Raw genomic sequence first — 144,179 nt, forward strand, 5'->3', positions numbered from 1 at the left:
AATTAAAAAACATGATACCTGATTTTAACCTTAAGTCTTCTACCCCAAACATAAGGGTAAAGACAGAGAATTACAATACATTAAATAAAAATTTTTATAAAAATAAAATAAAAAATAAATAAAAATGAAATAAAATAAATATAAATATAAAGATGAAAATAAAAATAAAAATAAATATAAATATAAATAAAAATAAAAATAAAAATAAATATAAATAAATAAAAATAAAAATAAAAATAAATTAAATTAAATTAAAATAATATATATATAAATAAATAAAAATAAAAATAAAAATAAAATATATAAAATAAATAAATAAAAATAAAATTAAAAATAACTAAAAATAAATATAAAAATAAAAAAAAAACAAAAATAAAAATAAAGATAAAAATGACATCTGAATGTTATATATAATATAAAACTTCAAAAACACCTAATCATGAACACGCACTTCGGACATTAACTGGATATTACCAATTTGACAAAAAGCAATTTATATCAATATCTGCATTCAACCCATTAGGATACAATGTACCCATTTGATAAATCCACTTCGTTTCATTTTGAGACACATTTATTACCATATTTCCTCCTCTCCAAGGGGCTTCTACTCTATCTATCCCACAAAATTTCAACGATGCCGGATCTCTGTTATGATGCCTTCTAAAATGATATGATAAACTATGATGTTTGAATCCCTTCTTTATGTTTCTAATATGTTCTCCCAATCTGGTGGCAAGTTTCCTCGTTGTTCTCCCTATATACTGGAGTTTACAAAAGCACTCCAGCAGATAGGTAACATGCGTACTGTCACATGATATAAACTTATTGATCTTATGGGATGCTCCATTATAACAGGATTGAAAATCCTTGTAATGCTTTTTTCTGTCCCCTTTCAGGGTTCTACAAGCCAAACATCTCCCACACTTGAAAAAACCAGCCCTATCCAAAAAAGTAACCATTTTCTTAGGTACATCTGGAACATTTTTAACAAGTCGAGACCTTAAAGTTGGTGGTTTTCTATATATAAACAAGGGTTTGCTAGGTAACACTTTCCCAAGAGTTTCATCCCTCATTAGAATTGACCAATACTTTTTAATAATGTTTTCAACCAATTTATAATGCTTAGAATATCCTGTAATGAAAGCCACATCTCCCAACTTCTTTTTGCTTTCTTTTTTCTTTAGAAGTTCATCTCTACTAATCTTTCTAACCTGTTCCAATGAAACCACCAGATCTTCTTCTCCATAGCCTTTCTCCCTAAACCTTTGCAATAACACCTCAGACTGTTCCAAGAAAACACCTTCATCATCACAATTACGTTTGATCCTAATAAGCTGACTCTTAGGGATGGATTTTATCCAATTTCTATGGTGGCAACTAAAATTTGGAATATATCCATTCCTATCGACTTGCTTGAAATATGTCTTGGTATAAAACCTATCATCTTTCTTGTAAATTGTCAGGTCCAAAAAATCCACTCCCTCCTCACTGATATTTTTAGTAAATGATATATTGAAAGAATTATTCCCCATCTCTTGGATAAACTCCTCCAGTGTCTCTCTTGTACCTTTCCAAATTATAATAATATCATCGATAAATCTTCTATAAACTAGCAACTCTGTAGTTCTTTTCTTGAAAATGGCTTCACTTTCCCATCTACTCATGAACAAGTTTGCCACCGATGGTGCATACTTGGCCCCCATGGCCACACCCCTTGCTTGCCTATAGTATTTCCCAGAGTACCAAAAGTAATTATGTGACATAGCTAAATTTAAACTATTAAGTAAAAATTCAGTTTGCTGTGATTTTAAACCTGCTTTTGCCTCTAAGGCCCACTTAACTGCTCCTAATGCATCCGCATGCCTTATATTAGTATACAGGGAATTGACATCCACACTAGCCATCACACATCTCCCCTCTTCCCTAATTCCCCTAATCAGATTAATCAGATCACCACTATCCCTCAGGTACGCTGGAAACATGGGAACTAGAGGTTGCAGAAACTTATCCACATATTCACCCAGTCTACAAAACAATGAATCTACCCCACTAATAATGGGTCTCCCGGGGGGGTTTTTAAGATCTTTATGGATTTTTGGTAATTGGTAGATCACAGGTGTTATTGGAGCAGAAGGAACCAGATATTTAATCTCTTTTTTGTTAAGTATTCCTCTTTTACCACCTTCTTTAACATGTTTTATTAGCAAATTCTTATATTTAATGGTAGGGTTACCCCTTAACAACTCATATGTTTCAACATCATCTACCAATCTACTTAGTTCTGTATAATAATCTACCTTATTTAGTACCGCCAAACCACCACCCTTGTCTGCCGGCCTTATAACGATATTTTTATTTTCCTCCAATCTTTTTATACCAATTTCTAAATCTTGTTTCTTCCTCATAAAGGGAATGGATAAATCCTCCAGATCATGTTCCACCATTTTTTTAAACGTTTCTACACAACAATTATTAGAGATTTTCGGATTAAACACAGATTTATTCCTCAACTGTGTATGCAGAAAATAGTCATCTCCCTTTTCACTGTTATACTCAAAATTAGTTTTATTAGCCCAATACTTCTTTAAATTTATTTTCCTCACAAACTTATGTATATCAAGATAAGTTTCCAGTTTATTAAGTTTTTTGTCCGGTGCGTATTTCAATCCTAATGCTAAAACTTTTAACTCTTCTTCATTTAAAACAGAATCACTCAAATTAAAGATCCCTTGATTTAAGCTGACCTCTTTCTTTTTCCTTTTCCCCCCTCTGCATCCCCTCCTTTTGGCCAGTAGGGGTCCTGTTGGTTCATAGGAGGTCTCCACCCTCCTCCCCCTCTCCTGGGTGGATAGAAAGGTCCTCCTCTTCCCCTCATCTGGAATGACCCTCTTCCTCCTCCCCCTCTCCATGGGGGTCCCCCATACCCCCCCCTCTGAAAATCCTCCCTCATTGGAGGATATCCATATTCATGAGGTGCTAGGGTGCCCCAATTATTAAAAGGCTCAAACCTATTATATACTGGCACATTATATTTAGGTGTCCCATTTTGTTCCTTATTTTTCATAGGGGATTTTCTTTTACCCTGAGGGGATTTATTTTTAACCATAGGTGATTTCCCTGTCGTCCTCTCATTTCCTGTTCCTGGTGAGGAGCTCCTAGATTCACTATTAATACTCGTAACATCTTCTTGCATTTATAAACATTATTATTTTTATAATCCTGCATATCTCGATAATATTTCTTAATTTTCTTTTTCTGTGTATCTTCATCCACTTTCTTAACATATTCCTGAATTTGTTTAACCTTATCTCCAAACTCACTGGAATTATTGAAAGGTGTCATTTTATCTCTTAATTCCTGAATTTTTTCATCCAACAATTTAAGTTTCCTTTTCCTTCTCTGTACAATAAGTTCCATTAGTTTCATTTCTACATTATTAAAAAAAGAGAACCATTCCTCATCCAGTTCCTTACTCATCAAACCATCATTTGGTCCCACCTCCCACCTCAACCTCCTAGGCGTGATCCTCTCTTTTATATATTTTTCAAGAGTGACTACATCCCACCATGCTCTAATTTGTTTATCCAATGAATTCTTAAGGTGTCTAAAATCTTTAGTTAAATCCATATGCTCATAATTTTGTGAAAAAACATCCTCTATATTAACCCTTTTCTGAGATGCAAAATTAAAAATATCCATGGCTGCTAAGTTTCAAAAAGTGATACCACCTCAAATATGTAATGAAAACAAAACCTCAGCGCCCAGGACTCTCCTATTACACACACAATTCCCCGTGAGATGCTGCTGTACACAGGTACAAAAACCAAAAAACTGTCAATTAATTTTTTGGGATTTTTTTGTCACTGGACTTATGAATTTAATGTTTTTTATTTATATATTTATTTATATATTTATTTATATATAATTTATTTTTTATTTTATATATTTTTTTACTAGCACAAAAGTGGTTTTGTTTCACGGTCTTTTAGTTTGTTTAACCCCTTGACGCCGACGTAACACAAATATGCGGCCTCACGGACCTGGGCTTTTTTCCGTGGGGCCGCATATTTGCGTACCTGTCTTTGTGTTGGGAGCGCGCCCCTCAACGCGCTCCCAGCACCGAGACCGCGGTGTCACTGAGAGCACCGGGTCCCGTTCTAACGATCGGGACCCGGGACTCCCGGTCCCGGGTCACATGATCGCTGTGATAGCCTCTGATTGGCTATCACAGTGATCAGTCACTGTGCAGCCCGGCCCCCTTGTTTTTTTTTTCTCTCTCTCTCTATGAATGGAGAAGAGAGATACATTGTATCTCTCGAACTCCTGTCAGAGAGAAGAAAAAAAAAAGTTTGTAAAAAAAAAAAAAAGATAAATAAATAAATATTAAAAAAATAAAAGAAAAAATAAAAAAAAATACCTAGATCAAGGTTTGATCTAGTTCAGTGCCAGGGTTAGTGTTTAGGTCAGGGTCAAGGTCAAAGGTCAGGGTCAAAGGTCAGCGTCAGGATTTAAAAAAATTGGTATCAGTGTCAGTTAGTGTTAATGTCAGTGTCAGTTAGTGTTAGTGTGTTTTAGGTAAAAAAAAAAAAAAAAGACAAAAACAAAATGCGCACTATGGTTTCTGGGCTGTACTACGGGTACAAACAACAAATAACATACACATATATGGTATCGCTGCGATCGTCAAGAGCTGGAGAATTTATTTTGGGTTGCTGTTTGGTGGTAGGTTATGGTCATAACAAGAAACACATAGCTAAATAAAAAAAAAAGGATTTTTTTTACTATTTTTGGCCAGTTTTCCTTTGATAATAAAAAAAAATCAGGAGATATCCATTACCATTTACCACCAAATGAAAGCCCAATTTGTCCTGAAAAAATCAAGGTATAATCCACCTGGATGTGCAAAGTAGTTGTGATGATATGTACGGTTTTGCTATCACATGTCAACGGTGCAGAATTGTGCTTAGGCATTTAGATTTGTTTTACCCTTAGGCGTGAAGGGGTTAATAAGTTGAGTAATGCAATTGATTATGTGGGTTTGCGCTGGTTTTTATTGATATAAGTTTTTTTGGTTTTTGTACCTGTGTACAGCAGCATCTCACGGGGAATTGTGTGTGTAATAGGAGAGTCCTGGGCGCTGAGGTTTTGTTTTCTTTACATATTTGAGGTGGTATCACTTTTTGAAACTTAGCAGCCATGGATATTTTTAATTTTGCATCTCAGAAAAGGGTTAATATAGAGGATGTTTTTTCACAAAATTATGAGCATATGGATTTAACTAAAGATTTTAGACACCTTAAGAATTCATTGGATAAACAAATTAGAGCATGGTGGGATGTAGTCACTCTTGAAAAATATATAAAAGAGAGGATCACGCCTAGGAGGTTGAGGTGGGAGGTGGGACCAAATGATGGTTTGATGAGTAAGGAACTGGATGAGGAATGGTTCTCTTTTTTTAATAATGTAGAAATGAAACTAATGGAACTTATTGTACAGAGAAGGAAAAGGAAACTTAAATTGTTGGATGAAAAAATTCAGGAATTAAGAGATAAAATGACACCTTTCAATAATTCCAGTGAGTTTGGAGATAAGGTTAAACAAATTCAGGAATATGTTAAGAAAGTGGATGAAGATACACAGAAAAAGAAAATTAAGAAATATTATCGAGATATGCAGGATTATAAAAATAATAATGTTTATAAATGGCAAGAAGATATTACGAGTAGAGATGAGCGAATCGAAGTAGGCGAAGTGGAATTCGAGTCGAATATTGGAAAATTTTCGACTCGCGCCGAATCCGAAAAATAGCCTACTTCGGACGCGCGAATCGAAATTTTTCCTAAAATGGCGGCGGACATGTGCGGCGACGGAGCGGGGATGTCTGGGAAGGCGCGCAGACAAGGCGCGCTGACCCATAATGCATTCCTTAATGACATGTGATCGCATTAGCCAATCAGCAGCCAGCCAGCAAGCACTGTGTAATGGTCGAGCTATAAATAGCGGCCATTTTAGAATTCTTCATTTGCCTCCAGTCATTCAAGAGAGGCAGACCGCTCTGTATTAGGGACAGAGTTAGGGCCACAGAAACGTTACTTGGGGACAGAGAAACATTACTTAGGGACAGAGAAGCATTACTCAGGGACACAGAATTGTTAATGAGGGCCACAGAATCGTTACTTAGGGCCAAAGAAACGCTAGTTAGGGCCACAGAATTGTTACTCAGGGACAGACAGAATTGTTACTGAGTGCCAGAGAATTGTTACTTAGGGCCACAGAAACGTTAGTTAGGGCCACAGAATTGTTACTCAGGGACAGACACAGAATTGTTACTGAGGGCCACAGAACTGTTACTTAGGGCCACAGAAACGTTATTAGGGCCACAGAATTGTTACTCAGGGACAGACAGAATTGTTACTGAGTGCCAGAGAATTGTTACTTAGGGCCACAGAAACGTTAGTTAGGGCCACAGAATTGTTACTCAGGGACAGACACAGAATTGTTACTGAGGGCCACAGAACTGTTACTTAGGGCCACAGAAACGTTAGTTAGGGCCACAGAATTGTTACTCAGGGACAGACAGAATTGTTACTGAGTGCCAGAGAATTGTTACTTAGGGCCACAGAAACGTTAGATAGGGCCACAGAATTGTTACTCAGGGACAGACACAGAATTGTTACTGAGGGCCACAGAACTGTTACTTAGGGCCACAGAAACGTTAGTTAGGGCCACAGAATTGTTACTCAGGGACAGACAGACTTGTTACTGAGGGCCACAGAACTGTTACTTAGGGCCACAGAAACGTTAGTTAGGGCCACAGAATTGTTACTCGGACAGACACAGAATTGTTACTGAGGGCCACAGAATTGTTACTGAGGGCCACAGAACCGTTACTTAGGGCCACAGAATTGTTACTCAGGGACAGACACAGAATTGTTACTCAGGGACACAGAATTGTTACTGAGGGCCACAGAACCGTTACTTAGGGCCACAGAATTGTTACTCAGGGACACAGAATTGTTACTGAGGGCCACAGAACCGTTACTTAGGGCCACAGAATTGTTACTCAGGGACACAGAATTCTTACTTAGGGCCACAGAAACGTTACTCAGGGACACAGAATTGTTACTGAGGGCCACAGAACTGTTACTTAGGGCCACAGAAACGTTAGTTAGGGACACAGAATTGTTACTCAGGGACAGACACAGAATTGTTACTGAGGGCCACAGAATTGTTACTTAGGGCCACAGAAACGTTACTCAGGGACACAGAATTGTTACTGAGGGCCACAGAACCGTTACTTAGGGCCACAGAATTGTTACTCAGGGACAGACACAGAATTGTTACTCATGGACACAGAATTGTTACTGAGGGCCACAGAACCGTTACTTAGGGCCAAAGAATTGTTACTCAGGGACAGACACAGAATTGTTACTGAGGGACACAGAATTGTTACTGAGGGCCACAGAACCGTTACTTAGGGCCACAGAAAAGTTACTCAGGGACACAGAATTGTTACTGAGGGCCACAGAACCGTTACTTAGGGCCACAGAATTGTTACTCAGGGACAGACACAGAATTGTTACTGAGGGACACAGAATTGTTACTGAGGGCCACAGAACCGTTACTTAGGGCCACAGAATTGTTACTCAGGGACAGACACATAATTGTTACTCAGGGACACAGAATTGTTACTGAGGGCCACAGAACCGTTACTTAGGGCCACAGAATTGTTACTCAGGGACACAGAACTGTTACTGAGGGACACAGAACCGTTACTTAGGGCCACAGAATTGTTACTCAGGGACAGACACAGAATTGTTACTCAGGGACACAGAATTGTTACTGAGGGCCACAGAACCGTTACTTAGGGCCACAGAAACGTTACTCAGGGACAGACACAGAATTCTTACTCAGGGACAGACACAGAATTGTTACTGAGGGACACAGAATTGTTACTGAGGGACACAGAATTGTTACTCAGGGACACAGAATTGTTACTCAGGGACACAGAATTGTTACTGAGGGACACAGAATTGTTACTGAGGGACACAGAATTGTTACTCAGGGACAGACACAGAATTGTTACTCAGGGACAGACACTGAATTGTTACTCAGGGACAGACAGAATTGTTACTGAGGGCCACAGAAATGTTACTTAGGGCCACAGAAACGTTACTCAGGGACACAGAAATGTTACTCAGGGACAGACACAGAATTGTTACTCAGGGACAGACACAGAATTGTTACTGAGGGACACAGAATTGTTACTGAGGGCCACAGAACCGTTACTTAGGGCCACAGAAACGTTACTCAGGGACAGACACAGAATTGTTACTCAGGGACAGACACAGAATTGTTACTGAGGGCCACAGAACTGTTACTTAGGGCCACAGAACTGTTACTTAGGGCCACAGAAACGTTACTCAGGGACACAGAATTGTTACTGAGGGACACAGAATTGTTACTGAGGGACACAGAATTGTTACTCAGGGAAAGACACAGAATTGTTACTGAGGGCCACAGAACTGTTACTTAGGGCCACAGAACTGTTACTTAGGGCCACAGAAACGTTACTCAGGGACACAGAATTGTTACTCAGGGACACAGAATTGTTACTGAGGGACACAGAATTGTTACTGAGGGCCACAGAACCGTTACTTAGGGCCACAGAAAAGTTACTCAGGGACACAGAATTGTTACTGAGGGCCACAGAACCGTTACTTAGGGCCACAGAATTGTTACTCAGGGACAGACACAGAATTGTTACTGAGGGACACAGAATTGTTACTGAGGGCCACAGAACCGTTACTTAGGGCCACAGAATTGTTACTCAGGGACAGACACATAATTGTTACTCAGGGACACAGAATTGTTACTGAGGGTCACAGAACCGTTACTTAGGGCCACAGAATTGTTACTCAGGGACACAGAACTGTTACTGAGGGACACAGAACCGTTACTTAGGGCCACAGAATTGTTACTCAGGGACAGACACAGAATTGTTACTCAGGGACACAGAATTGTTACTGAGTGCCACAGAACCGTTACTTAGGGCCACAGAAACGTTACTCAGGGACAGACACAGAATTCTTACTCAGGGACAGACACAGAATTGTTACTCAGGGACACAGAATTGTTACTGAGGGACACAGAATTGTTACTGAGGGACACAGAATTGTTACTCAGGGACACAGAATTGTTACTGAGGGACACAGAATTGTTACTGAGGGACACAGAATTGTTACTCAGGGACAGACACAGAATTGTTACTCAGGGACAGACACTGAATTGTTACTCAGGGACAGACAGAATTGTTACTGAGGGCCACAGAAATGTTACTTAGGGCCACAGAAATGTTACTCAGGGACACAGAATTGTTACTCAGGGACAGACACAGAATTGTTACTCAGGGACAGACACAGAATTGTTACTCAGGGACACAGAATTGTTACTGAGGGCCACAGAACCATTACTTAGGGCCACAGAAACGTTACTCAGGGACAGACACAGAATTGTTACTCAGGGACAGACACAGAATTGTTACTTAGGGCCACAGAACTGTTACTTAGGGCCACAGAAACGTTACTCAGGGACACAGAATTGTTACTGAGGGACACAGAATTGTTACTGAGGGACACAGAATTGTTACTCAGGGACAGACACAGAATTGTTACTGAGGGCCACAGAACTGTTACTTAGGGCCACAGAACTGTTACTTAGGGCCACAGAAACGATACTCAGAGACACAGAATTGTTACTCAGGGACACAGAATTGTTACTGAGGGACACAGAATTGTTACTGAGGGACACAGAATTGTTACTCAGGGACAGACACAGAATTGTTACTGAGGGCCACAGAACTGTTACTTAGGGCCACAGAACTGTTACTTAGGGCCACAGAAACGTTACTCAGGGACACAGAATTGTTACTCAGGGACACAGAATCATTTAATTAAAGAGTATGTCAGACAACATGCAGAGGAGTGGCAGAGGAGGCAATGTTTTAGGAGCGAGCAGACGTGGCAGCAGAGGAAGGGGTCGAGGCAGCACTATTCGCAGCCAGAGGCTAGTGCTCCCGGTGTCATCCAGTACAGTGAGGAAGAGCTAACAGAGGGCGGTCAGGAACGGGGGGAGACATCCGCCTCTTCAGCAGCCAGGCGAAGAAGTAGTGGCGAGGAGAGTGGCTCGGTAGCCGGTGTAGAGACAGGTCTGTCTCCTGACCCACACGCAGCCGAGGGGGCTAGTAGTGAGGCGGAGACCCTAATTGATGATGATGAGGCTGATCGCACTTGGCAGCCTCGTCGTCATCAGGCTATTGCTTCCGCATCATCAGGAGAAGAGGGTGGCAGCTTGGCAGCGAGCAAAACAGTCGGTGGGTTGTCTCCATCGCCACACTCTGCCATGTGCCACTTTCAGATCTCCTCACACACTGCTGGTGTGTTGAATTTTTTGACATAGGGTGCTGGCAGATTACGGGCCTCCCATAGCTGCTGGAAGACCCCTAATCTGCCATGGGCCCCTATACCGCCTCCTCATGCTGCTGCCAGGTCCACAGTCTCTCATGCCATGTGCCACTTTCAGGTCTCCTCACACTGCTGGTGTGTTCAATTTTTTGACATAGGGTGCTGGCAGATTACGGGCCTCCCATAGCTGCTGCCAGGCCCCTAATCTGCCATGGGCCCCTATATACCGCCTCCTCATGCTGCTGCCAGGTCCAGAGTCTGTCATGGGTCCCTGTACGGCCTCCCATTGCTGCTGTCTCCATCGCCACACTCTGCCATGTGCCACTTTCAGGTCTCCTCACACACTGCTGGTGTGTTGAATTTTTTGACATAGGGTGCTGGCAGATTACGGGCCTCCCATAGCTGCTGCCAGGCCCCTAATCTGCCATGGGCCCCTATATACCGCCTCCTCATGCTGCTGCCAGGTCCACAGTCTCTCATGCCATGTGCCACTTTCAGGTCTCCTCACACTGCTGGTGTGTTCAATTTTTTGACATAGGGTGGTGGCAGATTACGGGCCTCCCATAGCTGCTGCCAGGCCCCTAATCTGCCATGGGCCCCTATATACCGCCTCCTCATGCTGCTGCCAGGTCCAGAGTCTGTCATGGGTCCCTGTACGGCCTCCCATTGCTGCTGTCTCCATCGCCACACTCTGCCATGTGCCACTTTCAGGTCTCCTCACACACTGCTGGTGTGTTGAATTTTTTGACATAGGGTGCTGGCAGATTACGGGCCTCCCATAGCTGCTGCCAGGCCCCTAATCTGCCATGGGCCCCTATATACCGCCTCCTCATGCTGCTGCCAGGTCCACAGTCTCTCATGCCATGTGCCACTTTCAGGTCTCCTCACACTGCTGGTGTGTTCAATTTTTTGACATAGGGTGCTGGCAGATTACGGGCCTCCCATAGCTGCTGCCAGGCCCCTAATCTGCCATGGGCCCCTATATACCGCCTCCTCATGCTGCTGCCAGGTCCAGAGTCTGTCATGGGTCCCTGTACGGCCTCCCATTGCTGCTGTCTCCATCGCCACACTCTGCCATGTGCCACTTTCAGGTCTCCTCACACACTGCTGGTGTGTTGAATTTTTTGACATAGGGTGCTGGCAGATTACGGGCCTCCCATAGCTGCTGCCAGGCCCCTAATCTGCCATGGGCCCCTATATACCGCCTCCTCATGCTGCTGCCAGGTCCAGAGTCTGTCATGGGTCCCTGTACGGCCTCCCATTGCTGCTGTCTCCATCGCCACACTCTGCCATGTGCCACTTTCAGGTCTCCTCACACACTGCTGTTGTGTTCAATTTTTTGACATAGGGTGCTGGCAGATTACGGGCCTCCCATAGCTGCTGCCAGGCCCCTAATCTGCCATGGGCCCCTATATACCGCCTCCTCATGCTGCTGCCAAGTCCAGAGTCTGTCATGGGTCCCTGTATGGCCTCCCATTGCTGCTGTCTCCATCGCCACACTCTGCCATGTGCCACTTTCAGGTCTCCTCACACACTGCTGTTGTGTTCAATTTTTTGACATAGGGTGCTGGCAGATTACGGGCCTCCCATAGCTGCTGCCAGGCCCCTAATCTGCCATGGGCCCCTATATACCGCCTCCTCATGCTGCTGCCAAGTCCAGAGTCTGTCATGGGTCCCTGTACGGCCTCCCATTGCTGCTGTCTCCATCGCCACACTCTGCCATGTGCCACTTTCAGGTCTCCTCACACACTGCTGTTGTGTTCAATTTTTTGACATAGGGTGCTGGCAGATTACGGGCCTCCCATAGCTGCTGCCAGGCCCCTAATCTGCCATGGGCCCCTATATACCGCCTCCTCATGCTGCTGCCAAGTCCAGAGTCTGTCATGGGTCCCTCTACGGCCTCCCATTGCTGCTGTCTCCATCGCCACACTCTGCCATGTGCCACTTTCAGGTCTCCTCACACACTGCTGGTGTGTTGAATTTTTTGACATAGGGTGCTGGCAGATTACGGGCCTCCCATAGCTGCTGCCAGGCCCCTAATCTGCCATGGGCCCCTATATACCGCCTTCTCATGCTGCTGCCAAGTCCAGAGTCTGTCATGGGTCCCTGTACGGCCTCCCATTGCTACTGTCTCCATCGCCACACTCTGCCATGTGCCACTTTCAGGTCTCCTCACACACTGCTGGTGTGTTGAATTTTTTGACATAGGGTGCTGGCAGATTACGGGCCTCCTATAGCTGCTGCCAGGCCCCTAATCTGCCATAGGCCCCTATATACTGCCCCCTCATGCTGCTGCCAAGTCCAGAGTCTCTCTTGGGTCCCTGTATGGCCTCCCATTGCTGCTGTCTCCATCGCCACACTCTGCCATGTGCCACTTTCAGGTCTCCTCACACACTGCTGTTGTGTTCAATTTTTTGACATAGGGTGCTGGCAGATTACGGGCCTCCCATAGCTGCTGCCAGGCCCCTAATCTGCCATGGGCCCCTATATACCGCCTCCTCATGCTGCTGCCAAGTCCAGAGTCTCTCATGGGTCCCTGTACGGCCTCCCATTGCTGTTGTCTCCATCGCCACACTCTGCCATGTGCCACTTTCAGGTCTCCTCACACACTGCTGTTGTGTTCAATTTTTTGACATAGGGTGCTGGCAGATTACGGGCCTCCCATAGCTGCTGCCAGGCCCCTAATCTGCCATGGGCCCCTATATACCGCCTCCTCATGCTGCTGCCAAGTCCAGAGTCTGTCATGGGTCCCTGTACGGCCTCCCATTGCTGCTGTCTCCATCGCCACACTCTGCCATGTGCCACTTTCAGGTCTCCTCACACACTGCTGTTGTGTTCAATTTTTTGACATAGGGTGCTGGCAGATTACGGGCCTCCCATAGCTGCTGCCAGGCCCCTAATCTGCCATGGGCCCCTATATACCGCCTCCTCATGCTGCTGCCAAGTCCAGAGTCTGTCATGGGTCCCTCTACGGCCTCCCATTGCTGCTGTCTCCATCGCCACACTCTGCCATGTGCCACTTTCAGGTCTCCTCACACACTGCTGGTGTGTTGAATTTTTTGACATAGGGTGCTGGCAGATTACGGGCCTCCTATAGCTGCTGCCAGGCCCCTAATCTGCCATAGGCCCCTATATACTGCCCCCTCATGCTGCTGCCAAGTCCAGAGTCTCTCATGGGTCCCTGTACGGCCTCCCATTGCTGCTGTCTCCATCGCCACACTCTGCCATGTGCCACTTTCAGGTCTCCTCACACACTGCTGGTGTGTTGAATTTTTTGACATAGGGTGGTGGCAGATTACGGGCCTCCCATAGCTGCTGCCAGGCCCCTAATCTGCCATGGGCCCCTATTAACCGCCTCCTCATGCTGCTGCCAAGTCCAGAGTCTGTCATGGGTCCCTGTACGGCCTCCCATTGCTGCTGTCTCCATCGCCACACTCTGCCTTGTGCCACTTTCAGGTCTCCTCACACTGCTGGTGTGTTCAATTTTTTGACATAGGGTGCTGGCAGATTACGGGCCTCCCATAGCTGCTGCCAGGCCCCTAATCTGCCATGGGCCCCTATATACCGCCTCCTCATGCTGCTGCCAAGTCCTGAGTCTGTCATGGGTCCCTCTACGGCCTCCCATTGCTGCTGTCTCCATCGCCACACTCTGCCATGTGCCACTTTCAGGTCTCCTCACACACTGCTGGTGTGTTGAATTTTTTGACATAGGGTGCTGGCAGATTACGGGCCTCCCATAGCTGCTGCCAGGCCCCTAATCTGCCATGGGCCCCTATACCACCTCCTCATGCTGCTGCCAGGTCCAGGCGAACGTAGTCACACAGGGGAGGAACTTCTCAGTGTAATGAACAGAGAAATCGACAGATGGCTGTCTCCGCGCAAACTGAAAATCGGAACCATGTTGACCGACAACGGAAAGAACATGGTGTCTGCTCTGCGTCAAGGAAGGTTGTGCCATGCGCCATGCATGGCTCACGTGTTCAATCTGGTTGTCAAGCGGTTCCTAAAATCCACCATCCCACTGCAAGACATCCTTAAAATGTCACGTAAACTTTGCATGCATTTCAGCCATTCCTACACCGCAAAGCACACCCTCCTTGAGCTGCAGCGGCAGAACGGAATTGCACAGCATCGCCTGATCTGCGACGTTGCAACAAGGTGGAATTCAACCCTACACATGTTAGACCGCCTTTACGAACAGCGAAAGGCCATCACCGATTTCCTGATGTTACAAGCGGATAAAGGTACTCCCCTGTGTAACTTAGATGTCAGCCATTGGCAGCTCATGCGTGACACCTGCGCTTGCTCAGGCCCTTTGAGGAGGCCACGCTATTCGTGAGTCGGCAGGACTATGGGATGAACGACGTCATTCCTCTGTTGCACGTCCTGGAACAAATGCTGTTAACAATGGCTGGTCAGGGTGCGGTAGACGTGGCGCACAGATCTCAACGCCACATGACCCCTGTGGGGGCAGGACAGGAAGAAGAGGAGGAGGTAGAGGAGGACATTGGTTCTCAGGAATTATTGAGTGAAATGGGTGGTTTTTCCACTCAGCGGACAGGAGTGGAGGAGCAGGAGCATCTGGTAGAGGAGGAGGAGGAGGAGACAGAGGACCCAGACTCACCGTGGCAGTATGCTGTGGAGATGGAGGCAGGGAGTCCCTCGCATTCCTTGGCACAAATGGCCCATAGCATGCTCGGTTGCTTGCGTAGCGACAGCCAAATAATAACCATCAGACAGAGGGATGACTTTTGGCTGTCCACCTTGTTGGACCCTCGCTACCGTTCAAAAATGGTGGCCTTTTTCACACCTGCTGAGAGGGAGGCCAAAATAACGTACTATAAAAACCACCTATGTAGTCAGTTGGTCTCTGCCTTTCTGCGCCAATGTCCATCCTCAGACACTGTGGGCCCTGTGCGCTCGCGTTCCGCTGCCATGGCAGCAGGGGAGGGGTGGGGTGGTAGGAGCAGTGGCAGCTCCACCAGCAGCGGCTGCCTCAGTCTGCAGTCGATGATGAGTAGCTTTCTTCACCAGCGCAGTGAGGAAACTACTAACCAGCCGCAGCAGCAGCAGCATCAGGTGGACCTGGAGCAGGAGCTCAAACAACAGGCTTGGGCCTACTTGGACAGCACCCTGCCAACCGAGGTAGACAATCCCCTTGACTACTGGGCAACGAAACTTGACCTTTGGCCCCAACTAGCTGAATTTGCCCTTGAAAGGCTGTCATGCCTGGCCAGTAGCGTGGCATCGGAGCGCGTGTTTAGTGCGGCAGGAGGTATTGTAACTCCGCAGAGGACACGACTGTCCACCCAAAGTGTGGAGAGACTCACGTTTGTGAAAATGAATCAGGCGTGGATTAGTCTGGATTTCAAACCACCAGTTCCTGACACAACTGACTAAATCCGCCATGAATCATGCCCCAAACATGTGCCACTTTCAGGTCTCCTCACACTGCTGGTGTGTTGAATTTTTTGACATAGGGTGCTGGCAGATTACGGGCCTCCCATAGCTGCTGCCAGGCCCCTAATCTGCCATGGGCCCCTATATACCGCCTCCTCATGCTGCTGCCAGGTCCAGAGTCTGTCATGGGTCCCTGTACGGCCTCCCATTGCTGCTGTCTCCATCGCCACACTCTGCCATGTGCCACTTTCAGGTCTCCTCACACACTGCTGGTGTGTTGAATTTTTTGACATAGGGTGCTGGCAGATTACGGGCCTCCCATAGCTGCTGCCAGGCCCCTAATCTGCCATGGGCCCCTATATACCGCCTCCTCATGCTGCTGCCAAGTCCAGAGTCTGTCATGGGTCCCTGTACGACCTCCCATTGCTGCTGTCTCCATCGCCACACTCTGCCATGTGCCACTTTCAGGTCTCCTCACACACTGCTGGTGTGTTGAATTTTTTGACATAGGGTGCTGGCAGATTACGGGCCTCCCATAGCTGCTGCCAGGCCCCTAATCTGCCATGGGCCCCTATATACCGCCTCCTCATGCTGCTGCCAAGTCCAGAGTCTGTCATGGGTCCCTGTACGGCCTCCCATTGCTGCTGTCTCCATCGCCACACTCTGCCATGTGCCACTTTCAGGTCTCCTCACACACTGCTGGTGTGTTGAATTTTTTGACATAGGGTGCTGGCAGATTACGGGCCTCCCATAGCTGCTGCCAGGCCCCTAATCTGCCATGGGCCCCTATATACCGCCTCCTCATGCTGCTGCCAAGTCCAGAGTCTGTCATGGGTCCCTGTACGACCTCCCATTGCTGCTGTCTCCATCGCCACACTCTGCCATGTGCCACTTTCAGGTCTCCTCACACACTGCTGGTGTGTTGAATTTTTTGACATAGGGTGCTGGCAGATTACGGGCCTCCCATTGCTGCTGCCAGGCCCCTAATCTGCCATGGGCCCCTATATACCGCCTCCTCATGCTGCTGCCAAGTCCAGAGTCTGTCATGGGTCCCTCTACGGCCTCCCATTGCTGCTGTCTCCATCGCCACACTCTGCCATGTGCCACTTTCAGGTCTCCTCACACTGCTGGTGTGTTGAATTTTTTGACATAGGGTGCTGGCAGATTACGGGCCTCCTATAGCTGCTGCCAGGCCCCTAATCTGCCATAGGCCCCTATATACCGCCTCCTCATGCTGCTGCCAGGTCCAGAGTCTCTCATGGGTCCCTGTACGGCCTCCCATTGCTGCTGTCTCCATCACCACACTCTGCCATGTGCCACTTTCAGGTCTCCTCACACACTGCTGGTGTGTTGAATTTTTTGACATAGGGTGCTGGCAGATTACGGGCCTCCCATTGCTGCTGCCAGGCCCGTAATCTGCCATGGGCCCCTGTACCGCCTCCTCATGCTGCTGCCAGGCCCGTAATCTGTCATGGGTCCCTGTACGGCCTCCCATTGCTGCTGTCTCCATCGCCACACTCTGCCATGTGCCACTTTCAGGTCTCCTCACACTGCTGGTGTGTTCCATTTTGTCATAGGGTGCTGGCAGATTACGGGCCTCCCATTGCTGCTGCCAGGCCTGTAATCTGCCATGGGCCCCTGTACCGCCTCCTTATGCTGCTGCCAGGTACAGAGTGTGTCATGGGTCCCTGTACGGCCTCCCATTGCTGCTGTCTCCATCGCCACACTCTGCCATGTGCCACTTTCAGGTCTCCTCACACTGCTGGTGGTTTCCATTTTTGTCATAGGGTGCTGTATGGCCTCCCATTGCTGCTGCCTCCACCGCCACACTGTGGCTCCACACTCTGGTTTTGGCCCCGTGACTGCCCAAATGAGTGAAGTGTGCGGTGATTCTAAGATCGACGGCACTCATCTGCATGTCATACTGACTGACAGTATTATTTCTCTTCCCCAGCAGACTCCAAGGGCATTTAAATTAAAGGTACAGTGTTCTGCACTAATATTAAGTCTCTCTGAAGCCTAGAAACACCCTTTTTTAAGTTAAATTCACAGCGAATATATTCGACTCGAATCGAATATTGTCCACGAATTCGCCGAATCAGTCGAATCGAATTTTTGAATACTTCGCTCATCTCTAATTACGAGTATTAATAGTGAATCTAGGAGCTCCTCACCAGGAACAGGAAATGAGAGGACAACAGGGAAATCACCTATGGTTAAAAATAAATCCCCTCAGGGTAAAAGAAAATCCCCTATGAAAAATAAGGAACAAAATGGGACACCTAAATATAATGTGCCAGTATATAATAGGTTTGAGCCTTTTAATAATTGGGGCACCCTAGCACCTCATGAATATGGATATCCTCCAATGAGGGAGGATTTTCAGAGGGGGGGGTATGGGGGACCCCCATGGAGAGGGGGAGGAGGAAGAGGGTCATTCCAGATGAGGGGAAGAGGAGGACCTTTCTATCCACCCAGGAGAGGGGGAGGAGGGTGGAGACCTCCTATGAACCAACAGGACCCCTACTGGCCAAAAGGAGGGGATGCAGAGGATGGAAAAGGAAAAAGAAAGAGGTCAGCTTAAATCAAGGGATCTTTAATTTGAGTGATTCTGTTTTAAATGAAGAAGAGTTAAAAGTTTTAGCATTAGGATTGAAATACGCACCGGACAAAAAACTTAATAAACTGGAAACTTATCTTGATATACATAAGTTTGTGAGGAAAATAAATTTAAAGAAGTATTGGGCTAATAAAACTAATTTTGAGTATAACAGTGAAAAGGGAGATGACTATTTTCTGCATACACAGTTGAGGAATAAATCTGTGTTTAATCCGAAAATCTCTAATAATTGTTGTGTAGAAACGTTTAAAAAAATGGTGGAACATGATCTGGAGGATTTATCCATTCCCTTTATGAGGAAGAAACAAGATTTAGAAATTGGTATAAAAAGATTGGAGGAAAATAAAAATATCGTTATAAGGCCGGCAGATAAGGGTGGTGGCCTGGCGGTACTAAATAAGGTAGATTATTACACAGAACTAAGTAGATTGGTAGATGATGTTGAAACATATGAGTTGTTAAGGGGTAACCCTACCATTAAATATAAGAATTTGCTAATAAAACATGTTAAAGAAGGTGGTAAAAGAGGAATACTTAACAAAAAAGAGATTAAATATCTGGTTCCTTCTGCTCCAATAACACCTGTGATCTACCAATTACCAAAAATCCATAAAGATCTTAAAAAAACCCCCGGGAGACCCATTATTAGTGGGGTAGATTCATTGTTTTGTAGACTGGGTGAATATGTGGATAAGTTTCTGCAACCTCTAGTTCCCATGTTTCCAGCGTACCTGAGGGATAGTGGTGATCTGATTAATCTGATTAGGGGAATTAGGGAAGAGGGGAGATGTGTGATGGCTAGTGTGGATGTCAATTCTCTGTATACTAATATAAGGCATGCGGATGCATTAGGAGCAGTTAAGTGGGCCTTAGAGGCAAAAGCAGGTTTAAAATCACAGCAAACTGAATTTTTACTTAATAGTTTAAATTTAGCTATGTCACATAATTACTTTTGGTACTCTGGGAAATACTATAGGCAAGCAAGGGGTGTGGCCATGGGGGCCAAGTATTCACCATCGGTGGCAAACTTGTTCATGAGTAGATGGGAAAGTGAAGCCATTTTCAAGAAAAGAACTACAGAGTTGCTAGTTTATAGAAGATTTATCGATGATATTATTATAATTTGGAAAGGTACAAGAGAGACACTGGAGGAGTTTATCCAAGAGATGGGGAATAATTCTTTCAATATATCATTTACTAAAAATATTAGTGAGGAGGTAGTAGATTTTTTGGACCTGACAATTTACAAGAAAGATGATAGGTTTTATACTAAGACATATTTCAAGCAAGTCGATAGGAATGGATATATTCCAAATTTTAGTTGCCACCATAGAAATTGGATAAAATCCATCCCTAAGAGTCAGCTTATTAGGATCAAACGTAATTGTGATGATGAAGGTGTTTTCTTGGAACAGTCTGAGGTGTTATTGCAAAGGTTTAGGGAGAAAGGCTATGGAGAAGAAGATCTGGTGGTTTCATTGGAACAGGTTAGAAAGATTAGTAGAGATGAACTTCTAAAGAAAAAAGAAAGCAAAAAGAAGTTGGGAGATGTAGCTTTCATTACAGGATATTCTAAGCATTATAAATTGGTTGAAAACATTATTAAAAAGTATTGGTCAATTCTAATGAGGGATGAAACTCTTGGGAAAGTGTTACCTAGCAAACCCTTGTTTATATATAGAAAACCACCAACTTTAAGGTCTCGACTTGTTAAAAATGTTCCAGATGTACCTAAGAAAATGGTTACTTTTTTGGTTAGGGCTGGTTTTTTCAAGTGTGGGAGATGTTTGGCTTGTAGAACCCTGAAAGGGGACAGGAAAAGCATTACAAGGATTTTCAATCCTGTTATAATGGAGCATTCCCATAAGATCAATAAGTTTATATCATGTGACAGTACGCATGTTACCTATCTGCTGGAGTGCTCTTGTAAACTCCAGTATATAGGGAGAACAACGAGGAAACTTGCCACCAGATTGGGAGAACATATTAGAAACATAAAGAAGGGATTCAAACATCATAGTTTATCATATCATTTTAGAAGGCATCATAACAGAGATCCGGCATCGTTGAAATTTTGTGGGATAGATAGAGTAGAAGCCCCTTGGAGAGGAGGAAATATGGTAATAAATGTTTCTCAAAATGAAACTAAGTGGATTTATCAAATGGGTACATTGTATCCTAATGGGTTGAATGCAGATATTGATATAAATTGCTTTTTGTCAAATTGGTAATATCCAGTTAATGTCCGAAGTGCGTGTTCATGATTAGGTGTTTTTGAAGTTTTATATTATATATAACATTCAGATGTCATTTTTATCTTTATTTTTAGTTTTATTTTTATTTTTATTTTTATATTTATTTTTAGTTATTTTTATTTTTATTTTTAATTTTATTTTTATTTTTATTTATTTATTTTATATATTTTTATTTTTATTTTTATTTATTTATATATATTTTATTTTAATTTAATTTAATTAAATTTATTTTTATTTATTTATATTTATTTTTATTTATATTTATATTTATTTTTATTTTTATTTTCATCTTTATATTTATATTTATTTTATTTCATTTTTATTTATTTTTTATTTTATTTTTATAAAAAATTTTATTTAATGTATTGTAATTCTCTGTCTTTACCCTTATGTTTGGGGTAGAAGACTTAAGGTTAAAATCAGGTATCATGTTTTTTAATTTTAATGCATCTAATTTAATGGTCTTTGTTTTTGTTGTAAAGGGACCTCACATGGGTATACAGAGGGATGGCGGTGATGGACATGCTTGTGTCCAGATTTGTGTCCAGATTAATTAGTGGGAGGGATCTCCCATTGCTTTATAAGCGGCTTGGAAGTGGAAAAGAGCGTCTTGATAACGCCCTGTGGGTGGGGCGAAACGCGTTGACACACTTCCGGTTGCCTGTTCCGGCGTCTGACGTCATTTCCGGTGAGTGGAACGCACGCCGAGCGGTGCGTTCCAAGGGGCCATCTTAGCATAGTGGATGAGTCTGCATCTGAGGTCTGCCATCCTGCTGTATACTAGGCTGTGGGGTCTCCTATGAAAAGTCGCTGTACTTGAAAAGTGGATCATTTTGAAAGAAAATCATTGTTGTTTCAAATAAAATGCGGGTTATATCCCGCAAAAGAATGTGAGTGGTCTGGAGAGATTATTTTGAGGAGAAATCACTACGGTATCACGCTATGGTCTTTTCTTCTTCCTGATTTTCCTTGGGGGATTCGGTGAGAGGAGTAAGCAGAAGAGGTACCCAGACATAAGAGGAAGCAGCATTTGGAGGTCTCACAAAAAGTAAAGGGGGTCCAGGAGCCCTTAATATTCCTGAAAGGCGTGTGACTCACTAATATCTGGTGAGTGCGGTTAATGTTGGTTTTTGCACTGGTGGATGGTGAAGGGATTAAAGGCACGGAAGAATCCAATGAAAATTATAATTTAATTACAATTTGATTTATTTTGTCACGGGACTGTCAATTAATTTTTTGGGATTTTTTTGTCACTGGACTTATGAATTTAATGTTTTTTATTTATATATTTATTTATATATAATTTATTTTTTATTTTATATATTTTTTTACTAGCACAAAAGTGGTTTTGTGTCACGGTCTTTTAGTTTGTTTAATAAGTTGAGTAATGCAATTATCTATCTATCTATCTATCTATCTATCTATCTATCTATCTATCTATCTATCACTATAAAAGGAACCATTAATATATAGATATATAAATGCACCTGTAGCCAGAATAAACTAAATTCCTACTTTGTGTACATTTTTTTTTGTTTTACAGATCCTTCACCGTGTTTCCTCTTGTAATGCATGAGTTAACAGAGGATGTATTTCAGACATCTTGAAGAAGAAAATCTGTCATTCTGATGTCCATAAACAATAGTTTCTTAGAGACCTTGCTTTGGATCAAGCAATGTTTCAGGCTGATCGGATTCAAGTGTCAGGAACTCACTTACACCTTGTTTTATGTGGTTTGGAAAACCTGCCAAGCTTCAAAGAATTTTCCAGACCTCCTTAATCAAAACAAACTTGGTATAATAGTATAAAAAAGGAAAGGATCTGTGAAGAATCAGTATTTATTCTAGCTTGCAATAGGTCACATAAAAAAAATGTAACCTTAACATTCAATATACCCCTTTTTTAATCCTTTAATTTCTTAAGTGTCAGACATGTAACAGCTTCCATTAAACCTGTCTTAGGAAAAACATACAGGCTGACATTATTGACTTTTCTGCCTGCCTACTAGTTTCCTGGCTGTCATGATATGCCTATGGTTTCAGTGCTTTTTGAGGGTGTTTTTTGAGTCAATTTACTAAGAGATAAATAATGTTTGGGTTAAATAACTCAAGTGGTATTTATCTCAGAGGTGGGCAGTTGACTAAAAAAAAGATGTGTTAATTTAGGCATGAATTTTTTTGTGGTATTTAGCACATTACAGCATTTTTGATGCCTTACTTTATCACAGACTGGACCTCCAGCTGCAGTAGAAAGTGAAACATTTAACACCAGTATCACAAAAGCCGATAAATGTGACAGCTCAGGGTTACTGATTGTCAGGGAGTTGCAACCTGTCAGCATCTTAAAAACCCGTGACTCATCCTTGACCAGTTCATTCAGCTGTCATCTGGCTGCCAAAAAGGGCAGGGAGTAAAAAAAACAAACAAAAAATGCTTGGGGTTTTCCCACAATTTCATACCAGGTCCTTCAGGTTTGGTATGGATTTTAAAGGGAGCCCAAGCAAAAAAAATGAGATCCACCCAAATTCTATATCAGACAATTATCCAAGCATGCAGGAAAGCAGGCTAGACAAGTGTGTAGCCTCTCTTCTGAACAATGCCAAGCCACAACAGGAGGTGGGGGGTTTCTTGATGGGAGGAAGACACTCTGGAAAAGCACCTTGTCCCATGTTGATAAGGACAAGAGTCTGTTTTTCATGATCTGGTGGTTGTGGAGGTCTGTGTGTGGGTCCCTCAGATTCTGGCCCCCATCCCCATGTGAATAAGTAAAGGGTATGTTGTGCCCCTACACATTCACAAAAAAATGCACACGGTAAAAAAAAAAAAAAAAATTACGATGCAACGCATAAAAACACAACAATCACATTACTTAATGTTCCCCACATTGTATACATAAATCAGAAATTGTGATTTCACTTTTTATTCTGCATGCTTATGAAAGCCAGAGACAGCCATACAATTAGCATTCGTAGAGGAGGTTTATAAGACACTGTATTTCTTTCTTCCAAATTTCCTTTAAACTCAAATCTAGCCCAATACGCAAAAAATGGTCATGTGAAGGTGGCCAGCTAGGGTTTCCAGCAATCAGGTCTTTCAAGTGAGTATAAAGCAGTGACTGGGTACAGAAATTATTAAAGAGACTACCACACCTCCCTATTTACAGTGTTATGTCAATGATTTTTGTGCAATGCCGTAAAAAAAAACTACTGAAAGTGTCTCTTCATCTTGCCTTTCTGAAGGAGCAGCTTTCTGTAAAAGTACCTTGAAGATTCCTTTTCACTACAGCGGTATAGCATACCTTTATTAGTGTGAGCAAAACTCTGCTCAGACGTTTGATTGCTTGCAGCTCTTGTTTACAAAGCTCTAGTTTAGAAAGTCTGCCAACACATTTACCCAACAGCTTTTTCTGTGCATCCAGGGTTATTTATTGGAAACATGAGTTAATAACCTTGCAGTCATATGAAATTAGATGTGGTTCTAGAATTGCTTAACTAATATAGCCTTTAATGGGATAACCTAATTTTGATTACCAACAGCAACACACACTGACAAACAACATTTGACAAAAAAATATGCTTTTGACAAATGATTTATCCTTTTCAGAATGGGCATTGGGGCTTATTTATCAAAACTGCAGTGAAGGAAGAACCAGTGTTGGCAAGTGTATGCTGCAGTATTTCCTCCAACCTGAAGATGGTGCTGTGTCAATTCTCCAGGCTGGCAGGAGCTTATTGAAGAATAATTCCCCCTTTCTTGAATCAGAATAATTCCATATAAATAGAAGATTATTGGGTCAGTTGGTGTGGGAGAATCATAGGGTCAGAACTCTGCTGGTTATGGACAGAGTAGGAGTAGCATTATGAAGAGGTACCTGTCGAAGGAGGAAAGAGTAGGTTTCCCTTAGGTCGTCTCCTCTGCCAGCTTCCTGGACAGTCCCCCACCAGTAGCCAGATATCTGCAATATGACTCAGAAGTACCACCAACCCCTCCAAGTGAACTGCTCACCTGGCATCCTGTAATCTGTAACTATGTATCATAAAACTTTAAAAAACTGCCTTACTTGTAAACATTACTTTTTCTGCCTGATGAACTGTATAGTCTACAACAAATGTACAAACTGCCTGTTTATATCCTGTGCAATTTCTACTATATTTAAAAAATGTTCAAATAGCTCCATGTGGCGATTCCTCCTAATCTTTGTGTACACTAATTAGGCCCCACCTACACAATGAGTGACAAATCAGGCTTCAGATATAATTCTCTGTGAAATCAAACAAGGAATCTGATTGGTTACTATGGGCAGCAGTGTATTTGTGTTCCAATTCATTTTTCTCCAGTTTCTTTTAAAAGAATCTTGATACCTGGATGAGTTTACAAAAGGTCGGAAAAGGGGGACCATACCAGTTTTCAGTGAGGTTATGATCTTCTCTTCACCAGCTAAAAGTGTACAATGAAAAAACAGCCACTGAACAGTTTGTGTTTACATATATCCAGCAGTCAACTTCAACCACATTTTTTTTTACTGCATGAAAGGATTAGAACATATGTTAACTTTTTATAGCTGTCCATTTTTCCATTTAAAGTGGTTCAAAAGTCAGAAGGTTTTTTTTATTTTTGTGCAATAAAGTTTTTATTAATGCAGAATAAAAATATACATAAACAGAACAAAAGACAAACAGTGCAAAATGGTGGAAACAGCCTAAAATCATCGGTATTCCATATTGGGTACAACCTTTGAAAACATACATTTTAAAGAACTTTTAACATCATCCCTTAGTAAATAGAAAAATAGGGTATAGCAATAGTTCCCATAGGCTCTCCCCAGGCTAAGAGGAACAACCCTGATAACCCAGCCAGCCTCAAGGACCCCAATCGTCATTTGTGCAGGACGAGAATAATGTAATCCATCGTTCTCATAGTTTAAATCAAACAGTGTCTGAGTAAAAAAAAAAAAGAAAACAAAAACAGATTTCTATAAAACCAGAACAATACTTAAGATTTTGGTGTGTGGAGAAATAGCAAAAAAAAACTAATAATTGAGACTTACGTTCATTGCTAATCCCTAAGAGGGGGAGAAAAAGAAAGGTAAGAATAAAGGAAACAGGAGACAATAACATTGAGATGTTTCCCAGGAAGGCTTAAAAAGGTTTTTATTTTTTTACATTCATGCATTCTATGCATGGAGGTAAAAAAACCTCCCCCACAGCCCCCCTAATAATCACCTGAGCCCCCTCTCAATCCAGCGATGTACATGGGAGCCTTGGCTGTCCTAGGACTTTCTGATCATTGGCTCACACAGCAGCGGGAGCCATTTTCTCCTGCTGCTGTCATGCGCAGATAGTGAGCCAATGAGGAGAGAGTGGAGGTGGGACCAAACTACACTCTGTGCATGAATTGACACTATCCATTCACAGGAGCTAGCCTGCTAGGGTCCCCCCATAACAATAGGCTTGCTATTGGGGGCCCTCGGCAGGGTGAGGGAGCCAGAACCACCAGCAGGGGAGCCCAAATAAAAGGTTTCAGGGCTGCTCTATGCAAAACCATTGCACAGAGCAGGTAAGTATAACATGTTTGGTATTTTTTTTTTTATTTTAACCTTTAGAATCACTTTAAGGAATTTATTTTTTACTGTCTATATGTTGAGTGTCAGAAAAGGAAGCAAGAGGAATTTTCCCCAACAGTGACAGAGACACTACTAAAGAAAAATTACCCAGTATCGTGACAGACATTTGTGTATCCCCATAAAGATTCCCCCTCATTCCCTTGCCATGTGAGGGCTTTCAGAACAGGAAACAGGAAGAGGGCATGAAAAATCTCATTCCAACTCATTTAGATTATAGAGCATCAAAAGCTCTAATTATGCTTTATGTTGCAAAAATTGCAATCACTGTATAGTCCAATCAACTGTGTTTAACCATTGTTAAAACAATTAATACAGAATTAAAAAAAAAAACAACAACAACATAGTGTAGAACACACAGGGGTTGATTCACTAAAACTAGTGAGTGCAAAATCTGGGGCAGCTCTGCATAGAAGCCAATCAGCTTCCAGGTTTTTTTTTGTCAAAGCTTGATTGAACAAGCTGAAGTTAGAAGCTGCCATGCACAGCTGCACCAGGTTTTGCACTCTCCAGTTTTAGTAAATTAACTCTACAAATAGTAATTTGGTTTATTTGTTTGGCTTTGTTTTTTGTATGACATTCGATAATAACATTACAATCGCTATAATAAATCTCAATGATTTAATGGTGCAAACGTTTACTTTTTTGGGTTAGAGAGAGAGTGAGAGTTAATATTTTTCACATTTTCTCCTTTAACTTTCTGTTCCATGATTAAATGCCAGAATCGCTTTGTCCATTGCAAATTACTTCACAATAAGCCATTGTAAGATTCCCTGAGTGTCTTTGGGGTCACACTTTGTTTCCTAGCCATCTACTTCATGCAATCCAAATGAAGCTTTCCAGGTATAGACTGTCATTATAGCAGAACACGGTGAACAATGTTAGCACAGAAAATATCTTATTTCATGCATAAGTCAAAGGTGTTGCCTTGGTTTAGCTTATAAGGATGTTCATTTTCATTTGGGGATTTCAATTTATTTTGTATTTAGGCTAATAAACAAATATGCGGAAACATTCTTGTGATCCTGATAACTTTCACTGTGTATAAAGTTTGATTTCATTTTTTTACAAATTTCCAATTAAAAAAAGGGGCAAAAAAAATTGTAAAAAGACAGAGTCTTCTAGATTATGGGACGTAAGATGGTTAGATGTGAGTGAACATGCATATGTGCCTGTAGGCATCATGCATATGTGCCTTGGGGTCACACTTTGTTTCCTAGCCATCTACTTCATGCAATCCAAATGAAGATTTCCTGGTATAGACTGTCATTATAGCAGAACACGGTGAATAATGTTAGCACAGAAAATATCTTATTTCATGCATAAGTCAAAGGTGTTGCCTTGGTTTAGCTTATGAGTAGAGATGAGCGAATTATTCAAAAATTCGGTTCGGCTGATTCGCCGAATTCGCCGATTAAATTTGCTTCGTGCCGAATATATTCGCTGCGAATTTAACTTATAAAAAGGGTGTTTCTAGGCTTCAGAGAGCCTTTATATTAGTGCAGAACACTGTACCTTTAATTTAAATGCCCTTGCAGTCTGCTGGGGAAGAGAAATAATACTGTCAGTCAGTATGACATGCAGATGAGTGCCGTCGATCTTAGAATCACCGCACACTTCACTCATTTGGGCAGTCACGGGGCCAAAACCAGAGTGTGGAGCCACAGTGTGGCGGTGGAGGCAGCAGCAATGGGAGGCCATACAGCACCCTATGACAAAATGGAACCCACCAGCAGTGTGAGGAGACCTGAAAGTGGCACATGGCAGAGTGTGGCGATGGAGACAGCAGCAATGGGAGGCCGTATAGGGACCCATGACACACTCTGGACCTGGCAGCAGCATGAGGATGCGGTACAGGGGCCCATGACAGATTACGGGCCTGGCAGCAGCATGAGGAGTCGGTACGGGGCCCATGGCAGATTACGGGCCTGGCAGCAGCATGAGGAGGCGGTACAGGGGCCCATGGCAGAGTGGCGGAGCGTAAGCAGCTAAAATTGAAGGCCATACAGAGGCCTATGTTAAAAAGTCCCCCCAGCAGCAGCGTGGGGAGACGACTATCAAGAGTCCAATGGCAGAGTGGCGGAGCAGAAGCAGCTTCAATTGAAGGCCATACACAGGCCTAGGTTAAAAAGCGGAAGCCGTCAGCAGCGTGAGCAGACGACAGAGACACATGGCGCAGGGTGGCGGTGGATGCAGCAGTATTCGGAAGCCAAACACAGGCCTCGGTTAAAAAGCGGAAGCCGTCAGCAGCGTGAGCAGACGACAGAGGCACATGGCGCAGGGTGGCGGTGGAGGCAGCAGCAATGGAAGGCCATACAGCACCCTATCACAAAATGGAACCCACCAACAGTGTAAGGAGACCTGAAAGTGGCACATGGCGCAGGGTGGCGGTGGAGGCAGCAGTATTCGGAAGACATACACAGGACTAGTTTAAAAAGCGGAAGCCATCAGCAGCGTGAGCAGACGACAGAGGCACATGGCGCAGGGTGGCGGTGGAGGCAGCAGTATTCGGAAGCTATACACAGGCCTAGGTTAAAAAGCGGAAGCCGTCAGCAGCGTGAGCAGACGACAGAGACACATGGCGCAGGGTGGCGGTGGATGCAGCAGTATTCCGAAGCCAAACACAGGCCTCGGTTAAAAAGCGGAAGCCGTCAGCAGCGTGAGCAGACGACAGAGGCACATGGCGCAGGGTGGCGGTGGAGGCAGCAGTATTCGGAAGCCAAACACAGGCCTCGGTTAAAAAGCGGAAGCCGTCAGCAGCGTGAGCAGACGACAGAGGCACATGGCGCAGGGTGGCGGTGGAGGCAGCAGCAATGGAAGGCCATACAGCACCCTATCACAAAATGGAACCCACCAACAGTGTAAGGAGACCTGAAAGTGGCACATGGCGCAGGGTGGCGGTGGAGGCAGCAGTATTCGGAAGACATACACAGGACTAGTTTAAAAAGCGGAAGCCGTCAGCAGCGTGAGCAGACGACAGAGGCACATGGCGCAGGGTGGCGGTGGAGGCAGCAGTATTCGGAAGCCATACACAGGCCTAGGTTAAAAAGCGGAAGCCGTCAGCAGCGTGAGCAGACGACAGAGGCACATGGCGCAGGGTGGCGGTGGAGGCAGCAGTATTCGGAAGCCATACACAGGCCTAGGTTTAAAACTGGAACCCAGCAGCGTGAGCAGACGACAAAGACGCACATGGCAGAGGATGGATCTGGCAGCAGTATGAGAAGGCGGTACAGGGGCCTGTGGCACAGTGTGGTGATGGGGGCTACAGCAACTGGATGCCAGAAAGTGGCCGATAGGGCTATATACTGCATGACTACATAGGTGGTTTTTATAGTACTTTATTTTGGCCTCCCTCTCAGCAGGTGTGAAAAAGGCCACCATTTTTGAACGGTAGCGAGGGTCCAACAAGGTGGACAGCCAAAAGTCATCCCTCTGTCTGATGGTTATTATTCGGCTGTCGCTACGCAAGCAACCGAGCATGCTATGGGCCATTTGTGCCAAGGAATGCGAGGGACTCCCTGCCTCCATCTCCACAGCATACTGCCACGGTGCGTCTGGGTCCTCTGTCTCCTCCTCCTCCTCTACCAGATGCTCCTGCTCCTCCACTCCTGTCCGCTGAGTGGAAAAACCACCCATTTCACTCAATAATTCCTGAGCACCAATGTCCTCCTCTACCTCCTCCTCTTCTTCCTGTCCTGCCCCCACAGGGGTCATGTGGCGTTGAGATCTGTGCGCCACGTCTACCGCACCCTGACCAGCCATTGTTAACAGCATTTGTTCCAGGACGTGCAACAGAGGAATGACGTCGTTCATCCCATAGTCCTGCCGACTCACGAATAGCGTGGCCTCCTCAAAGGGCCTGAGCAAGCGGCAGGTGTCACGCATGAGCTGCCAATGGCTGACATCTAAGTTACACAGGGGAGTACCTTTATCCGCTTGTAACATCAGGAAATCGGTGATGGCCTTTCGCTGTTCGTAAAGGCGGTCTAACATATGTAGGGTTGAATTCCACCTTGTTGCATTCCGTTCTGCCACTGCAGCTCAAGGAGGGTGTGCTTTGCGGTGTAGGAATGGCTGAAATGCATGCAAAGTTTACGTGACATTTTAAGGATGTCTTGCAGTGGGATGGTGGATTTTAGGAACCGCTTGACAACCAGATTGAACACGTGAGCCATGCATGGCGCATGGCACAACCTTCCTTGACGCAGAGCAGACACCATGTTCTTTCCGTTGTCGGTCAACATGGTTCCGATTTTCAGTTTGCGCGGAGACAGTCATCTGTCGATTTCTCTGTTCATTACACTCAGAAGTTCCTCCCCTGTGTGACTACGTTCGCCAAGGCATACCAGGTGCAGCACAGCGTGACACCGTTGCGCCCTGCACATGTGATATGCCGGTCGGGTAATGGGACTTGGCACGGGGGTGGCGGCTGAGGACACGAAGGAAGAAGAGGTGGTAGAGGCGGACATCTTTGCTGGACCAAGGACGTGCAAACGTGGAGGCAAAAGCGGCGTGACCTGTCCAAGTTGCTGGTGCGGCTGTGCCGGCACCACGTTCACCCAGTGGGCCGTAAATGACATGTACTGTCCCTGACCGTAGTTACAGCTCCACACGTCGGCGCTGCTGTGCACTTTGGCAGAGACCGACATGCTCAAAGACTGGCCCACCATCTCTTCTACATGTGAATGCAGGGCTGGCACTGCCTTTTTGGCGAAGAAATGCCGGCTTGGCACTCTCCACCGCGGCTCGGCACAAGCCATCATTTCTCGGAAAGGTGCTGAGTCCACCACTTGGAAAGGGAGGGACTGCACCACCAGCAACTTGGACAGGAGGACGTTCAGCTTCTGCACCGTCGGGTGCGTGCTCGCAAACTGTTGTCTCTTGGAAACGGATTCCAAGAAAGACTGCTGACGGAATCCGTGAAGAGGAGTAGCAGGAGAAGGAGCATCTGAACGAGCGGAAGATGCCAACGAGAGACAACTCCCCTCAGCAGAGGTGTTGGAGCCTTGACTGGCTGATAGAGGGCGATTGACTTCGGGTGACGGAGCAAGTAACGGAGCGGGTGATGGAGCGGGGGCTGGGGCAGGCAGAACCGCCGTATCTTTATCACGGTTTTCCCAGGCCACCGAATGGCGACGCTGCATATGCTGATGCAACGCTGTAGTCCCAACATTGGCCCCCTGGCCACGCTTGACTTTCTGGCCACATAGTCGACATACGGCTACGTTTACTTCCTCGGGCGGCGTGACGAAAAATTGCCACACCGCCGAGTAGGAAACTTTGCCCCCGCTACTCCTCACTGGCTGACTGCTACTTCCTCCGTGCACACCGGCACCACTACTGGCCATGGTGGTAGGCTGCAGTGGAGCTGGTGCTCTACTCCTTGGCCGTTTGGCTCCACTGACACTGCTGCGACCCTGCTGCCTCCTGGGCAACCCACCGACTGTTTTGCTCGCTGGCAAGCTGGCACCCTCTTTTCCTGATGATGCGGAAGCAATAGCCTGATGACGACGAGGCTGCCAAGTGCGATCAGCCTCATCATCATCAATTAGGGTCTCCGCCTCACTACTAGCCCTCTCGGCTGCGTGTGGGTCAGGAGACAGACCTGTCTCTAGACCGGCTACCGAGCCACTCTCCTCGCCAGTACTTCTTCGCCTGGCTGCTGAAGAGGCGGATGTCTCCCCCCGTTCCTGACCGCCCTCTGTTAGCTCTTCCTCACTGTACAGTGGGGCTGAGCCCACAGCATGCGATACTTCGCTTGGTGAGGGAACACCAAAGGACAGGGGCAGGTCGAGGACACGTGATTTCAGTGGGCTTGCTCCCGGGCCATGCCAACTAATGGTTGTGTCTGACGTACCCACCGACCGTTGGCTGTAGGTGTCAGAGGTGACCTGGGAAGAGGAAGACGACCGAGTCAACCAATCGATGACGGCAGGGTTGTCGGTGAAGACACGACCGCTGGATGACACCGGGAGCACTGGCCTCTGGCTGCGACTAGTGCTGCCTCGACCCCTTCCTCTGCTGCCACGTCTGCTCGCTCCTGAAACATTGCCTCCTCTGCCACTCCTCTGCGTGTTGTCTGACATACTCTTTAATTCAATAAGCACCCCAAAAATAAAACCAGATTTAACTCTTTGAATGTACAATAGTGGTTGTGAAGCAGAAAGTCAGTTTATTTAGCACAATCGGTCAATTGCAGCTTGCCGTTGGCTGGAAACTGTACGTTTATGTCACTGGAATGCACTAATCACTCAAAAAATATTACCGCCACCCGGCGTGTAAATGGATCTAACTCTTTGAACGTACAATGGTGGTTGTGAAGCAGAAAGTCAGTTTATTGTACACAATCGGTCAATTGCAGCTTGCCGTTGGCTGGAAACTGTACGTTTCTGTCACTGGAATGCACTAATCACCCGAAAAATATTACCGCCAGCCGGCGTGTAAATGGATTTAACTCTTTGAACGTACAATAGTGGTTGTGAAGCAGAAAGTCAGTTTATTTAGCACAATCGGTCAATTGCAGCTTGCCGTTGGCTGGAAACTGTACGTTTATGTCACTGGAATGCACTAATCACCCAAAAAATATTACCGCCACCCGGCGTGTAAATGGATCTAACTCTTTGAACGTACAATGGTGGTTGTGAAGCAGAAAGTCAGTTTATTGTACACAATCGGTCAATTGCAGCTTGCCGTTGGCTGGAAACTGTACGTTTCTGTCACTGGAATGCACTAATCACCCAAAAAATATTACCGCCAGCCGGCGTGTAAATGGATTTAACTCTTTGAACGTACAATAGTGGTTGTGAAGCAGGAAGTCAGTTTATTTTGCACAATCGGAAAACTGCAGCACCAAATGTGCACGACAGCCACCAAAAAAAAAAAGGGTGTATGTCACTTTAAATTTTCGATTCTTTGATAGCTGTGGCCCTGAGTAATGATTCTGTGTCCCTGAGTAACGATTCTGTGTCCCTGAGTAACGATTCTGTGTCCCTGAGTAACGATTCTGTGTCCCTGAGTAACGATTCTGTGTCCCTAAGTAACGATTCTGTGTCCCTGAGTAACAATTCTGTGTCCCTGAGTAACAATTCTATGTCCCTGAGTAACAATTCTGTGTCCCTGAGTAACGATTCTGTGTCCCTAAGTAACAATTCTGTGTCCCTGAGTAACAATTCTATGTCCCTGAGTAACAATTCTGTGTCCCTGAGTAACGATTCTGTGTCCCTGAGTAACGATTCTGTGTCCCTGAGTAACAATTCTGTGTCCCTGAGTAACGATTTTGTGTCCCTGAGTAACGATTCTGTGTCCCTGAGTAACGATTCTGTGGCCCTGAGTAACGATTCTGTGGCCCTAAAGTCTCTGTGGCCCTAACTCTGTCCCTTAATACAGACAGGTCTGTCTCTCTTGAATGACCGGAGGCTAATGGAGAATTCTAAGATGGCCGCGATTTATAGCTCCACCATTACACAGTGCTGGCTGGCTGCTGATTGGCTAATGCGATCACATGTCATGATTCATGACTCATGAATGCATTATGGGTCAGCGCGCATTGTCTGCGCGCCTTCCCAGAGATCCCCGCCCCATCTTCTCTGTCCATTTTCTTCTGTCGCCACACATGTCGCCGCCATTTTTGGGAAAATTCAATTCGTGCATCCGAAGTTTGCTAATCTTCGGATTCGTCGCGAATCGAATTTTTCCAAATCTTCGGAACGAATTCCACTTCGTCATGTTCGATTCGCTCATCTCTACTTATGAGGATGTTAATTTTCATTTGGGGATTTCAATTTTTTTTGCATTTAGGCTAATAAACAAATATGGGGAAACATTCTTGTGATCCTGATAACTTTCACTGTGGATAAAGTTTGATTTCATTTTTTTTACCAATTTCCAATTAAAAAAAGGGGGAAATTGTAAAAAGACAGAGTCTTCTAGATTATGGGAAGTAAGATGGTTAGATGTGAGTGAACATGCATATGTGCCTGTAGGCGAGAAAACATTCATCAGTAAAATTGTTGGTATGCTTATGATGAGTCAACAATCCAGATGTCCCAAAGTTACAGGTGTGCATTCTGAACTCCATCTGGGGCCACTATACTATACTATAATATATTATACTACAGTAAGCCATACTATATCATACTTTACTGTACTATATTCTTATACTAAACTACTAATTTTCACTAAAGCTTGGGTCTATGGGAATAATCATAATATTATTCACTACTGTAAATCTACATCTGCTATCCTTGGTTAGATTCAAATTTCCCAATATTTATCAGGCAAAAGAGAATGTAAACCGACAGATAAATAGGTAATACAATAAGTTCCTTTAAGATGTGCCTCCTGATTTTCCTGCTTCTACCATCATTTTGATTATTTTAACATATAAAATTTACTAAACATATGGCCAGTGCAGATAATAGCTATTTCAAGTTCCTTTAAGATGTGCCTCCTGATTTTCCTACTTTTACAATTATTTCAATGATTTTAATTTATGAAATTAATGAAACATGTGGCCAGTTAATTTCCATTGAGCAGATGTGGAATCAGGTGTTATTTAATTGATTTTATACCAATACTGCTATGAACACTGTAACACCTTAAGTTTTACTTGCATTTAACTTTTCCTAACCACCATATGGATCTATAAAAGTAAAATGCTTCTAAAATGTATTTTTTAAGCTGTGCTCGAGGGAAACTTTCTTGGCTGATATGCAATGAATATCAAATGCAGTTTTCAGAAATACTGAACAGAAATGTAAATCGGAGGTGCAAAAATATGTCTCAGTCTACAAAGCTATCAATGATAAAAACAGTAACACTTGATAACTGAAGCATTCATAGATGCTGAATCTTTCTCATTCAAAATCAAGGACATATGGGTACAATGAAACAATGGTGACAATTATATTATAATTGTTTTTTAAAGTTGAACTCCAGCTGAACACACCATTGAAAGATATACATGGGAACTATTTTACTTGTCAAAGGATTTTTATTTCTGTCCATTTAGTCCTGATACTTGAACAGTTCTGCCAGACAGGACAGCCAGCCTTAAAGTGTTACTAAACCCAGGACCCTGCATTTACTATATCCGCTCTCCCACAGTACACAGAACATGGAAAGGCAATTACTTTAGTGAATAAAAAATTGCCAAATACCTTTTCTCATCAGCAGTATAAACCTGTCTTCTAACTTCTGTCAGTGTACGGCCGAGCACTGATTGAAGCTTGTAGGAGGAGTTTTCATTCTCCTCTGGCTGTCCTATAAGGCTGCATTACCCCTGACCTTCTGTCCAGACAGTGCTTATTGGTCTTGTGCACCCTGCCAAAGAAAAAAAAAACTTTCTAGCAATACACGCTAAACTGAGCATGTGCAAAGTGACTCCTAGAGCTCTGTCTATTAGCAGATATATTGGGGACAGTAGAAGAAGGGGAGGATCAGAGAAGACCAGATCAAACAGCCTTTTTAAACAATGTGGAAGATTAAGCCCCTAGGTTCCACAGTGAGTATACAAAGTATGCTTTACTGCATATACAGGCTGATTGTACTGTTGTGGGTTTAGTAATGCTTTAGCTTTTCAGTATTGCAGTTTAGCAACACAGCTAGTTCACCTCCATGCCCAGAATAGGACAGAATAAGAGCAGAAGTCAGTTGATGAGGTCACCTTGTTACTCTCTCTTCTTGTGTACATGTTCTAGATCAGTGCATTTGCATATGCACATAAGACACCTTATTGGCCCTAAATGCCCTCCCATGGCTTGAATGCTGCTGTAGAGAGAACTGCAATACAGTTGTGCTCAAAACGTTTGCATTCCCTGGCAGAAATTGCGAAATGTTGGCATTGATATTGAACATATGACTGATCATGTCAACAAAATGCTCTTCTATTTAAGGATTATGATCATATGAAGCCATTTAATATCAAATAGTTGTTTGGCTCCTTTTTAAATCATAATGATAGCATAAAACACCCAAATGGCCATGATCAAAAGTTTACATCCCCTGGAATGTTTGGCCTTGGTGCAGACACACAAGGTGACACACAAGGGATAAAATGTCAATTAGAGGTTAATTTCCCTACATCTGTGGCTTTTTAAATTGCAACTAGTGTCAGTGTATAAATAGTCAATGAGTTTGTTAGCTCTTACATGGAAGCACTGACTAGGCTAGATACTGAGCCATGGGCATCAGAAAAGAAATGTTAAAAGTCCTGCGTAACAAGGTAATGGAACTTTATAAAGATGGAAAGGACATAAAAAAAGATGTCCAAAGCCTTGAATATGCCAGTCATCACTTCCACTAAGAAGTAGAAAATTCAGGGACCTCTTGATACCAAGCCAAGTACAGGTAGACCAAGAAAAATTGCAGCCACAACTTCCAGAAGAATTGTTTGGGATACAAAGGCAAACCCAAAGGTAACCACAAGAAAATACAGGCTGCTCTGGAAAAAGACAGTGTGGTTGTTTTGAAGGAGCACAATATGAAGCCTTTACTGCATCAATGACACAAAAAGGCCTGGTTAGGCATGTCAAGGTGTTGTCAGGCATATTGTAACTGGGCTTTTTTGTGACATTGGTGCAGTAAAAGTTTCTTTCTGGCACCTCGACCAAACAGCTCATTTTTTTTCAAGTATCACCGTATTGTACTCCTTTAAAACAACCACACCATCTTTTTCCAGAGCAGCCTATATTTCTTTTGAGGTTGCCTGTGGGTTTTTCTTTGAATCCCGGACAATTCTTCTGGCAGTTATGGCTGCAATCTTTCTTGGTCTACCTGACCTTGGCTTGATATCAAGAGATCCCCAAACTTTCCACATCTTAATAGGTTATTTACAGTACTGATTGGCATATTCAAGGCTTTGGACATCTTTTTCTGTCCTTTTCCATCTTTATAAACTTCCATGACCTTGTTATGCAGGACTTTTAACAGTTCTTTTCTGATCCCCATGGCTCAGTATCTAACTTAGTCAGTGCTTCCACGTAAGAGCTAACAAACTCATTGACTATTTATACACTAACACTAATTGAAATTTAAAAAGTCACAGATGTGAGACATTAACCTCTAATTGGCATTTTATACTGTGTGTGTCACCTTGTGTGTCTGTATCAAGGCCAAACATTCCAGGATATGTAAACTTTTGATCATGGCCATTTGGGTGATTTCTGTTATCATTATGATTTAAAAAGGAGCCAAACAACTATTTGATAATAAATGGCTTCATATGATCATCATCCTTCAATAAAAGAGCATTTTTTGGCATGATCGGTCATATTTTCAATATCAATGCCACAATTTCACAATTTCTGCCAGGGTATGCAAACTTTTGAGCACAACTGTACATGTTGGTTTACCAGAACTCCCTTCATGGCTGCTGACATCTTTGGTCAATCCTTTTCCAGGTTCCTATTTTCAGCTGTTTTGATTAGCTGTGTTGAGATGATGTCACTACCAAGCATACGCATTAATTCATTCATCTCGGCAAATGCCAAAATTGTACCCTGAGTTGTATGTGTAGTGCAGACAGCCAGGTAAGAAAATGTAATGCAAAAGAGACATAGTGGGGCAGATTTATTAAAGCTGGTGCACTCAAAATCTGGTCCAGCTGTACATGGTAGCCAATCAGCTTTTAACTTCAGCTTGTTCAATTAAGCTTTGACAAAAAACCTGGAAGCTGATTGGTTTCTATCCAGAGCTGCACCTTATATTGCACCATGCGGTTTTAGTAAATAACCCCCAGTATGCCTCTTCTGCATTAAAAATCCTGCCAGTTTACCATTTTTTTAAAACTAATTTCTTTTAGAAATATATTTGATGATCTTTAATAATTAAATACCTTCACTATTTTTCTATATATACCTAAAGTAAAGTAAAGCATACCTAAGTCAAGTTCTGATGATAGGAATATGGGAGTTGAACTGATTTGCTGTTTTTAAAGATAAAGGGCATTAGGGCATTCTTATCTTTTCTTTACTATCTGGCAAGTCACTGATTTGGAACCAGCGCACAAACAGTGAAGTCTTAAAATCTGATACAGTCCTTCATGCCTGTTCCAGGTCATCGCTGGGTCATGACTTTAGGATCTGGATGACAGCTCAAAAGGATTTGCTATTTAACACAAGCTAGCAATGGCAGCTTCCATATTTCCAAAATCAAACCTCAAAGTTTTAATTTCTCCTTTCAGTTAGTTTTTTAATTTTATATGTACTGTATACCTTCTGCTTTGCTTTAAATTTGACAGTAAACATGTGACAGTCGAACTGTTCTCTTCGTCTTTTTTTTTTTTTAAGGTAAGCTAAATATCATAGGTATTGGTAAACTCTATAAATCTTGATGAAGTGAACTTGTGGGACAGTTATTGCAGTACTATATGATCATATATAATTTTCTTATTAAATTGAAAGCAGAATAGGAGAATTAAAATTCATAGATTACCTGTTTAGCCTAACACAGGGATGATTTAGCAGTCAGGGAGGATGTAATATTAAGATCCTGATAGATCTCCAAATTCAGAAGGAACAATGTAATCACTGAATAGTGACTTGTTTTTATAAGCTATCTCAAGCTACAATCTTCACCAAAGGTAGCTCATAAATGAGTCTCTTTTTTTTTCATTCAACCAGTGGGTTGACCAAACAAATGAATCAATTCCCCCATCAACACACTTGACTAGATATTATATATATCAGTAGATCGACTTTTGTACAACCAGCCTACCCATACATTGATTGACATTTGGCGGGTCCCTGCTAAACCGGTCAAATTTTGATCCATGTATGGCCGGCTTTACCGCAAGCAGGTAGCATTTATGTGAAAGAAATCACCCAAAAATGTGTGTTTATAAAATATGCCACACTAAATGCAAATAAATAAATTATTTCTAGTGCATTAAATTATATACTGTACTACATACCAAAATCCCTATTATATATCACCAAATGCAATAATACATAACAGAATATAAGACATAAATGAAATAAATCAACTAATTGTGTATCGCATTATTATGAAAATCAAAATACAATCATTTTTTACCAAACGTGAACATAAAGAATTAAAAACTTGAAGGAAATATATTGCAAACAAATAACAGTGTCCATAAATTGCATCTTCTAATATCCCTGTGCAGTATGTAGTCATAAATATACACTGGTACCAAATTGATAGTGACCTCCACCTTCCACAGCCGGTATGCTCTCACCTTCTTAAATAGACCTTTATATCAAAGGTCATGTAGAGCATGTCCCCTTTAAAGTCAAGACAAGGCTACCCCCATAGAAAGGTTCAGCTCACTTGATGCACAGATCTCTCAGCATGATGTTGAACTCAAAAAAGATAAAAGGAAACCATAGTACTCTCCATAACGTTTAAAAGCTTTATTATAAATATAATAGTTACACTCATATGTGCTTAACCACTTGAGCTCCTGAGGATTTACCCCCCTTAATGACCAGGCCTCTTTTTGCTACTCGGCGCTGCACTAATTCAACTGATAATTGTGCGGTCATGCAATGCTGCACCTAAACAAAATTTACGTCCTTTTTTTCACACAAATAGAACTTTCTTTCGGTGGTATTTGATCACCTGTGCACTTTTTATTTTTCACGCTATAAACAAAAAAAGACCAAATATTTTGAAGAAAAACAATATTTTTTACTTTTAGCTATAAAAAATATATAGTAAATTCAAAGTTGGTTATACATTTAGGCCAAAATGTATTCTGCTACATGTTTTTGGTAAAAAAAATCCCAATAAGTGTATATTGATTGCTTTGTGTGAAAGTTATAGCGTCTACAAACTATGGTATAGATACTGCAATTTACACCATTTTTTTGCTATACAGTGCTGCGCTAGTTTAACGGACAATTGCGCGGTCATGCAATACGGTACATAAATGAAATGTATGTCCTTTTTTAACACAAATAAAACATTTTTTGGTGGTATTTGATCAGCTGTGCACTTTTTATTTTTGGCGCTATATCCAGAAAAACGTTTTGAAGAAAAAAATTTTTTTTTGAAAATAACTATTTTCTCATTTTGGTCATAAAAAATATCTAAAAAAACTAAAGTTTTGTCATAAATTTAGGCCAAAATGTATTCTGCTACATGTTTTTGGTTAAAAAATCCCAATAAGTGTATATTGATTGCTTTTTGTGAAAGTTATAGCGTCTACAAACTATGGTATAGATAATGGAATTTACATAGCTTTTAATTTCTGACTGCCCATCACATTTCTTGAGGTGCTAAAATACCAGGATAGTACAAACACCCTCAAATTACCCCTTTTCGGAAATTAGACACCCTAAGCTTTCTGTTGAGAGGCATGTTGAGTCCATGGAAGATTTATTTTTTTCCACAAGTTTCTGGAAAATGACAAAAAATTTTTTTTTTTACACAAAGTTGTCATTTAAATGATTTATTTCTCGCACAAGCCATGGGTATATGTGGAATGACACCCCAAAATACATTCTGCTACTTCTACTGAGTATGGGGATACCACATGTGTGAGACTTTTTGGGAGCCTAGCCACATACAGGAGCCTGAAATCCAATGACCACTTTGAAAGCCTGAAGGTGTGTAACTTCCTCACTACACTTCCTCACTACCTATAACAGTTTCAAAGGCCCAAACATGCCAGGATAGCCCCAACCCCCCCCCCCAAATGACCCCTTTCTGGAAAGTAGACACCCCAAGGAATTTAAAAAGAGGCATGGTGAGTATTTTGCAGATCTCATTTTTTCTCACAAGGTTTTGAAATATAAAGAAAATAGAAAAAATATGTTTTTGTTTTTTTTCTTCATTTTCCAAAAACTTGTGGCAACAAATGAGATCTGAAAAATACTTACCGTGCTTTTTATCAAATTCCCTGTGGCGTCTACTTTCCAAAAAGGGGTAATTTGGGGGGGTTAGGTGCTATCCTGGCATTTCAGGGCCTCTGAAACTGTGATAGGTAGTCTGGAAGTGTAATGAGGAAATAAAGCTCTTTAAAAGCCTGAAGGTGCTTATTGGATTTTGAGGTCTTGTACTTGGCTAGACTGCCAAAAAGTCTCTCACATGTGGTACCCCCATACTCGGGAGAAGTAGCAAAATGTATTTTGGGGAGTAATTCCACATATAACCATGGCATGTGTGAGCAGTAAATCATTTAAGTGACAATTTTGTGTAAAACAAAAAATATATATATTTATTTTTGTCATTTTCCAAAAACTTGTGGTAAAAAAATAAATGCTTCTATTGATTCAACATTCCTCTCAGCAAATAGTTTGGGGTGACTACTTTCCAAATAGGGGTCGTTTTGGGGGGTGGGGGTGTTTTATGCCCAGCATTAAAAGTTTATGCCACACATCATTCACTCTAATAACCACCTGAAGACCAAGCCTTTTTGTTCACATGAAAAAAAACTGTATTTTTTGCTATGAAATTAATTTAAACCCCCAAATATTATATATTTTTTTAAAGCAAACACCCTAGTGAATAAAATGGTGGGTACTATAATTTTTTATGGCACATAGTACTCGCGCAGCGATTTTTAAAAAGCCATTTTTAAAAAAAAAAATACACTTTTTTTACTTTTAATGCACAAAAACACAATATATTGGCCAATTGTTTGGTAAAATATAAAAGATAATGGTATGCCGAGTAAATAGATACCAAACATGACATGCTTTAAAACTGCGCATGCCCCGTGCAATGGCGACAAACTGCAAACATTTTTAATATCCATAGGCAGCGCTTTAAAAGCCTTTAAAAGCTACCATTTTAGATTTACAGAGGAGGTCTAGTGTTAGAATTACTGCCCTCTGACGTTCACGGCAATACCTCACATGCATGGTGCAATCACTGTTTACATAACGGCACAGGGTCAAGGCTTGTGCACACAGGTGTGCGCGCATGGGAGGGGCAATTTTTTTTTTTTTTTTTTAGTTTTTTTAATTTTTCTTTATTATTTTTACATTGTACCTTTCATTTTTTATTTTTAATCACTTTTAATGCTATAACAGGGAATGCAAATAACCCCTATAACTTCAATGGGCATTGTCATATTCTTTTTTGAGAAATCTGGGGTCTATCAGACTCTAGATATCTCCTCTGCCCTTACATTATCTAATCAAACCAAAATCAGTGTGATCAGATGCTTTCCCAATTTACAAATGGCGCTGTTTATATCCTGCGAAACTGAAGTGATGAAATGTTTGTAGCTTCCGAATTCTTAGACTATAGAGATGATTGGCACCATTCTGGTCTCCAGTCAGCTCTATGGTCAGCTGGCAGAAACACCGGCTGCATTCTCAGGTTCCCCTGATGGCACGGGACTGCCCGAGAAGGCCGTGGAGGGCAGTGGGGGAGGAGGGACATCATCTCCCACTGCTTGTAAAAGCAATCTTGCAGCTAATTAGCCACTAGGATTGCTTTTACATGAAAACCGATCACCGGCTGAAAAAAACAATACCAGGATGATGCCTGCAGCTGTAGGCATCATCCTGGTATAACCATTCAAATCCAGTGATGTACCAGTACATCGCTGGTCCTTGTTGGATATATATGCTATGTTCTTTTTTTTTTGTATGCAGCCTGTGGACTGAATGAAAAAATGAGAAGAAATCTCTGCCCGAAAAAGTGTGTGGTATGCCCACCATTAGAATATACCACCCTGCATCCACCCACTTCTCATGGTGGGCACACATTAGGTCACACTTTGCCACAAGTGCCAGTTCCAAGATTAAATAAATGTCTAAATAGTGGCACGCTTGAATAAAAATTGTCCAAGTGGTACCCCATATGGAAAAAGGATGACACCAAGTCCCAAACTATCTTGCCACTGCTCCCCATGTAGTCTGGGCATCCGGGCAGGCTCCACGTGACTATCTTTTCCCTCGTAAATCCGAAACTTATAAGTATAGCCTGTTGCCCTCTCACAGGTCTTCTACATCTTCACCAAAAGGTAGAGCGGCACTAGTACTGGCACTCTGCTGCATATGAGAGTCATCAAAATTTACCGGCAAGTGCTAACAGAGATCAGGCCTGATTCTGCGAACACTGCGGTTTTGTGTGCATTGCATCAAGTACCAGTGACCAACTGACACTGCACTTGCTGGGGGAGAAGGGGGGGTAAGCGTAGGGGCTAAACGCAGGTGTTGGCAGGTGCCGGGGCTGATCCCGCTAACGCTGCATTTTTGGGGACGCAATACTAATGTGAACGCTGGTATAGTGCTGACCTGATCAAAGATATTGACCCGTTCAAACACTACTGTATACTAGCAATGGAGGTTTATTGTGCATGAGCGTGCTCCTGGCAATCAAGGGGTTAAATGTGATGACTGGTGTACTGACGGGCAATCTGACGCTATCTGGGAGGGGTGTGAAAACCACGGGAGCGAGAATCATGTATATATATATATATATGTGTGATTTTGCGTACCCATGCCGCCCTGTAGCAGTAATTCTGCTGTAGGGTGGTCAGGAAGCGGTTACAGAAGTGGTTTGTGTTACGGCGCTGCGTTACTTTAACTGACAATTACGCAGTCATGCAACACTGCACCCAAATAAATTTACATCCTTTTTTCCCACAAATTGAGTTTTCTTTCGGTGGTATTTTATCGCCTGTGCATTTTTAATTTTTTGCGCTATAAAAAAAAAGGCTGACAATTTTGAGGAAAAAAAACAATATTTTGGACTTTTTGCTATAAAACAAGTCCAGTAAAAAAAATTAAAAAATCAAATTTTGTCACAAATTTCATCCAAAATGCATTCTGCGACATGTCTCTGCTAAAAAAATCCCAATACGTGTAAATTAATTGGTTTACATGAAAGTTATAGCATTTACAAATGGCGGGAAAGATACTGGGATTTTTAATTTTTTTTATACTAATAATGGCGGCGATCAGCGACTTATGGCGGTGATCAGCGACTTATGGCAGGACTGCGGCGGACATTTTGACACTGGGGGGGAACTGACTTGGGGTCACTGACATCCCCAGTGACACCAATACAGTGATCAGTGAAAAAAAAACCCACTCACACTGTACTAATGGCACTGGGGAGGAAGGGGTTACCATTTGTTTTCACTGAAAGGGTTAACTGTGTGAGGGGAGTGTTTTACTAGGGGGCGGGGGGGTGTGCTGGACGGGGACAGGCTGATCGGGAGAGAGAAACTCTCCTCTCCCTCTTCAGCTTGTCAGGAGCTGACAGGCAACTGACAGATAGCAGGGCTGTGTGTAAACAATGCAGCCCTGCTCTCTGTCAGCGATTATCACTAATCGCGGGGAAACGGCAGGTAATGACCAGCCGTGACCCGGCGGCTAAGACCCGCTGCTGACACCCGCGGGACAAGTAGGGCCAACCTGTTTTGCAAAACCACGTTTTAAAACGGGGTTTTGCACAGCCGTGCCACCTTGCAAACATTTTCATGCAGTGGCTGGGGCTCAAGCGGTTAAAACCCATCATGTAATGACTCTAGGAAAACATCTATCAAGGGCTTGTGCAGTGCAAACTCTCATTTCTTACAGAGATACACTGTGCAATCCCCTCCAGGCAGTCTTAAGCAGCACCTCCTACATGCACATGCTCCTTGTTCCAGGGAATCTCCTTGTTATGTGTATCAAGTGAGCTGAATCTGTCTATGGAGATAGCCCTGGGGATATGCGCTACATGACCTTTTAATATAAAGGTCTATTTAAGAAGGTGAGAGCATGCCCACTGGGAAAGGTGGAGGTCACAATCATTTGGTGCTAGTGTATATATGTATGACTTTATATATTGCACAGGTATATTAGAAGATGCAATCTATGAACACGGTTATTTGTTTGCAATATATTGCCTTCATATTTTTGATTCTTTTTGTTCCCATTTGGTGATTTGTTGTTGTGTTTTGATTTTTATAATAGTGTGATATACAGTTTGTTGATTCATTTAATTTATGTGGTACATGTTCTTATGTATTATTGCATTTGGTAATATATAATAGGTACTTGAGTGTGTAGTATATGATTTGATGCACTAGAGGGGATTGATTTAATTGCATTTAGTGCAGCATATTTTATAAACACAAATGATGACTCATTGTTTTGATCACTATAAAAGTGAAGTCAGAACTGTACTTGGTAGGCCCAAACATGAATCCATGTCTGACGTCATCATGTCTGACGACCTCAGCAATGTGCAGTATGAGACTGAAGGCTAGAATGGAATGATGCAAAAACTACTATTTCTGTAAAAAAGATATGTAAATGTTACTAATCATTATTTTCCTTCTGTTTGTGGGTTATTTCTAACTAATGCTATATCGGGATTTGTGAACTGAATCTACATTGATTGTTTGCTCAGTTAGATAGGGGTATATTGAGGTTATTTCTAAACCCTAATACGTGTTTTCAAATAGAGTGAGTGTTAAAGGAACATGTAATGCAACTTTTTTTGCCATGGTGATTTGGGGACTGCATATGGAATCATAGGTTTCCTTTGTTTAGAAGTGCAAGCAAAGGGCATTCAAGCGCTATCTCCTCAATTATGGCATTAATTTTTGCCCAGTGGAATTTATTCTATGCTCAGTGTTTGCAGTTTCCAGCTGCCAAGTGAACTCGGTGTATTTGTTTTATTCATTCAATCTGAATAGATTTGGAAGCAACCAGCTATTCACATTTGCAGATCAGATCATTCATATTAACCAACTCTTCATAAAAGTTTCAGAACCCTGCCACTGTTAGCAGACATGAACACTTTGCCTTTGGACAGCTGTTAAATATGACATTTTTCAGTGCTGCGGATCATTAGCTATGTGACTTTTTTACCTACTTCTCTATCTGAAACAGCAAAGCTGGACATAGTTAAAATACCCTCGAGTCTCAAATTCTGGAACATCAGTGCACTTGTCTTTGGTTGTCAGCTCATTTGGGTCAACTAAAATCACGTTCCCATGCATTGCAATGTCACTTTTTGTAGAGATCATCATTTTTTGCAACCCAGTTGTGGAAAATACATGATTCTTCTTCAGGATTATTCTCAGGGGATTGTTATCCAATCTGTTACCGTATTTCATAGCATGTGGATTTATGTTCGACTAAGCGTTATATGAGGAACATTTTATAACATTAATATTACATTAATTAGTCTTTTTCCCATATCAGAAATTATGGGGTGTAGACCATAGCTTAATTAGACATCATAAATGTATGAGAAATGTTACCTACAAGACTATTTAAGACATTATCCACCTTTTGCTACATTTTAGAAGTGCTTCCACATAAAAAAGTGCACTATATTGCATATTGTATTTTAAAATTTTAGCCTGCAGAGCATTGTCACCATGATCAGTGCACCATGAGTGCAATTAACAGACTTCTGTATTGCTTACCTAAGCCCCAGGTCTGTATGGAAGTACAAACCATTTGATATGAGGTTGGAGCAGGCCCAAACTGTCCTGACAAGAGGAGAACCTCCTTTAGCTGAGTTTCTCAGCTTTCAGCCTCTGGTGAACGGGATGAGCCGGCTCCAAGGAATCCCCGCTGGCTGTCACCAAGCACATAAACAAGAGGCTCATTTTCATTTGATAAAATAGCGATGTGGGGAATGCCAGGAAGTGTAATTTTGTGACAATCAGGTGACTCCCCGACAGCCTTCTAAGCCGCGGTCACATGACAACCAGTGTTAGATTGCATCTTGCTCTGAGGAACCCCCCGTGTACAAAGAGGGACCCCATAGATTTTGAAATAACCTTAGAGAAATCCTCCCTCTGTCCATCACCTGCCTCAGAACATCTCACAGTGCACCGTCCCTAAGGAAACAAAGGTAGACAGAAATGGGACTATCACAGGACATGGAGAAATGGGTGAGGTCATGCTCGGTGGGAACCCCTCTCTACCGGTTTGTACGGAATGACGACTTCAGTACTGTCATGTGAGCGAAAGTTGGTGTGTACAGAGAGGGGAGAACTCTGTGTACTGTAGTTGGGGCTATGGGCTGCTCAGTCTAAAATGCTCAGGCCTATTTTTTGTCCCAGTGCAGACCTGGGTTGGAGGAAGTGAATAATGAACTAAACGTATGGTGGCATGGCTGTGTGGATGGAACAACACACAACTACACTAAATTATACAGGATGCGGTAGGGAGAAACAGCCCCCAATTCAGGTATGTGGGGGATAGTTTGAGAGCGGGGCTCTGGGGAATGCAACCATGCAACATGTTCTACCTTAAATATGAAGCCTTTATTTCACTAACACAGCCTTTTTTCTATAAGTGGCTTTATTTATATTTATATGGTCAACTGTTTTTGCAAGGTAGAGGATGCATTATGTAGAGGATAGTGATGACAGTCTTTTTTTGTTACAGTACATTTGCCTTGCACACGTATTTTTAATATATCTTTAGAAATGTTTAATAATCCTGTAAGTGCAAGATATTTCTTGACTAAGTACTCTGCAAAAGTTTATATTTCATTTGCAGAATGCGGCGGCTTAGTTTTATTTTATGAAATAAGGCACACTGAAAACCGGCACTCTTCTTCATACTCTATCATCTTGTAAATGCTTAAACAAATTATGGAATAACATTTTTGATGTTATCTCTAAAGTAATTGCAATAACTTGTGCTCCTTCCCTTGGACTAGCACTGCTTAATTTCGGAATAGATGATCTTCCTCACAAACTAAGACATGTTACCACATATATACTACTAGCAGCCAGATTAATGCTAATGAGACACTGGAAATCAGACTATGTCCCTTCCCTTCCTAAAATTATTCACATGCTACAATTTTTCATACTAACTAATGATGGCCTCTAGCTTAGAATCATATAAGTAATTTGCTTCAAAATGGAAACCCTGGTCATGATAGTATGCAACCACTCAAAATAATATTTAACAACAACGTGTTCAACTGTTTGTACCCCATTTAACATACTATCTTCCTTCCAGACATACTATTATTCTCAATAAGAGTCAGGCTCCATGCACAAAGGCTTAAAAAAAACTCTTCTTCTACAAGAGTTCTGTGTTTTGCCTGTAAAAGCAGCTTCTTGTTATCCTATGTGCCCATGCACATTAGGAAGTTTAGAGGCATATTTTATATTTCAATGGTTTTTATTAATTTGAATTTTAAAACAGTATAAAACAGAGGCAACAAAACACGCCCACGCAGGGGCTATCAATTGCACCGATAAAAAAAAAGCATAATAGAGAAAAACAGTGCTCTAATTCCAACAAGGCAAAAGGTACGCCCACGCAGGGGCTAGCAATTTTGCATATAAGTTACAATAACAATAACGTAACTCTGACTATCACAACTAAAGACAGCTGTCCACTGTCACACCAAAAACAAACAGAAAAAGAGAGAAGGAAAGAAAAAAAAAACCAAAGAGCAGGGGTCTAAGAGCGCCAATAACAAACGCCAATGCCAAACGCCATTACCTCCCCATACTAGCTGGGGAGAGCGTGGGAAAGGCATATTGTAGCCACAGCTCCCATATTTTCAAAAATTTACTTTGGGAGTCATTACAGATACTCGACATCTGTTCGTTGAGCATCATAGGGGTCATACGATCTCGCACCCCCTGAAAAAGGACAAACGGACTCTTCCAGGCCTGAGCAAGTGTTCTAGTGGCAGATAAAAACAAATAGGAAGCCAACTTCTGCTGACGAGCCAAGAGGCCCGGTATAGGGCAATGAAGCATAAACTTCGCCTGAAGCAACCGAAGAAAATGAGGGGGAACCCGCACTGGGAGGGTGCGAAAATAATATAACAATTTCAGCAGGATGGCCATTTTCACCGAATGAACCCGTCCTATCCAAGACAGGTGCGGAAATTGCCAGGAATGCATAAGAGAAGATAGAGAGCTAAGCAATGGATAATAATTTGCAGCAAAGAGGGAGTCATAGGTGGGGGTCAAGCGAATGCCCAAGTATTCAAGAGAAGAGGAAGCCCACCTGTAAGGGAAGTGGGATTGTAGGCGCGAAACCAAATCTGAAGCCAAAGTAATATTGAGAGCGACAGTCTTATCCAAGTTAATACGGAGACCCGAAATCAAGGAGAAGCGCTCAAGAACCCGTTGCAAATTAGGAAGCGTCGTCAGAGGATTAGTAAGGGTCAAGAGGGTATCATCTGCAAAGAGGTTCAGCTTAAACTCCTGTCCCGCATATGGAACCTCCGATACATTGCAATCGGTCTGGAGCGCTAAAGCCAGCGGCTCAAGTGCCAGGACAAAGATCGCCGGGGACAGTGGGCAGCCCTGTCTCATCCCTCGCCCAATAGGAAAGGGATCCTAGAAATACCCAGCGTATTTAACAGAGGCCGAAGGAGAAGAATACAAGGCTTGAATCCAAGAAAGAATAGAATCCCAAAAACCCCAACGAGACAGCTCAAACCGCAGATATTCCCAGGATAGAGAATCAAAGGCTTTATATATGTCTAAAGACAGTAAGAATCCTGGGATTTTCCGCTGTTGCAGAAAATGTATAAGATGGACCACCTTACGAACGTTATCACCTGCCTGCCTCCCAGGGACGAACCCTACTTGGTCCCTGTGGAGCAGGCTATCCAAATATTTATTGATGCGAAAACTAAGGATCTTGCCCAATATCTTCAGGTCTTCATTAAGAAGAGAAATGGGCCGGAAGGCTTCCGGTTCCTGTACATCGGTCGTCTTAGGAATCATGGAGATATGCGCTCTAAGCGCGTCTGAAATAGTCAGCCAAAAAGGGCACCAACAGGGCAGAGAATTTCTTATAATAGAGACCGGAGAAGCCGTCGGGACCGGGGGCCACGGTGGACCGTAAATATTTGATAGCTCGGAGCACTTCCGGTGCGGTGACACCGGCGTTGAGGGCCACCTGTGCTGCCTCGGATAATCCAGGAAGATGGAGATCTTGAAATAATGCCTCTGCCTGGGCCACAGGGAAGGGATCTGGGTTAGCGTAGAGACGCGAAAGGAAGTCCGAGAATCAGGAAACAATCTGCTGGGGATTAAAAGTACAGCCACCTGTGGGAAGTCGCAGTCAGATCGGTTTATGGGGTTTCCCCACAGAATTGAGTTTCCTGGCTAGCATTGGACCTGGCTTATTAGCACAGGAATAAAATTTGTGTTTGGTCCAACGCAGGGCACGTTCTGCCTCCGAAGAGGCAAGTAGGTCCAACTCTGTCGCCAGAGCGTCCCGAGCGCAATTATGGGCTGCGGATGGAGATGACTTCCAACGCGCATCCGCAGAGGCCAGGAGAGAATGAAGCTCCAAAAGTCGGCATTCCCGCTTCCGGACTACCGCCAGCTGTATAACATGACCCCGCACCGTGGCCTTATGTGCTTCCCATAGGGGCACTGCCGAAGAGACCGATCCTGAGTTTTCCGTGAAATATGTTCGTAAAAAAAATTGTATTTGTTGGCAGGTAGTCTGAGTGGTCAATAAAGAGTCATTGATGTGCCAATGAAAAGGGCGCCGTTCTGACCCAGAGAGGGCAAGGAGGAGTACCAAGGGATCTTGGTCCAACCAGGGTGAGGAGGGAATAGTTATCTGCCGGACCAAGGGAAGCTGCTGAATCTGCATGAACATATGGTCAATTCTACAAAAACTGTCATGAGGATTGGAATAGAATGTAAAGTCACGTTCAGTTGGGTGACGTTCCCTCCAGATGTCCACTAGCCACGCCGTCCACAAGAGAGAGCGCATACGTTCCTCCAGCACCAAGTCATGAGAGGGGGTCACTCCCCGTGCGTAGCGCCTATCCAATGTGGAATCCAAAGTAACATTTGAATCCCCCAAAACAAGAAGAAGACCCTTAGGGGTTTATTTACTAAAGCTGGAGAGTCCAAAATCAGACTCCCTTCTGCATAGAAACCAATCAGCTTCTAACCTCAGCTTGTTCAATGAAGCTTTGGCAATGAAACCTGGAAGCTGATTGGTTTCTATGCAGAAGAGAGTCTGATTTTGGACTCTCCAGCTTTAGTAAATAAACCCCTTAGAGTGTCGGGAAACAATGGTGCAAAGATGCGAAAAGAATTTATGCTGAAAACGATTAGGAGCGTAGTAAGAGACAAAAGTAACCTCCTGGTCCCAGAGGGTGCCTTGCAGAAGCAAATACCTGCCCGCGGGGTCCGCTGTATTCCGAGCACAGACAGAAGGAAGATTGCATTTAAAAGCTATCAGTACACCCTGACGCTTCTCAGGAGCCGAGGCGTTTAGAGGCATATTTTAAGCTCAGCAGTTAGTGGCAAAAAAAAAAAAAAATCTTTTGGGTTGCGTTTTTGACATGGTCTTTTCTGGTCAGAAAAAGCTAAACACTCCTAAACGCGCCTAAACATGTGTACAAATATGCTCTATATGAGTGTTTTTTTCTGCCAAGGGAACTGGCATTTTTTAAGCCCAGCATTAAAGGAGCCTCACACTCTTTTCCACCAAATTTTTAAAAGTAGGTTTTTATCATTTGTAAAGATACTCAGCTTATACTGCCAAGGTTTTTTGAGCACTACTGTATGCTATCTTGGATTTACAAAATCGGTAATTCCTTGTTTGTTAACCTAAATCTCTGACAAACGTTCAGTAAAGTAATGTTAAAAAAAATAAGACATAATGTTCAAATAATACTTGTACAAGGCCACACTAGATGCTTCTTTTTCCTTTTGGGTTTATATGAGTATACTAAATCTCCCTCTGACTTTTCTGTTTCCTACCGGATTTTTTCTTTTTATGGCATTCCCTTATAATCCATACCTGACCTTAATCTAGGATACGGGTCTGGCATGGATGTAGGAATTTACCTTTGTTTACTTACAGAGAGAAGCTGGCAGGAAAATTTCATTTAGTGCAGTGAAATCAGAATAAGCACTTACAGTACAGGAGAAGAGTCTGTACAGCTCTACAAGACTGAAGGCAATAGCAAAATGACAGAAGATACTGATTAAACTTAATCTATTTTGTTAATATTTGACACACACACACACATATATTAAACCAGCAACATGCATTCTGTTAATTGTTATATAGTGGGTCTTTTGGGTACAATTTCACTATAAGGGTGTAATGCAACACATTGTACAAGTAACAAATTGCACTAATCAAAAATTGACTCTTTATAAAAAAAATAAACTAAATGAATTAATCACTGAGACAGATATGTTTTTTTTTTCAATATGAAAAAAAGGATGAAGCCACAGAGAAGTTTAAGGTTTTTAGCTATCTAACCAATACAAATGAAATGTAATTTACTTTTTATTTATTTATATCTGTCTAAAGATTTAGCGAATGTATTTGTATACCTCAGTGGCATTAAATAAATTGCTCTAAGATCTATTTATCCACCTATTCATTGCAAGGAGGCTATTTCCTTTTCCAGTTTTAGTTATCCTGAAAAGTATTGTAATAATGCATGCAAATAGATGAATCAATCCTCCAATGCCCTGGTAATAGTAGCAAGAAGTGTTGGCATATGAGTAGAGCACTTTTTTTATAAAACTATACCCTGAAAGCTGAACTGTATGCAAATACAAAAGACACAAATTAATGCACCTTTGTAATTATTAACCATTTCCCAACCGCGCTATAGCCGAAAAACGGCTACTACATGGTTGTCCAGTTCTGGGAGGGCATCCATGGACGTCCTCCCAGAACGCGCCCCCAGCACTGTCAGTGATCGCTGTGTCCTATGGATGTAGCTGATCACATCATGAGGTAAAAGGGCAATCACAGCGGCCTTTTGCCACGTGATCAGCTGTGTCCAGTGACACAGCAGATCACCGGGTAAATACAGCTGCCAGTTATGGACAGCACTTTCCTTACGCTGTCACAGCATGAGGAAAGTACTGCCAATAACTGGCAAATGTGACAGGGGAGATCTGCACTGATAATCAGTGCCACCCATCAGTGTTGCCCAGCAGTGGCGTCTGTCAGAGCCACCAATCAGTACTGCCACTCAGTGCCGCCTATCAGTGCCAATCATTGCTGCATATCAGTGCATCATCAGTACCTCCTCATCAATGCAAACCAGTGCCACCTCATTAGTGCCCATTAGTGCTACCTATCAGTGCCAATCAGTGCTGCGTATCAGTACGGCCTCAACAAACAAAACCTTTTTTTCAATTTTTTTGCTCTTTTATTGTTTATAGTGCAAAAAATAAAAACTCCAGTGGTGAGTAAATACCACCTAAAGAAAGCTATTTGTGTGAAAAAAAAATATTAAAAATTTCATATGGGTACAGTGTTGCATGACCGAGCAATTGTCATTCAAAGTGCGACAGCGCTGAAAGCTGAAAATTGGCCTTGGTAGGAGGGGGGTGAAAGTGCCCGGTATGCAAGTGGTTAATACATCATCAAAAAACTGTAAAGGGAAGCAATCAGTTGTGTACTGACCAGAAGCATGTTGATAGGAAGACAAATCAGAGATTAGCTCATCACTGTACTTCTTATCCTTTTGCTGTCCAGTCACAGGCTGGGATGATCCCTGGATGACCTTGGCTCAGAAAGAGTAGGTTGAATAATGCAGGACATCAAACTGAGGACATCTAGTGGCAGAAAAAATGGTTTCTGGTTGAAATTTCTTCATTGATGCTGAATATTGCATATCATTATATTTTAATGGGCTATTAATTTTTATCTTCTTGTTTTTGGCCAGAGTTCTGTTGCAATCCAGAGCAGTTTCTTACAAAATCGCAGATAATATTTTCCATACATCCAGGCATTGACATTGTAATTAAGCACAATTTAAATAAGCAACATGATAATTTTATCTGTGATTTTATTAAAGCGTCTAGAAAATGACCAATTGTAAACCTACATGTGCTTTGTAAAAAATATCATACATTATTCTTATTTTGGTGTTAAAAAATGTTTTATGTTTTCATATACATATGTGCAAATTTAGGCTAGGGCTACAAGGGTGATTTTTAACCTTAGAGATTGAAAAAAATCTCCTAAAATCACTCTTTTGCGCTACTGCAGGAGATTGTTAGTTGATTGTTAGGAAATTATTCTCATGAGATTAATATCATGGGGTTTATCTAAATGAAAAAAAAATTGCCTAAGAATCTTAAAGAATGATTGTTAAGCAATTAATCTCCCGCTCACATTCGAGTACAGTATGTGGAGGAGAGGAGAATATGATAATAATTTTTGCTATATGAATAAATTGTAGAAATTATGCAATCGCAGGAGATCGATCACTCAGAAAAATCATTTTTTCACACTTATGTGTGATGTAGCAGCTCACATTAAAAGTACATGATACATGCAATGAGACTGATGACACAAGATTTTAGTAAAGTCATTTATCTACTAAAATCACTTGTGTATCCAGAGGTTTAGGTCAGCTCTTTTGGCCTTACTTCTCCTCTGGATCCCAGGAGTCCACTTTGTTCTGCACTCCTATGACCCATTTTCAGCCGACAGTGGGCTAAAGTCCGCTGTGAGATGACATTACTAAGCAGGAAAAGGCTTAGGAAACATAACTTTAAAGTTGGAATCCACCCAAATGCCTTACTGGCAGCTGGCTGAGCCTCTCAGCGTGCCACTGAGAGCCCGAGTCAGCTGCCCTCACCCCCCTTTATATCCCAGTGCTCCAGTGAGTGTTGGAGTGGCAGAGCAGAAAGCCAGTGACTAAAGAGAATTGAACAATCAGAAGTCTTTGATCACTCAGTTCTTTATACATCCTATTGATATATGTAAGCCCTAGAACTTTGTCTCCAAAGAGATTGCAGAAGTGTACTAAATACATTTAGTTAAATTTATTATATTTTTAATTATCTCTTGGCATACTTTAAGCATTATTGTTAACTTAAAAATGTTTCAGGGTAGGCCAACTTCAGTTTACAACTACACTATATTGCCAAAAGTATTTGGACATTACTCCAAATTATTGGATTCAGTTCCAATCACCTCCACTTGCCTGACTGCATTGTGCCAAGTGTAAAGTTTGGTAGAGAGGGGATTATGGGGTGCTGCAGTTTTTCAGGGATTGAGCTTGACCCCCTAGTTCCAGTGAAGGGAACTCTTAAGGTGCCAGCATACCAAGACATGTTCGACAATTTCATGCACCCAACTTTGTGGGAATAGTTTGGGGATATCCCCTTCCTGTTCTAACATAACTGCGTACCAGTGCACAAAGCAAGGTCCATAAAGACATGGATGAGCGAGTTTGGGGTGGAGGAACTTGATTGGCGCAACCCTATAGAACACCTTTGGGATGAATTAGAACAGAGACTGCGAGTCAGGCCTTGTCGTCCAACATCAGTGCCTGACCTCACAAATGTGCATCTGGAATAATGGTCAAACATTCCCATTGACACACTCCTAAACCTTGTAGACAGCCTTCCCAGAAGAGTTGAAGCTGTTATAGCTGCAAAGGGTGGGCCAACTCAATATTGAACCCTACAGACTAAGACTGGGATGCCATTAAAGTTCATGTGCGTGTAAAGGCAGGTGCCCCAGTACTTTTGGCAATATAGTGTATCTTAACACTAGTCATCATTAAACAACTATGTGCAACAATAAATGATAAAACATCAACTTTTTTCATGCAGATATACTTGTCATGCTCCTACTGAAGTTAAAGCTGAAATCTGTGCTAAACAAATATTGTACAAACACAGGTGTCATGTGTATTCTCACTTGAATTATGGTGCCCTTTGTGTCTTTCTTCCAGTCTGTGAAATGGTTTAGCATGTACTTTGCCTATGTGCAGGAATTTCCTGTAATACAGACCAGTCAACTGCTACCCTCTTTCCTTACAGGGTGACTGGTCATGTATCCACCTCCTGTAGCTTTGTGCATGCAGCCTATAGTGGGTGGAGATGCCAGGTCCTACCCACAGACTATGTGCAGTGCATGGATATTATCCATGCTAGTTTTACAAAGTAATATGTACATTTGCAAGGATGCACATTGCATATTGCATGCATATTACATAGCATATTAGATGCACACAAAGTAGATTTATTTTCTTTGTGGCTAGAGAGTAATAGATTTAAATCATTCTTTGCATCCAGAGTTCAGCTTTACCATGGCTATGCAAAAGTGCAACCCATAGCTCTACAAGTAGCAGTATTATCGATTTTCATGTAAAATATTGCCATCTGATAACCATATGCAATAAAAACATATTAAACCATAAGTAAACATTTATTATAATGCAGCTTGCCAATCCTCAGACGTGGGGGTTGCATTCGTTTTCATGTTTAGGCTTTTTTTATTTTATTTTCATCTGGAGATCCTGCCAGTAAACCTGTTGTTTTTTCAAAAGAACAAGCTCTCTTACAGATATAATAATTAGGGTTGAGATAAACCATTTACTACTTACAGAGATGCTTACAATGATCATCTTTTATTTATTTATGTAAAATCTTTATCCCAAGAGGGTAAAAAACTGTTGCTGTAACTGATTATAAGGGCAATTGACTGCACTAGCCAGCTGTGCTAGGGGGCAGTGGAATGTGTGATTCAGCACATCACATGGCTCCTCTTTTTGTTTTCTAATAAATGTTATGTGAAGCGTACAAAACGTACACTTCATTCACATCAATGCCGGGCAGTGAGATGCGCTGCACTTCCCAACATTACAATGCGATTTGGCCCTGGGCACTGTGATAAAAAGCAGGGCTGCATTACTGTGTGAATGGGACACATAGGAAAAAATGGTTTCTGTGTGTCCCTGTGGTGACAGAATTTTAACATACGGTAAAATGTCTGTTGTTTGAACTGGCCCTAAAGTGTTAACTGGAGATTGGCTTCAATTTGTAGTATATCTAATTTAGCTATTCCATCTAACATTCCCCTGCTCCCAGACTGATAATGCTGCTGCCCAAAGGTGTCTCTGTGCTCCTTTATCCACAGTTGAGGTACTCTAATAGAGGAGGTGTATTACTGGCCAGATCACCAGGTGAAAGCATTGGGGAAAAAGCCAAAAAAGAAAGCTAATGTAGCCACCAGATTTAATCACTGGCTTAGCATCAGAGGTTGCAGGGGTTGCAATGGTTACCCTGTCCATGCTCCTGGGGGTCCGTGCAGCCTCCCTGTCACATTCAGTTTTACACCTGGACAGGAAGGGTGATGAGGTGACATGAAAAGGAACTGAATCCCATCAGTACCAATCACTCACTGTGTTCATTCATTATTTATTTATTTATTTATTTCAGGTACTCATATAGTGCTGTCAATTTACACAGTGCTTTACATATATATTGTACATTCACATCAGTCCCTAACCCTCAAGGGGCATACAATCTAAGGTCCCTAACTCACATTCATACATACACATACTAGGGCCAATTTAGACAGGATCCAATTCACCTACCAGCATGTCTTTGAAGTGTGGGAGGAAACCAGAGTACCCGGAGGAAACCCACACAGGCACAGGGAGAACATGGAAACTCCAGGCAGGTGGTGCCATGGTTGGGATTCGAACCAATAACCCTAGTACTGCCAGGCAGAAGTGCTAACCATTTAGCCACAGTGCTGCCCCATTACTGAAGCATAGTAAACATTGTTTACTATGGTTCAGTTTGTGAGTGAATGTGAGCTATTCCTCATCATTTTTAAAGTGCAGCTGAGGCTTCAGTGATGAATATTGACGGCTCTGACATTAGGGGTCTATTTAGACCCCAGATATTTCACCAAAGCCTCACAACAGGGCTGCTTAAAAATTGTAAAACATTGTAATTGTAAAACCTACTCTGCCCTACTAACACCATCCACTGCTCTACTGACCCTGTCCACTGCCCTATTGACACCAACCTCTGCCCGACATGTCTATTGTTTCACTGACACTGTCCACCACCCTACTGGCACTGTCCACTGCCCTACTTGATACCATATACTGCACTGCTCTACTGACCCCATCCTCTGCCCTTGTGACACAACCTCTGGCCGACACAATATCCACTTCCCTACTGACACCATCCACTGCCCTGCTGACACTGTCTACTGCCCTACTGACACCATCCACTGCCCTACTGACACCATCCACTGCCCTATTGACATTGTCCACTGCCCTACTGACACTGCCCACTGCTATACTGACTGATACTGTTCACTTTTAGGGCCAATTCACACTACATGCGCTTCAGTGTGCTTTTGTTCTGCATCTAAAATGCACAGAAAGTACAGTATTTTTCGCTCCATAAGACACACTTTTTCCCCCCCAAAAAAGGGGGGAAAATATCAGTGCGTCTTATGGAGCAAATGTAAAGCGGCCGGGCCGGTATTTCTGCCGCCACTATGTCAGAATATCGGGCCGGCCGCTTAGCTCTTCTCTCCTGCAGGGCCTTACCTGTTCCTCGCTGCAGTCTTCCCGCGGCGGATTCTGTGCCAGCCGGGTGCCCACTGCGCATGTGCGAGAAGCGCCGCGCTTTGTGAATGGTCCGGTGTCTTCTGGGACACATGACAGGTCCCAAAAGGCTCCGGGCCATTCACAAAGCTCAGCGCTTCTCACGCATGCGCAGTGGGCACCCGGCTGTCACAGAAGCTGCCGCGGGAAGAAGAAGGAAGTACAACTCCGCGGAAGTGGGAGTGGGTACCTGTCAAATTCAGGTACCCGCTCCCCCTCCCTCCCCAAAGGTACACAGTCTCTGGTAATCTCCTTTACTGTCTGCAGTCTCTGGTCATCCCCTGTACTGTCTGCAGTCTCTGGTCATCCCCTGTACTGTGTCCGCAGTCTCTGGTCATCTCCTGTACTGTGTCCGCAGTCTCTGGTCTTCTGTACTATGTCCGCAGTCTCTGGTCATCTCCTGCACTGTGTCTGCAGTCTCTGGTCATCTCCTGTACTGTGTCCGCAGTCTCTGGTCATCTCCTGTACTGTGTCCGCAGTCTCTGGCCATCTCCTGTACTGTGTCCGCAGTCTCTGGCAATCTCCTGTGCTGTGTCCGCAGTCTCTGGTCATCTCCTGTACTGTGTCCGCAGTCTCTGGTCATCTCCTGTACTGTGTCTGTAGTCTCTGGCCATCTCCTGTACTGTGTCCGCAGTCTCTGGCAATCTCCTGTACTGTGTCTGCAGTCTCTGGTCATCTCCTGTACTGTGTCCGCAGTCTCTGGTCATCTCCTGTATTGTGTCCGCAGTCTCTTGTCATCTCCTGTTCTGTGTCCGCAGTCTCTGGTCATCTCCTGTACTGTGTCCGCAGTCTCTGGTCATTCCCTGTACTGTGTCCGCAGTCTCTGGTCATTCCCTGTACTGTGTTCGCAGTCTCTGGTCATTCCCTGTACTGTGTCCGCAGTCTCTGGTCATTCCCTATACTGTGTCCGCAGTCTCTGGTCATTCCCTGTACTGTGTCCGCAGTCTCTGGTTATCTCCTGTACTGTGTCCGCAGTCTCTGGTCATCCCCTGTACTGTGTCTGCAGTCCATTGGTTCAGAATATTTTTTTTCTTGTTTTTCTCCTCTAAAATCTAGGTGCGTCTTATGGTCAGGTGCGTCTTATGGAGCGAAAAATACGGTAGGTAGTATGGTTGTCAATGTCATAGTTTACCTCAGCGCTTGTAATTCCATGATGTTCTGGATGCAGAAAAGAAAAGTAGAACAGGCTGCATTTTTCTTACGCAGAATTGTATTGGAATGTGATCAAACAAATCAAAAACGCACTGGAACGCACCAACCAAAACACACCAAAAACGCACTGGAAGACACATGTCCCTATTTATATTGAAGAAAAAGAAAGGAGAAAAAAATAACTGAAACGCATCAAAAATGCACTGGAATGTGTCAAAAATGCACCAGACGTGCCAAAAACGTGTAAAAAACATATATGCAGAAACGCATCTGGACTGCATTTCTATAATGTGAACCAACCATTATGGTAGGCTAAGTTTATGTTTTTACAGTGACATTTGTTTTATATTTTTCAAAGTTTTCCTTATCATTTAGTTAGACCTTGCTAGTTAATTTCTTTTTTTTTTTAAATGGTACCGCACCCTGATGATCTTTGATCTCTTTCACATTGTGCATGCAGTTCTCCACCTCTCAAAAGTTGCCTACCCCGTTCCAGGGTATTCAAAAAAATTGGAAAGGCATGTCAAAATGTGGACAGATTCTCCAAAATCTTTTGAATTATCCTCTCAATAAGTAAATAAAGATTTGAAATAACTCTTTAGGCACTTTCAGTATCTTGGTGTGCACTGGGAGTATCTTAGTTTGCGGTGGAAGCGGTGGGTGGGCCTAGGTTAACTTTTGCATTGGGGCCCACAAGCTTACAGCCACACCTCTGATGGATTGGTAAACTACAAAATATAAAATTTTTGGTTGCTTTAATACATATAATTATTGTATTCAATATATAAATTCTTTTTTACTTCACATGCATATCTGTTTTATAATTTCCCCTTCACATGCATATTTATTTATAATTTCCCCTTACTGATAAACAGACCAATCTGTGCAGTGATACTGACAATGGTAGGGGAAAGTTAAAATTCAACAGGGAATTCATAATGAGTGTAAATGTCATGTAGTTATCAGAGTTCCACTTTTTTTTACAACAGTCCTTTAAGTGTGTCTGCTTGAGAGGACGGGATTTATCAGTGACCCCCAGAACCGATACAGAATCATGGTGCTCACAGACCTGAGTCTTCCAGCTGCAGGTTGCAGTATTGTATTGAATACACTTGTTAGTGTATACAAGTAGTAGACATCCTGAAAAACAGCAAAGCTTGCGGAGGTACAATACATTTCTGGCTATACCCTGTCATATGCTCATCCACTAGAGGTGAATTCTATTCAATTATTTTTTTGTACTTCGACAAAAGAAGAACGCTGATATACTTCAACTGTTCGTACCATTAAGTGCTTTGACATTGCAAATATTTTCAAGACTTACTTCTAGATGGGGAGAAATTCAAAACACATATCTAGCTTTTATGAGAAATGTCATTCTATAAAAATTGCATTTATACTTTAGTATGTCATAAATTGTCTGACAGAAATTTTAACTGCAGTACTTTTTATTTAAGAGGCTTTCAATCATTTATTCTTGTCTGATTCGCAAAATATACAGTAAATCCAGCCTGTAGTCTGCTGAGGCATTTATTAATACAATTTCCATCTGCCCTTCTAATAATATCAAACTTTGTTGGTTCAGTGCTGCTGAGTGTTTTTTTTAAACTTCTAATCTTTCAGAAGCAGTATATATCTCTTGGAAAAGCACTGACAAATGACATTTGTGTTTTCAATGCCAGCATCCTATTGTATTGCCTATTTCATTTAAATAGATGGTCACAAGCAAATTAGATATAACAGTTCTTGTACAAAAATAACAGTGTGCAAAGGTGAAATATATTTGAAAATACTGAAAAGCGGCATTGATTTAATTTTTTTTTTTTGCCTTGATGTGTTGAAAGACTTGGCTTTGTATAACATTCATGGACTTCTTAGCAAATGCAAGGCTAGAAAATATTCTAACTTAAAGAGGTTGGACAAGAGGTGAAGTTCAAATTATCATGTCATCATTTGAAACATATTTTTATGAGTGCCAAAGTCTAGTCTTTAAATGGAATTTTAAATATGATAGCTGAAGTATGTTGTACTCGGTGTCAAGCGCATTTTGTGTTCTGGAGAGGTCACAAGGTCTAGCATTCCCAACATCTGTGTGGGAGAATTCTTGGCAATATTATATACACTGTGATTCCATGAAGATTGACCACATGCAAGATTCAGTTTATAGTGTTGCAGATATTCTGCTTTGCTGAAAGTAATATCGCCATTTTTCATTCTGTGCCCAAGAGATAAATGCATTGGCTGCTACCATTAACAGAGGACAAAGGGGAATCGCCCATTGCCAGGACATTTTGGTAGAGCTCGGAAAGGCTGGAGAAGCTGATTTTTGCATTTTAGATTCCCTATAATGGTTAAAGAATCCACACCAGCCACATCAGAAATTAAATGACCAACACGGGGTGGTCACTGTGGGTGGATGATCATTATAAAAAGTGCTTCATCCTAAGTACTGACAATAATACAAATTTTGAAGGAGACATGGACTTTATAGGCACTACAAATTACCATTAAAACGTAAAAATTTTATTGAGAATTCAGAGGTAAAAGATTGTTCAAAATCATGATTACAACATATTAAAACAACTTTTCAAACTGCCCAAGTACCGTCAAGACCCCAAATATTGTGCATTGGCTATAGCTTGGCAAGGTGCTAGACAGATCTTCTTGTTGTATTTAGGTCGAAGCTCAACATGTTTCGCGATAATTATCACTTCTTAAGGAGGTTTAATGAATATTTCTAAATAAGCTAAGAAACAGACATTATACAACTGATATGCATAAATCCTTAAGATAATATAGTTCTATGATGCAAGTAAAAAATGGCAACAATATCAGATAACTTACAAAAGCTTATCTAGCAGATGTTGGAGACCTGAAAAATGTGGGGACCTCAACAAGAGAATAGATAGGGCGCTCTGAAACAATAGTACATATACTAGTTCATATGGAGAGTGAAAAACACCCGGTCAAAGAATCAGATGAGATCATAACACACTTACATGTCTTCAACTAAGAAAGAAGAAGAGGGGACCACCCTTGGGTCAGCTCCTGTATCAAATGAGCTTTTTCAGACGTGCTTGTGCTTGCAAGTGATCTCTCCACCTAAAAAGACTTATAAAACATGTACGAATTACCGTAATACCCAGAATAGAATGTGAATCATCTGTAAAGGAGGGTTTAAAAAAGATCATCCCCTAAAGTATTATTGGTCAAGAGCCCAAGGACTAGTCCCTGGCCCCTCATCAAAAGCTGGTAACATTCCCAGTGTAACATCACCTCCTATAATTGGAGTGCAGTGTACAGAAGGTATAGTTCACAAAGTACACTGCATGCACATATTCTTGTATTCTTCTCAGTAGGATATACACTGCTGGCTCTATATCTCTTGTATCACCATAATATAAAGAGGCAGACACTGACCATCTGCAAAGGAGGGTGTGAGCTAGTTAATAACATCCATTCATATGGTAACACTTCCATGTTACCAACACTGGCCACTGCTCATACATACTTATTGCCAAAAGTTACTCATGTGACACAGCATCCATCAAAGTATGCTCAATTCATGAGATCCATCACCTGCCTGCCCAAGCTTCCTCACATCCTCCCCTTTATATGGATCCCAGTCTTAGATGCCTACGCCAACGCCATACGGTGTGTGACGTCATCTGCCCCAGCGGTACACGATTTTGCATGCACTATGGCCCCCACCACCATAATGATAGAGGAGGCCACATATGTCTGAGAAACACTGTGGCTGCGCAAGGCAAACCACTAGGACAGTGGCTTCCAGTGGCACCTAATGGCACCACAGCCTAGCCTCTGCTGGATCCCAACATAGAGACAGATGGCTTTCTTAGTGCAAGGCATGTAAGTGTGTTATGGTCTCATCTGATTCTTTTTCAAGCTCCATATGAACTAGTATATGCACTATTGTTTCAGAGCACCCTGTCTTTTCTTTTGTTGGGGTCCCCACATTCAGGCCTCCATCAACTGCTGGACTGCATTCATTACCACCACCTTATGTGCAAATGCATTGAGTTGGTTTTATAAGTTATCTGATATTGTTGCCTTGGTAACATTTTTTACTTGTGTCATAGAACTATATTATGTTGAGGATTTATGCATATCAGTTGTATAATGTCTGTTTCTTTACTTATTTACAAATATTCATTATAGCTCCTGAATAGTGATGGGCCGAGCACCCCCCTGTTCGGTTCACGGTCCAACATTCAAACCTAACAAAAGTTTGACTACGAACTTCGAACTTAATGCAAGTCTATGGGACTCAAACTTGTAAATTCAAAAGTGCCAATTTTGAAGGTATTTATGCAAGTTATTGGCCATAAAAGGGGTATGGGGACTCAGGTACTTCCCCGAGGGACATGAATCAGTGACATTTTTTTCTAAAATGTACCGTTTTTAAAGGGGCATCCTTTTTCATTGCTTAAAGTAAAAAAAAAACCAATTAACAATTCCTTTAAATTTCATGCCTGGGGGTTCCCCTTAAACTACCTGCAAAGCTGCATATATGTACAATATATAGAACCTGCTGCAGCAGGACTGACATTTGTTTTAAAAATTACATTGAGAAGAACAAAACAGTGTGGGGTCCCCCCCCCCCAATCCATACCAGACCCTTTAGGTCTTTAGGTAGGAAGGATAGGAGGGACCCCACAGCCAATTTTTTTTTTTAAATGTGTGTGGGGTTCCCCCTAAAAGCCATACCTTTAAGCCTGGCAGGACTTTTAAGGTGAACCCCACCTCCCAAAAATGGGGGGAAAAAGTGCTTGGGGTTCCCCCTAAATTCCTACCAGACCCTTGATCCAAGCCCAGGCCTGGCAGTCCAGGAAAGTGGAGGGTTGAGCGCGTCCCCCCCCCCCCAAAATGTATTAGGCCACATGCCCTCAACATGGCGGGTGCTTTGTCCCCATGTTGATGAGAACAAGGGCCTCTTCCGCACAACCCTGGTCTGTGGTTTTGGTGGTCTGTTGGGGGTGACTTATTGTAATCTGGATGCCCCCTTTAACAAAGGGGACCCAAGATTCCACCCCAGCCTTGTGAATGAGTATGGGGTACATACCCCTACCCATTCACCAAAAAAGTGTTAAATGTGAATAAAAACACAAAAGTTTTTGACAAGTCCTTTCCTTTTAAAAAAAAAAAAAAAAGACAAAAAATCGTTCCATCATTGTAATCCATCGTCAATCATGGCGTCCATCATTGTCACGATGACGACTCACCGAAATAAAATTCAAAAACGACGCCTGCCGACCCTTTTGCACCCACCAAGCACTCACTGCTATCTGATATTTGCCAGTCAGATGTAAACAATTGGGCGGAGCTAGCGGTGGCATCACTCCTCTGGTCAGGTGCATTATTTTGGCCAATCACAATGCACTGTCAGAGCGAAGTGCATTGTGGGGTGTGGCGGGGGAACAACCCGTCGAACGCCCTTACCATTTGTGTGCTCGCCAAACACACGAACGCCAGATGTTTGAGTCGAACTTACGTTCAACTCGAACATCAAGGACATCGCTACTGAAGAAGCGATAATTATCGCAAAACATGTTGAGTTTCGACCTAAATACATCAGTCTAGCACCTTGCCAGGCTATGGTCGACGCACAATATTTGGGGGTCTTGATAGTACCTGGGCAGTTTGGAAATTTTGTTTTAATATGTTGTAATCATGATTTTGAACAATGTTTTACCTGTGAATTCTCAGTTTTAATGGTAATTTGTAGTGCTTATAAAGTCCATGTCTCCTTCAAAATTCATAGTATTGCCATCCACATGAAACACTTCCCCAATAAAGTGTGAACTCCAATGTTCCTATATAGTCATATTACTTAAATCATACCTGATATCACTGACCGAATATGAATACGACCAGAGAGGACCCAGAGATGGTATTTGGCTGGTGTCAATCGGCAAGTTCAGGCATGTTGGTGGGTTATAGGTTTTTTCTTTTGGTTGATGTCAGGCATCATGATCAACATGGATCTGCATCACTGGACAACGTCAAAAACTGTGTGTGTGCAAGGGAACTCACTTTATTACTGTTTACATATTTTATTTATGAATGGGGGTATTATCTGGGGCCACCTTATAGTTAATGTGGGCTTCAAGATTCTGATAAGCCCCCCCTACTGTAAACAACCACAACCACAGGGCCAGGATTGAGTGGAAGAGGCCATTGTCCTCATCAACATGGGGTTTTAGGAGGGACCCTATGATTTTTTTTATTTTTGTTCATTTTTTTTTCATGAGGTCACCTTTAATTGCATATCGGTCATAAACAGTCTGGTATGGAGTTTGGGGAGACCCAATAGCATTTTTTGGGGGACCCCTCTTAAAATACGTATTTTCTTTTCTTTACACTCTCGTTTACATTAGCCCAGTGAAACATATTACAAATATTATAGGTATTAAACATTACATTTGCATGAATGATGAGGAGTTTGTAAAGTAATTTTTTTATAAATAGACCCCTACATGTTGTGATGAAACATGCAATACTGCGCACTTAATTGCAATCTGTGGCAACGCACCTATCATTTTTCAGGAAGTACCCCACAAAGCACATTAGCGCATTGCCAAACATTAGGTAATGTATTTTGCTGTAAACTGTGATAAAGGGTGCAGTAATACCACAACAACATAGTATAAATGGGCCTTAAAGTGTTACTAACGCCTCAACAGTAAAATCAGTCTGTATATGCAGTAAAGCATGCTTGATATACTCACTGTGGACCCTAAGGAGTTAATCCTCTGCATTGTGTAAAAAGGATGTTTGATCCTCTATTCTCTGATTCTCCCCTTCTTCCAGTGTCTCCCAAATATCTCCTGATAAAACAGAGGCTAGGGACAAGCTGCACATGCTCAGTTTAGTGTGTACTGCTAGAGAGTTTTTTTTCCTTGCGAGAGTGCATGTGATTAGCACAGGGCCAATCAGCACTGTCCAGACAGAAGTCAGATGTCCTACATCCTGCTACAGGAGAATGAAAACTCTTCCTACAAGCTGTAACCAGTGCTCTGCTGAACACTGATAGAAGTCACAAGACTGCTCTAACTGCTGATGAGAAAAGGTATGTAGCAGTTCATATTTACTAAAATAATTTCATTTCCATGTTCTGTGTACTATGGAGGGACCAGATATAGTGAATGCAGGCTCCTGGGTTTAATAAGACTTTAAGGATAATTTATAGATACTGCAACCGAGATGGTCAAGGTAGGTAATTATTGTATCACAAGGTTGTTTATTATACAGAGAGAAAAAGGTTTTATTCTAAAAAACAAAAACCCTCTATTACAGTAATTATTACAAAACAACACTGAATATCCCAACCTCCAAAATAAAACAACAGCATTCCAACTTTAAACTTCAATTCAAGGCTGCCTTTAAATTGACCAATGAAGTGGACCCTCTCTCCATAGCACATGAGTCAAATGCTAATTTGAATAAGGAAAGGTGGGGGAGAAAACTACAAATGCTTACCTTATTCCCTACTCCTACAAGTTTCCTTTTCTTTGTGCGTTCTGTCTCCCGAATCTACTTCAAAAGCCTTTTGCAGCTCTAAATTCACCACATACAATGCAGGGCCAACAGTTCTGCATTGTATACAAAGACAGCAAGGGCTCCCCCACAACACAGAGTGCCAGACAGTGGAGGAGAGCTGTGTAGTGAAGTGAAGTAGCTTTGAAGAACTGGCCGCAAAAAGAGACATTAATCTGCAGGAACTGCAGGATACTCAAAATGGCATCCAAGATAAGGTAGTATACAGTATATGACCCAGGAAAGGTAGTATGTGGGGTTGATTTACTAAAACTGGAGAGTGCAAAATCTGATGTAACTCTGCAGAGAAACCAAACAGCTTTTTTGTCACAGCTTAATCACTTACCTACCGGGCACTTTTACTTCTTTCCTGCCCATGCCAATTTTAGGCTTTCAGTGCTGTTGCACTTTGAATGACAAAGGTCTTGAAACACTGTACCTATATGAAATTTGTATCATTTTTTTCACACAAATAGAGCTTTCTTTTGGTGGTATTTAATCAGCAGAGTGTTTTATTTTTGCTAAACAAACAAAAAGCCTGAAAATTTTGAAAAAAAATGTTTTCTTTAGTTTATATTATAACATTTTGCAGACAGGTAATTTTTCCTCCTTCACTGATATGCATTGATGAGGCTGCACTGATGAGCACTGCTAGGCAACACTGATCGGCACTGATTAGGTGGCACTGAAAGGCAGCACTGATAGACGGCACTGATGAGGCAGCACTGGTGGGCATTGATGAGGGAGCACTGATTAGGCTGCACTGATATGCGGCACTGATGGGCACTAATAAGCGGTACTAATGGACACTAATAGGCAGCACTGAAGGGCACTGACTGGCAGCACTGACTGGTGGCACTGACTGATGGCACTGAATGGCGGCAGTGATGGGCACAGATTGGCAGCACTGATGAGCACAGATTAGCAGCACTGATGGGCACTGAATGACAGCACTGTTGAGCACTGATGGGCAGCACTGATGGACACTGATGGGCATTTTTGGGGCTGCACTGATAATCATGGCACTGATAATCTGTGCCTTGATCATCAGTGTAGATGACTCCTTTCACAGTTGTTGCTTATCAGCAGTACTTTCCTCATGCTGTAATAGAAAAGTAAAGTACTGCTAATAATCGGCAAGTGTATTTACATGGTGATTAACTGTGATTGGACACAGCTAATCACATGGTAAAAGGCCACTGTGTTTGGCCCTTTACCGTGTCATGTGATCAGCTGTGTCCAAAGGACCCAGTGATCAAAAACAGTGTCGAGTGCATGCTGCTGGTGGAGCACGGGGGGGAGTTCTCAGAGGACATTATAAGAGACCTTCCCAGAATTGGACAACCGTGCGGTAGCCATCATTCAGAAGTGGTTAATCAACAAGCTGAAGTTAGAAGCTGATTTGCTATCATGCACATCTGCGCCAGATTTTGCATTCTCCAGTTTTAGGAAATCAACCTCCCTTATGTGCAAGATTTAGATAATTTGCTGAATATTTTTCTTTTATTTGATTATGCAAGGGAGCTGAGAATATTTGAACTGGCTGAGTAGATAACAAGTCCAGCTGAATTAGGTCTGGTTGTTCTGGGGTTTATAAAACTCCCAGCTTTCCCAAGGATTTTGCTCCACCCTGGAACCAGGTTCTTTGTATATGTCTGTCTGGGGAGCGAAAACCTACTTGAGCGCTGAAAGACAGCCTATGCTGCAAAGACTTTACTTTGCACAGAGTTGGACAGCAGTAGGTTGCTCCAAGTCTGTTAGCCAAGGACTCTGTAGGTTAGTAAGTCACTAAATGGTAAGGATTTATTTTCATATATTTTTTTTCTGTACATAGTGTACACATTCTTTTTAAATGACCTGCATGTATATTTCACTAAGAACAGTTTTTTGCTGTGATTGTTTAACGTATTATAAACTCATCCAGAGAGTCACACACACATCCTCCTGCCTAGCTAATCCTTCTCAAGGGTACATTTAAAAAGGGTGTGTCCAGAGCGGGGGCAGACTGACAACTCATGGGGCCCCCGGGAAATAGGGGATCATGGGGCCCCTGTGTCCTTGCCCAAACTCAAAAAAGCCTATGAAAAAGGTACCAGGGGCATCTCATGGGGCCCCCTACTGACCCCGGGGCCCTCGGGCAGTGCCCGAGTTTCCAAATGGTCAGTCCACCCCTGGTCCAGTGGGAGTTGAAGATGGCTGCTTAACTTGGCGCTCCGCTTGCCTTCCACCTCCAGAGGTGACACAGCAACATTCAGGGACAGGTTCTTTGCCCAACTCCTCCACAACCAGATGAGATGTCTAAGCGCATCATAGCCAGTTAAACCTCTTCAGCGGCTCACACACTCACAGACTGGCCAACAGCCAGCATGATAAGCAAGATGGCACCGACTGCAGCTTGGGTGGATCGTCTTGTGCTCACAGCGGTTTCCATACTAAGCTCAGCATGGCAGAGACAACCTCCAAGACACAGGTGAGTTCTCTCCCCCCTCCATACCCACCACATATACAGCCTTACCAAGTCCAGACAGAGGAGGACATTATACCTGCCTCTCAGGGCCAGGATGTCATGCGGGAGGACATACAGGATGTGCAGGATAGGCCCTCCACAGAAACCTTTCCTGCTATAGATCAACCTATCTCGGAACAATCCATGAAAAATATGTTGCTCTCACTGAGGTGCATTTTGTGTATTGATTTTTCAGAGATACTGGCTACTCTTACTGATACAGTGGAAACCCATGGTGACAAAATACAGCGTATTGAAAATAAAATGATGGATCTCTGCTCAACGCATAATGACATGGTGGATGCCTATACAGGGCAAGACACTGAAATCTAGAGGTTACAATCTAAAAATCAGTGATCTGGAAGATCGCTCCCAGTGGAACAATGTTAAGTTTAGAGTAATTTATGAGTCAATTTCTGCTGCTGACCTTACAACCTTTATTCAGAACCTCATGAATGTTCTTGTCTCTTCCCTCAGTGATCTTGAGCTATGTATTGACATAGCTCATAGGATTCCCAAGCTTAGGTTCCTCCCTGACATCGCACCTACTCTGATAGATACTCTGACACATATCCATTTCTTTCATGTGAAAGATCGTATTGTGCTGGCAGCAAAGCAGAGTCCAATGTATCCCAACCAGGGGCGGACTGACAACTCATGGGGCCCCCAGGCAATAGGGGATCATGGGGCCCCTGTGTCCTTGCCCAAACTCAAAAAAGCCTATGAAAAAGGTACCAGGGGCATCTCATGGGGCCCCCTCCTGACCCCAGGCCCTCGGGCAGTGCCCGAGTTTCCAAATGGTCAGTCCGCCCCTGATCCCAACACAGCTCTTCTAATCTAACTTTTCACCTTGGAAGAACAGTTGGCTTCCATCTCCCAACCTTTTTCCTTTCTGCAGATTTCCTCCACTATTAAATTGCTTCCCTGCCATGAGTCCCTGGGGGAAGATGGTTTTTCTATTGAATATTATAAAAACATGGCTGATTTTGTTGGTCCCCACTTGCTAGCAATTTTCAATCTGGCTACTTCCTCTGCTTGTCTCCCACCTGAAACGTTGCATGCTGTAACTGTGACAATCCCCAAAGAAAACAAAGATCCTACTATAGTTAAGAATTATAGACCAATATCACAGACATAAAAATCTTTGCTAAATTGCTTGCTCTTAGCCTACAATGTGCACTGACCTTTCTTATTCACCCAGACCAAGTGGGTTTCGTCCCGGGCCCCCAAGCCCGGATGGAACTAGGCAGCTTTTAAATCTTATTACACATGCTGGATTCTTACGAAGACCTTCTCTGCTACTTTCCTTAGACGCACAGAAGGCTTTTAATAGAGTCCACTGGGGATTCCTTGAACAGGTTTTTTGTAACTTTGGGATCAATGGATGGTTACAATCTGCTATTTTATCCCTTTACTCATCCCCCACAGAAAATGTCCTTACCTCAGGCATCCTGTCTGACATGGTACAAATCACTAATTGAAACATCAGCGGTGTCTCCTCTCTCCGATTATGTTCACATTACTTTTGGAACTCCTATCAGAATGTTTTCGGGTAAACTCACACATTACACATATCTCTATGTCTGGCCATGAACATAAGAATAGCTTATTCGCAGATGATGTCACGCTCATAGTGTCTGACCCTAGGACCTCCCTCCCAGAAATTCAGGACATCCTCGTTTAATTTATTGTAGCATTAAATGCCACTAAATTACAGATATTAGGGCTGAATATCCCAAACCATCTTTGAACCTACCTACTTAAGCAATTCCCCTTTGTGTGGGCTTTGAAATCTATCACCTTTCTAGGCATCCAACTCCGGTTCACTGTCTCTCGGATATTCTAATACAACTTTAAGCCATTCTTAACATCCCTCCCCCAAGCCTTGGCCTTACTTAAAGCTCAGGAACTTTCTAAAGCAGGCAGGCTAGCAGTGTTAAAAATGCTAATACTTCCCAAACAACTACTTTATTTATTTTGCACCCTTACTAGTTACCACCCGCCTTCCCCCACACTCTCCAAAAAACTTTTGTTATATTTGGGGTTATAAACCACCTAGATGCTTCCATACTATAATGATGAGGCACAGATAGAACGGTGGCATGGTTGTACACGACATCACCCACTATTGTATAGCTTGTGCCTTGGACCAACTGCACCAACTGTCCCCCCCCCGAACAACAGCAACATATGGTCACATATGCAATTCTCCCTTGCCCCATACTGTAAACTACATTCCACTTTCATAGCACTTAAAATGGGTCTACCCTACAGGTCCTTTACTTTCCCAACAATAAATACATCCCTGAAAATTTGGTCTTTATTACATTTAGCTCCACCTTCCACATCTATGCATAAACTTTCTGTACCAATAGAAGTACTGCAGCACTTCATTCCTAACTTTGAATGAAGTGCTTGGCAGACTCATGGGCTTACCCTACTATCTGATCTATATGTGCATTACACACTGTGCACCTTTGGGAATATCTGCTTCCAATACAGGGGCGGACTGACAACTCATGGGGCCCCCGGGCAATAGGGGATTATGGGGCCCCTGTGTCCTCGCCCACACCCAAAAAAGCCTATGAAAAACCAATGAAAGGTACCACAGGCATCTCATGGGGCCCCCTACTGACCCTGGGCCCTCGAGCAGTGCCTGAGAGCTCGAATGATCAGTTCGCCCTTGTTCCAATATCACCTAGCTCACTAGGACCTTTTTCTATATGTTCACCTTAGCTCTTTCCACTGTAAACATCCCCTGTAAAGTGAGAGGTATCTCTTTATTTGATAATTTTTGTAATGATAATGCTGTTTTCACCAAAACTATCACTATGTACAGTATAGGTGGGGTAGGGATCTGGGAATTATCTCCACTTCAACTTCTTGGCAATGGGCCCTGACTGCTACTTACACTTCCTCACACTGTACAAACCACTGGGAACGGTTTCAAAAAACAGTCCTTCGCTGGTACCTCATCCCCTATAAACTTTCAAAAATGTACCCTTCTCGCAGTGTCTCGTGTTGGATGCAGTGCAGGGAGGTTGGTACCCTGTATCATGTACTGTGGCTCTGTAAATCTCTTAGACCCTACCGGAACAAAATGTTTGTGCTCACTTCTGACCTTCTAGGTTTTAATATTTCTCCTGACCCCTCACTAGCAATACTTCACATAGGTATTGATACCTTCCCTTCACACGTTACACACCACTAGGCTCTGGAATACTTCACAAAACCCGGTCCTTACATATACTGTAAACACTCTCAACCACCAATGGAAAAACTGCTGTCTATAAGGAATTTAACCTGTTTGAAATTTTGCAAACAATGAACTATTTGGTTGAGGAAATCCAACTGTATTAAGGAGTATTATTGCCTCTGGGCAGCACAGTGGCTTAGTGGCTAGCACTTCTGCTAGGTTAAATTCCTAATAGACAGCACTTCTGCCTTGCAGTAATTGCGTCATGGGTTCGATTACCAACCATAGCGCCTCCTGCATGGAGTTTGCATGTTTTGCGTGGGTTTCCTCCGGGTGCTCTGGTTTCCTCCCACACTCCAAAGACATGCTGGTAGGTTAATTAGCTCCTGTCTAAATTGTCCCAGTTTCATCCCTGGCTATGCGGGAGCTCCTGCATGGTAGGGATTGGGGAAAGACCTGGCAACGTACCCTGTAAAATAATTGCTAAGAGAATTCATGGAGTGATGGTCTATGCAATCGCCAAGGGTCGGATACGACTGAATGGAGAGATAAATTATTGCCTCCCCAACTAATAGTGCTGTCATGTTGTTACCTAATATACAAATTTGTAGTGTGTCATTGTCATACTGACTGGCTCTGGTTTGTTCAGTAGTTTCTCTTTTCCCCTTCCCTTCTACTTCTCTTTTGTCTGATCCTGGCTCCCCTCCATCCATCCCCTCCCTTTCTGGCTCCTTCCCTCCTTCCTCTTGAGGTAAGGTTGATATTGGTTAATGAATAAGCTAAGTGTATTTCTATGTATTCTTTGCCAATGTCATTAGAGATGAGCGAAGAAATGAAAAATTCGATTCGGCTGATTCGGCGAATTCCAGTGTGAAATTCGATTCGATGCGAATTTCTCCGCTACGAAGATGACTTATTTAAAGGGTTTCTAGGCTTCAGAGAGCCTTTAAATTAGTGCAGAACACTGTACCTTTAATTTAAATGCCCTTGGAGATGAGGAAGGAGAAGGAGAAGGAGAAGGATGAGAAGAAGGAGAAGGAGAAGGATGAGAAGAAGGAGAAGGAGAAGGGTGAGAAGAAGGAGAAGGATGAGAAGAAGGAGAAGGATGAGAAGAAGGAGAAGGAGAAGGATGAGAAGAAGGAGAAGGAGAAGGATGAGAAGAAGGAGAAGGAGAAGGATGAGAAGAAGGAGAAGGATGAGAAGAAGGAGAAGGATGAGAAGGAGAAGGATGAGAAGGAGAAGGATGAGAAGAAGAAGGCTGAGAATAAGGAGAAGGATGAGAAGAAGGAGAAGGATGAGAAGAAGGAGAAGGAGAAGGATGAGAAGAAAGAGAAGGATGAGAAGGAGAAGGATGAGAAGAAGAAGGATGAGAAGAAGAAGGATGAGAAGAAGGAAAAGGATGAGAAGAAGAAGGATGAGAAGAAGGAGAAGGATGAGAAGAAGGAGAATGATGAGAAGAAGGAGAAGGATGATAAGAAGGACAAGGAAGAGAAGAAGGAGAAGGAGAAGGATGAGAAGAAGGAGAAGGATGAGAAGAAGGAGAAGGATGAGAAGAAGGAGAAGGATGAGAAGAAGGAGAAGGATGAGAAGAAGGAGAAGGAGAAGGATGAGAAGAAGGAGAAGGATGAGAAGAAGAAGGATGAGAAGAAGGATGAGAAGAAGGAGGAGAAGGATGAGAAGAAGAAGGATGAGAAGAAGGAGAAGGATGAGAAGAAGGAGAAGGAAGAGAAGAAGGAGAAGGAGAAGGATGAGAAGGAGAAGGATGAGAAGAAGGAGAAGGATGAGAAGAAGGAGAAGGAGAAGGATGAGAAGAAGGAGAAGGATGAGAAGAAGAAGGATGAGAAGAAGGATGAGAAGGATGAGAAGAAGGAGAAGGATGAGAAGAAGGAGAATGATGAGAAGAAGGAGAAGAAGGAGAAGGATGAGAAGAAGGAGAAGGATGAGAAGAAGGAGAAGGATGAGAAGAAGGAGAAGGATGAGAAGAAGGAGAAGGAGAAGGATGAGAAGAAAAAGGATGAGGAGAAGGATGAGAAGAAGGAGAAGGAGAAGGATGAGAAGAAGGAGAAGGATGAGAAGAAGGAGAAGGATGAGAAGAAGGAGAAGGAGAAGGATGAGAAGAAGGAGAAGGAGAAGGATGAGAAGAAGGAGAAGGAGAAGGATGAGAAGAAGGAGAAGGATGAGAAGAAGGAGAAGGATGAGAAGGAGAAGGATGAGAAGGAGAAGGATGAGAAGAAGAAGGCTGAGAATAAGGAGAAGGATGAGAAGAAGGAGAAGGATGAGAAGAAGGAGAAGGATGAGAAGAAGGAGAAGGAGAAGGATGAGAAGAAAGAGAAGGATGAGAAGGAGAAGGATGAGAAGAAGAAGGATGAGAAGAAGAAGGATGAGAAGAAGGAAAAGGATGAGAAGAAGAAGGATGAGAAGAAGGAGAAGGATGAGAAGAAGGAGAATGATGAGAAGAAGGAGAAGGATGATAAGAAGGAGAAGGAAGAGAAGAAGGAGAAGGAGAAGGATGAGAAGAAGGAGAAGGATGAGAAGAAGGAGAAGGATGAGAAGAAGGAGAAGGATGAGAAGAAGGAGAAGGATGAGAAGAAGGAGAAGGAGAAGGATGAGAAGAAAAAGGATGAGGAGAAGGAGAAGGATGAGAAGAAGGAGAAGGAGAAGGATGAGAAGAAGGAAAAGGATGAGAAGAAGGAGAAGGATGAGAAGAAGGAGAAGGAGAAGGATGAGAAGAAGGAGAAGGAGAAGGATGAGAAGAAGGAGAAGGAGAAGGATGAGAAGAAGGAGAAGGATGAGAAGAAGGAGAAGGATGAGAAGGAGAAGGATGAGAAGGAGAAGGATGAGAAGAAGAAGGCTGAGAATAAGGAGAAGGATGAGAAGAAGGAGAAGGAGAAGGATGAGAAGAAGGAGAAGGATGAGAAGAAGGAGAAGGAGAAGGATGAGAAGAAAGAGAAGGATGAGAAGGAGAAGGATGAGAAGAAGAAGGATGAGAAGAAGAAGGATGAGAAGAAGGAAAAGGATGAGAAGAAGAAGGATGAGAAGAAGGAGAAGGATGAGAAGAAGGAGAATGATGAGAAGAAGGAGAAGGATGATAAGAAGGAGAAGGAAGAGAAGAAGGAGAAGGAGAAGGATGAGAAGAAGGAGAAGGATGAGAAGAAGGAGAAGGATGAGAAGAAGGAGAAGGATGAGAAGAAGGAGAAGGATGAGAAGAAGGAGAAGGAGAAGGATGAGAAGAAGGAGAAGGATGAGAAGAAGAAGGATGAGAAGAAGGATGAGAAGAAGGAGGAGAAGGATGAGAAGAAGAAGGATGAGAAGAAGGAGAAGGATGAGAAGAAGGAGAAGGAAGAGAAGAAGGAGAAGGAGAAGGATGAGAAGGAGAAGGATGAGAAGAAGGAGAAGGATGAGAAGAAGGAGAAGGATGAGAAGAAGGAGAAGGAGAAGGATGAGAAGAAGGAGAAGGATGAGAAGAAGAAGGATGAGAAGAAGGATGAGAAGGATGAGAAGAAGGAGAAGGATGAGAAGAAGGAGAATGATGAGAAGAAGGAGAAGAAGGAGAAGGATGAGAAGAAGGAGAAGGATGAGAAGAAGGAGAAGGATGAGAAGAAGGAGAAGGATGAGAAGAAGGAGAAGGAGAAGGATGAGAAGAAAAAGGATGAGGAGAAGGAGAAGGATGAGAAGAAGGAGAAGGATGAGAAGGAGAAGGAGAAGGATGAGAAGAAGGAGAAGGAGAAGGATGAGAAGAAGGAGAAGGATGAGAAGAAGGAGAAGGATGAGAAGGAGAAGGAGAAGGATGAGAAGGAGAAGGATGAGAAGAAGGAGAAGGAGAAGGATGAGAAGAAGGAGAAGGAGAAGGATGAGAAGAAGGAGAAGGATGAGAAGAAGGATGAGCAGAAGGAGAAGGATGAGAAGAAGGAGAAGGATGAGAAGAAGGAGAAGGATGAGAAGAAGGATGAGAAGAAGGATGAGAAGAAGGAGAAGGATGAGAAGAAGGACAGTTCTGTGACAGTTTCTGTCTATTTCTGACAGTTCTGGGACATTCACTCCATACAGCGGTTTCAACCGCTGTATGGAGGGAATGTCATAGAACTGTCAGAAATAGACTATTAATGACAGTTCTGGGACTGTCCTTCCATGCAGCGGTTGAAACATTGTATGTATTTGTTTCCATAAATGGATCCATTTATGGAAACAAATACATACAATGTTTCAACCGCTGCATGGAAGGACAGTCCCAGAACTGTCATTAATAGTCTATTTCTGACAGTTCCATGACATTCCCTCCATACAGCGGTTAAAACAGCTGTATGCAGTGAATGTCCCAGAACTGTCATAAATAGTCTATTTCTGATAGATCTGGGACATTCACTCCATACAGCTGTTTTAACCGCTGTATGGAGGGAATGTCATGGAACTGTCAGAAATAGACTATTAATGACAGTTCTGGGACTGTCCTTCCATGCAGCGGTTGAAACATTGTATGTATTTGTTTCCATAAATGGATCCATTTATGGAAACAAATACATACAATGTTTCAACCGCTGCATTGAAGGACAGTCCCAGAACTGTCATTAATAGTCTATTTCTGACAGTTCCATGACATTCCCTCCATACAGCGGTTAAAACAGCTGTATGCAGTGAATGTCCCAGAACTGTCATAAATAGTCTATTTCTGATAGATCTGGGACATTCACTCCATACAGCTGTTTTAACCGCTGTATGGAGGGAATGTCATGGAACTGTCAGAAATAGACTATTAATGACAGTTGTGGGACTGTCCTTCCATACAGCGGTTGAAACATTGTATGTATTTGTTTCCATAAATGGATCCATTTATGGAAACAAATACATACAATGTTTCAACCGCTGCATGGAAGGACAGTCCCAGAACTGTCATTAATAGTCTATTTCTGACAGTTCCATGACATTCCCTCCATACAGCGGTTAAAACAGCTGTATGCAGTGAATGTCCCAGAACTGTCATAAATAGTCTATTTCTGATAGATCTGGGACATTCACTCCATACAGCTGTTTTAACCGCTGTATGGAGGGAATGTCATGGAACTGTCAGAAATAGACTATTAATGACAGTTCTGGGACTGTCCTTCCATGCAGCGGTTGAAACATTGTATGTATTTGTTTCCATAAATGGATCCATTTATGGAAACAAATACATACAATGTTTCAACCGCTGCATTGAAGGACAGTCCCAGAACTGTCATTAATAGTCTATTTCTGACAGTTCCATGACATTCCCTCCATACAGCGGTTAAAACAGCTGTATGCAGTGAATGTCCCAGAACTGTCATAAATAGTCTATTTCTGATAGATCTGGGACATTCACTCCATACAGCTGTTTTAACCGCTGTATGGAGGGAATGTCATGGAACTGTCAGAAATAGACTATTAATGACAGTTGTGGGACTGTCCTTCCATACAGCGGTTGAAACATTGTATGTATTTGTTTCCATAAATGGATCCATTTATGGAAACAAATACATACAATGTTTCAACCGCTGCATGGAAGGACAGTCCCAGAACTGTCATTAATAGTCTATTTCTGACAGTTCCATGACATTCCCTCCATACAGCGGTTAAAACAGCTGTATGCAGTGAATGTCCCAGAACTGTCATAAATAGTCTATTTCTGATAGATCTGGGACATTCACTCCATACAGCTGTTTTAACCGCTGTATGGAGGGAATGTCATGGAACTGTCAGAAATAGACTATTAATGACAGTTCTGGGACTGTCCTTCCATGCAGCGGTTGAAACATTGTATGTATTTGTTTCCATAAATGGATCCATTTATGGAAACAAATACATACAATGTTTCAACCGCTGCATTGAAGGACAGTCCCAGAACTGTCATTAATAGTCTATTTCTGACAGTTCCATGACATTCCCTCCATACAGCGGTTAAAACAGCTGTATGCAGTGAATGTCCCAGAACTGTCATAAATAGTCTATTTCTGATAGATCTGGGACATTCACTCCATACAGCTGTTTTAACCGCTGTATGGAGGGAATGTCATGGAACTGTCAGAAATAGACTATTAATGACAGTTGTGGGACTGTCCTTCCATACAGCGGTTGAAACATTGTATGTATTTGTTTCCATAAATGGATCCATTTATGGAAACAAATACATACAATGTTTCAACCGCTGCATTGAAGGACAGTCCCAGAACTGTCATTAATAGTCTATTTCTGACAGTTCCATGACATTCCCTCCATACAGCGGTTAAAACAGCTGTATGCAGTGAATGTCCCAGAACTGTCATAAATAGTCTATTTCTGATAGATCTGGGACATTCACTCCATACAGCTGTTTTAACCGCTGTATGGAGGGAATGTCATGGAACTGTCAGAAATAGACTATTAATGACAGTTCTGGGACTGTCCTTCCATGCAGCGGTTGAAACATTGTATGTATTTGTTTCCATAAATGGATCCATTTATGGAAACAAATACATACAATGTTTCAACCGCTGCATTGAAGGACAGTCCCAGAACTGTCATTAATAGTCTATTTCTGACAGTTCCATGACATTCCCTCCATACAGCGGTTAAAACAGCTGTATGCAGTGAATGTCCCAGAACTGTCATAAATAGTCTATTTCTGATAGATCTGGGACATTCACTCCATACAGCTGTTTTAACCGCTGTATGGAGGGAATGTCATGGAACTGTCAGAAATAGACTATTAATGACAGTTGTGGGACTGTCCTTCCATACAGCGGTTGAAACATTGTATGTATTTGTTTCCATAAATGGATCCATTTATGGAAACAAATACATACAATGTTTCAACCGCTGCATGGAAGGACAGTCCCAGAACTGTCATTAATAGTCTATTTCTGACAGTTCCATGACATTCCCTCCATACAGCGGTTAAAACAGCTGTATGCAGTGAATGTCCCAGAACTGTCATAAATAGTCTATTTCTGATAGATCTGGGACATTCACTCCATACAGCTGTTTTAACCGCTGTATGGAGGGAATGTCATGGAACTGTCAGAAATAGACTATTAATGACAGTTCTGGGACTGTCCTTCCATGCAGCGGTTGAAACATTGTATGTATTTGTTTCCATAAATGGATCCATTTATGGAAACAAATACATACAATGTTTCAACCGCTGCATTGAAGGACAGTCCCAGAACTGTCATTAATAGTCTATTTCTGACAGTTCCATGACATTCCCTCCATACAGCGGTTAAAACAGCTGTATGCAGTGAATGTCCCAGAACTGTCATAAATAGTCTATTTCTGATAGATCTGGGACATTCACTCCATACAGCTGTTTTAACCGCTGTATGGAGGGAATGTCATGGAACTGTCAGAAATAGACTATTAATGACAGTTGTGGGACTGTCCTTCCATACAGCGGTTGAAACATTGTATGTATTTGTTTCCATAAATGGATCCATTTATGGAAACAAATACATACAATGTTTCAACCGCTGCATTGAAGGACAGTCCCAGAACTGTCATTAATAGTCTATTTCTGACAGTTCCATGACATTCCCTCCATACAGCGGTTAAAACAGCTGTATGCAGTGAATGTCCCAGAACTGTCATAAATAGTCTATTTCTGACAGTTCTGGGACATTCACTCCATACAGCGGTTTCCGGCAAAAAGTGTATGTGCAGAGTTCCTCTATTCTGCAGATACACTTAGAGGAGCTCTGCAGATACACTTAGAGGAGCTCTGCACATACACTTTTTTCCGGTTTGGAATTATTCTTATTTTCATCCTACTTCTTCTTCTTCTTCTTCATCCTCTTCTTCTTCTGAGGATGAGGATGAAGAAGAAGAAGAAGAAGAAGAAGTAGGATGAAAATAAGATTAATTCCAAGCCGGCAAAAAGTGTATGTGCAGAGCTCCTCTAAGTGTATCTGCAGAGCTCCTCTAAGTGTATCTGCAGAATAGAGGAACTCTGCACATACACTTTTTGCCGGCTTGGAATTATTCTTCTTTTCATCCTACTTCTTCTTCTTCTTCTTCTTCATCCTCATCCTCAGAAGAAGAGGATGAGGATGAGGATGAGGATGAGGAAGAAGAAGAAGAATGAAAAGAAGAATAATTCCAAGCCGGCAAAAAGTGTATGTGCAGAGTTCCTCTATTTCTGACAGTTCTCTCACAGCTTCTTCACATGTACAGCGGTTGAAATATCTGTATCCTAAATGGAAACTAATAGATACAAATTGTATCTATTAGTTTCCATTTAGGATACAGATGTTTCAACCGCTGTACATGTGAAGAAGCTGTGAGAGAACTGTCAGAAATAGAGGAACTCTGCACATACACTTTTTGCCGGCTTGGAATTATTCTTCTTTTCATCCTACTTCTTCTTCTTCTTCTTCTTCTTCTTCTTCTTCATCCTCATCCTCATCCTCTTCTTCTGAGGATGAAGAAGAAGAAGAAGTAGGATGAAAAGAAGAATAATTCCAAGCCGGCAAAAAGTGTATGTGCAGAGTTCCTCTATTTCTGACAGTTCTCTCACAACTTCTTCACATGTACAGTGGTTGAAACATCTGTATCCTAAATGTAAACTAATAGATACAATGTTTCAACCGCTAAACATGTGTTCCTTCTGTCAGAGAACTGTCAGAAATAGCGGAGCTCACTGCAGGGACACTTTTGCCGGCTGATCGGGAAATGTTCGATTCGCGCACCCGAAGTAGGCAAAATTTCGGTTTCGACACGAATCGAATATTTCCTAAAATTCGACTCGAATTCCGGTTCGCCTAGTTCGATTCGCTCATCTCTAAATGTCATCCATACCATGTTGGTATCTCTGCTCCACTGCTTGCTATTACATTGATTCACCTCTTGTCATGTTACTATATGGTTTATTACTAATAAAGAACTAATGAAATAAAAAAAATGCAGCCCAGAGTTGGGCTTTAATACATCACTGATTGCTAACATCACCTAAGACTGTGATCTCATCAATGGTTATCTTAAACTGTCTACAAATAATAAACTTCAGAGCTTAGGCAATTGAGCAAATTATTGATTCCTGCAACATTGTAGCTTATAACTAAACTTTTTATTAACAGCTCAGACATTTACTATGAACATCTATCTTTTATGTCTAGCACTGTTATGACACTTCCAATAACATTGTCAAATGTAAGTTTTTCTAGTTCAGCTGAGCTGATCCATTGGCTAGCTATAAAAACTTTAAGTCATGGCTGGGCACAGGAAAGTCTACATGAAGGAAGAAACAGCATTTAGGCACTGTTGGCCAATATGACATATGGACAATGAGTAATGGACATAACAACAAGATTAGCATATGTTAGAGGATGCAATAGCATATAACCTAGTTATTTAATAAATAAATATTTGAATAAATATTATATATTGAAAAAAGAGCTGCTATTGTTCCCATAAATCATATGTTAAATATAATGTACAACTTCATTTCATGTTTATAATGCACTTGTTTATACATATAACAGAGGTTTATATTGACAGTATATTTATATGTTTATACAGAGGTTATGATACTATAGGTATCATAAATGTATAATAGCCTGCTAAGTTACTCAGCATCAATAAATAATACTGCATTAAACCTATCTTAAATAAAACTTTAATAGCTATACAAAAAACCTTGATTAACGCATTTTCTTTGGTTCATTTGTAGAGATCATGATCTCCATAGCATACTTGTCAAGGGGGCCATATGTTCACCAGAAATATTGAAGATTCTTGACTGAAACTCAGTGGTTACAGCCTAATGCCAAATAATTACCACAGAGAGCCACTTGGCTCAGAATTGTTTCATTGAAAGCTGTAGCATTATTTTACAGACAGAAAAAAAGCTTTGTCAAACTATAAACTTTGTATGTTTCCTGAAGAAGTCTGGAAGAACATTTTACCTGTGTAGAACAGCAGGTAACACTGTGTATAAATGAAGCTAACTTTGGCTGAGGGGTGAATTCTTAGGATTCGTAAGCCATCTGCTTCCAAAGTGCTCAGGGAGCATACAAGTGACTGAGAGTTCACTTAAATACCTTTGCTGAGCTGTAGGTTTTCCTGTTTCAGGACGATAAATGTATTTCCTTTGCAGAGCTGGACAGATGTGTAGAGTTAGGGCACAAGTCAAATGAAATCCTGTATTTAAAATTCTAATTTCCTGTTTTATCAATTTGTCTATTTCATTAGGAGACACAAAATATGAACTCAAGGTGTAATGTCGTGACAGCCATTTGTAGGATGAAATTAGTCTTTCTTAGTAAAAAGACAACAAAGGTATTAGGGAAAAACCACAAATTTTAGATATAATAATTGATGTTGGAATACTGCATCTTAACCACCATACTAGGCACCACTGCAAACTAATTTTAACCATGATATCGCAGATCAAAGTTATATATGTATATTGAAGAAGAAAGGGATGTGGTTTGCTCATGACTGCACCTTTTGTATCCTGATAAATCAGATCTTCGTTGGTGCCGCAATAATGAGGTTAGCACCCTATCCCTTATTTGGTGGGGCTGACCCTTCCGAAAAAATTCCTGGGATAAAATTGCAAAAATTTACATTCAGAGAATCTCCTCTACAGTATAGTAACATTCACCCTGGCACACTATCACAGTTCAGACTTTTCCAGAGTGGGTTGCCAAGGTCTTCTAAATGATGAGGATGGAAAAACGAATAGCTCGCCAACATGATACCTAAGAATGCTTTTGGTAAAGATGGACTCCTTTGATTGTCTTCATGGACACTGATGAGTTCCAGACCCTGGCATAATTTTACCATTGCCTAGGTTTACCTTTCATTTCTTACAACATATACATGAAACTACATATGAGGCATCTCACTACTACCTACTACCCCCCCCCCCCCCCCCCAGTTTACTTAGTTGTCTTGACTTGTGGATCTGGCTTACTTTTTTCCCTGTACTTTCTTATTCTCCTTTCTCCCAGTACAAGGGAGATCGCCTTTATGTCCCCAGGCACTGTTGGGCTGCCTTTGTGCACCCTACTTCTTCCACTGGTTTCACTCCTTAGAAATATTGGTCTGTTTTCGCATATGTAGTATCTAACTGGGTGAATGGTGTCTCTCATGATAGTACTCAGTATAGGAGCTGCACTTACAGGGGCTAGTGGGACACTTTTATTCATAAATTCAATAGCAACAATCAGTCAAGTGTGTGGGGCTGTGTGATAGGCTGCTATTAAACATATACTGTACTGGAGATCTATCACATAGCCCTGCAACAATTGATATTCACTATGGAAATTGTGAATGCAGAATAAATGCTGCATGGAAATCTTAGAGAAGGGGTGGTGACTGCAATATACAATGCTGACTGTAGCTTCCCCATAAGAATGCTCCAAAAACGTTGGCTTCACCTTGTGGAGCTACTGAATAGCCTAAACTAAAGTAACATTTTTCTTTTTATGCACAAGGGAGGTAAAAATCAAAATGGGATCAAGTGCTACATGCACTTTGTCCCCTGCAGGAGTTAATAACATGTAAAAAAACTGAAATGATACTTCTTCTTTAACTATTCCAGGTTTGTAGAAAATGTTTATTTTCAGATGTATTTAAACACAATCTTAATTTCTAATATAAACATGTAATGCTTATACATGCCCTCCTGTCTAGGCCATTGTTAGCACATTGCAGTCGGGCAATGACCCTCCTGACAGCAGCTGGAATGTCATACACCAGTGAGCCACTGAAGGAATAACAGGAAACATTTAGGCTATATCTCAATGTAAATACAGAACAGAAGAAAACACCAATATGACTTTCAGCTACAGCAAATGACACCATTGGGGTGCCTTGTAATTCATAGCCAAATAGCCATACTTTTTTATGTCATGTATTATTTAGGTTTTTTGGTGCATTATAATTTGGTGAAATATTATTATTATTGCATTTTTTTTTGGGGGGGGGGGTTAGAGTGGGAAAAACTTCACTTTCAGTCAGATTTGTATTTCTATTTGTGACAATATTATGTAGATTTCCCCTTACTTTTTGTCCCTGTCATGCTCTTTCAAGAAATGGGAGGTGTCACCAATACAGAAAGGCATAGACAGCAATAAAAAAAAACACTGGCAGAAGTTTAAAACTCTTCCTTTTTATCTGTCCCAGTTGGAGAGGTTTCTCATCATTTGCACTCCCAGGGGAAAATCACCCCAACAGTGACACAGATTACAATAGAAACAAGACATGGGTTTTTGTTCAGTTTATATGTTCACAACCTTCTTTTTTTAGCATACTGTACATTGTTTATTCAAAAAGAGGCTAAACAAGACATGCCCTTATCAACATCCATATCCATATTCATTCCATGCCACATCACCAAAAAAGCAGTGTACCAGACATCGGGGGTGGGTAATGAATGGGAGATATGTGTCTCCATTATTTGAGTTATGCTCCTATAAGGGACACAACTTGAATGCAATATGGAGTACTTAGGGGCTCTCACCCATGCCGGGGGGAAGGTTTCCAGTTGCACGGGGCAAACTGATTTGCAACTTGTTCAGGACTGGTAAATCCTTATATGGGATCTGGAATTCAGAGGATCAGTTATGATTTGGGTGAAAAAAAAGCCTCCAATCCTGAGTACATGGACTAAAAAAATTAACCCACCAGCAAGGGAGGTCTAAAAAGAAGCTGGAAGGAGTCAGCACCTCTTGGTGAGGTAGAGTGTGAAGCAAGCCATATCTGTGAGAAAGTGTAGACTGTCTGGTCACTGAGAGAGTGTTTGCTGAACTTCTGAAGCCTTCACGGCACCCTCAAGCAGACAGAAACTTAAACCCTGATGTGGGATGGGTATACTGGCAGTGAGCCATCATGTTGCTTTTCATGATGCCATAATTACAGTATGGACTGATTACATTTACTTTTGCTGAAGAAAGCCGTTTGATTGATTTCTGAAAAACAATAAAGACCATTTTTACTTTTACAAGCAGCTGGCTGTTGAATTAGGTTAATTCATACTTGGAAAGAGAAGAGGCATACACATCTAGGCTATTTCATGTGCAAAAAAAAATCTTTAAAAAAATATTGTTACATAAATAACAAACCACTAAATCATTTGATACAAACCAGTGAACTGGTGTTTATCTGGCATGACAAAAGATACATCGCCTTGAGCATTTAAATGACCTTGTCAATATATCCTGCATCAATAATTATTACTAACTTCACATAATTACCAGTATTATCTGAATATTAGGATAATGAAGAGCAATTAAGGAAATCCATGTAGATGGTAACGTGCTTAGCAATTTCTGAATGTTTCAGAAACTTTCATGTGTTGATACAGACCAATTTTCTGAAACTCTGGGTATGCCGCAGCTTCATCGCTGTTCAGAACTTCTTACAAGTGCAAAAATATGTCAGAGTGCATTTATATTTGGATTCCAAACTTCACCTGTATATACTTTGTGTGAAACTTAGATCTCAGAGCAGGCTTTAATCATGTACTGTACCTGTAAGGAATCCTGAATTCTCAAGAAGGACTTTTGATATAACAATGAGATTCTGCCTACTCCAGAGTCTTTTTAAAGCTGTACCCTTTATACCTAGCAGGCAATTAATTCACCTTATGATAAGCAAATCCACCAAACTGTCAAATTGGCATTTTTACTTCGTGTTTAGCTAGAATTTTGTTCAGTCTGAATTTATCTTTCATGTGTTTGTTATCGGCCCCAGAATCTAGAAGAAGTGGGTTTAGTCACTGTAAATTAATGGCACACTCCCTTCCATAACTAAAGCAAGTTAATAAAACCAGTAATTTTCTTGCATTCTCTAAAAATAGCCTCAAACTTAGCAACAATGTTTTAATGCATTTTTAAACAGGTAAGCACAATTTATTCAGCCTTTGTGCAACCCCTTATTATGTAAAGCTGGCAAAACAGTAAAATTGTCAAATCTACATTTATGTGATGTTTCTGCTAGCAATTGTGAATCACTTTCTCAGAGTAATTTACCAAACTACTAAGTTACAAGCCTATGAATGAGGAGGAAAATGCCTCCAGACTGATGAGATCTTTAGCCTCTGAAATTAGCCAGCAATTATGCCTTTCTCTAGAACTCCACAAAATGATTTGCAAAGTCTCAGTGAGTCAGTATCTATGAATAACTTTTTGAATCCAGATATGATTCATGTAACAATCTGACAAAAATAAGTCAATCAGCGGAATGTGGACTGTGGCACTTTTTACAGTGCAAAGAGGAATCATATTCTGCAAAGAGCAGCATTCCATTGCAATCAATCAGAAATGAATGAACTCATCTAACTATGGTACAGTAAAAGTGGATTGGTTGCAAAAGGTTATCAGACTTTACACATTATGACTTGGCCTTTGCCAGTCCTAATCCAGCTTATTCAAGAATCTAAATAGCCAGTCTTCAATTACCATAAATGTACAGATTTGTCACATTTATGTAGCTTAAAGTATATCTAAAGCAAAACTTTTCATATTCGTTGTGGATAGAGTAAGGAAGAGTTAAAACTTTCAAGAGGGCAATTTCCCTTTAGTTTCTGTCCCAAAAAAGGAAATGAGAGAAAATCTATCTAAAGTCAGGTGAATCCATCTTAGATACTTGAACAGGTGTTCCTTTTGGAAGATTTTCCCTTCAATTCTGATTCAGTGACAACAATCACTAGGGAAAAAGGGGATTTCAAATCTCACCGGTTTTAACATGTATGGGTTCCTGTGTCTGCCTGACTGCATGGTATAAACATGTTCTTACCAAGAACAACAGTTATTTCCTCAAAGCCAGTACTGCTTTGACCTGAAGAAGGGGATACTCCCCGAAAGCTTGCCCTCAAAATTGTTTGTTTCTGCAAATAAAAAAAGTATCATGGACAGTAATTGTTTATTCCTCAAAGCCAACAATTAGATTAAAATTTTCAGGACAGGTCTCATGCTGACTGGAGGCTCAAAAAAAGTAACTGCAGTTTGTAATAATATGTTGATGCATAATTAAGCCATAAAGTATGTGATTATATTATTTTATTTTATCCATGTGACTCTTGTTTTCAGCTACCAAATAGACACAGAGTTAATTGATTGTCTGAGCTTACATTAAAAAGGACCATTAATAAAATAGTAGGAATGATCAGGGACTGCTTAAAACTCAGAAACTGTTGGACAATAAACACTTTGGTTAGGAATATGTAGTGTACACCACAGCTTGCAGCAGTCTGGACTATTGAATGGACAACCTAGTGTATGGAAAACAGTCAGGAGTATGTCACATGCATCACAGTTTACAGAGTGGAGTGGTCAAGAGTATGCAACATACAGCACACCATATGGAACATATTGGTCATTGATGGGCTGTGGATATTCCTCTTTAGTAAAATTCCCTTGGTGGGCAGTTGACAAGGCAACATATTTTCATAATGTCATGCCTCCAGTGTAGAATTCATTGCTACATCAAAACCAGAAATGTGCAGGCATCATTGCTCAGGAGATCACTCTACCTAGGAAAAGGATGCAAGCTGATAGGCAGAACTGACCTAGGGCACCAAACAGAAAACATGACATACACTATATTACCAAAGGTATTGGGACACCCCTCCAAATCATTGGATTCAGGTGTTCCAATCATCCCCATGGCCACAGAAGTATAAAATCAAGCACCTAGGCATGCAGACTGTTTCTACAAACATTCACGAAAGAATGGGTCGCTCTCAGGAGCTCAGAGAATCCAAGCTTGATACCGTGATAGGTTGCCATCTATGCAATGAGTCCATCCATGAAATTTCCTTGCTACTAAATATTCCACGGCCAACTGTTAGTGGTATTATAACAAAGCGGAAGCTACTGGGAACAACAACAACTCATGTTCTCTAGAGTGATGGATCACGCTTCTCTGTCTGGCAATCTGATGGATGTGTCTGGGTTTGGCTGTTGCCAGGAGAATGGTACTTGCCTGACTGCATTGTGCCAAGTGTAAAGTTTGGCGGAGGGGGATCATGGTGTGGGGTTGTTTTTTAGGGGTTGGGCTTCACCCCTTAGTTCCAGTGAAAGGTACGTTTAAGGCGTCAGCATATCAAGACATTTTGGACAATTTCATGCTCCCAACTTTGTGGAAACAGTCTGGGGATGGCCCCTTCCTGTTCCAACATGACTGCGCACCAGTGCACAAAGCAAGGTCCATAAAGACATGGATGAATGAGTTTGGGGTGGAGGAGTTTGACTGAACTGCACAGAGTCCTGACCTCAACCCGATAGAACACCTTTGTGATGAATTAGAATGGAGGCTGCGAGCCAGGCCTTCTCAGCCAACATCAGTGCCTGATCTCACAAATGTGCTTCTGGAAGAATGGTCAAACATTCCCATAGACAAACTCCTAAACCTTGTGGACAGCCTTCCCAAAAGAGTTGAAGCTGTTATAGCTGCAAAGGGTGAGCCAACTCAATATTGAACCCTACGGACTGGGATGCCATTAAAGTTCATGTGTGTGTAAAGACAGGTGTCCCAATACTTTTGGCAATATAGTGTATGTCCCAGATATTTAGTAATTGTGCCACCATTGTGCTAAATTATTTCTTACAAGTACCTATATAATGCCATCAATTTACACAGCTCTTTACATATATTGCACTTTCACATCAGTCTCTACCCTCAAGGAGCTTATAATCTAAGGTCCAGAAATGACATTCATACATACACATACTAGGTTCAATTTAGGCACATATCAATTAATCTACCAGCATGTCTTTGGAGTAAATATCCGCTTGAAGACCAAGCATTTTCTGGGACAATTTGTTTACAAGTTTAAATTCACATTTTTTGCTAGAAAATTACTTATAACTCCCAAACATTATATGTTGTTTAAGTAAAGACCCTAGAGAATGAAATGACGATTGTTGCAATTTGTCATGGTACCATGTCATGGTATTTGTACAGTGGTTTTTAAAAAAAACCACCTTGTTAAAAAAAAACAGAATATATACCCATTTTTTTTGGTAAAACATGAAAGAGGATGTTATGGAGAGCAAATAGATACCCAACATGTCACGTTTTAAAATTGCACACACTTGTGGAATGGCAAAAAACTACAGTACTTAAAAATCTCCAAAAATGTTACAGGTTACCTGTTTAGAGTTACAGAAGAGATCTGGCACTAGAATTATTGCTCTCACTCTAACGTTCTTGGCAATACCTTACATGTGTGCTGAGAACACTGTTTACATATGTGTGCGTGATTTACATGTGCGTTCGCTTCTGTGTGAGCACTGAAGGATGGGGATGCCCTAAAACTTTTTTGTTATTTGTTTAAAAAATGTTTTTCATTTTTACATCGTCCCCGAAACACCAGTGAGCGCCAGGAGGGGGGCGTCAACTACCGCCGCTGTGGAAAGTGATCCAGTGACTGAAGAGCTGCTAAGACCATTGATTAAAAAATATATATATTTTAGCCAGAAGCCCCGGTAAACCACTTGAAATCTGCAACATTTATATACGTATTGCGGTCATCAAGTGGATATGAACTTTTTCCAGGTAAGCCTGAAGAATAGTAGTAATTGAAGACCAAATCTTCAGGACCTTATCTAGCTACAGTGGGGCAGGCTGAAAAATGTTCATGTTATGTAAGGATAATATATAATATATGAAAATCAAAATGAAAAATATGACATATGAAAAGTGAAAAAGAAATCAGAAAGTGTTAGAAAGAGGATCTCTTCTGATGCAGAATATTAGATTGTTGTAGAGGAGATATGCAAAAGTAACAGGCTTGGCTAGTCACATTCAGCTGGACCTGTTCTTTAATGTTGAGCACTTTTAGTAGCTTATCCAATTTTATCAGTTCTAATGAGTGTAATGAGCATGCCCCAGCATTTATATCCACACAGGTCACACAGTCACCTAAATCTAACCACCATAGAATGTATCATGGTGGATGATGATTTTCCATGAGCAGGATGAATGGTCTAAAAATTGTGTAAGCATTCTTCTTTGGTTACATAATCCCAACCTTAGGGGTTGATCTACTAAATGCAAATATGCTGCTCACTTTTTAAGGGAAGTTGTACTTTTAAAGCAGTTTTCCCATGTGGAATGTGGTAAAATTTCATTTTGCAATGAATACCCAATCACATGCAAGGAAAATAAAAAAACAGCATTTGTTATGCACATATTTGGATGCTAGAGGTCAGCAGAACATCACCTCATTCACAAATCTGTGGGGAAAATTCTCCTGCAACATGCAATTTCCCTTGCAAAGTGTATAGCCTATTTGCCTTTAGTAAATCAATCCCTTGTAAGGAAGTCTACAAAAATGTTACACCTACCATATACATAGTGTGAACTGTTATCAAATTGTTAGGAAAGATGAAAAGGTATTATATGTGGAAGACAGATGGAAGCCTTTAACCACTTGAGCTCTGGAAAGGTTTTACCCCCTTCATGAGCAGGGCATTCTTTGCTTTTCCGCACTGTGCTACTTTAACAGTCAATTGCTCGATCATGCAATAGTGTACCCAAATTAAATATATATTATCTAACCATATAATTTTTTTTTCACAAATAGAGCTTTCTTTTGGTGTTATTTATTGACTGTTTTTTTAATTTTTTTGCTATATAAACAGAAAAGATACTGAAGATTTTACAAAAAAGAACAAGTTTTACTTAGTTTTTGTTATAAAATTTTACAAACAAATAATCTTTCTTCATATATTTAGGTCAAAATGCAGTCTGCTACATTTCCTTGGTAATAATAACCCAAATTGGTGTGTGTGTGTATATATGTGTGTGTGTATATATATATATATATATATATAGAGAGAGAGAGAGAGAGAGAGAGAGAGAGAGAGAGAGAGAGTGTATATATATATTTATATATATGTATATATAAACTATATGAAGCTGGATCATCAATCATGATGTACTGATGACCCTAAAATGCCAGGAAGTACAAATACCCCCCAAATTACCCCTTTTTAAAAACCACTTTTTTTATTTTAATTTTTTTGTGATATAAATGCAAAAAATTGAAAATTTGGGAAAAAAACAATATTTTTACTTTTTGCTACAAAACATATAACATTTTTTTAAATGTTCTTCATAAATTTTGGCCACAATGTATTCTGCTACATGTCTTTGATAAAAAAAATCCCAATAAGTATATATTGTGATATATATATATACTGGAATTTTTTTATACAACTAATGGCAGTGATCAGCAACTTATAATGGGACTGTGATAGTGATGCTGGGAGGTATCTAACTAGCTGTCACTGACATCACCAGTGGCATTAATACAATGGTGAGCGATAATCCTGTACTTTAAATATATCTTATCAGCACACTGGAACCATACACAAAACATAAAACAATGTGTAATTGTTACATGTTTTCTCCCAGCTGGATTCAATCTACTCCCCTTACATTCTATACAATCATGTACACTGTCACTTTACTAATGACACTAGCTGGGAAGGGGTTAACATCTAGGGCAATCAAGGGGTTAAATGTGTGTCTAACTATGTGTAATATATGTAGTGTGCTGCTTTTACTAATAGATCTCTTAGTTTCTTATCCCTGCTTTGCAGGGATGAGAAACAGAGAGATTCTCAACATAGCGCTCTCGACTGTGATTTTACACAATCAGCAGGTCCTGGCCATGAATAATTGGCCAGGACTTGCTGACAGGCTCCCGCTGTGTACAATCGCAGTGTGTGCCAGTGTGGGGGCGAGTATGTGCCTGCCCTAAACCCCGAAACAGATGTCCAGACAGGCAGTCCGCTTGTGGTCAAACATTTTTGCTTCTTTTAGCTTTTTTTTTAAACTATTTTTTTACATACTGTTATCAGAGTAGTTTAGTGTCACCATAGTTACATTGTACTACTCTGAAAAGGTGATAAGGGTTTTACACTATTATTGCTTATAACAGTGATGATCTCTGTTATTAGCAATAGTTTTAACTGTCATGAATGGCTTTCATTCATGATGAGGTGCCAGGTACAATGTGATAGCTGTGGTCCAAACACAACATTACAATAGTAAAAAAGCTGTCATGAATGGAAGCCATTCATGACAGTTTTGCTTACATTGTAATCATGTGATCGCTATCATTAGCGCCATATTGAGCATCGGTAACTGGACACAGCAGTCACGTGATCACCGGAGGGGGATGGGGGGGGGGCGCATTAGTGTGCATGTGCTCAGTGACGTACCAGTGTTTTACCTAGAATGTAGCCTGCTCACAGTACATGTATTGTAGGCAGGCGGCAAGTGTTTATTCTGTTGAGTGCAGGGGTGGACTTACCATAAAGCCACTCAGGCACTGCCTGAAGGCCCGGCCCAGTAGGGGGCCCCATGAGGGGCTCTGTCACTGCCCCTCTACTTGTTGCAGAGCATTAGTCATACAGTGGTCTCTGTACATTGTGCTCTCCTCAGCAGCTTCCTTTAAGTCCCCATAGATCAGTGGCGTGATCCCCACACACACACAGATCCCCTAACCTGAGGAGACAGCAGAGAGCAGACACCACAGAGAGCCCATGACCAGCCACAGAACAGGGAACACCCTCTCCGGGAAAGCTGTGCATGGAAAGCCCCACCCCTCCTCTGCAGCATGGCCACCAGGATCACTCACTACTCTGGCTCTGCAACCTTGATCTTCCTTTTTTATTGTGTTGTGTCCCGGGCTGGGATGATTTGGTGATGATCCTGAGTGTGGATGGAGAATACTCTTCTCTTCTGAGTGCAAGTCAAGAGCATAAAAAAATATTGGACCAAGGTACAGTGCACACACTGCTGTGAAAGGGGTTATGAAGGCGGCAGATTTAACACAGCAGCTCTAGATCCTGCCTGAGACTAGGTGAGAGCAACCTGGGGTCATAGTTGTGAGTAGCAGACATATTGAACACCACCCTCACCCCCTCTCACCCTCTCTCTCTCACCCTCTCTCTCTTGCCCATCTCTCTCTTGCCCTCCCCTCTCTCTCACCCCCATCAATCTATCTTTCACCCCCTCTCTCTCACCCCCTCTCTCTTACCCCCTCCTCTCCACACCCTCCTCTTATTCACCCCCCCTCTCCCTCACCCCCTCTCTCTTTCACCCCCTTCTCTCTCTTGCTTCCCCTTCTCTCTTGCCCCTTCTCTCTCTTGCTTCCCCCTCTCTCTCACCCCCTCTCACTCTCACCCCTGTCTCTTTCTATCATTCTCACCCCACCATTCCTCTCTCTCTCGCCCCCTCTCTCTCTCACTCCCCCCTCTCTCTCTCACCCCCTTCTCTCTCGCCTCCCTCTCCCTGTCACCTTTATCATCCCCCTCTATTTCACTCTCTCAGTCCCTCTCTCTCTCCCACCCCCTCTCTCACTTCCTCTCTGTCTCTTCCTACCTCTCTCTTACCCCCCTCTCTTTCACCTCCCCTCTCTCTCAATCCCACCATTCCTCACTCTCTTGCCCCCTCTCTCTCTGACTCCCCTGTCTTACACCCTCCTCATCCCCTCTCTCACCCCCCTCTCTTTTACCCCCTCTCTCTTACTCCCCTCTCTCTCTCTTACCCCCTCTCTCTTACTCCCCTCTCTCTCTCTCTTACCCCTTCTCTCTTATCCCCCCCCCTCTCTCTCTCACCCCCTCCCTCTCTCTTACCCCCTTCTCTTTCACCTCCCCTCTCTCTCACCCCGACTATTCTTCTCTCTCTCTCACCCCTCTCTCTCTGACTCCCCACTCTCTCACCCCCTTCTCTCGTGTCCCCTATCTCTTGCCCTCCCCTCTCTCACCTTCCCCTCTTACTCGTCCTCCTCTCTTTCCCTCTCTCTCTCATCTCCTGTCTCTCTCACCACCTCTCCCTCTCTCTTCCCCCTTCTCTCTCTCGCCTCCCCTCTCTCTCATCGTTCCTCTCTCTCTCTCACTCACCCTCTCTCTCTTTCTACCCCTCTCCATTGTACCCCCTCAACCCCTCTCTCTCTCTCACACACCCCTCTCTCACTTCCCACTCTATCTCTCACCCCCCCTCAACACCCTCTCCCCCCCTTCTCCATCTCTCTCCTACTTTTCCATTTCCCCCATCCTTCTCTCCCTCCCTCCTATTCCTATCTTTCCTCCCCCTCTCCTCTTCTGTCTCTATCCCTCCACCCCACTCTTCACCTCTTAGATTCTAATAGGAAATTCTGTCATAAATCAGAATCTCAGTAAAAAATGCACCCTGTCAGTAAAGTTTCCATGTAAAAAAAAAGTTGTGAAGAAGTTGGCAACCCTGTCAGGAAGGAGCTGAGTGGGAACTGAATGCCCGAACAAAGCAATTAAAATGATTGTAAAGGCATATTTTTTTTCTTTAAAATAACATACAGTGCATGTCATACTTGCCTGCTCTGTGCAGTAATTTTGCACAGAGCAGGCTCAATCCCCTTCTTGCATCTCCTGCCGTGCTCCTGGCCCCTCCTTCCTGCCAAGTACCCCCATAGCAAGCTACTTGCTATTGGGGCTCCCGAGCCGCTGGTCTGCGCATCCATTCACACATAGATGCAGCTTGGCCCTGCCCCCCACTCTCCCCACATTGGCTCAGTTGCTGTGACTGACAGTAGTGGGAGCCAATGGCTCCCGCTGCACTTTCAGCCAATGAGAAGGAAGAGATTTGGGACAGGCACTGCTCTCGTGCACATTTCTGGATTGGAGTTCAGGTAAGTATTGGGGGGGGGGGCTGTTGCACACCAACTGACTTCTACAGAAGCATTCCAGGAACAATTATGTAGGCTATACTGCAATGGATATTTAAATGTCCCATCTATGCAGCTTATAATAACCAAATGATCAGGCTCACAGAGATTCCTACAGGCATGGTTGGAAAGCCTATGGGCACCTGACAGGTTATCGGATGGCAGCCACCTTTGAACCTGTCATGTCTTTGGTGGCTTCCCAACAATGGCAAGGGGAATCTCTGTGAGCCTAAGCTGCAGACAATAATTTGGCTCATTCCTGAACATGAGGGCACAACAGCTTCCGCAGTTTGCTGACGGGCCCTTCTGTGCAGCTGGGATCCAATATGTGGAGGATGGCTGACATGAATGCATGTAATGTAGGCAGTGCAATATGTAGGTGGAGCTTTGTTTAGGTGTGGCTTGAGTGTGGGTGGGGACACATGGGACCCCATGATCTCCTATTGCCCAGGGGCCCAATTAGTTGTCAGTCCACCCCTGGTTGAGTGTTTAAGAAACTTATGAAATAATTTATGATTCATTCACAGATGCAATTGAACAACATTTGACCTGCATATGACCTTCTTCTAAGCCACATCATCAGTGGTGTATTTAGGTTTTGTGCTGCCCTAGGCAACACAAAAACATCTGCCCCCCACCCAGGAGAGCCTTACACCTCCCCCCCCCCGGCGATAGAGAAAAAGATACTCATCTTCACAGCTCTGGACATCCCCTGGAACAAGAATAAGGCTCTACATAAACCATCAGGCAGCCCGCAGCATCTCTCCGATCTTCTGGGGGGAGGTGCTGCCCCCCTGAAAAATGTCACCCTAGGCAGGTACCTTGTTTGCCTTGTGGTAAATGCACCCCTGCGCATCATGCTGATTTAGCATTCCCATTGACTTGTATGGAGGAAAAAGCATTCCCAATGAAGAAACGCTTATCAACACAGGGTGCTTTAATATTCAATTAAATGACAGGAGCACATATGAAGGATCCCAGAGAAGCATGAAGAGATGATTATAAAGGTCCTGGAAGAAATGGGAACACAAGAATTACTAGAAGCCTTTGAGCAAAGAGAAGTAATTACATTTTATAGCTAAGTAAGAAAAAAGAGAAGAGGATTCCAACCAAGAGTCAGCTTCTATAGAAGTAAGGATAGTGACCTCAGAGGAAACAAAGGCCAAATTAATTTTTGAGGAGATGATAAATGGAAACACCACTGAAGTGATAGAAGATAAAAATGGTAGAAAAAAAATGAGTAAATGTAACACAGGAGCTAGAGGCAGCTCAAACAATTTAGGAGGAGATAAAAAAATAAAGATCTGTAGGAAATCTATAAATGTAGGAATGACGGCAGAAGAAGGAAAATACGGAGTAGAAAGATCTAAAATCTTAATACGGGAGGAAGAAGAGATGCCACTGGGGAAGAGTGTTATTCCCATAAAAATAAAGGTTACAGAGGCATAGCCCCATTAGGGATCACAAGCAAGATGGTTATAAAAATTCTAGTGATACCACCACTAAATAAATTACTTCTAGCTGCTTCAGCCATAGGTTCAAGCAGGCAGTCAGCAAACCATGAACAAGCTAGGTTTAGGTTGAACCCAAACACAAAGTTCATCCCTAATTGTTGGCACATCACCCATCCCTTTCAAAGGGGATGAGACCTAATCAGTGCTATACTTATCTATCTTGTTGTTAATTAGATTCTAATATGATGTTTTCATTTTGCTATTTTTTTGTATCTAGTTGTTTGGCACGCATGCTCCTTTTCAGCTACTGGCTGACTATCTGATGAGATGTCATTAACATCCCTTCAGCTTTGGACTTGAGGTATGTCCCGTTTGAACTCAGATTATTATTATTATTATACAGTATTTATATAGCGCTAATAGTTTTCTCAGTGCTTTACAATATAAAAGGAGACAATACAGAAACAATACAATTCAATATAAGAGGGTTAGGAGGGTCCCGTGGATCTTACAATCTAAGAGGGAGGGGTTGGTGGTACAAAAGGTAATAACTGTGGGGGGTGAACTGATAGGAGAAATAGAAGATTCCATTATTAGCTGAAGACAGGATAGGCTTCCCTGAAGTGATAGGTTTTCAGAGATTGCCCAAAATTGGGCAGAGTATACGATAGCCGGATAGATTGGGGTAGAGAGTTTCAGAGGATAGGGGAGGAGATATTTGAAGACTGGTGGTGTAATTTGGGGCAGAGTTATATATGGCTTTATATGCAATTGTTAATGTTTTGAATTGTATTTGTTGGGCAATGGGAGTCCAGTGGAGGGATTGGCAGAGAGGGATAGCAGATATGGAACGGTTTGTAAGGTGGATGAGTTGGGCAGCAGCATTCATGATAGACTGAAGAGGGGATAGCCTGCGATTAGGTAGGCCAATGAGGAGGGAGCTACAATAGTCAGGGTGAGAGATAGCAAGGGAGGGAATAAGTTGCTTAGTGGTTTCAGAGGTTAAGAACGGGTGTATCTTGGAGATGTTGTGGAGGTGAAGTCTACAAGATTTGGAGTGATTGGATTTGGTTCTGACAGATGGGAGTCTAAGATTATACCTACCACCCTGGCATGAGGGGAGGAATTGATGGTTGTGTTATTGATTTTGATGGAGAAGTCAGGGGAGGGGGTATGGGCTGGAGGGAATAGTATGAGCTCCGTTTTGGAAAGATTTAGTTTAAGGAAGTGGAGTGACATCCATGCTGATATGTCACTTAGTAGGTTAGTAATGCGAGAGTAGACTGAAGTGGCTAGGTGAGGAGTAGAAAGATTGATTTGTGTGTCATCAGCATAGAGATGGTACTTAAAGCCATGGGAGTTTATCAAGTGACCAAGGGAGGAGGTGTAGATGGAGGAGAGAAATGGTCCAAATACAGAACCTTGAGGGACTCCTACAGAAAGAGGAAGTGGAGAGGAGACAGAGTTATAAGTAATGCTGAAGGAGCGCTGTGATAGGTAGGAGGAGAACCAGGAGAGAGAAGAGTCTTAGAAGACAAGAGAGTGGAGTTTTTTGAGAAGGAGGGGATGGTAAACAGTAGCAAAAGCTGCAGAGAGGTCAAGTAGTAAGAGTATGGAGTAGTGGCCATTGGTTTAAACAGTTAGTAAATAATTAGTTTGTTTTAGTAGGACAGTTTCAGTGGAGTGGAGTGAGCAAAAGCCAGACTGTAAAGGGTCAAGAAGGTTGTTGTTAGTGAGGTAGGAGCTCAGGCGATTGTAGACTAAGTGTTCTAAGAGTTTAGAGGTAAACAGGAGCAGGGAGATGGGTCTTAAGTTGTTCAGGTTGGTGGGGTCCGGAGAGGGCTTTTTAAGTATGGGAATGATCTGTCCATGCTTTAGAGGGGTGGGGAAGGCACCATTAGAGAGGAAGAGATTGAATATGTGAATAAGGGAGCATAGGACAGAAGAAGAGGGTGACCGTAGTAGTTGAGAGGCGACAAGATCCAGGGGGCAGGTGGTGAGACGGGCTTCTGAGAAACTTTAGTGCCCGCTTCAGTAGCAGCAAGGTCAAAAGAAGAAAGTGTTGAGGGAGGTTTAGTATAAGGTATGCTAAGTGGGATAGATGCCTGTGTAGTGGAGATGCCCCTATGAATTGCATCAATCTTCTTTTTGAAATGATTTGCAATCTCGTAAGCAGTTAGTGAGTTACTGAGTGGAGATGGAGAAAGTAGAGAGTTAAAAGTAGAGAAGAGAAGACTAGGACTGGATGACAAGGTATTAATAAGAGTGACAAAGTAGGTTTGTTTGGCAGCATGGAGGGAGGAGTTGTATGGTTAGAAAGCAGATAGGGTGAATACTTGCTGGTATTTGGTTTTCTGCCACAGTTGCTCCAGTGCACAACTATGTCTTTTAAGACTTCTGGTGTCATCACTCTACCACAGTTGTAATGGTCGGGCCTGATACTTTGTGTAGTCAGAGGAGCAAGTGAGTCTAGTGTGGATGAAAGCGAACTGTTGTAGACATCAGTGACCAGGTCAGGACAGGACAGGACAGGGAATAGATTCTATCATAGAGGAGTTCAGTTGCAGAGTGGAAAAGAGAAGGGTTTAAGTTGTGAAGGTTTCTGCGGGTAATTGTTTGCTGCTTGGAGGGATAAGTGTTTGAAGATGAAGACACTGTGAAGATGATGATATTATTATCAGAGAGAGGAAAGAGAGTGTTTGTGAGGTTGTAGTGCAAAGATGGGAGAAAACAAGGTCTAATGTAATCTCATCAGAGTGAGTGGAGGACTGTGTCCATTGTGTTAAGGCTAAAGATGAGGTTAGGTTGAAGAGTTGGGATGTAGCTGGGTTGTTCACATTAATGGGGATGTTAAAATCTCCAAGAATGATAGTGGGTATTTCAGAGGAGAGAAAGAAGGGTAGCCAAGCAGAGAAGTCACCAAGAAAGTGCGACACCGGTCCAGGAGGCTGATAGATCACTGCAATCCTCAGAGAAATGGGAGAACAAAGCCAAATGCAGCGAATCTCGAAAGAAAAGAAGGATAGAGAAGGAGGGTTAGGGAGGACTTGAAAGGTGCTCAGGGGATAGAAGCAAATCAACTCCACCTCCTTTCCAACCGCTGGGTCTGGGTGAGTGAATCCAGAGAAGGCCTCCATAGGAAAGTGCTGCGGGAGAAGCAGAATCTGATGCTTGAAGCCAGGTTTCTATAATTGCTAGTAGGTAAAGGGAGCGGGGACAGAAAGGTCATGGACAGAGGTGAGCTTATTACAGACAGAACGGCATTCCAGAGTGCACATGAAAAAGGGAGGGTGGTTTTTAGGAGCATGGGGATTGAGATTAAACTCAGAGGGGCACAGACAGGGAGCACATTCGCAATCAGGGCATTTTTTTCTGAGTGTATTTTCTTCAGGAGTGTTCAGCAGGTGAACACAGCCCTGTCACTCTCTGATCATGTCTTCTCTGTTTTAGCACAGTTAATTCTGCTGTCTCCGAATCCATGTTAACTGTCTCACTGCTTAACTGTCTCATTGCTATGTACAGACACTGTTCAATTTGTTAGTGTAATGCTTCTGTCTTAGAATCCATGTTAACTGTTTCACTGCTCAACTGTCTCCCTGTTATATACAGACACTCTGAAATTGTTCAGTGTAAATAATCTAAGATATATTTCTGAAGTTGTCCATTTGTATTGATTTATTATCACCTCCTTTTGCCTTTTGTGATTAAAGAATTAATCTTCTTTTATGACTTTGGCCTGTGTTTGGTTTGGTTTTGACTCCCCCCCAATTCATGTGTTCCTTATCAGTTCCTAATTGGGGATGGGAATGATTCTTCATGTGATCATCTCCCTATAAATTTAGATCAGCTTATGGGGGAAGACACAGACAGGGGGCACAATAACAGTCAGGGCATTTTTCCTACGTGAGTGTTTTTTTCTGCAGGAGTGTTCAGGAGTTGAACACAGCAGTTTAACTAAAACAGGATACCTAAAGCAGCAAGAAGATACAACAAAGAACTCTCTTCCATTATGGAATGAGTGCAAATTAACCAACACTCAGGAAAACTTCTCTTACAAGTCTTATTCCTATTTCCTCTACCCTTTAATATGTCCCCTTTACTCTTCCTTCTCATACTAGTATCCTCTGTTCTCAAATTCTCATTTCTTTACCCCTCTTCTTCACCCAAAATCTTGTACATATCACCCTCACTTCTACTCTCTCCCTACTACTGTTCTTATCACCTCCTGCAAATACTTAACCCACCCGCTGGCCCTAACATCAGGACAGGGAAATACGTACACTCATATACAATATATTGCCAAAAGTATTGGGATTCCTGCCTTTACACGCATATGAACTTTAATGACATCCCAGTCTTAGTCCATAAAGTTCAATATTGAGTTGGCTCACCCTTTTGTAGCTATAACAGCTTTAACTCTTCTGGGAAGACTGTCCACAAGGTTTAGGAGTGTGTCTATGGGAATGTTTGGCCATTCTTCCAGAAGCGCATTTGTGAGGTCAGTCACTGATGTCAGACGAGAAGGCCTGGCTTGCAGTCTAATTCATCCCAAAGGTGTTCTATCAGGTTGAGGTCAGAACTCTGTGAAGGTCAGTCAAGTTCCTCCACCCCAAACTCGCTCATCCATGTCTTTATGGACCTTGCTTTGTGCACCAGTGCAGTCATGTTGGAACAGGAAGGGGCCATCCCCAGACTGTTCCCACAAAGTTGGGAGCAAGAAATTGTCCAAAATGCCTTGGTATGCTGATGCCTTAAGAGTTCCTTTCACTGGAACTAAGGGGCCAAGGCCAACCCCTGAAAAACACCATAATCCCCCCTCCAGCAAACTTTGCACTTGGCACAATGCAGTCAGGCAAGTATTATTCTCCTGGTAACCTCCAAACCCAGACATGTTCATCGGATTGCCAGACAGAGAAGCGTGATTAATCACTCCAAAGAACACGTCTCCACTGCTCTAGAGTCCAGTGGCTGCGTGCTTTACACCACTGCATATGACGCTTTGCATTGCTCTTGGTTATATAAGGCTTGGATGCACCTGCTCAGCCATGGAAACCCATTCCATGAAGCTCTCTATGCACTGTTGTTGTGCTAATCTGAAGGCCACACAAAGTTTGGTGGTCTTTAGCTACTGACTCTGCAGACAGTTGATGACTTCTGCGCACTGTTCACTTCAGCATGTGCTGACCCCCCTCTGTCATTTTACCACTCTGTCATTTACCTACCACTTCGTGGCTGAGTTGCTGTTGTTCCCAGTTACTTCCTCTTTGTTGTAATATCACTAACAGTTGACTGTAAAACATTTAGGAAATTTCATGGATGAACTTATTGCACATGTGGCAACCTATCACGGTACCATGCTTGAATTCACTGAGCTCCTGAGAGCAACCCATACTTTGACAAATGTTTGTAGAAGCAGTCTGCATGCATAGGTGTCCTATTTTATACACCTTTAACCATGGAGGTGATTTGAACACCGGAATCCAATGATTTGGAGGGATGTCCAAATACTTTTGGCAATTTAATGTACATCCCTCTCCCATCTTACTTTCCTCACCCTCCTTCTTCTCCTAACCTCTGGGAATATCTTCCCTAATCCTGGTCCTCCAGTATTTCACCCCCACACCTTGCATCATCCTTCCTCCAGCAATAGCCACAATCCACTTAGTTTAATCTTGATCCCCCTGCACCCAAAACCCACACCCCTTTCCAATGTGCTCTTTATAATGCCTGCTCTGTCTGTAACAAGATCACCTCTGTGCATGACCTTTTTATCTCCCACTCCATTAGCCTACTTGCAATTACAGAAATATGGCTTCAAGCATCTGACTCTGCCTCTCCCGCAGCCCTCTCCCGTGGCGACCCAGTGGTCAGAAAGGAGATGGAGTTGGTTTGTTTCTATCCCCACTGAGCACCTTTCAATTCCTTCCCACCCCTCTCTCTATCCTTCTCTTCTTTCGAGACTCACAGTATTTGTCTGTTTTCTCCCATTTGCAGTGATCTATCGACCTCCTGGACCAGTGTGACACTTTCGTGATAAAAAAGGGAATAACAGGCACATGGATTACGCAGTCCGCATAGTCTCTAGGCTGAGTATGGGGTCGGGAGCTGAAGGGGGAACAAATGGTCTGGAGACACCTGGCAAGCTGTGGTAGAGTGAAGCATTGACCCTGGAGTGGACAAGAAGAGAAACACAGCGCTTCTGATTGTAGACTGTAATAAGTTTTTAATGATGAACATAAATAAAACCACTCACATATAGATGGTAATAAGTAGGCTCATAAGGGGTTAATAAAGCACAACGCCTCGTAGTGGTAATCTAGACCAGTGAACAAGAATGCCGGCTGGACAGCAGGGAGCACTGGAGTACAAGCCTGGCAAGTCTGTGTGAACTCCGGCTGGACAGCAGGGAGTGCTGGAGTAATGCAAGATGGAGCCTGAAAATGAAAGCCTGGCATGTCCCTGTGCACTCCCAGAGCAGCGGCGATGGCGTGTAATGTCATAGGCATGCAAAGCGTTTCTGAGCATGCACAGGATCTGAGGACCGGTGCGCTCCTTTCTCAAGCATACAGTAGCTGTTTTAAAACATTCCTGAACAGTCTCAAGCTGGCCATACATGGATCAAAATTTGGCAGGTTCAGCAGGGACCAGCTGAATTTTGAACCATGTATAGGCACTGTGGTTGTACAGAAGTTGATCTACTGAAAGTGATGTGAGGTGTGAGAAGTGGACAGAAACATACAAAGCTCAACTTTTTCTAGTAAAGTTATCATTAGACTAATACAGAGCTTTAAGCTTAGGTGCTCCAAGGACACTCATACAGATATACTGTTCATGCACTTGATTTGGGTATACAATAAATAAACTTCAAATATACTAAAAACCTATACTAAAATAAAGATGACATAGTGTTAAGTCATCACAATATATGATTAATTTATAGATTTTAGAATTCCCTTTTTTACTTGTTCTTGATAAAAAAAACTTTCTTTTTTTAAAAATTGTATTTATTTATTTAAACACTTAATTGAAAACCTACTTTCCACTTTTAGGAAGTCGAACGTCTATCTTGATAAGCTCCGGCAAGAATTTCTACATTTCCATCGATTACACTGAAAAGACTTTCTGGGTTTTTTCAAGCAGACAAAATTGCAAAGGTATTCTTAGGTACAGCAAAAACAAAATTTAATCGAAAGAGAAAATTATATGGTATTGATCATTCTTAAACAGGCCCATGAGACTTGTACCAACAGTTCAATGATTCCTCTTCATACCGTAAATATTTTTTTTTACTGGTGCTGGAGCAGTATTAATTCATAATCACTGCAGAACCTTCAAACTGCTATTAGCAGTATAAGTCAAATTATTTATAAAGATTTGTTTATAGCCTGGTCCCTATGGATAAGAGCTGCAGATAACGTTTAGGTAGAGAAGCAATGGATTATCCACATAGCAGCGCTCTATAATTGAAAAACTATGATTGTACACGATAACATGGACACTCTGCAGCCTCTTTTCATAAACAGATTATTAAAGGAATGTGATTAGTTTTATTTGGCATGGATAACCAGTGCAATCAATCACTGGGGCCTGTTGCAAAGCAATGTGGCTCCTAAATACAATATAACAAAATTCTTCCCAAATGTCTTTACTGAAAGTCTTGACATTTGGAAATCAGTATAAGTATTATCTATTCTAAAGATAAATTGGTGTAATTTATCATAAAAATATCTTTCAGACTTGGAATGTGATTCTCAGTTATGGATATGTCTGACCGAACTTTCCACACCCTTCTATTTTTTAAAAGAAGACATTAGGTAAAAAAAACTACATTTATCTATAGATAGGTAATCTTTTTGTAAGCACAGAAACTATTTAACCTCCCTAGTGGTCTGATTATGTCAATATTTCTGTGCTCAAAGGGGTGCATTGTTTTAATGGAAATATGTTGTTTTTTTTCATTGTAGGCCTGTAATTCCTCACTGAAATCTGTCCGAACAAGAGTCTGGTAAACATCCCGGGTATGATAAAATTTGAAACACGAAATCATAAATTATAATATAATAAATAATCATAAAAAATAATAATATAATAATAAAATTCAATAATGTAATCAAACCAAAAATACTGAAATTTAAAATAGAGTGCTAAGTTCGCACATCACTGAGCTCAGTCGCAAAATCGTTTTCAGTGTCTGATGACCAATTTTCCCACAAATCATTATCACTCAATTCTGTAAGTGGTTCTAATTTACTATCGCTGTTCTCTAGCTGGTCTAATACCGCTTTTGACCTAAAGGGACGCTTTTTGGACGCCATGGACATTTCTCAGTTTCCAGGCAGAAAGAACAGTAAAAATGCAGGTAGGGCACAGGACAAAGCACTAGGGACAAAATGTATGTGAAATGGTTTGATACAGTAATGTAATACTATCAGATTTTAGTGTATTGAGTGAGTGTCAAATTTTTTAATTTTTGAAATTCCCGCCGGTTCCGTCCCCCGTACGTCCCATAAATCCCGACGCTCACAGGGAACGGAACCTGAAAGTCGGATTTTTATTGCCAAAGCTTAATTGAACAAGCTGAAATTAGAAGCTGATTGGTTACCATGCACAGCTGTATCAGATTCTAAATGCAGCTGTTTTAGCAGATTTCCCCCTTATTGTCAGTGAAACAAGCTGTCCTTTGACAGCTCTTTTTATAGACATGGTGAGCTAAGCCAACCTGAATGGTTCTGTACCTTCTGATCACTGTAAATGTTCACAGAAGAGATATCTCAAGGTCACAGTCTTCCACTTACAAAAGTATAGAAAGAGCAACAAAAACTAATAAATGAATGACTCATTCATCCACCAGACACAGCGGATGACCAATCAGTGTATCAAACCCCTCTGGTACCATGTGATCACTGTGACTAATCACATCAGATCACGTGACAATTGTACACAATGGATGGCTCATGGTTCATTCATGCCATCCATTATGTACAATTGTGTGATGGTCACAGTGATCACATGGTACAAAGAGGGCCAATCACAGCCCATCTGCACCATGTGATTAGCTGTGGCCAATCACAGCTAACAACAATAGTAAATACTGAATGAATCCATTTCGTTCAGGAAACATGGCTTCTTATACCAGTGAAATAAAAAAAAATCCTGATCACTTCCCTAGAGTAGTACCATGGTAACACTGTATTGCTCTGGTCACGGTGTGTTAAATAAAAAATAAAAAAGTTATAAATATAAATATATAATCATTTAATGACACCGATGACCGTATGTAAAAAAATGGGAAATAATATATTTTTAACTTACTTCATTTTCCAAAAAATTGTGATTAAAAAAAATACAACTTCAAAAAATTTCACATACCTCTTACTAATTACGTTGGACTGTCTACTTTCCAAAAAGGAGTAATTTGAGGGGTATTTGTACTGTACTGGCACTTTCCGGACTCAGGAAATAAGATAGCCATTGGTACATCAGGATTGATCAAATTTTAGATATACATACCCCTGGTTTGCCACTGATTAAATAATATACACTGATTTAGGTTATTTTCACCAAAGGAATAGAGCAGAATACATTTTGGCTTAAATTTATAAAGCAAGATTATTTATTTGCAAATTTGTATAACAAACAAAAAAAATGTGGGTTTTTTCAAAAATATTTGGCTTTATTTGTGTGAAAAAAATGGAAAGTGGAAAAATGTAATATAGGTACAGTGTTACATGACCACACAATTGTCATTCAAAGTGCGACTGTGCTGAATGCGGAAAATTTACCTGGGCAGGAAGGGGGTGAAAGTGCCCGTTATCGAGGTGATGAAATACCACCAATAGAAAGCTTTATCTGATGCAAGAAAATGGAAACTGAAAAATCATCTGGTAATAAAGGGATAATACAGGCAGGTACCCAAATGGTTCATGTTGAATGTAATGCAGATGTAAAAGACAAATTAAATCAGCTGGTTATTCCTTTATAAATAATTTAGTATTTCTTTTTAAATGCAATACATGAATTTAAATTGGTATTCGCTTCTTGCAAGTCTCTGTACAGCAGCACTGGGGGAAGGAGGAGCAAAACTGAAAACTAATCAGATGCATGCAAATGTACAATACAGATTGTTGCAAATAGGATTGGAGAAGAAAGCAAGTGAGTAGAGAAACAACATCAGTCTAAAGCCGATCTCTCACGGGGGAGGGTATAAAAAGAACAAGTATCTCTCGCATTATCTATATCTGTAGCAGAGAGAACAATGCCATCCACTTTGCTGTGCTATGTGGCAGGGTCATGTAAATGTTAGAACTGGATGGACAGATATACACATTTATTAGCAGGTATTATCTGTGTATTTATCTGTTTGGCTGGAGTTCTGCTTTAAAGCACAGGTTAGCAGCATCTACAAGCTTCCACTTCTGGCAATTGCCAGAATGGCCATATTATCAATCTTGACCCATTCCCTAGCCCCCATTGTTAAGATCGGTTGCAAAGTTGTTCTCCTGACTTTCACAAACCTTCCAACAAGCTCTTTAATTCATAATAGAAATGCTTATCTTTAAGACATTAGGCCAAATCTATTGAGAGTTAAATCATGCTCTTAGAGATTCTAAAATCATTGGTAATGTATTCCATGTTACTCTCGAGTTGCCCGCCTTATTAATTCTGGGAAAGCATTTAACCCATCACTTGCTAGAAGGACCTTCAACACAAGTGTTTCTCCTTGAGGTACTATTAATCCTCTTTATAGGTTGACTAATTGGCAGTCACTTCTTGTCCGCGTGAGAAGCATGATGGCGGGTTCGTGGAATATATTGGCTTGTTTCAGCTCCTTCCTCGTTCATCATCGTGTTTATTAACATATATCTTGGCGTGTTCATTATAAAATAGTTCTGAGCAGACTGGATAACACAAAAGACAGGACATATTCATTATACTTATTTATATAAACTGACTTTGTATCAGATAATAAAACTAATAACTTGGAATACGCAAGCAGATATCATTGTGTGCTGTGCAATACTGACGTGAAAAGAAAAATACATCTGTAATTATATGTGCGATGTAATGATATCATTAATATCCTATCGGCAATTTTATTTTTGTACCATACCTAATTAATTATTATTTGATCTCCAGTCAGCAACCTTGTGCTTCAAAACTATACAAAAGACCAAGAACACACAAATATTGACCTAATTCCAAGCACAAAGCCTTTTTTTCATTTTATATATCCTGTTCTGATAGCAAAGCTGTCAAAAGCTCAGAACAGAAAGACACTTCATTTAACTTTTTTCATGTCTGGTCATGTTTATTGAAATAATGAATAAACAGCGTGCAAGAATTTTACAGCAGAAAGACATTAGAGTTTTTAGGAGGATATTAACAACTGGAAATAAGATAAGTTGGAGAGTAACATTTTCAAAGATGTAAATCAATGTTTGGCTAGATCTATTTAGTTTACTAAACGGCTGTGATGTTGTGCTGAGAGTAACAAAGTAAACAATAAAAAGGAGATTGGGATTGATTTACTAAAAGTGTAGAGTGAAAAATCTGGAGCAGCTCTGTATAGAAACCAATCAGCTTCTAAGTCTTATTATTAACCCCTTCGCGCCAACGCCTCCTGGCCCTTTAAGGGTTTCAGAAGCCGGGAGGGGGGGGCAGGGTTTAGGGTCATGTGACCGCCATGACACGCCATCACAGTGGTCACATGATCGGGAAAGGTCCTGATCGAAAGAGGAGATCGGGACCTTTCCGTGAGTACCGGACATGCGTGCTGGGAGCGTGCTGCACGTATGTTCTTTTTTAATAGAACGCAAATGTGCGGCAGCTCGGCGTCTAGGCCCAGACACTGGGAGGCCGCACATTTGCGTTCAGCCAGCTTGAAGAGGTTAAAGCTTCAGTGAACAAGCTGAAGTTAGAAGCTGATTGGCTACCATGCACAGCTGCATCAGATTTTGAACACTCCAGTTTCAGTAAACCAACCCCATTGTGTATTTGTTCACAGTTCCTTGCCTGATTCTATGATCGATCCTGACAATTTTATGTAAAATGTCTTATTGTGCTTCCCCCATCCACTTGAGTTTGGCAATCATCTTCGACCAAAAGATATGCATGCCACAGAAAAGGAATTAAAAGCATAAATACTTTCCTGTTACCTGCTCTGCTGAACAACAACTCTGATGAATGCATGGTTCACACTATTGTGGGTGTGGGATTTGCACCTGTTACTGCACTCGCAACCACCTGCAGACAATAAACTGTTTATGAATGCCCGGGGCTTGCATTCATTCTTAATGGCCCCCTCACGCATCTAAAAATGCAGTGCATTTGCAGGTGTTGGAACCACCAGGAAATTGCATGGAGAAAAAGCACCATACGATTTACCAGCTGCTGCTTTTTGAAAATGGTGCAGGAACCTTTTTCCTACATAAAATTAAGCTAATAAATGGGCTGCCATGCCCACACAAACACAGCCTGCAGACCAACGATAGTGTAAAGTAGAATGGTCTCCCAAATCTTTCAGGTGACGTGAAACATCCAGAAGTGTCAACCTCCTGAGTCCCCCACAGCACTCTTTGGTTCCTCCTGCTAACCTCCCTGTGATTACTGTAATAAATTATGGGGTACTGGTATCATTCGAAGTATGTTTGAAAATAATGACAACAATTATGGAAGCCAATAATAATGCAGATGTCAACAGAAGAAACCAGTAAAAGTTACAGGGACTTGTCTTGTCTTGAATAAATTGTTTTTGTTTGCTGTCTGTGTTCCTGTTGGGACAATATTTTCCTGCCATGATGATACCAGAAGACAGAGGAATCTTTCCAAGAGGAATAGGGACTGAAACAACAACCCGAAAGAGAATCTAAATTGTCCCCACTATACTCGTAACTGGAGGTCCATCAAAAGCATGTTTGATATTTCTTAGTACAGCTGCCCATGACTGAGACACACCTCAATGCAGCAATTAAAGTACTTCTGCTTCAACCTCCACATGTAGGCAAAAAGCTGCAGATAGACGTGGATAGATGTGGTTGCCTTTCTAAAACAAGATGCCTGCAATCAGTGCAAGGACAAAGTCATCCAGTGCCCACGGTAAAGATGGCAAACTGTGTCCCCTACCCTCCTTTCCCCAAATGGAAGAGAGGATGGGTCTAATAGTGACATGTGCAGTGAACTGTATTGTAATGATTGCTGCATGTGCTGGAATAATACCAATAGTTGTGCTACACCACAGGAAGCTGAAAAGTTTAACATTGGTGCACAGATATGGGGCTAACTGTGGGGAAAAAATGTCCCTGTGACATTGGTGTCAATGAAAGGAAAAAGGGTCTTAGCATCAGTGGTATCACAGGAAGGAAAAATGTCCCTGCATCCATGGTATCACTGTAACGAAAAATGTCCCAGCATTGGTGGTGTCATTGGAAATAAAAAATGCCCCTGCATCCTTGGTATCACTGAAAGGAAAATTTTTTCCTGCATCGGTGGTGTCACTGGAAAGGAAAAATGCTCCTGCATTGTTGGCACTTCATCAGTGTCAGTGGGGAACAATGCACCTGCATCAGTGGTATCAGTCGTGGGATGAAGAAGGAACTGGAAGGTGGGCCCTGAGGGATGCATGAAATTAAAGAGCTCTAGGGGAGCTATGAGTGGGGAAGGGGGCTCAGAGGGAGCCATGGTGAAACATATTTCAGAGGGCATTTGACAGGTGTGAGGAGACCTCCTTACCACCTGTTTTATTCCTGAAAATGCTGAGCTACTGTGCTAAAACCGAGTGTCCCTTTTACTAGATTTTTGATGCATATTCAATTTGTCACATAGTTAATTACATTTTTTATTTGCCATGAAGCAAAGCATCATAGCCATGGAACGTTTACAGCCATGAACAGCTGCATCTCCTTGTTCAGGAGGGTGCTGAGGGGACAAGTGAATGCATATGATTGCAGTACTGTGGAGTGGGATTTTAGGGGTTAAAATAGGGGATAAGGAGGCAACATAACATGTCCTTACCACCTGTCACACACCCTCTGAAATTGATCCTCCACAGATAACACTTTAGAGGGCTACCAAAAGAGTAAACCAGCCCTAAGGGAGGGAAGGGGCTAAGCGGTCCTTGATGAGGTTCTGAGGAGGAGAGGTGAGACCTAGGGCTGAGTTTACCTCCCCCCCACACTCTGTGTAATCACAGTTCAGACATCTCAACATTGTGCCCACCAGGAATGAAGGCAACTTCTCCTTCTTCAAATGTCAGGTCATGTGATATGCCCCCTTCAAACTGAACACAAATATGATTTTAAAAAATCCATCACACAGAGATCTTAAAAGATACAAAATTAACTGTTAATGACAAAAAATATTTTATCACGTTTTGCTGCTGATTTTTGTTTTGTCTCAGTGTCTGCTGCATCTCGCTGCAGTGTCCAACAATAGTCAGCCAGCATTGATGGATTCCAATTGCCCTAACACCATTTTTTCATTGTGGTAATGTCCTGGTAAAACCTTTCACCATGTTCATCACTGACTGCACCCATATTTTCAAGAAAGAAGACCAAGTGTGACTGCAAAAAATGAATCTTCAGAGACATTGCTCTTCTTGGTCTTGTGGGCTGTAAGAAGTTTGTTAATCAGCGGAATGTATTTTGGTGCTCTGTAGTTGTCAAGAAAATTCTTAACAGCGTCACTGAATGCTTTTCAAGGTGATTTTCTATGACTCCAATAACAAATCCTCGACCCTCTTGTCATTGATGATCTGTGGATCAACAAAAAAATGCCTTCCTTAATTTTAGCATCAGTTATTCTTGGAAACATCTGTCTCAAATAACCTTCACCTTCCTTGCTCAATGATTTCACAAACTTGTTTCATCAGTTCAAGTTTTTTGTGAATTGGAGGCAAAAATATCTTTGTTGGATCAACAAGTGGTTCATGTGCCATGCTTTTCTGTCCTTCATCAACATTCTTTTGGAGTGGCCATTTCTATTTAATGTAGTGTTTCTTACATGGCTGTTTCATTCACATAGGTAACAACAATATTTGGTATATATGAGCTGCATTCCAAGCATCAGAGTCACTACTTTTAAATCTCTACAGATACTCCAGTTGTACTTGGTGTACTGATTCTGCTTCAATAGCAGTTCCATGTTTCTATATGTTTCTTTCACATGTGCAGCAGCCAACAGGTATTGTGAATTGCAAATTGAAAAAACATAACATTTCTATAAAGCAGCCCAAAATCTAAAAGATACACCAAAACGAATTCAGGAAGCAGATTTTTTGTTGTCAAGTGTTATTGATGAAATCAAGGAAAGTCAGAAAAAATCAGATCCTGGTAACAAAAAAAAAACTAAATTGGAATCTAAAATGACATACAGAATAATCCTCTTTCATTTTGAAGCCAAAGCAGCTGTAATGGAGCGGCATCTGTTGAGATGGGGAGAGAGGTTAAGGGGGGGGGTCTACTGAAAATTGCTTTTATGTTGACCAAATGGCTTTTATACTTTCTGAGTAAATGATTTGGAACAAGTAAATAATGTGAAATATTAGAGAAAAGTCCTAAGTCCCTATCTGCAAACATTTTCTGGGGCAATGACATAAAGTATTGAAGTAAGAAAGTGAGGATGATAGAAAACTACCTTTGCCAGAATCCTCAAAGCACCATTCTAGACTGGGAAAATGGCAAAGGTTACCAGGTCTGGGAGTTTAGAAATACTATTTTTTATAGACTTGTGATCCAAGGAGCATGCTGAGACCATAGTCCCTTTGGCCATTATGTATCCTAGTGGGTATTGATTGCTTTGTGTTGTGTCACTAAAAAGATGGAGTTGGGAGGATAAAGCCAGCCATATATGGCTTGAATTTGGGGGACCAGCCGAGATTCGATCCATCTATGGGCAGGCTGATTGTACCCAAGTCGATCCATTGATCAACTTGGGTACAACCAGCCTGTTGGATTTTTTACATGTGTTTAGTGCTGGCAACTATAGCCACTAGCAGTAATCATTGTATTTTGCCACCCAGGAAGGCTCCCTTCCAGCAGAACACAATAGCGCTGTTGGAAGGATTATGTTGATGGGAGAATCCCACCCACAGCTCTATTGTGTTCTGTCAGCAGGGAGTCATATCAGCTGGCAGAACACAATGATTATTGCTAGCAGCTATAGCAGTATGTCATTACCCACAAAAAAGTTATGGAAGGAGAAAAAATCGAATATTCTATAGCTTGCCTTAGACCCTAGACTTCTTTAATAAGCCATTCGTCCAAGGGTATCTTGAAAAAAGGATGAGTTAACAGTCACCTAACCAAGTGTTTTCTCATTGGTGTTCACTAACACTGCCAAGCAACCCCTGTTGGGAAGAAAGAACTGTCAGACATTTTAGAAAGCCTTGCCCAGTCGCAATTGTTACCCTGTTATAAGCCAGCCCTGTTCATTGACATAAAAGACTAAATATACATGGAACACCCTGTAGCCCTCAGAATATTCTTACTCTGGCCAGCTAGATCAAGCTTGTACATCCAGCTGCCATTTAAGGCAGGCCATATACAGAGCAAGTTTCTTTCCTGCAACCATGTGTCAATGTTGACAGGGACAATGAGCCATTGCGTTCTCCCGGTGTGGAGGGGTGGGGGAAGTCAGTGATTATTTCTAGCGGCTATAGCAGCCGCTAACAATAATCGCATGTAAAACCTGGTAGGCTGGTTGTACCAAAGTTGATCAATTGATCAACTTGGTACATTCAGCCTGGCTATACATGGTTCGACTCTCGGACGGTTCTTGCTGAACTGACCAAAATTCAAATTGTCTAGGCCTAAGGCCTATTCCAAATTGTCATTGTTAAATTAACTTTCCATATTTCGTTCCAAAATTTATGTTACAAATGAATTTGGTATAATTTAGAATATAAATAAATGAACAAATGATCAAGATTGTTGCATTGGTTAAATTAGAGAGCAGTTGTTACTAAATTTCATAGCTTGGATGATAAAAATGAAAATAGTAGAAATAGTCAAAATAGCACTAACTTTTATGTAGAATGACCTTTTGAAAGTTACATTTGTTAGGTTTGCTAGAACCTTTTATAAACATTTGAAGTCTGAAAAAAATGTGACTTGGACCCCTGTTTAGACATGATGCTCATGAACATTCATTCTTTGTATAGAATTTGTGCAATATTACCTCAGTTACAGGACCGATCAAGTGGTACAGCACTTTGCACTTACAGAGCAGCTGTTGGCTCTGTAGAGCATGCAGCATCTTTTCCTGCAGGGAACCTGTTTAACATTCATGATGCCTGAGATCCACGGCATGCATATTCATTCAACCTTCAGCTTTCTTTCAGCACCTATTTTATTATATATCCAGATAGCTGACTATAGGGTGCAAGTAAAGGAAGACTTCCTCTACTTGGAATCTGACGATATGGTCTTTATCTTCTCTTTGAAAACATATGTTGTGGGTATTATCTAAAATAGACTCAACTTATATTAAAAATAAAAAGAGCAGTTTTTTTATCATTTAATATTACAATACATTTTTCTTGGTATTGTCAATTGATTATTTGTTAGTTTTGTTATTGCATGTAAGTGGGCAATTAGCATTTAGATGAAGTTTGTGGGATCTGTCCTCTCTGAGGCTTTGATAAACTTGTTTTTGCTTGGTTATTCATGAATGGTGAACGTCTGATAAGAAGTCACACACTGTCAGGTGTCCTTGAAATGACCCTTCTGTTGTAGACTGAGATCCATCCTTGTCTGCTGCAAGCGCAGACCGAAGTTCAAAATCAGCTCGACCTCTTTGTCTCTGGTTAATTCATTGAAAGTATACTGTATATAGGGAATTGAAAATTAACTGCTGTTTATTTTACTTTATTTTGCCTCTAATTTTTTTCATGTTTTTTTGCAAGTTTATAAAAGCTTAGTAGCAGCGTGCTCATTTACTTACCATGCCTAGATGCAGGTGCAAGCCCCTTTAACTTCTTTTCCACTGCAGACTGGTTTCCTAGACATATCAATAGAAGATACATTACATTTCTCTGTTTTCCCTACCTCAGCAGCTCCGAGGTCACACCTGATGAGGCAGAACTACCTAGGCAAGTGATATGCAGCCAGGAGATAGGCCCTCCACTGTCAGAACCTGCATGTGGGCAGCCTGGCATGAACATAATAGCAAGCAGCTTTTTCAAACAGTTACTAATGCCCCTTCAATTGCCACCAGAGTGCACTACTTCTAGTGGGGTGGCCCTGTGTCCGCAGACCTGGGATCCATTCAGCTATCCATCTGTGTTACCAGAGCTACCCTGGAATTCACTGAAAGGGATGCCATTTAAGAGGATAGGCACAAGTAACTCTTTGGTTTCAGAACTCTTTTACTGATGTAGTGATTCTCAGTTAGACCCTCTGTTGCTATAGAATCTTATAGAAACTATGCTATGTAGCCATATGTCATCCCAATTCAGCCACAAAGACATGTGTAAAGAATCCATGTTTATGCAGCTTTCATAATTGTTTTGTATTCTTCTGCAGTTTATGCATGCTTCTTGCCATGATCCTGTAAACTGCAATTTGATGAGTGGTGTGAAATTGGCACCCAGTAGTGCTACTTCAGAGGACCTATCATCCTTACAATAATTACCCCCTGATTCAGGTGGGGTGGCCCTGCATCCTCATACCTAAGATCCCTTCAGCTGTTTGCCTGTGTTACCAGTAGAATAGCGGTTCAATTTTGGGCACCAATTCACAAAAAGAACATTGAGGAACTGGAGAAAGTACAGAGAAGGGCAATCAAACTGATAAGAGGCATGGAGGAGCTCAGCTTTGAGGAAAGATTAGGGGAACTGAATTTATTCTCTCTTGAAAAGAGGAGATTAATGAGGGATATAATCATCATGTATAAATACATCAGTGGTTCATATAGTGAACTTGGTGTAGAATTATTCACCCTGAGGTCATCACAGAGGACAAGGGGGCACGCTTTACGTTTGGAGGAAAATAAATTTAATCTCCAAACACGGAAAGATTTCTTCACAGTAAGAGCTGTGAAAATGGGAAATAGACTCCCTCAAGAGTTGGTTCTGGCCAGCTCAGTGGATTGCTTTAAAAAAGGCCTTTCTTGGATATAACTGGTTACTAACATTTATAGGTAAAGTTGATCCAGGAAATATTCGATTACCTCCTGGGGGATCAGGAAGGCATTTTTCCCCTGCAGGAGCAAATTGAATCATGCTTTGCAGGGGTATTTTTTGCCTTCCTCTGGATCAACTGTGGGTATAGGATTATAACTGGATGGACTTTTGTCTTTTTACAGCTATACTAATTATGTAACCAGATATATCTAGAAAGATGCTGTTTATGAGGATATGTGCAAGCAGCTGCTTGTGTTCATAACTTTTTACTGAAGTAGTGATTTTCAGCTAGACCCTTTATTGCTATAGGGTCCTATATAGACTACGCTATGCAGCCAGCCATGTTAGTCCGATTGGAATATTGCTCTGAAAAGTCCATATTTTTGCAGCTTTCCTAATCTATTGTGTAGTCTGCTGCATTGCATGTGTGACCTTGGAAAAGTTTGGAGGCTAATATGCAGTGTAAAACATAACAGTGAAAAGCAGGCAAAGTAGCAGACAGAATGCTGAACAAATGGCAAAATGCAGCTTTCCCCCAATTGCAGTTCAGAGCTACATGCACAATGTTTAGTAGCACTACTGAGCTAAAAAATTGCTGCCAATTAATTAAGAAAAATAATTGATTGTTAACCAAGTGGAACAATTGGTCTCCTACATAAACAGCAAGTAAAGTAAAATCATTGACCAATGCTCCAATTCTGTGTGATTAATCAATACTACCTGCTACTACACATTACTTGTGCAGCATACCACACAACAAGCAATTTGTTCCATCCGTATATTTAGGGACTGAGCATTACATTTATACTGAATTACTAACAGAGATTTTATTAGTGTGATTCTGTATGTTGCTACATGCCACTTGTGAAGCTTATGCCATAATAAGCCATTTGGTCCATCTGGTTAGTGATCGATCACTAGACTTAGCCTGGGTTCACACCAATGCGGTGTGGGAAATGCTGCGAATCCAGTGTATTTCCCACACCACATTGCAGTCGCATGACATTCATGACACTCCGAAACAGATCGCAAACCATGATGCAATTGCCAGAAATCGCATCTCATGGGTGAGAACACCCATGCGATGCGAATCGGGTGCAGATTTAAAAAAGGGTTCTGCACATTTTTGGTGCGGATGCGACATGATTTGAGCCATACAAAATGTATGTCTCAAATCACACCGCACAGACATTTGCATATAGTTCACACAGAAATACGATGCCATTCCTGTGCGAATTACATGCAGTGTCCCACCCCTCGTAGTGTGAACCGGCTGTCAATGAGTAACCACTAAACATTTTTGTAGGTTGATACTGCATATTACTGTATGCTTCTTGTAAAACATACAGGGAACCATATATTTGGTCTAACATTAGTCACTATTTTTAGCAATTAATCTCTAGTGATTTTAGTACCACAGCTAGTAGCTCTATCTGTAGTCTTGGATGGTGTAAATATTATCCACCAAGAAAGGCAAAAAAACTTTACAAGGTGGTGAAATACATATATTATCATCACACTCACCTGTTCCATGCTCCATCGCTGCGTATTCTCCCCATACGAGGACATTGGTATGCAGCCAATCAGTGTGGTGACACAGACTTTTTTTTATTTTTTTTCTTTAAAGCGAAGATAATATTGAATTGTTTGCTAATGACACCAACACCACTTTTGTGGTTGTTTTTTTTGTAAAAATTTTAAGGAATCAGTGCTTTTCTATGATCCCTACAAAGTATGACAGAAAATTGCCATAGTGAGTGATAGCAAACACAACAATGCTTAAAGCAGTATTAACGCAAACATAAATGTAATACATTGCAGTTTACCAATCCTTAGATGTGGTGACTGCATTAGTATTCTTTTTGAGGATTTTTTCCCTTTATATAACCTGGTGATCCAGCTAGTAACAAAATCCCTGCTTTAGAGTGTCTGCATTTTGGATGAAGTAGGAAAGCAGACACCTTTGGACAGCAGCATTGTCATCTAAGGTAGAAAGAGTGTTATACTTGAAGATATACATGGACAATTTGAAGCTGAATTCCAGCTAACACTTTTAAAGTGTTACTGAACCCAAGACCCTGCATTCACTATATCTGGTCTCCCAGAGTACACAGAACATGGAAATGCAATTTTTTTTTAGTAAATATAAGCTGTTAAATACCTTTTCTCATCAGCAGTTAGAGCAGTCTTGTGACTTCTATCAGTGTCCAGCCAAGCACTGGTTAAAGCTTGTAGGAGGAGTTTTCATTTTGCAGAAGGAGGATGCAGAACCCCTGACCTCTGGACAGCGCTGATTGGCAACTTTGATTCTACATGAGTGCCAGACAACATAAAGTCGCATTACACTACATGAACAGAACTGTCATACTTTTCTATTAACAAAAAAAAATGCAAAACAAAAACATTTTTGGTGCAGGTCCATAGAAGTCTATTACACGCAAAATGCAATCTGCTGCGGGAAAAAAGTCCCTGACCCTTTCCAAAAAAATCCACCAGCTCAAAACGCACAGATGTGAACTAGATCCATGAGAAATTATGTTAAAAGGACTGTAGTGTGTTTCTGCAAACTGAATAATGCACTGAAATCTGCATAAGTGTGAACCTAGGGTCATTGTATGTTGAAAAGTAATAGACTTACTGGCAGAATCACCAGATGAAAATGAAGGGAAAAGGCAAAAAGAAGAAAAAGGAATGCAGCCACCAAATCTAAGAATTGATGTCCTACAATGTAATATATTTTTGTTTTGGGGTTTAATATTACGTTAAGGTAGCTTTAAAAAAATTCAATTAAATGAAGAAGCAGATCAAAACTCACATTTCTACTTCCAGTATATCATTAACCATTAACAGTCTATAATTATTCTAATAAACAATTATTTTCATATTTGCAAAATGTGCTTTTTTGAGCACTTAAAGTGTACCAGTGTGGGAAATGCTAAAGCTTTACTGGTTGATATTGCAAGCACCTCACATGCCTGCACAGCCAGCTAGCCTTCCACTTTAGCACCCCAGAAGCGCTGAATCCATGGGGGGCTCTAATATGCAAATTTGAATCAGCTTGTTTGGTTGATGGCCAGCCATTCCCCCTCCAACTCCTGCAGTTCACTACAGACCAGGGGCAGACTGACCATTCGAGCACTCGGGCACTGCCTGAGGGCCCAGGGTCAGTAGGGGCCCCATGAAATGCCCCTGATACCTTTTATAGGCTTTTGTGGGTGTGCTTTGAGTGTGGGCAAGGACACAGGGGCCCCATGATCCCCTATTGCCCGGGGGCCCCATGAGTTGTCAGTCCGCCCCTGCCACAGACCCATAATTTTTTAAAATAGGCTTACTTGCCATGGAAGGGCCATGTTCTGAACCACTGGAGGTTGTCAAAATTGGCCTACCAATGCTCTCAACAGAGCAGCTGACCAGGTGTGCAGGCAACTTAAAATACCTGTTGTGTCATTCCACTTAAGTTTTGCAAGTACTTTTCTAACTTCAGCAGGGTCATAAAGTATCTAAATAGTGTATTTAAAGTATCAGATCACCCAAACAATCAGCAAACACAAGAATGCATAGTTTTCAGTTGCAGACAGTCTCAAAATCTGTATAATTTAGTCCCCCCTTTTTAATTGATAGTTCTCCACACTTGCTGTTTTCACAGCAGCTTTCCTAAGATATGCTCTTTTTGGAAGCTGAGAATATGTTTGTATAACTGTGTCCTAACAGTGAAGCAAAATGTCACCGATAAAGAATTTATTCCAGTGCTTATACAACAATAACAAGTATACCTTTATCCTCATGCATACCGTGCAGCAGTAAGTAATTTACACATAAAGAGCCTTATTTCATTGGCAACATATAAATAACTCTATGACCTAGGTTTCTAATAAAAATCCACATGATTTTTCTCTGTCATAGAACCCCACATTCTAATAGTGAGTGATGCCAAACATAAAAAATTGTAAAAGCTTTGCAAATATACTGAAATATTCAAAGAGAATAATGTTAGTTGGCGAAGTGGTAGCAGGAGCACTGTTGAGAGCTACATCTAATAACAGTTGTAATATTATTGTAACAGTAAAAATCGCATAACTATAGCTTATACATATGTTAGTCTGAAAGCCATGCTGTTACTATTTTAGAGGAACAATGGGATGTGCAATTCATCTGGCTGTAGGCAATTTTTACTAAAACATGGTCCTTGAGTTGCAACAAAATGTTGTTATTCTTGGTTGCAATTCTTTGTTAAGAGAAATATTTAATTCAATAATGATCTGCAATTGCACTTTAAAATATTTAGTGCATAAAATAAAATTTAGTATGAGAGTAAAGCTGAGTATACACAAGCATTTTTTTTTCGGTCCATGTATACCTTAGTTTACCCTATATGACAGGTGTGAGTTGGCTTATTTACTAGATGAAAGCACAGTCGGTATTCACATATATAGCCAAGTGCTTGGATAAGAATGGAGAGTGAGAGAAACACTGGCTGCAGCTACTCTCTGCAGCTGATTCTCTGCGTTGCTGTATTGGTAAACTGCCACATCAGCAGGAGGAGGGAGCTCCTGAGCAGGAAGAGTTAAATAGATTGAGTCAGGCAGTACTGCATTGTGGGAACTGTAGTCCAGAGAAGAGAGACCCTATTGTAATCATGAGCTTTTGAACTGCAATCCTTAGAGAGAGATTGTCACGAGGGGGGGAAAGAACTGCACCTTCTCCTTCTCAAGCTGTGCGGAGCACACCTTCTTCTTGCCATGAGGGAGACCAGAGAGTGCACATTGTTGTCCAGAGTGCACCACCACTGCTGCATAACAGCTGACTGAGCAGGATTCATAATGTTGACTTCAGGTATGCCAGCAGCCAGAGTCGCCTAAGTGCAAAGCAGAGAGTAGACTAATCACTGTGCGTGACAGGATGGTGAGCTGCTAAATAGCTGGGACTGGTGAGCTTCTGCTGTGGGGATTTATTATCTGAGAGACTGAGCCCTTTAGGAACTGACCATACAACCATCTAGTAGCCATATTGCGTCCTGCAGGCTTGACTGGAACTATTATGTTCACAAATGGTACAACGGGGCCCCAACGGTAGCCAGCTGAAGAGTTAGGACTAAAGACTGCCCCTTGACAGATGCTTCACAGAGACCTTTACCTATTGCTTATGCTAAGAGGTACCTCTCAGGGGATATTGCACAATATCCTAGCTATAACTACTCTTGACTAGTTATAGTATTATTATTTACATTTCAGTTAATGCTTACATTGATTCCAGTCTAATGATACAAAACTCTATTCTAAGTTACTTTGGCATAGTGATTTTACTGTCTTGTGGGCTGTGTCTGAAGCTACTTTCTGTGTGCTAATTTATGTTAATTTATTTAAACCACCATTTATTCTAACCCCTACCAATACGCTAAACAGTCTTGTCTCTACTTCCTGGTATTAATTCACAGCTAAGTTAAAGGTATCTATATTGATGTTCTTATAAGTGCTTGCAGTAATTTTCATTCAACCAGATGTGTCAGAAGGGCTGAGGGTGTTCTTGGAGTTGAGGAGCATAATAGAGAACCCAAATTACCAAGTGACTCCTTTTGAGGTAGTGCTGCACATAAAAACACCAGTTTATATAATTATTCCTGAATAGTTTCTTGAGAATAAAATGTATGTTTGGTCAGAAATCTAACATATCTGTTGATCCTGACGGTCACTTCCTTACACACTGGCATGGAAATTGCCATAGGTGTTGACTCATTTGTGGTCACAATCATCTGTTCGATCTCAGGTGTACAAGCAAACACAAATTTTCTCAGCACATCCAGTCTTTCTAGTAGGCTATCTGCTTCCATTGTTTCATCTTGAAGTACTGTTCTTCAAATATTCCAGCCACACTCAATCCCTCTACATCTCCTACTCACACATGCAGAAGAACAGTTCCCAGAAGGAGCATAATCTCAAGCTGGTGATGCAGTAAATAGTATCTGCAGTTGAGGAAGATGGCTGAACATCACAGATCACCGATTCAGACTCACACTTGATGTGCTTCAGAAATCAGTGTAAGTGGGTTGGCTAGAACTAGAATTCCTAAACTTAATTTTAACAAAACCAAGCACATTTATACCTAATGTACTGTATATTGCACTTAAAAGGTAACTACCAAACTATACAAAGTTTTACTTTAACTGCTTCTCGTCTGCCCTATAGCAGAAATATCGCTACAGAGTAGCAAGGGTGTGCAAAATCACGTATATATACCTGATCTTGCATTCCCATGTAGGGGGCGCGTGTGAGCCACTTGCGTGCACTACCCACGCCACCGTTCAGGGCTGTCAATCACCGGGTCCCAGCCGGTGATTACTCACCGGCGACCGGTGATTTATGAAGATCTCCAATAGGGAGGAAGACTGTTTTGTTTACTAACAGTTCTCCCTGTCAGCTCTGGCATACAGCTTTGGATGGCTGTGCACAGCACAGCCATCCAAAGCAGTGTGCTTACAGTGAAGCACACTGACACGGCCACCTATGTAAAACAATCCCAGCACACAGTTAACCCTTTGATCACCCCTCATGTTAATAGCAAGCACTATATAAAAATATTTGTGATTTTGACATACATCGAAATTGGTTATCCCCTGACCTTAACATACTGTTGGTGGATTATAAGTGTTTGCTTAAGATCATCTATGATTGTTTTTAACCAGTAGGATCAAAATGAGTATCGATGAATGGCCACTGTAAATAAATGGCTACACATTTTCTAGAAGCATATATATACTTGTCTCTGTCATTCAGTTTAATTCTGGCTACATTTTAGAAACGAGGTTGAACCAACAGTTGGAACAAGAGAATCATGAAGGCCAATCTGGACAACTGACTTTTGAGTTAACTAATAGACATGTGCAATTTGTTTTTTTATTCGGACAAAATTTGTGTAATTCTGAGATTCAAATGGAGAGGAAAAGGAAAGGGTCAAGGGACAAGGAAACTCTTCCTTCCAATTTTTAGTGTCTCTATGGTAGAAGGGAAGACAAGAAACCTACTACAGCTATTGTCAATGTAAACCACCAGACGGTAATTATTTTATAGTAAGTGTATCTCATTAAAAATAGCTTTTGTGTCGCTGATTCTTTAAACAAATGAAACTGAAACAAAACACATATTTTAGATGTTCATATCTCTACTAGTTAAGCTAGTTGCGATTTACCATATTTTGGTGCTTTCTAGAGTATGTTTAGCAGTAGGCATCTGTAACTGAAATAGCTGTAGAGGACTAAGCAGTAGTGATAGGCCAAACTTGCCTAGGTTTGATTTGAGCAGGGTTTGGCTAACATTGCTAAAGTTCAAGTGTCATTGGGAGCTGAATGTTAAGCCCTGGTTCACACTGATGAGGTGCGGAATTCTCAGCGTTTTCTGTGCGAATTCCGCACCACATCAGAATTGTAACCCGTTCATGCAAACCGCTGCGGGTGTGTATATTAAGTTAACAATACCCCAAAAGCGGTCTGCAAAATGCAGTGCGATGTGCAGAATCGGATCGCATAGCTGTGGATACCCATGCGATCCAATTCTAGTGCGGACCAAAAAAAGGGACCTGCACGTTTTTGGTGCAGGTGTAGTGTGATTAGAGACATACAAAATGTATGACTCCAACTGCATCGCACACAAATCGCATGTGGTTTGCACAGGAATGTGGTTTGGTTCCTGTGCGAATCACATGCGATATACCGCACCGCGTATATGTGAACCCAGGCTCAAATTCATTTCTGGACATTTTATAGACTAATAGACAAGGGGTTGTCAAACAAATAACATGGGGGTGGGGATGAACACTTCCCTGGGGAACGTACCAAAGCAAAAAATAAATAAAAAATTATGTTTGGGGCAGAGAAGCAATTTTTCTAAAGCTTAAAGTGAAACATTGAAAAAGCTAAATTGCATTATATAACATTCCTGGGGGATACACTGACTCTGCTTGTGTTTGCTACAGCAAAAATTACATTAAAAAAGAACAGTATGTTTAAAATGCTGGCAAAATGAAACCTCCCAGCAGCTTTGTTCACTTTGTAAACAGAGTAGCTGAGGTTTGCATTCATTACATTAGACTCTATTAGACCCTTATTTTAGATGAGGGTCTGATATAGTAGATGTTAATAGGTAACCACATAGAAAAAAAAACAACAACACATATGGTTCCTCTAAATTGTACAAGGCCCTTTAGTTCTGGTATGAATTTTAAAAGGAACCCCATTAAGAAAAACAACAACAAAAAAGATTCAAGGATCTCTCCAAATCCTACACCACATCCCCACCCTATTTTAATAGTAGCTATTATCCACAAGACTTTTCATTCAACAGGACATGAGAGGAGACTTGTGTCAGTGGACAACAGGTTTTTTTTTTTCTTTCAGCAAGCATTGGGCATCTTGATTAACGTGGATCTGCATGACTGGATGACATGATTTATGATGGATGTACAGTACATCATGGAACTTTTCTTTTTTTTTGTTTTTAATAGTACTTATTGAATACTGTCTCTGTTTTTATTTACACTTTACATGTACCCCTAACTCATTCACATGAGGCAGATATCTGGGTGTGCCCCTATTGTTAAAGGGGACAGATTTTGATAAGCCCCCAACCCTCAGACTTCCACAACTATTGAGCCAGGGTTGTGGGGAAGGTACGCCTTATGTTGAGGGCATGTGGCCTTGTATGATTCAGGAGGTAGATAGTGCACACTGAACCTCCTATCCTGGACTGGCAGGCTGCATGCTCATTTAAGCACCTGAAGTGGATTTTTGGAGAAGCCTCACACTTTCTTTTTTTTTTGTGGGGCTCCCTTCTAAAATTCATAATAGCCCCAAAGGGTCCGGTATAGAATTTGGGTAGACCTTACACCTCATACAATTTTTAAGTGCCACCCTTAAAATTCATACCAGACCTTAGGGGAACCCCAATGCCTTATTTTTTATTAACTATCCCTGACTCCTTTACATAAAGCACCCGCTATCTTTCTTGATGACTGTCTAACATCCCTTTTAGTGCTGACATCACAGCTATTTCTCACTCCCCATTATAAGCATTCATAGTAAAACTGGGAGAATAAGGAGACCTGACCTGACCAATGGCCGACCTAGCCATTGCTGACCTTACCATTTGCTAGGTGCTTTGGTGCCATAAAAAATAAAGCGGTTCACTTTGCAAGGGAAGTTGCAGTCGCAATAGACATTTTCTTCAGAACCTAATAAATGTGGTGAAGTTTCACTTTGTAAAGAATATCCAATCATGTGAAAGGGAAAAAAACAGTAGTTTTGCTTGCACATAATTGGATAACAGTCAACAGAGCTTCACATCATTTGCTAAGCTCTGTGGAAAACTTCCCTTGCAACATGAACAACCTATTTGTCTTTAATAAATCAACTTCATTGACTTGCAACAATCATACAGACCAGAATTTCTGGCTTAATTGCTGCATGATTGATTCGGGTCAGTGGCAAAAGTATTGAAGTAAGAAGGTCAGCAGGGCCACTGGGTGACTAAGGGAAATTAGCAAGGGAAGCCTATAGTTCATTCAACATATGTTACCCTTACTAAACAATAAACAAATAGAACACTGACTGCTGCTCAATCCCCAGTCTCCTCAGCGTCTGTGAGGTGCTCACAAGCAGTTCCTGCATGCCATCCACCTTAGGTAGATATAATATAGCAGCATCTATTCTCAGGCTTAAAAATATCCTTTATTCATCACATGAAAAGCACATAAAAAGCTACAAACTTGGTCCCAAGCTTACGGGTTTCTGCCCAGTATGGGCCTTCATTATAGTGGCTATGATTAAGTTCCATACTGGGCAGAAACATGTAAATATGGTACTGAGCTTGTAGCTTTTTATGTGCTTATGTATCAATTAAAGAATATTTTTTAAGCCTGAGGATGGGTGCTGCTATACTTTACTTACCTTTAATAAACAGTCCTAGGGACCTAGTTAAAAAGCAACAGTATCTAAAGCAGACACACAAATGTACTCTGTGCTTTGCTGGCTTTAGGACTCTGCAGCTGGCAGAGAAAACAGAACTAAATGAATGTTCTTTCTTAAAAAAACAAAACAAAGGAGACCCTGGTCATGTGACCTTAAAGTCATGTGACCAACTCTCCTCCAATTACAGAGCACTCTCTGTTCGAGGACAGATTTCTGAAGTGCTCTGCTGGCCAGATTTTTATTAATAGGATAAACTGCTATTAAACAAAAGTGGATAGTAATATCTGCTCTTTGTAATAAAGGAATCCCTTAAGCCTGGTACACACAAGCAATTTTTTTTTCCATTTAACCCAGCAGACTGAATGAAAAAAAACTGAGATGCTCACTGTACAATCATCTCCCCGCTGAGCTATTGCATTCTGGTAGGGGCATTATCCCCCACCAGAACACATCAGTCAGCACTCACAGCTATTGACTGTGAGCGTTTATCGGATACCGTAGGCTGCTGTTTTTCCTGCATGCCTGTTCAACAGAAGCCAAACATTCAGTTGGCGTCTGTTGGACAGGCTGCTTTACACATGCGTTAAAATGTCATCTGGTTTCTGTTGAACCAGCCCATACCGGCCAATATACTAGGCTTTACATTCATTCAGCAGTCAAATTAAAAGCTAGGCAAACAGAAGGGATAAATAGGCTAGGGGCCTAGAAATGCGAGTACATAAGCACATAACTTCACACCTTTACATCTTTATATTCTTGTAGCTTTTATTCAAAACAAGAACCTTCCGGAAGTTATGAAACATATAAATGAAAATGTACTGCTAAAACAAACTGACAGGCCTTCCATCAAACTGAAGGACAAACACAAATGGCAGGCAGGTAATGATGTAATCAAAGACGAAAACAGTGAGGAGCACCAAAGGGAATAGTCAATAATGATAAGTCAGGTAATGATCTAATAACATCTCAGTTGAAAACAGCCAAGACAGATGCAATCCATAACCACACAATGAAAAGTATTGTGTGTGCACATGTGAGGTGTGAGACATTTCTGTGATGAATGGTCTGCACCGAATTAGAAATAAACTGCTTGAAAGAGAATGATGTATAACAATTTCCTTATTTTGTTTGAACATTTAAAGAGGAAATCTAGTTCTGAACAATTTCATGTCTTTTCTGACAGATTGGGTGTATCTATTTGAGTGGCATTTTACGTAAAGCTAAGAACTGTCTTGTGCACAGTGCAAGTGTTACACGTACAGAGTCTTTCTGCAAAGCTAAAGATACAGTAAGTATCCTCCTGCCACATACTTAAAGTGAATGTATTATTTTCAATATTTTTTTAGACATAGGGTATATATCAGGCTGACGTAAATAAACTTTTCAATATGATTTAATTATAAAAAAATATATATATTGTTTTTATGTATAATTTGAAATCTAGCAATTATGTGGGTGCCAGACATATTTGCTCATTACAAATGCAGGACCTGCTTTTTGGTTTGGGTAAAAAACAATGGTTCTACTTGACTGATGCTTCTGACAACAAATCTGATGCTTCTGAATCTTTAAAGCCTAACTCCCTGTTTTATTGACCCCTAATTAGATTGTTTGGACCAAACTGATCCAAGCTAAATATTTTCTTCAATAACACATGCAGCAGCTGTAAGAGTTTAGAAATCACATCCTTAAACATGCTTGTGTAGTGTTACCCTCTTGAGGGGTTAACAACTTGGATGGGGTCTAGGGGTATCCAGCAAACAACACAAAATGGATCCTAGGCTCTCTACTCCTTCACGGGTGGCTCTTTCTTTCTGACAGATTAGCACACAGTCTTTTTCAAGGAGCACTTGGTGCCATTAAATGTACCTCCTCAGACCCCAGTAGAAAATCTCCTCATCCACCTGGCTGTCTTGGGATTGTCCCTAAGCAAGGGATTCTGAGACAGACAAATAATGTAGTCCCAGGGAGAATTAGTTATGTATTGCATCTGACTGCCCTCTCCCTTCTTTGGCCCAGGAGGTGTAAAACTACTCACACAGTCCTGTTCCTGTAGCTTAATGGTTGAATCTGTTTTTGGGCCCTGCACTGGGCTGGTTCCTTCCCTACTAACAGACTGTCTTTTTTCAGCACACTGTGGGGCTTTGGAGGTCCTTCTGTCCAGCTGCAGCCTGTAGGCAGACCCCCCTCCTCTGGGGCCCCTCCCAGGCTCTGCAGCAGCAGCACTTCCTCACTTTATCTTCCTCCCGACTCCCCTGCTGAACAGGCTCTCTCATAGTCAAGGGCTGACCTAGCCACCATGCCAGGCCTCCTTCCTTGGGATTTGACAGATTACCCTAAGTATGCAGATCAGCCCCTCCAAACCCCTGTGCATTGCTTCTAGAAGCTTCTCCAAGTTTCTTGAGCAGGGGGAGGTATCAGAGAACTGACCTGCAGAGCCTTACAGCATAAACTGAAGTAACCTTGCCGATTCACTCCCAGTCTGACTCATACCCAGGCTTCTAGCAAACCTCTAACTAAACACAAAAAACTTATGTACAATAGAGGGTGTTACACATATGTGCATCAGGAGGCAAGCTGTGGACACCTCCTGCACCTGTTTCTCAGATGGGAGACAGCAGCACTCAGACCACATATACAAGTATCCATAAACTTGTACCTTGGCCACTGGCATCTACAGGTAGCTCACAGATTCTTATCCAATGTGTATGGACATTAGACATTGTATAACTTTTTCTACAGATATTAGATATCTGTTGTCCACTTGATGTAATTGTATCATAATAACAAGAAGATACTGTAATCCTAAGAAACATCCCCCCTTATTCATGTGAGCCTTATCAGCTTCTAATTGGGGCGGAGTTGAATGCTCATTTGAGCATCTCCCTATAAATTTAGTTCAGCTCATGGGGGAGATCTCTGATGGGGGGCACAGTCTCTGATGGGGGTGCTGCTTATGATGGAGTGCGGCTTTGAATGAGTGCAGAGCAGTTAAACACAGCAGTTGAACTAAAGCAGGAGAACTTAAGCAGCAGGAAGACACAACAACAGCAAGAAACTCTACTGCATGCTGGACAGACTGCAAGGAAACACCCTGGGAAACATCTCTTACATACCTGAGTCCCACTCCGTGTACCTTTATATAATACACCCCTCTTCTCCTCTTCATACTACTATCCTCTGTTCCCAAATCTCATTTCTTTACCCCTCTGCTCCACCCCAAAAAATTGTACATCTACCCCTCATTGCTATCATCTCCCTACTATTGCTTTCATCACCTCCCCAAAATGCCTCTTCCACTCCTCCTTCTCATTTTCCTCTCCTCTGTTCCCAAAATCCATTCACTATATCCCTCTGCTCCTCCCAAACATTTGTATATTGTGCCCTCACTGCTTCCCTCACCCCTCTATGGCACCTACCACCTCCTCCTATTACTCCACTCTCCCACTGACCCGAACACCTCCACTAGTAGTTTCTCACGCTCCTGCACATCCCGCTCCCATGCCACCTTTCTCACCCTTCTCCTCCTCATAACCGCGGGGGACATCTCCCCGAATCCTGGCCCTCCACCACCTCCCTTACCCGCACAAAACCCTCCCGCCTCCACGTCCTGCCGCAACCCCCGCAACTTAGTATCTGTCCCCCTGCTCCCTAAAATCTCCCCCCCGTTTTCATGTGCACTCCTGAACGCCCGATCGGTGTGCAACAAGCTTACCGCCATCCACGACCTCTTTGTTTCCCGCTCCCTCAACCTCCTGGCGATTACAGAAACCTGGATCCAGCCCACTGACTCTACCTCCCCTGCTGCACTCTCCTACGGCGGTCTCACCTGGACCCACTCACCCAGGCCCAACGGTCGTAAAGGTGGTGGGGTTGGCCTGCTCCTGTCACCGCTGAGCACCTTCCGAGTCCTCCCAAACCCCCCCTCCCTATCCTTCTCCTCCTTCGAGGCCCACTGCGTCCGACTATTCTCCCCAACCCCCCTAAAGATTGCTATGATATACCGGCCTCCTGGATCCATACCCCGCTTCCTGGAAGACTTCTCCTCCTGGCTACCCTTCTTCCTCTCCTCTGAGCTACCCACTATCATCCTTGGGGATTTCAACATCCCTGTCAACCTCGACAACCCGGACACAGCCCGTCTCCTCCACTTAACCTCCTCCTTTGCACTTGCACAGTGCATACAATCCACCACCCACTCCGACGGTAATATCCTTGATCTTGTCTTCTCCAACCGCTGCGCTCCCCACAACCTCACTAACACCTCCTTCCCTCTCTCTGACCACAACCTGATTACCTTCTCTATCTCCTCATCCTCCAATGCCTACCCCTCCAAATGTCACACTACTACCAGCCGTAACCTCCGCAACCTTAACCCTGCCTTCCTCCACTCCGCAGTTGATCAACTCCATGACCACATCCTCCCCCTGTCCTGCCCCGACTTGGCTATGACCGCCTACAACAATGCGCTGTCAACAGCCCTTGACTCACTAGCGCCTTTAACCACACGCAACATCAGACCCCGACCGCTCCAGCCCTGGCAGACTGATCACACCAAAACCCTCAAACGACACAGTCGTGCCCTGGAGCGACTATGGCGCAAAACCAAATCCCAACAAGCCTTCACCCGATACAAATCTGCCTTCCACACCTACACCTCCTCCCTCCATACTGCCAAACAAGCCTACTTCCTGACCCTCATCAAGGCCCTCTCCTCCAATCCTCGCCGACTCTTCTCCACCTTCAACTCTCTACTCTCGCCACCCCCACCTCCACCCAGCACCTCACTCACTGCCCTTGAGATTGCCAATCACTTCAAAAACAAGATTGACACAATTCGCAAGGACATTGCCGCAACTCACACGCCTTCTCAACCCGTCCCCTCTCACACAGCTACCCCCTCATCCCCCCTCCCCCTCGACATAACCCACAGGGACTTCGTCGCTGCTCAAACTCCCTCCAACCCCCTTCCCCCTCACTCAGCTACCCCCTCCACACCCCTCTCCCACGGCCCCACCACTGCTCTGACCTCCTCTCCCACCCCACCCTACATTCCTCATACTGAAGCTCCCCCAACACTCCGCACCTTTGACCTTACTACCATCGAAGAAGTCTCCAAGATCCTCTCTGATGCCCGCCTCACCACCTGCCCCCTTGACCCTATCCCCTCACAACTCCTACAACCTCCCTCCCCCTCCATCCTACGCTCCCTCACTTACATCTTCAATCTCTCCCTCTCCTCCGGCACTTTCCCTTCCCCTCTGAAACATGCACACATCACCCCCATACTTAAAAAGCCCTCCCTGGACCCCAATGACCCGAACAACCTCAGACCCATCTCCCTGCTCCCATTTACATCTAAACTCCTCGAGCGCCTAGTCTACACCCGCCTATGCTCTCACCTCAACGACAACAACCTCCTCGATCCCCTACAGTCCGGCTTCCGTCCCCTACACTCCACCGAAACTGCCTTACTCAAACTCTCCAACGACCTGCTAACCGCCAAAGCTAATGGCCACTATTCAGTGCTCCTACTCCTTGACCTCTCTGCGGCCTTCGACACAGTCGACCACCCCCTCCTCCTCAAAAAACTACACTCCCTCGGCCTCAGAGATTCTGCTCTCTCCTGGCTCTCATCCTACCTGTCACAACGCTCTTTCAGCGTTACCTATAATGCCACCACCTCCCTCTCACTCCCCCTCTCTGTTGGGGTCCCTCAAGGCTCTGTCCTCGGGCCCCTTCTCTTCTCCATCTACACCTCCTCCCTTGGCCAACTCATACACTCTCACGGCTTCAACTACCACCTCTATGCCGATGACACACAAATCTATCTCTCAACCCCCCACCTCACCCCCTCGGTCTCCACCCGAATCACACACCTGTTGAGCGACATATCAGACTGGATGTCGCTCCACTTCCTTAAACTGAACCTCTCCAAAACCGAGTTTCTTGTCTTCCCTCCAGCCCGGACACCACCCCCCATTGACTTCTCCATCATGTCCAACAACGCCACCATCAATCCCGCCCCGCAGGCCAGAGTACTTGGTGTCATTTTGGACTCCAACCTATCCTTCCAGCCCCAAGTCCACTCTTTAACAAACTCGTGCAGACTCCACCTCCGCAACATCGCCAAAATCCGCACGTTCCTAACTCCAGAAACCACTAAACAGCTCATCCACTCCCTCATCATATCACGACTCGACTACTGCAACTCCCTCCTCACTGGCCTGCCTCGCCGCTGGCTATCCCCGCTTCAGTCCATCCTGAATACGGCTGCCAGACTCATTCACCTTTCCAACCGCTCCGTTTCCGCCACCCCCCTCTGCCAATCCCTCCACTGGCTTCCGATTGCGCAACGGATCAAATTCAAAATCCTAACGCTGACGTACAAAGCTGTCCACCATACTGCCCCGAACTACATCTCTGACCTAATATCCAAGTACCGCCCAACACGCACACTCCGCTCCTCACAAGACCTCCTTCTCTCTAGTTCCCTGGTCTCCTCCTCCCATGCCCGCCTCCAGGACTTCTCCAGGGTGTCACCCATCCTCTGGAACTCCCTGCCCCAACCCATCAGATTATCACCTACTCTCCTCTCCTTTAGGCGCACCCTGAAAACCCATCTCTTCAGGGAAGCCTACCCCGCCCCCTGCTAACTTGCCGACCTCCTCCACTCTTCCTACCACTCCATCCCCCACAGCTATCTCCTCCTGTGCCACCATCCCCTCCCTCCTAGATTGTAAGCTTGAAAGAGCAGGGCCCTCGATACCCTCATGTTTTGCATTGTATTGGTATTGTTCTGTCACATGTTCTGTCCCCCTTTATAATGTACAGCGCTGAGCGAACTATTGGCGCTTTATAAATACTGTATAATAATAATAATAATAATCTATCTGTGGAGCACTTTGACCTATTATAGATAGGCTTAGCCTTTGAGGGATTAAGTAACTGTGCAAGAATATAAACAGCAGTCCACTATATAACACTTCTGCCCAATAAATGCTCCTTATTAGGAGAACACATAATATTGAAGAATACTACATTTTTATTTGGACACTTCACAGCAGACAGGGGTTCTGGCCTCATTACACCACAGGGGGCAAGAAGCTTACTCGTATTTGGAGCATAGATCTCCTGCTTTAATGGGTCCCACTACACACTTTGCTTTTTTTTTTACTTCCTAGAGGTGGAAAATGTTCACAGTTATTTACAGCATTAAACAAACAAATGGAACCCTAGCACACCACAGTGTGTATTACTGTACATTGAGGTAATGCACATGGTAATTCAGCACAGCACTGTGCACTTCCCCTTAAACATGCTTTTAATATATAACCATTTTGTTTTAAGCATTTGTCGGGAGAAAGGTATATTAACCAATCTGATCATCTGTTGATATTCAACTATCATCTGGCATCTTCACCCATCTTAACTTAAGAACTCTGAGCCAATAACATTAAATAAATCTGCCATCTCATCCATATTCACAGAGAACTAGATATCTGCACTCTGAATGTTATTTGTAATTTGAAAAAATGGCACCAGCATTAGGTAGATTTCTAGAATGGTTGGTAAATAGGGCTGAGCCAACCAGAGAAAGTTTAGTTCATTGGATGCTCAACAAATGTCAGAGATGTAGGCAACCAACAAGGGTGATCAGATCAGTAGGATGCACCTTAAGGAATTAGGAGCCAAACTGGATAAGGTTACGGGTAACAGAGAGGGGGATCTCTGAGAAAACGGGTGTTTAGAAGCAAAAGTGGATTGGTACATGCTAGCTGAGGCTGAGTAGAATATATCTGACCAGACTTGAAGTAGGGGCTGAACAAAACTCAATTTACAATTATCTTGTGTGACTAAATAGTGTACTGCATTGATACAATCCAGCAGAGCTTCCAGTGAATATACCGAATAATGTTTAATGAAATAGGGTTTATCATCTTTCAATAGCCACACCAGAGATTCCACCTGAGACACACTAAAAAGGAGAGAGTAATCATCACCACCCTTAGAAATGCTAGACAAAGCCAACTCTGCACAGATCTGAATAAGTGGCTGGATTTCTCCAAACAAAACTCTTCCCTGAACAACAAGAGAGTGAGCCAAATGGATGCATTCCATCAATGGTTCCCTTGTCTGCTCTTTCAAAATTTAGCAGCAATAGCCCCTGTCTTCTGTTACAAGCAGTGCAAAGTACAAATCCTCTTCTGAGTGCATCTTGCAGCAATTAGCAAATGCTGAGACATAATTCCCAGGTGCAGCCGATCTGAATGTTAATGGTTTCAGTATTATGTCAGAGATGCAGGAAACCAGCAAGGGTGATCAGAACAGTAGGCTGTACTGTAAGGAATCAGGAACCAAACTGGATAAGGTTAAAATAAGCTTATTGAAATAAGCAACACACTTCCAACACCAACACCAGTAAACCATAAACAATGCAAGTGACAAAATGAACGTGATAATGCAAAACACCAACTAAACTACCAGCCTAACTAACTATATACAAAATGGAGGGAGGACACATAGCGGGACAAGGTTAGGACAGGAGGAGCAGGGAGCAAGGTACTGGGAGCAGGAAGCAAGATCCAGGGAGCAATTCATGGAAGCAGGTCTCAGGGTCAGGTACAAGGATCAGGAACAAATCTCAGGCAGGGACACAGCTTGCAGGAAAAATACTGAAGCACTGAACGTCAGTTATGGGCGGGCTTATATACCTCCCAGCAGTCCACATCAGGTGCAGCCTAATTACCTGTATAGTTCAGCTGCTGGGAGACACCCACTGTTGGCCACCGGAACTACACTCTTTGATTCCAGGAACAACAGTGCCACCAGCAGGTGACCCAATAATGACATAGGTCTTGACAACAAATCTGGCAGAAAGTTTTTGAGCCCCAAAATAAGCACCAAAACGTTTTCACTGACATTTTTCTGGGCTAATTTGCAAGCTTTGTTAAAAAAAAGGACTTGGGTAGCTGGGCACTGCCATGGGGGACATGTACCAATGCAAAAAGTAAAAAAAAGATACAAATAAAATACCATTTAATAGAGACAGGGTCTTTTAATGTAGTTTAAAGGATAACATTAGAAGTACACAAACACTTTAAATAACATTCTTGTGTTGCTGTCAAAAGTGCCTTAAGGTTTTGTGGGATATTTTAGAGCAGTATTGTCAGGGAAAGAGTACGCACAGTCATGCACAAAGATGTGCACATGCTCATAATAATTCTCGAGTGACAACTAGAAGTGCCCTAACTCGCACACATATCTGTACACGTGGGTATACACATTAGCGTAAGCAAGCGTGAATATTTAGCTCTCACTTGCCTATTTAAAATGGCTCCAGAGACCAGAAGATTGCTGAGTGGTCATCAGCTTCTACTGTTTGTGTCCTCATCCTGTACTATGCCTTCTGCCTGCTGTTTTAGTACCTTCCCTGCTCCACCTATACTGACTATGGCCTGGTTCTGACTCTGTTTTGGGTCCTGTTTCTATACCTCTGCTGTCCGGCTGATACTGACTCCTGCCTGCCTGACCACCCAAAATCCTGCATCTGCCTGCTTGCCAGGCTGCTTGCTGGCCACAGTTCTGCACCTGGCAGCTCATTAGTCCTCCTGCTGTTCAGGACCTGCTTCAAGGTCCTTCCAGCCAGGATCTCCTACAAAGCACCCGTGCCACTCCGTGCCCTGGTATATCCTGTCACCACCATCAGGAGAAACAGGACAGGAGATGTAAGAGGCAGCCCTCTCATCAACTCGGCCTCAATTAGGTATGTGACAAGTATAATTTAACACTTTTAAAGTTGTTGGTTTGTTTATAGACAGTGGCTGGGGATTACTCATTTAGCAGCATCAGCACCTCTAACAAGGTGATAGCATTAGCATTACCACCACTAAATGACAGCTGCTTGGCTGGTTTGTTTACAGATCTCTCATTTTGCATTGGTAGGGCTTCTGCCACTAAGTGACAGATTTCAGACTGGCTGTTGTTTGCAAACAAACCAGCCATTGATCATGGTTGATGTTATTGATCACATATGGTTTGTTTACATACAGCAGGCAGCCGAGGATTTGTCTTTTTGCAGCAGAAGTGCAACAGATCATCCTGTCAGGCAGATCAGCATCATTGGGCTCTGGGTCATCATGGCGGCGGGTTGTTATGATTAATGAAGATCTACATCAAAGGATGATGGGATTGACATTATGTAATTTTTCATAAACGCTGAGTAGACTGAGAGAGGATTCAGTGGATAAACCTAGTTTACGAGCTGTACATCATTATTTTGAAATAAAAATTCTAAAAGTACTGTATTTTTCTTAGAGTAGGCGGTAACAACTTTTCATTTTATTCTACATGAATAATAGAGGGACTGCCCCACAGCGTTACCTGTTATGCAAAATTATGCAGTACTTATGGAAATAACAGGTGATGGCCAGGTTCACCAGCAGCATAGGGAAGGTACATAATTAATGGGTGATGTGGAAGGCCATAATTATTGTTTCAAATTAATGTATTTGTGCAAGAAAAGGCTTTTTTCCATTTAAAAGCAACCTATCGATTTTAATAAATTACAGAAGTTAATTATCTAAACTCATTCCTGTCAACTGTGTTACATTTAAATAAACAAAAATAAGCTTTATAAAGAAAAATATACTTAGAAAATTCATATTCAACATCCTAAAGCTTTTGTATAATAAATATTGAATGAGACTGCCAAGATTGAGGGGTCTATTTTTTTATTTTTTTACCTATAATTTACAAAACCCAAGATTCACACGTTTGTCACCAAAAATTCCATGGAAAAAAATGTGACTCTTAAGTGAAAGTTGTGTGAATCTTGAGAAAAAACATTGATTGATAAACCCCTCAGCAAAAATAAATTCTATACCATTCACCCATGAGTCACCCACAATTTTTAATACTTGGGGGCTATGACAGCATGTGACAATAAACACATGAATATGACATAAAATGATCTCAAGATTACTTTTATTAGACTTAAGATGATTGCAACATTACCTGTAATTTTATCACAGTCACATAACTTAGAATTCTTGCAGAGTTTCTCCCTAAGGTCAGCCATACATAGATCTACCAATCAATCTTTGTCTAACCAGCATGTTGAATAAAGGCTGCTAAATCAACACAGCAGACTACAGCTGGCAGTGCTGATTATTGTATTTTGACAGCTGGAAAGCTGTCTCCCCGCCATTAGAACACAATAGGTCAGTGGAAAAGATTCCCACACCCACCTTGAATGTGTGGATGGGGGAACAAGACCATTTTTTTTATGTTCAGTTGGTTGAATGAAAAAAACTGAATCATCTATGGGCTGCTTTACACTGCCTTCACTAAGAAGGAACTGACAGTGTTTGTAGGTCAAAATATGCTGCACACTGTCCAACTCTTGCCATACCAAGGAGCATTTCCTACACCCAATCCTTCACAGATTACAGTTTACCATTCTTATGGTAAAGAGAGATCTCAGCGCACTAAAAAGCAGGGGCGGAAGTGATGTCTCACAGGAAGAGAAACAGTAAACTGAAGGGGGGACACAGGCTACATACTCGGAGATAACTGCTCCTTCTACTGGCCTGGAGATGCAATGGCTAGAACAATCTATTTATAGGTCTAGAGACATCTGGAGGACTACAGAGTCCAGCGAACCAAGCATTCAGCATAAAACAGTGAAATCAAATTAAAAAAAATTTATACATATGAGATAATGAAAGATAAGGGCACCTGTATGTTGGTACGATATGTAAACAGTTAATTGGGTAAAAAAGAGAGGGATCGCCGAGAATGAGGGAAGACAAAGACTAGGGGAGGGGGGGAAAGGAGGAGAGAGAAGGGGGACAAATTATAATAAAAGGAAATAACACCATTCTAGAAGGCTTACTCAGCCCAATGAACTATATATAACAATTAAAATTATTAAATAAAGTTATGCATCAAAAACTTCTAGAGCGTATTTGGGTTAAGGGACCAAATGTGGAATTGAAGTAAAGTATGGATCTCTAACTCTTCATTAAGGCCCCCTTGGGTCAGGGTACCCAATGTGTAAATCAAGAACATCTCAAGCTGGCATAAACATATGAACTGTTCTGCCATGGGGAGAGTTCTGGGGATAGAATCAATGATCCAGACCAATAGGCCTTTGGTGGATCCCTGGTGTACCTCGAGAAAATATCTGGGGACACTGCGTTGGTCATTACCATCCTCTATGAGGCGTCTATGTTCGCCAAATCATTTTCTCAAAGTTACCGTGGTTCCGCCTACATAAAATTGGCCAAAAGGGCTCGTGAGACAGTACACCAGGTAATCAGATTCCCTGATAGGGTATGTTTTGTCCTTGACTGCAAAATCTTTTAACCCATGTGGGACAAAGGAACACGTAAGGCACAATTTTTTCTAAGGGAACAAAGGATTTAGATATAATTTAACTTCATAGTGAGTCCCCTCATGTTTTGCCTGTGTGGTAGCAGCCAGATGTTGTAGAGTTCCCGTTTAAACTCTAACACTTCTAGCAGCCTGTGCTTGTAGAAGCAAGGATTTTGGCTCATATTCCCCCCTCCCTTATTTCCTGTGAGTATTATGTGTACCGGTTTGAAGCTGATATTTCTTATCTGCAGCTGCTGGCCAAGGTATTCTGCAGAGTTTAGGAAGCCATTTGAGTGTATAGAAAGTAGGAAAGGAATGTATGCCTTGTGACTTAATCGTTGGTATATCCGCTTGTAAGATGTTTTCTATAACTCACTTAGCAGATGAGGGCACAAGCCGTCTGTTGAGTCAAAACAGCTCTATTTTTAATAAATCAGTTGCTTCCTTCAGAAGTCCGAGACAGGAGTTTTCCTGATTTTGCGGAAATTGCTACTACACCTGGAGCACTACACCCTTTCTGCTTTATCACTGGAAATGATCTGTTTTCCCACTCAAAGTCAGCATGTTCAGAGCAACACATGGCAGTAGATGATTGTCTGCATCCACTCCCATGCTGCAACACACTAGCAGTAATCCTGACCACCAGACTGTGTGGTTGGTAATCCAGAGCGATACCAATGGTTGCATAGCATCACACATGTAACCATGCACACATTCATTTTTTAAACTTACTGAAATTAGGCAAAAGAAGAATAAGCAAAAAGGAAGAACATTTGTGAGGAAGCAAAAACAAAACATTTTTCGAATCACTCACGTTATCTGTGATTGTTCCTTTTGCACATAATTGTATTTGTCAAAATATCTGCATTACTACAGACACCCTAAGATACATCTTTTGATTCTCTTCTGTACTCAGCACATACAAAAAAAGTGGTTTCATGCTACTGCAGTGGTTAATATCTGGAAAACATTTTACACTCAGATTTGGTATTCTCAAAGCGAAACCTATTTTTCTATTTACTTATTGCCATTGATTGACAACTCCAAAGAATATCTCATAGCTATTTAACCATTTTAATTTGCCACTGTAAACAAAAGCCCTAGGGTGTGTTTACTATTGCTTTGCAAATTTTAAGTGATTATAATGTTTTTCCAATTGCAGAACTGATCCAGATTTGTTTGCTTCATCCGTAGTTTACTCTGTGATTATTTGATAAACAGATTAGTGATTTAAAAATCATCAGAGTAGAATCATTGTTCATTTATCACAATGCAAAAAGTACACAAAAGCTATATGCAAATTAACCTTGTCCACATACAGTATATCTATGGTACAATAAACCATTACAAAACAAAATTACTTTTTAAAAAATATCTATAATATCAAGAAAATATAACCTCATGTGCTTAATTTTGGTACTTCATTTGTCTGGTAAAAGATATTAAAATACATGTTTAGAATTATTTTCTGGGATTTATGTTTTATGTCGGATCAGTAAGGCTGAATTTAGTTTGGCATTTAGTGAATTTTGTTAATTTTCTACCCAAAATCTTTTTATCCCCTCCTAGGGATAAGCTGTCCTTTTTTCTTATGATATTCTTCCTAATACAAACACTTTTTCAGACCAAACTCAAGGAGCACAAGGCACAAGTCTCAATGGAGACCAAAGAGAAAACAGTGCCTCTGAGTGTAATATTAAAGTAATATTTATTAAAAGGTCACAAGGTTCCAATTGGCCACTCATGTGTTAAAAGAAGGAAAAAGGGCATATCTGTAGCCTGGTAGGGTCTCTGCTGGAGGGTGACACACCCCGACCATCTAAAACGCCAATCCTTGGTGGAAGGAGGAAGTCAGATCAACCCAATTTAGTGGTTGAACACAGAACAGACCGCAATGCTCAGGCCAGTCATAGTGGACCGGAAATGATGAAACGCATTTCGGAGCATGTGAAATGGCTGGTGATGGGGGGGGTGGATCACTCCTTTCTCAAGCTGGAAGATGAGCCCTATTTATGGCTGGAGTACACAGGATATTAACTCCTTAGGGGCTGGTGCATGGAGACAATCAAAATTCATATGAAATACATATAATAAATTACATACAATTTGTAGTAAAAACAAATGTAAATAAGACCATAATATACATGAAAGATTATATTACTAGACAACTGCTTATGTAGCTTATATAAGTACAAATTAGATTATTGCTGATTAAAATAGGATAATTATTATAAGAAATATAAGAAATTATAGTATGAATTAATATTATGAAAATAATACAATAAAAATAATTATGGGCAATATAGATAGAAGAGAAGAAAAATAAGAAAAATGTATATAACGTCACTATAAAAATACTTACAGCAGATGAACCAATTAATCTTACCCCCAGAGATGGTCGTGATGTGTCACCCTCCAGCAGAGTTCCCTCCAGGCTACATATATGCCCTTTTTCCTTCATTTAACATGTGAGTGGCCAGTTGGAGCCTTGTACCTGGTACCAGTAAGTGCAAAAATTCTTTATTGTTTTATGTGTAATATCACTGCAGATAGAGAATGAAGACATTAAGGGTATGGTATAAAAAGGATATGTAAATGGATCAGAAGACAGAAGGTGGAACCATCACACACTGGAACTCTATCATAGAGATCTATGATTAAGCCATTTGGTGGATCAAAACATGTCCGAGGAGCATAGCCAGGAGGAGTTCAGGCTGAAGCTGTATCTTTACCTCTATATAGTGTATAGTGGCTTGGTTTCGATGTGCAATATTTCCACCTTCTGTCTTCAGATGTCTTTCAGCTGGCCTGGATGGGCTTGTTTGAACATTGGCACCCAATCTGTGCTTCAGACTGTAGGGGGAAGATTTGCAGTGCTTTGAGTGGCGCTCCAAGTTTTTATGTATGGGTCACAGTCAGGGGCGGACTGACAACTCATGGGGCCCCTGGGCAATAGGGGCTCATTGGGCCCCTGTGTCCTCACCCACACTCAAACCACACCCAAAAAAGCCTATGAAAAAGGTACCAGGGGCATCTCATGGGGCCCCCTACTGACCCAGGGCCCTCGGGCAGTGCCCGAGTTCCCAAATGGTCAGTCCGCTGCTGGCCACAGTAGGAAATGTAAATGTTGAAATATGGAGAAGAGCACAGTGAGAATGGAGAGTCACAAGTTCCTGCATTTTTACCAAGGATAAAAAAGGATAATATAAAGGATAATATTGTTTCTGTTTCAAATTCCTGTTCCTTAGAAACTGTATTTAAAATATCAGTTGTGTGCAATCAACAATGTTCAAAATATCGTCATTTCCCTGAAATACTCTTTGTAAAAAATTTCCTGTTATAATCAAATTTCAGGTCAGGGCAATAATGCTCAAGATATAGAGATAAGATCAATGCATACAACACTTATCAGTGACAATCCATCCACGCCAAACAGACTTTAAGATGATGTATCGTATTGGCATCCTCCCAGACTTCTTGGCAAGAGTCTGTAAAGGTTATTGAAGTGATTTATGTTAGAGCAGTGAGGACACCTTCCATCAAATCAGGTGACTATGCCCTCAGCACAATTGTTTTAGAAGCAGGCACATCATTTACTACTAATAATAATTGCAGTCTGTGCAATTTATTTTTATATTTGTATTCTCTCATATTCATATTATTGATAAATAAAAGCAAAAAAAAAAAAAAACTCAGCCGAGGAAGTAAATTGTAATGCATTATTTCAAGCACTAAAGTATAAAACTAGAAATACTGCTTGAGCACCTGGGCATTTGGGCCTAATAGTTCCATAACTACGTATGTGCCAGTCTGTATTACCTTTTCGTTGCCAGGCCATTATTCAGTTTCCAGTGCTACGATATTTAACTGTCAATTGTTATGTTAAGCATGAATGATGGTCACAGTTGTAAAGAGTGCTCACAGGAATCCCACAGTAAAGAGCCACTCAGATTAACTCTGTATACAGTGTCTATGAATCAGAGATTATTTGGCACCTTATGGTTATTTCTACACAAACGGGTGCAGATATAAGAATCACCACTTTGATGTTTAATCATTTGCCAACTGCCCCATAGCAGATATCCTGGTGCAGGGTGGCCGTACTGTGCAGGATCACGTATATGAATGTTGTTATGCACTTCCTGGTCGCAGGTGCGTGTGCACACCGCAGGTGCACTGCTTCTGCTGTGATTGGTCATAGCAGAAGCCGATCAGTGGGTGCCAGCCAATGGATGAATGCCAGCACCCACCGATTGTCTAGACTGGGTGTCGGCAACCCGCGGCTCCAGAGCCGCATGCGGCTCTTTTTCACCTTTGCTGCGGCTCCGGAGCACACTGCCCACCAGGTGACAGGCAATAGGGTTGCCGTAGCTCAGTGGTCGGCAAGCCGCGGCTCCCGAGCCACATGTGGCCTCTTTACACATTTTAATGCGGCTCTTCTGTGTGCCGGGCGCCCGCTCCCCTCCCTCCTCTCGGGCAGCCGCCCCAAAAGTCAGGACTCTGCAGCTAGCCCAGCAATGGGCAAACTACGGCCCGGCGGACCTTTTAATCCGGCCGGCGGAGCGTGGCAAACATTGGCTGTCAGGATGTAGGCGGGGCAGCGTGACGAACTCCTCTCCTCTCACAGTCCGCCCTGAAGACCGGAACGGCGCGGGAACACGGCGAGAGGAACGTGCGGAGCAAAGGTAAGTGAATTGACACAATATGGGGAATGAATTACTATAGGGGGGATGAATTACTATAGGGGGGATGAATTACTATATGGGGGATGAATTACTATGGGGGATGAATTACTATATGGGGGATGAATTACTATATGGGGGATGAATTACTATGGGGGATGAATTACTATATGGGGGATGAATTACTATGGGGGATGAATTACTATATGGGGGATGAATTACTATGGGGGATGAATTACTATATGGGGGATGAATTACTATATGGGGGATGAATTACTATGGGGGATGAATTACTATATGGGGGATGAATTACTATGGGGGATGAATTACTATATGGGGGATGAATTACTATGGGGGATGAATTACTATAGGGGGGATGAATTACTATATGGGGGATGTATTTTCAGTTTTAAAAATGTGGCTCTCAAAATAAATTTCAATCGTGGTTTTGGCGAGATTTGGCTCAGTTGAAAAAAAAGGTTGCCCACCACTGGTCTAGACCAACGGGTGTCAAACTGGTGGCCCTCCAGCTGTTGCCACACTACAAGTCCCATGAGGCATTGCAAGATTGACAGTTACAAGCATGACTCCCAAAGGCAGAAGCATTATGGAACTTGTTGTTTCGCAACAGCTGGAGGGCCACCAGTTTGACACCCACAGCCTAGACTTTAGGAGACTGACAACACAGCTCTTCCTATGTAAACAAGGCAGAGCTTTGTCCTGTCAGCAGCAATGTTCTGTATTTTCTTTCTCTGCAAGCAGGAAATAGAATCCAGCACATTACCTAGTAAAAACAGCATACCCAGTACACATTACACATAGCTAGGCACACAGTTAACCCCTTGATCACCCTAGATGTTTAGCCCCTTCCCAGCCAGT

Source organism: Staurois parvus, unplaced genomic scaffold, assembly GCF_062004578.1.
Source record: "Staurois parvus isolate SC_StPar_1 unplaced genomic scaffold, SC_StPar_1.0 ptg000460l, whole genome shotgun sequence".
In the NCBI taxonomy this organism is placed as follows: domain Eukaryota; kingdom Metazoa; phylum Chordata; class Amphibia; order Anura; family Ranidae; genus Staurois; species Staurois parvus.